The sequence below is a fragment of the Chionomys nivalis genome, chromosome 1 (assembly GCF_950005125.1).
Source record: "Chionomys nivalis chromosome 1, mChiNiv1.1, whole genome shotgun sequence".
NCBI lineage: Eukaryota > Metazoa > Chordata > Mammalia > Rodentia > Cricetidae > Chionomys > Chionomys nivalis.
In genome coordinates, this window is record NC_080086.1 from 173,419,250 (window position 1) to 173,563,428 (window position 144,179).

The window sequence follows — 144,179 nt, forward strand, 5'->3', positions numbered from 1 at the left end:
CCTTGAGGGGCCTAACAGAACCATGCAGGGCTGGGAGGTTTTGTGAGCTGAATCCTGCGGAGGGCTTGGAAGAGTGTCTAGCTAATATTTGGTGTTAAGTATCAATGATATAACATGTCTACAAGCTACCTAGGATAAAATCAACATGTCCTTTCTCTTCTCCCTGAAATCTGGCTCTGATGAAAATCCTGGTGTCCCCATCACACGTCGCTGAAGGAGATTCTCCTGAAACACAGCTCAGCACTCAGTGACTCTCAGGTCTGTGGGTCTCACTGCCTTTCCTCCACAGCCCTTCTTGTGGTAAAGTGCAGTCTCTTGAATGCTGTTCCCAATCTCCTGCTGACGTGTTGAAGAAGCAAAACTAAGCTTCCCTTGACTCTGACTCCCTTTGATGGTCCAGAAAGCAAGCTGTGAACCCAAATGCACCGACCTAACATCTCTGCTAGAAGGCAGAGCATGCCATCCGCTGCAAAGGTGGAACCTGGGATTGGCAAGAGCTGTGGCCATCCATACACCACCAGGGAAACACTCACTTCCCACGGCCACTCCAAGGGCCTGCTGCATGTCTGTCCTTGACTCTCTTGTTCGGTGCTTAAGGACGCAGCTGTGGCCACAGAGGATCTTTTGTCCAAGGAGCTGGAGAGGGCAGCCAGCACAATAAGCCGAATCAGCCCAACATCTGACTCAATCATAACCTCATCAGTCTTAAGCTCTCCCCTAGTCAAAAAACCTTAGGAACACATAGAAGATCCACACCAGGTACATAGGCTAGAGCTGGGGCTGGGCAAAGAAACACACATGAACTTATACAAAAATGTTTATTTACTGTTTATATTTCTTCTTCTCATACCGATCCTCTGACCTGGAACCCAGTCAGCTTCTAAGACATCCTGCTGTCTGGTTCTTGAATGTGGGGCACTATGAACACGACTAGACATTGTAAAAAAGTGGGGCGTCCCCCTTCCCAGCAGATACAGAAGTCAGAAGAAGCTTTTGTGCCTAGCTCAAGCTATAGAAACTTCCCAACACAGCCCCTTAAGTCAGAGGGTCCATCCCCACTGGATGGACGTGCGGAAGAAAGAACATGTCTCTCAGAGGCCTGGAGTGGAACCAGTCTCTCAGTAGGAGACTGAGCTCAGTAGTAAAGTGTATGTGTGTGTGTTTGTGTGCATGTGCGCGCACACACTGCAGTTTTAGGGTGCTAAGCAGGAAGAGGTTAGTCTGGTGGAAGTGAGATGTGAATGTGGAAGAGAGTTCCAAGAAAACAGAGGATGTGTCTGGGGTAGGGCCACCTGGTTGAGATCAGCTATAGCCCTTATGGGAGTGGTCATCACAACTACCAGGAAGAGGAGGAAGAGAGTCCTGTCCCCACTTAGACAAAAGACAAATGACACAACAAACACTTTTGGTCTAAGAGTGCCAGAAAAGGGCACTCATTGGCACAGAAAAGGGCAGCCAGCCCTCATCTGCCAGACATGGGTTTGGTTGCCTCACTGACCACCATAGCCCACTCTGGGTCATGTCACCCCTGCCTCTGCCATTCCTGCCTTAACACAGCTCTGCTGGAGACTGACACCGCCAGCCAGACTCTAGTCGTTGGGGCAGAGACAAGGGGGGTCCTACTCCTGACAGGAGATCTATCAATGGCTATATTCAGCTTGTTCCCACAGTCCGGTGCTTTGAGGCAGACACACAGAACTCTTCTAGCCGGCACGTGGCCCACTGACTCTGTCAGATGAGACCCCAGAGGTGTGCTCTCAGGAAGAAGAGCCACAGAAAAGGGTGTATTCATCTTTCCCCTCCCAGGACCTGCCCTGCAGGCTCAGAAGTCCGAGTCTGCATCCAGGAGCTCAGCCTCCATTAGGTTAGTGCGGGAATGAATGGATCCCAGCCCCTGGAGGCGGCCCTGAGCCCAGACCCTAGGGGCTGACGCACCAGGGAGAAATGGGTCTTGATGGGGACTAGGCTCTGGACAGAAGGGGTTGGAGACTAGAGTCCAGGCTCCCTGTCGGCAGGACTCCCCTGTTCCCCAGGCATTTGCAGCCACCAGGCACTTCTGCCGGGGCAGCTGAGGCAGCCGAGGAACTGCACTGGGGGCAGGGGCAGGGGCAGGGTGGTGAAGCTCAGGAGCTGGCCCCAGTGGGCACACCTCCTTCTTCCTCTTCCTCCGCTTCTTCTTCCGGCCCAGGCGCTTCTCTAGCTCTGGGGAGATCTCGGCCTCCACCAGCCACAGGTTGGCTTGTTCCTCTGGCGGCACTGTCAGGAGGAAAAAACACAGTGTAGGACTTTAACTCTGTCCTTGCCACCCTTGCCCCACCAGAACCCCTATTCCTGAGCTCTGGGACCCGTCACTCTAGGCTCCCCAAGCCTTGGCACCCCTTCAGATCCTCTGTGCCCCCTGCCCCTTCCTGCAGAAGCTAGAGCCCTCATACCTGGAGTCGCCACAGGGGTGACAGACACACCCTGGGGCAGTATGGCTCCTCTCCGAGCCACCATCTTGGTGACATGCTGGGCCCAGGCAGAGGAGACGTCAGCTGAAGGTTCATTGAGGTCAAAAGCCAAACCCGCTTTGGAAACGAAAGGAAAGCGGACAGTGAGTCCTCCTTTCTGTAACATGTCCATCTTCTCAGCCAGTCCCTCCCCCTGCCGCCGGCAGAGTCCACCCTGTAACCAGTGGTCGCTGCCCATTCAAAACCGGAGGGGAGCAGCCTCTGGTCCCCAAAAGGCATAACCTGAGCCTGCAAGTCCAGAACCAGCACCCTGACTTACACCGGCCCAGAAAAGCCACTGGAGATGGCAGACAAGAAGGGAGGGGGGGAATTCGACTCCTCAGAGAACGGCAATAGCAGTGAACAGGGAGAAGAAAGAAACGGGGGAGGACCCATGTTGGGGAGACTGGAGCAGAGTGGAAGTGAGTGGAGTGCCTTATTTCTCAGTTTGTCAGACAGCCCACGTGTCCTGGGTGGGACAGGTCTGGTACTGTGCGGTTAAGTGTCTCAGCGGGAGAAGAGACTGAGGCTCACCCACGGGCCCATCATGGGAGACAGTGTGCATGCTGAAGGAGAGCTCCTGGCCCGGGTTCTGCAGCAGCTCACGCCGCTTAGAGAAAGCCTTGGCAATCATCTTGCTCTTCTTGATCCTCTTGGGCTCATCGTCGCTCTGCCCAGTCAGCCTGAGAGCAGAAAGGGCGGGGCTGGAACATGGAGGACCAGCTGCTTTCTTTCAAATCTACTGAAAGGCCTGGGATTCTCGGCCTAAGGACCTGCAGTCGTGAGGACTCTGACAGCCTGAGGCCTTCACTGTAACCAAGCACGCCTAGAATGCCAGGCTCCCTGTGTGCCCTCCTTGCAGAACACTGCCTCTCACGCTCAGCTCAGGCCCAAGCTGTGTGAGGACAGGAGTGGTCACTAGAGGGCACTGGTGAGCTGCTAAGAATTTGGCCACACAGCTCTGGGGGTGCTTTGGCAAACAGCTGCCCCAGCTGTGTTTTGGATTAGACAAGACCTCAAGTGAGGCCATGGGGCTGAGGGTGAGACAGGAAGGACAAGACCAAGAGGGCCGCTGACCCCACCTGCACCAGGTGCGCCTCCAGATGAGCAGTGTGGCCTTGGTCCAGACCCAGGTGCTCATGGCAATGCCAGTGCCAAACATGGCAAACAGATTGATCTTCTCCACCAGGAGGCTGGGCCGATTCTTGATCTCACAGTCCGGAATGGGTTTCTTGGTAGGCAACCCAATGGTGACATTGGCCTGGCACCTGTGGTGATTGAGGGTCAACAGCTGAGGCTATCTGGATCCAATAAGAAGGCACCCAAACGGAAATCCATTTAGGGAAGAGCTCAGCCCCAGAGAGATTCTCCCGGTGTTCCCTGGCCAGAGGTGTTGTCTATATGTCTGTGTGTATCAGTGCTGGGACAGAACCCAGGCTGTAAGCATGCTAGACTCTACCACTGAACTAAACCTCTAGCACCCCATGACTTTCTTTGGAATCATCTACGGAGCTGTTATGAACTACTGGTGTCTGAGCCTCAGATCAACCTCTGGGACAGGAGCCCAGCATCACTGGGTTACATCTTCCCAGGCTGGAAAGTGAAAAGTCCAAGAATGACCATTAGCGAATGGGATGCTGCCCTGTAGCTGGAGCTCCAATTCTGCCACCCCCACAACCAAACTCAGGGCCCCTCACTCACAGCACATAGTCCCGGAAGCTACGCTCCCATTCAGCCTGGTTGAAGAAGTCATAGAAGTGGCAGCTGAAGGTGATGAGCACAAAGCCAAAAGCCAGGAAGCCAAAAATGCCTGTGGAATTCAGGGGCGGACACTGTAGCAGCACCAGAGAGGGAGCCACTGCCCCACCAAGTACCGAAGACAGCTGAGTCCAGAGTGACTACATGCTGGGCTCGGGTCTTCACCGAATCCTCCAAAATAAACCCAGAAGGTTCTGGAAGCAACTATGGGAGGCCACGGAGAGGAAATGGGCCTGTGGAAGTATTCTTGGCACCAACCTGGATTCTTCACTTCTTACAGGACCTTGCCACCTCCACTATCACCTACACCTCGGCTTTGTCCCCTGGATACTTTCTTAACTCTCCCTGGTTTTCTGCATCCTGGAGGCCCAGGAGGATTCAGCAGTGAGCTGACCAAAGTCCCCTGGGCACTACTCACCCAGGCGCAGCATGGTCTCATTGATCTTGCTGGCAGCCTTCTCACTCAGAAGCCCAGGGTGCTTGCTCTTGATGGAGAACAGAGTCATGACCCCTAAGCAGAAAGACAGCTTAGGCATTAGCTGAGGAGAAGCCGCTCTCCTGGGAGGGCTGGGGAGGGAGGGCCCATGGCAGTGGAGTCCTGTGACTAATTATGCCCAGTCTGACTGAAACCTTGGGGAACCAGAGAATGAGAGAACAGCTGTTGGTAGTACGCTATGGGCTGGGGTAACTGTGGCAGAGTCTAGAAAACAGCCACGGACAGAGAGAGGAAACCAGAGGAAAGCTGTTCTGATGGAAACCATCAACAACAGAAATACATTGTGTGATGGACATAAAACCTCAAGTTTTCTAGAAGTCACATAAAAAAAGAAACTATAATTTTACTATATTTTATAAACCAAATACAGCCAAAATAGAACCGCTTCTAAGTTCCACACAACAAAGTATTAGTGATATAATTTGTATTTTCCCCTCTTTTTCATGTTAAGTCTCGAATGCACTGTTTTTTACACTCAAAAAGCATCCCAGTTTGGCCTCATTTCAACGTCCATGGCTACTGGCTACCGTATGAGATGGCGCAGACGCACAACACACAGCAGAGGCTTGGACACTCCCCCAGAAAGGCAGGGAAGAAGGCTGAACAGAAGGTTGGCAGTTCAGTGGGAGGAAACCCAAACTGACAAAGAAAACCAAGAGAAATGAGCTAGAAACCAAGGCAAATCACGGGGTGACAGATTGAGACGGGGAAGTTAGGGACCAGTAAATCTGTACATGTTGTGAAAACTGCTTGTGTATGTGAGGGGATGAAATGACTTGGAAACCGAGCTCCAAACACGACAGTGTATCTCAAGTTAGTGTGAGCACACACAAGCAATGGTCCCAAGATGGTCCATGTGGATCAGCTAGGAGTCCCAGGGTGTTCATCACACAAGTACACCCTGACAAGGGACAAAAAGGTTTGGAACTCAGCCCAAGCTCCCCTCAAAAGAACCAAGAACTTGGCTGTGGCTTTGGAAGAAGAGGTACTGTCCTGCCTATGGCGTCATCTTCCATACTGAACCAAGGACTTAGGTCTCCTGTCAATAGAAGGCAGCAGAGCTGGAAGCTCCCGTTCCTACTTCCACGTTACCTCGCTGGCTCTGGCTGACTCACTCACCTCGGATGAGGAAGTAGCCTCCCACGATGAGCACCAAGCCAATGGGGGCCAGCACGAAGCCAGCACGGTAGCGGTAGTTCTTGTAGCCCACGAAACAGATGCCACTCACGGAGTCTCCATCTACCTGGAGCAGGACGGTACAGAAGCAAAGTTAGTTCCGGCCCTTCCTCCAAACGCGCCCCTTTCAGCCCCCCCTCCCCCCTGCCCCGCCACTCACTATACCTGAGCCACAGCGAGGATTGCCACAGTGAGGACAAAGGGGAGTGACCATGTGAGCAGGTGGAAGTAGGAGGTCTTGCCTGAGAGAGGCTGGTAGGTGGTACCCAGGGCTTTGAAGGAAGTGTGCCAGGCATAGGTGAGGACCACGAACCAGACCACTCCAGCCATCAAGGCATAGTACACGATGACGAAAATGATGACACAGGACAGGGTCTCGCTGGAGCTGTGAAGATGTGGGATGTCACTCTTCTGCCAGGTTGCTCCACCCTGCCCAGGTCCTAGTCTACTGAAATGTGGAGGGCTCCCGGGAATTTAGGACACAGGCCAGATGTGAAGAGGCTCTAGAGCACATCTCTTTGAAGAGACAGTGACAGTTTTGGTGCTGAGACTAAAGCCATGGTCTCAACACTGAACACAAGAAGCCAGTGCTAAATCCTACCCAGAATGGTCACTACAGTCTTTCTCCTCCCATCCTCGCCTTTGGGTCCCCAAAATACTTACGTGGGCTCCCCAAATCTCATGGTGCCATCTGCTCGGCAAACAATCTCCCGACGGGCACCATCCATGAACTGGGCCAGCCAGCCAATGCTGCCCACGAAGAAACATGCATTGACATAGAAGAGAATAACCGCAGGGTAGCGATTGGAGTTCCGCCAGTCAGCCACAAAGGTAGCCTAAAGGGAGAGGCAGCCGTGCAGTGACGTGAGGGTTTGTTCCGCTGCAGATGCCCTGATCTGAACCCAAGACCTCCCCAGAATCTTCCATAGGTACCCTACCGAGCAACTCCATTCTAGAGTCCCTGCGCCTCGGGCTGTCCAAAGTCCCAGGCCCTTGCCCTTGAACACTGCTCACCAGTGTGAAGAGTGTGCAGAGGCCTGTGACCGCCCCGAAGGATGCGATGTAGCTGTGCATGTCCTGGTGTTCTGCCTCCGTGTAGAGCGGATTCTGGCACTGGATCCCGCAGCCCTCCACATCCTCGTACCAGCTCTTGGGGTTGTCTGTCCTCACCAACGGGGCTTCGCACTGGCCTGAGCTGTTGAACTTGATGTTCTGCACCTCGTTCTGGCACAGGGGAGGAGAAAAGAAAGGCCAAGGGGAGACGGAAGTCAGGGTTGAGGCTCTCGTTTGGGAAAGCCGGCAAGTGCAGGTATGCTAACTGGACGTCTACCTGCTGCTCAATGGTTCTACAGCCTGGACAAATTATTTGACTACTCTGTATCTCATTTTCCACAGCTGAGAGAGTAGCCCCTACCTCATGATAGGGCCTATGGATTAGGTTGAAGTTCCTACAGTGGTATTTGTATGTAGAAAATGATAATCAGTATCATCGTTATCATTCTGTTCTTTCAGACCCTTTTCCAACCCACACTAGCTCACACCCTTCTATCTTCTTGTTTCCAGTGCTTTATGTTTGTATGCCCTGACTCCTATTTATAACGAAAGTCCCTGAAGACAGTGTTCCATAATGGTGAACACTCAAGAACCATATGCTGAACTTAGTTACCTCGGGTCAACAGAGAAGCCTTCACAGAGACCCAGACAGTGAGTTACAGCTTGTGTGTGTGGTTCATGTGTTTTGTGACTACAGACCCAGGGTCTCCTAGGTGAGACATCTCTGGCTACCCTGGTCAGGCTGGCCAGGTTAGATCAGGCTAGACCACCCTATCTTGCCCCATAGAGCACTTACTGGGCAGCCTTCGGGGAAATGGTCTGGGGTGCAACGCAGGAAGTCAGGCCACCCTCGCTCCCGCTCCACAATGGCACAGGGGCCTCGAGTGGCCTGGCAGAGGGTGCGGCTGGGCAGCTCCACTCGGTCATTCTCACACTTGGGCATGTAGACAGCACATAGCAGAGGCTGGATCACTGCCCAACAGCGGGGGGCATTCCGGAGGCCTGGGAAATGGTGACAGTGTGGGTATACTGCGGCAAAGACCTCCACACTGACCCACTGATACAGATGTAGCCCCTGCTCCTAAACCTTTGCCATAGCATTTCTCAATAGGACACCTGAAGAGAGCACTCTTGGTGCTCCAGGCCTGCCCCATGCATTGCAGGACACCTGGAGAGAGCACTCTTGGTATTCCAGGCCTGCCCCATGCATTGCGGGACACCTGGCACAACTAGACCCTGCTCTCTAAATGCCAGCAAAACCCTGAGGTCATGGTGACAACCAAAATATGCACTCCCAACTCCAGAGATGTCAACTAAAAGACAGCCAGAAGAGAAGGGCCAGAATCTCTGTGCATAGTCTAACTCTTAAAAAAAAATATTTTTGTAAGATGTACATATTTTATTTTATGAGAGTCTTTTGCCTGCATGTTCACACCATGTGTATCCTGGTGTCTACGGAGGTCAGAAAGGGCACTGGATCCTCTGGAAATGGAGCTACAGATGGGTGTGAGCTGCCATGTTGGTGCTGGAGTTGATCAGGGTCCTCTGCAGGAGCAAGTGCTGAGCCATCTCTCCAGCCCCACATGGCCTTGTTCTTGATTAGATGTTGGTTACATGAGTGTATTTGCTTTATGCAAGTCAAACTTGGGGCTCATTCACTATTGCCGACACACAATTCACTTACCAATTCTTAAAACAGCTGCCACTTTGGAACACCCTGTTGAGGGGTGGTAGGCCTCTGACTGAACCTTAGGTGGGGGAGTACCTAAACCCTTCTATAGGCCTCGCTGTCCCAATACAGAAGGGCTGTGGGACCCATTCACCAAAACCAAGACATGTTTCCCCGTACCCAGCTTCCAGAGCCCCTTATCCTCTTACCAAGCCGAGGCAGAGAGAGAAGAGATGGGGGTTTAAGAGGAGGTACTCAGGGGAGCCAGGAACTCCAGAGCCAGAGGAGGAAACAGGTCAGATGGAGAGAAACAGAAGAGGCTCTGTCCAGTGCACAGGAAGGAAAGACAGACAGACGCTGTCAGCACAGACACACAGACGTCTCCCCAACCCCCAACCCAGCCTAGGTGTTGACATGCTTATCCCAGGTCTCAGCTTGCTGTTTTCTGCCCTCCTGAACCCCTCTAAAATCACCCCTACTTTGGGAACGCCAACATTCCAGGCAAGAAATTGTACTCGGAAAATCTTCTGAGGGCATGAGAGCCACTGTGATAGCTGTCCCACTGTCCGGCTAAGGATGGTGGGGCAGGCAACCATTCTCTCGGGGAGGGGGAGAGCAATGGAGCACAGGAGTAAGGGGTATGGACATTGTCATTGGCCTGCCAGGGTCCAGATCTTGGCCCCACCACACTCTGGCTGTGTGGTCTGGAACAAAGTGTTTTACCTCTGGCCTCAGTCTCCTTTATCTGTAAAATGGAGATGACAGATTTACATTGTGGGACACTGGGCAGAGCGAGAAATGGTATAATATATGTATTTTGCACAGCATCTATCAGGGACTAACAGAAATACTAGCTGTTCTTAGTACCAGTCCAAAGCCTACCCTCAGGCTTTACAGCTCCAAGAATACTCCAAGGTGCCAAGAAAGGTCCTGCCAGGTATGATGTAATATCCTCCTCTGATGCCAGCCACCACCACCTGGGAACCTTTATCACCTAGAGGGGAGACCCAGTCGGGAAACTCTGAGCCCACGGCTTTAAGTGGCAAACAGAGCTGTCAGGAGGCCACTGTAAGGGGGCTGTGCAGTATGCCTTGGCTTGTGAGGAGGATGTGTCTCCACGAACACATCATGAGGTAAAGACATACTAAGAAGAAAAGGCGTTTAGAATCCTTGAACAACCGAGCAGTATGCTGTATGCAGCATGTTGAATATCTCCCCCACGTGATCAAAGAGCTGAGCTGGGACTGTGGTTAATGGCTGCTGCCCAGCATCTGGAAAGAAAAGTCAGACCACATAGTGCTAGCCCGGGAAAAGATCCAAATTCAAAAGCAGTGACATGATGTTGTCTATTTAATGCACGTCACTTCTGTACCATCCTTCAGACAAAAACTTGTTTCTGCTGAACCACTGTAAACCGGGCTGTCTGCTTCCATGCGGATTGGGAGCCAGTGAGATGGCTCAGTATGTAAGGAGCTTGCTACCAGGTCTGGCAACCTGACTTTGAATTCTGCAGCCACACAGTGAAGGAGAGAACCAACTCTCTTAAGCTGCCATATGATTGCCACATGTCCACCATGGCACAGGACACACATACATATGCACACGTTCAAACACATGCGCGCGCGCACACACACACATAAATGTAATAAAACATTGTTTAAAAAAGAAAATAGGCCGGGTAGTAGTGGCACATGCCTCTAATCCCAGTACTTGGGAGGCAAGCAGACTTCTGAGTTTGAAGCCAGCCTGGTCTACAGAGTGAGTTCTAGGATAGCCAGAGTTACACAGAGAAACGTTGTGCTGAAAAAAATAAAATAAAATAAAAGTAGATGAGATCATTCTCCATCTTGAATATGGTGACTAGTCACACAACTTTATGCTTTCTATAAAACAGCTGTTTTGTTTTTGTTTTTCCAGACAGGGTTTCTCTGTGTAACAGTCCTGGCTGTCCTGGAACTAGGTCTGTAGATCAGGCTGGCCTCAAACTCACAGAGATCCGCCTGCCTCTGCCTCCCAAGCGCTGGGATTAAAGGCATGCACCCCCACAGCTCACCATAAAACAGCTTTTAATATCTCACAACTACGCTTTTGTCTAAATTCACAATACTGCAAAAGAGAAGCATGGGGCTGGGGATGCACCTCAGTTGGCAAAAGATGCTTGTCTAGCACAAAGTCCTGCGGTTGATCCTCAGCACCAGATAAACTGGGCCTAGTGGTGCATGCCCGTAATCCCAGCACAGGAGGAGGCCAGATGATCAGGAGTTCAAGTTCATCCTAGACAATAATACATACAAAGTCCAAGACTAGTCTGGAATATATGAGACCTTGTCTTAAAAAGGGGGTGGGGAGGAGGATTTTATTAAATGTTTATTAAGTAATATATTTAAAATACAAAAGGGGGGAAGTATCAGGCAGTCATTTTTCTAATTTTAAATATTTTATTATTTCACACTTTAAAAACAAACTATCTAGGGCTGGAGAGATGGCTCAGTGGTTAAGAGCACTGGCTGCTCTTCTAGAGGTCCTGAGTTTAATTCCCAGTAACCACATGGTGGCTCACAGCCATCTATAATGAGATCTAGCGCCCTCCTCTGGCATGCAGGCATACATGGAGGCAGAATGTTGTATACATAATAAATAAATAAATCTTTAAGAAAAAACTATCCAAGGAATTTTTTTTTAAAAAAGACAAAATCTTGCTATGTAGCTCTGGCTGGCCTGAAACTCACATGTCAGGATCTCCATAGGGCTGAAGAACATTTCATTCTGTATCTACATTGTGGTTTTGTTTTTGAGATGGGGTGTCACTATGCAGCCCTGGCTGGTCCTGAACTCTCGGAGCTCCGCTTGCCTCTGCATCTCGAGTGCTGGGATTAAAAGCGTGTGCCACCATGCAGGCACGTTTCCTTTTCCATTCATCAGCTGATGGATGCTTTGGTTTTTTTTTCTTAGCTGTGTGATAAAGCTGCAGTGAGCAGGGGCATGAAGCTGTCCCTTCTGCCCACTGACTTCACTCTCCTTAGGCACGTACCTAGTAGAGGGATAGTTATTAAATAGTTGTATATTAATCTTTTAGAGAAACCTCTGCAGTGATTTCTACAAAGGCATACTTTCAGTATTTTACCTTTGTGGTAATTTACCTACACACAGGCTTCCTTTTTCTTTCTCACATTCTCACTAGTACCTTGTCGACTTTTTAAAATTTTTTTGTATTGTTTATATCTGTATTGTCTATAAAATGAAATGAGATTTGAAGTTCATATAATGTCTATTTTTTATATCAGTCATTCTCACAGGGATGAAGTGACATTTCACTGTGGTTTTGAGTGGCATTTCCCTGGTGACCATCATTTCTTTTTTCTTTTTTTTTTTTTTTTTTGGTATTTTGAGACAGGGTTTCTTTGTAGCTTTGGTGCCTGTCCTGGAACTAGCTCTTGTAGACAAGGTTGGCCTTAAACTCACAAAGATCTACCTGCCTCTGCCTCCCAAGTGCTGGGATTAAAGGTGTGCGCCACCACCGCCCGGCGACCATTTCTTCTTTTAAGGAATGTCTCTTTAGACCTATTGCCTCCTTTTTAAACCAGCTTGTTTATTTTCATTTGATTTTTCTATGAAAATCAAATGAGTTTTGAAGTTCTTAGTATATTCTAGATAGATGGTATTACACATTATTTTAAATCCCATATGTTTTACTTATAGATTTAAAAATACTGTGTTGAGAGTGTGTGGGTTTACCAGCTGTCAGAAAAGGTGAAGACCATGCTACAAAGACATAGTAACTAAGACATGTGACATGGACAAAACAAAGATCCCCCAAACATATACACTTATATTTGATTTATGGCAGAGTGATAGACAACAGAAATTGATTTTAACAAATGATGTTGATCGAGGCAACATATGTGAAACTAGAACTCTATTTTTTAATTAATTAATTTCAAGACAGGGTTTCTATGTGTAGCCCTAGCTGTCCTGTAACTAGCTTTGAAGACCAGGCTGTCCTCAAACTCACCTCTGCCTCTGCCTCCCAAGTGCTGGGATTAAAGGTGTGCGCCACCACCACCACCACCTGACTTGAAACTAGAGCTCTAACAAACAAACAAACAAACAAAAACAAAAAACCTGCAGGTGAATTATATGCCTAAAAGTGACTGGGAAATCTATGAAGTTTTCTCTTAAGAGTAAATTCATGATTTGGGAAGAGAAAGGGATTTTTTTTTCCTAAATAAGACACAAAAATGCACAAATCATAAATGTTTGATAAATGCCTACATTAACGTTCAAATATTCACACAAAGAGAAGAATGTGAAAGAAAGCAAGCAAACTATGAAGACATTTTTAACCCTCGCAACCAACAAAGGGTTCATATCCAGCATCGCAGGGAGATGAGGAATTTCCACAGATACTTCACAGCAGAAATTCAAATGGTCAACAAACATCTGCAGAAATGTGACCTTTGCAAGCAATCAAGGAAACACAAATTAAAATAATAAGGACTAACAAAGTAGGTTTGAGGTAAAGTTACTGCTTCATATGTATGGGGTCCTGGGTTCAAACACCAGCATGGCTAAAAAACTCAAAAATTAAAATCAGATTAGCCAGGTCTTTAATCCCAGGTCTCGGGAAGCAGAGGCAGGGGGATCTCTGTGAGTTTGAGGACAGTCTAGACTACAGAGTGCATTCCAAGACAGACAGGACCACATAGAGAAACCCTGTTTCAAAAACCAAAAACCAAAACAAAGCAAAAGAATAAAATGGACAAATTGTAGTATGTTCATATGATGAAACTATTCAGTAATGAAAAAAAGCTACAATAACATGGATAAATCTTTTTTAAAAATATTTATTTATTTATTATGCATACAATATTCTGTCTGTGTGTATGCCTGAAGGCCAGAAGAGAGCGCCAGACCTCTTTACAGAAGGTTGTGAGCCACCATGTGGTTGCTGGGAATTGAACTGAGGACCTTTGGAAGAGCAGGCAATGCTCTTAACCACTGAGCCATCTCTCCAGCCCAACATGGATAAATCTTATGTAATAAAGAAGCAAGACATCTGGACATGGCAGCATTGAGAGGCTGAGGCAGAAGGATTACCACGAGTTTGAGACCAGCCAGAGCTGCAGAATAAGACTATCTACCAAATAAATAAATCGTTAGCTATCAAGGCTTGGGAATTGGGGGCACAGCTCAGCAGCAGAGCATTTCCTGCACATATGAGGTCCGGGGTTTGATCTCCAGTATCGAAGGAGGAGAAACCAAAGCATAAAGGATATAGCTCAGTTGTAGGGTGCTTTCGGAGCAGATGCCAGGCCCTGGGTTCAGCCTTAGACATTACTACATTACGTTATAATTATTTTTTATCCGGTATCCTTGTGTTTTATGTACTTTCTGTAGGCTTGAATATTTTGCAGTTAAAAGAATAAAAATGTGAAGCAAATATGAAAACCTTGGCCTATAGGTATGTTTTCTATATTTTATCATTTATTTATTTTTGGTTTTTCAAGACAGGGTTTCTCTGTAGTTTTAGAGCCTGTCCTGGAACTAGCTCTTGTAGATCGGGCTGGCCTCAAATTCACAGAGATCTGCCTGTCTCTGCCTCCCGAGTACTGGGATTAAAGGCGTGAGCCACCACCGCCCGGCATGTTTTCTGTATTTTCATATTTCACACACACTATTTATTTATTTACTTATTTTGAAACAGAGACTTGCTATGTAGAGCCCAAGCCGGCTTCAAACTTATAACTATACTTCTGCCTTAGCTTCCGAAGTGCTGGGCCTCAGACATGCGTCATTATGTGCGTACACACACACACACAAACCACACACCATACCACACCACACTCACACACAGTTTTTAATTGCCCTGATGATCAGTCTGTTTTTGGAAACAGCCAGAAGGAAATTCTTCCGAAGCTGTCCTTGCCAATTACCCACCAACACCAACAACATCCCAACTTGAGGTCTGAGAGACCAGCAAGACATTCCTCCCGGTTTTTCGGTCTTTTGCCTGCTAGCCGGACCCTGGCTAGGCGACAGAGCCACACACCCATGTATACACAGACACAGCACACAGTGGTAGGGGAGGCTACGTGCTGGCTCTCAGGGACCTATCCCCTCACCACCTGCAGGCTTCTCCTTCTCGCTTTCTCGCCCCACTTATTAAACCCATGGCCCAAGGTGGACCATGGCCTGGACAGTATGTTTGTCTGGTCAGCTTGGAATGCATGGAAGGACACATTTCCAGCCGTAATGGGGAGAAACACTAAGTGAGGAAGGAAACCCACGTTTGGAGAGATGAGAAACATAGGAGAGGCCTGAGTTCTATACACACCCAAGATTCAGAATGACCTAGTTATAAACTTCAACATTTGCAGATTTGGCAATCCGGATGAAGGAAGCATTTAGTGGCCTGTTCTTTGCGGCAACTCCTCCTTTCCAGATCTGTTAGGAATCTCCATATAGGATAACCACTGAGCAGTCTAACACACAAAGCCAAAGCCGCACTTTCTTCCTCAACCTTCCTCTGCTACCAGGAGAAAGTAATGGGACCATCACCCACAACATCTCACGCATCCCCCTGCTCAGTCAAGTCTGGTATCCACTCATCAGCAAATCTACCTCTGACACTCTAAATCTGCCCAACCTTCTGTCTATTCCCCTCATCCTGATCACCATCATCTCCCACCTAGACTATTTCATCCATGTCCCCAACAAGTAACCAGGATCGGGGTTCTCTCTTCTCTCAGGCAGCTGTTTCTACAACAGCCCCTGCCCCTCAGATGCATAGGTATGCACCTGAGTGTATGCATGTGCACCTGAGTGTGTGTATGCACACTGCAGATGCACTGAGGTCAGAAGAGAACATTGGATCTCCTGGAACTGATGTTACAGGCTGTAGTGAGATACTAGATGTGTGGGTGGTGGGAATTGAACCTGTGTTCTCCACAAGATCAGCAAGTGCTCTTAACCACTGAGCAATCGCTCCAGTCGTTCCCAGTTTGCTTGTTTGTAGTTGTTTTTGGAGACAGGGTCTTGAGTTTTAGCTGGCCTGGTGCTCACATCTACACAGCTGACCTAGCACTCACAATGATCCTCCTGTCTCAGCCTCCCAAGACCTGGAGTTACTATCATGTATCACCACATCCAGCCCAAAAATAATCCTTCAAAATCCCTCAAAAAATGCAAATAGATTGCATTTTTCCTTTGCTTAAAAACCTTCTTTATCAGAGGCTCCTTGTCATCTTTTAATAGTAACATCTTAATTTTCTAAAGGGCAAGAAGCTTCAGCTTTCTAGTCTCATTATCTCGTACGGTTCTGCATTTAATGTGCCTTGGTCCAGTTCTATGCCTCTATTATATTTCTAAGTACCGTACTCTCCTCCTTCAAAGCTCTGTACTATCACCTCTTTCCATCCCTTGTCCCAACCCTCCCTGCTTATTTCTCAGGTCACTGATTAGGTGTCAGTTTCTCTGGGTACCTTCTCTGGCTTCCCAAAGCTCTGTGTTCCTTCAGCACCCACAATACTTTACACCGGTAGTGCTAACACCTGTTTAATAGTCCTCTCTCCTCCGAAATCAGAGAGCTCACTTCTGTAATCTCCATCTTGATATACTCAGCCCCTGCCCCAGGATAGGGTGTACTCACCGCAGAATTGAAGGAGGCTCTGAAAACCATGAAGATCCATCTCTGTCCTCAAGTTTATGATGAGCACAAGTTACAGTATCTTTACCACCCACAAAATCACCTGCCAAAGTCAGACCATGCCTAACACTCATCAGACCTTGAATTCCAGACAGGACAAACACTAGTTCATGCTCAAACATACCTGTGATTCTCACACATGACTCACTTTCTCCCTATCCATCTACAGGTCCAGCCTGTGCCAGCACCCCCGTCTGGTTCACACACACAGAAGAGATCTAAGCTTCAAACAATGGACAACAGCGGGGAAAAAGATCAGTGTGACCCAGAAGCCCTGGGCTCAGAGCTTGCACCTCTGCCCAACCCTGATTAGACAGCTAGTCAGCCTGGAATCTGAACAACCAGCAGACGGCTCTAACTCATGCACACTCCTGCCAGCTCGGCAGCTGTTCTCGCACGACGTGGGACGGGATAAGGTGCACTCATTTCCTCCTTGATCTGATGACAACTTCGGAGGGCAACTTTCACATGTCACTTGAGAGAATTCAATCATAAGCCCCACAAATAAATTAATATTATACATAGAGAAACAAACTATTTTACACACACACACACACACACACATACGGGTGTATCCTTTCAGCAACACAAAACTTGATGATTATCTAGTGCTGAGAGATCTACATTTTTGGTTGTGAGCCTAGCCTTTAACAGCTGAGCCATTCCTCCAGTCCTAGATCTGCATTTTTATATGGCTGCCTCCTAAGCTCAAGTCTTATTTCAGATGGTGCTCAGAGATACCTTGTTGAATCCTTTCTTTCTTCCTCTTGGGAGGGCTGTTTTGTTTTTTGTTTTTCTGAGACAGAGTCTCACTATGTAGCTCTGGTTGTCTGGAACTCACTATGAAGACCAGGCGGGCCTTGAACTCACAGAGACCTGCCTGCCTCTCAAGTGGTGGGATTAAAGGTGTGAGCCACCATGCCCTGATAGATCTTTTTTTTTTTTCAAAAAATAAAATTGTTTATTAGTGTGTGTATGGGGGGAGGAAGGAAGGGAGGGAGAGAGGGAGAGAGAGAGAGAGAGAATGAAGACAGCAGGAACACAGGTGCCATGGTACAAGTCAGATGACTTTCATAACTCAGTTTTCTCCTAGCTTGAGATCTTGGGATCAAACTCAGGTCATGGGGCTTGCACAGCAAGCACGTCTACCTGAGCCATCCTGCTGGGTTCTTACCTTTCTTTCATGTCCTTTTTTCATTCTGTCAGGTCTTCTGCACACACACTGCATGTATATAACTTCAAAGACTACAATTATATTCCCTCTGTCTATCCATTCTTATATCTTCTATGCTATATTTATGTAAACATATTATCATAAGTGTGTATGTGTGAAATCACACAGACCTTACATTATAGTAATTTATGGATTTTTTTTCAAACCTACTCTTGATTACATATAGCATCTGCCTCGGATTCTACAGTGCTCAACCTTCCTAATGCTGTGTCCCTTTAATACAGTTCCTCGTGTTGTGGAGACCCCAACCATAAAATAATTTCGTTGCTACTTCATGATGTAATGTAAATATCTGTGTTTACTGATGGTCTTAGGTGACCCTGTGAAAGGGGGCTCGCCCCTTAGAGGGGTCAAGACCCACAGATTGAGAACTGCTGCTTTAGAACCTCATTTCCGTGTAGGATACAGTTCTACCTCCTGGGCATCAGCCACCCTCTAAGTTCCTCCTCCAGCATCAGCATCAAGTCTTACAGCCTCAGGCAGCATGCAGCTTCAGCTGAGAACTCTAGCGGTCAAGTGGACAATGACAGTCTACCTACTCCTAACACTACCCCAGCCCCCAGCCCCAGGATCCTACCAGCCTTGGGGGGGCGGGGGAAGCTATGGCTAGGGGCACTGCAGGCTAGTCGGTCAGGCTCTCTGGTTTGCTCCTGGCTCCGGATTTTCTTTTCTATCCCATCAAGCTTTTACAGCACATTGGGGCGGGGTGGGAGGAGGGGAAGGAGAAGATGACGAGGCTAGTTACCCCCCCCCCCCCCGCCCCAGCATCCTACAGGCTCTCAGTCCAAAACGGTGACAGGTAGGTAGACAAACCATTCGAAATAATCTAGGACGGACTTTGGGTGTAGCTGCATTTTCAGGCTCTGCCACTATCCTACCCCAAGTAAAGGACTGTGGGACTCCCAGCTACCCTGGACGGTGTCCACGGGCTCTCAACACCCCGGACTTCGTGTTCTTCCATAGCACTCACTGGCCTGAGGCTCCACATCTTCAAAGAGCCACAAACAATTGCTAAAACTGTCTCCTTCCTTCTTAACCCGAGTGGGTCAGAGTTTCCATTTCTCAGATAAGGAAGTTGAAACAAGTAAAAGCAAGACAAAAATCACAGGTTTCCTAGACTGATCTAAATCAAGATTACTAGACGGCTCGTTCGGCTTTTAGTTATTACAAGGGGGCATCTTTTACTTCACAAATTTCACAAGTATTTTCTCACCCCTTCCCTTCAAATTCTTAAACGTCTTCCCCCGTCATCCTTGCCTTTTCTTCTCTCCAACTCGGATTTCCTCAAGGTCTGAACACTGCCCAGAATCCCTGCGGACCCTGCTTCAAGAAAAATATCTCCTCTCCCTTTGCTGTGGCTGAGAGCTCCCTCCTCACCCGCCCCAGTTTTCCCCAACCCCATCGTTCCTCAGGCTCTTTGTAAGCGGCCGGCTTCCCCGGTCCTTTGCTCCCACCCCATCTCCATCACGGAGGTTCCCCTTTCCGCACACGACCTGCCCCCAAAGTTCCAGACTCGTTTCTCCGGCTCTCCCGGGTATAAGCCGCGCCTGCTCAACAGTTCAGGCCTGAGCCTTTTCTTTCCATCACTGTCCCGTCCCATCACCTCTGCGTCGCAGTCCCGGTTCCCGCGCGCTTACCCGACCAGAGCACGAGCTTGCCGTGCGCTTCCTCCTGTGACTCCGAGTCCCCAGCCAGCAGCGTGGTGGTGGCTCCGTAGGGCAGCGCCGAGCCCAGGCACACGTTGTAGCGCAGAGGTTCGCAGTGGGCGGCCCGGCCACAGTGGCTCAGCAACGGCGGCGGAGGGCTGGTCACCGGCGCGTTCCTCCTCCCGCTCCCGCCGGAGCTGCGAGGCCCAGGCCCAGTCGCGTTCCCGCTCAAGGCCGCCCCCCGACCCGGGCCCCCCAGCAGTACCACCAGCAGCAGCTGCAGCAGCCTCGGGGACGCCAGCTCGGGCCCACGCGCGGAGCGGGCAGCAGCCATGGCCAAACCCGCCAACTCAGCAGAAGCCGAGGCGCCCCCGCGCTCCCCGGAGTCCCTTTGCTAAACACACGACCCCGGGGGCCGCGGAGGCTACTTAGGCGACCGGTGCGCCCCGTGAGTCTGGGGCCAGTTTTCGCCAGGCGCAGCGCGCGTCCGTGCCCCTCTCCTCCCAACTTTGCAAACTTTGGAACCCGGGCCCCATGTTGGGCAGCGCAGGCCCGGGCCAGGATGCACGGACTCCGGACTCCCTCGCCTGGCGAACGGAGTTGTCTTCAGCCCTGGGAGCCCCCTGGGGCTCCGATCTCCAGCCCCATTCCCTCTCCCACCATTAAAACCAACTCCCAGCTCCTCGGAGAAGGCCAGGCACCGGCCAGGGGGTGCGGGAGTCGGTCCCCGGCTCCGCCCCCACGCCAGCCCGCGGCCCAGCAGCCACCTCCGCGAGAGCGCGCCGCAGCCCCCTGAGCTCTCCCTGCCGACTACCGGGCTCCTTTGTTGCTCTAGCTGGCCGTGCTCTCTGGAATGCACGGGCCTCGCGGAGCCAAGCCCTGCCCCCCCTACTTCCCACCCCCGCCTCCGCCAAGGCTAGGGGAGGGCCTGGGCGAGGAGAGCAGGAGGAGAGTAAAACTGGGGAGGAGGAGCCCGAGCTTCGGCGGCCTAAACGCCCTCTGGGGCTGAGGTTGAGGGATTTGGGAACCTTCATCCCACCCGGCGCCATGCGGGGTAAGATGAGTGCAAGTCGTGTCCCATAGCTGCTATGAGACACTTGACTGAATCTTTAGTTGATCCGAGGGTTGTTCGACGTGATGATTTTCAGAAGAGGACTTTTCTTGTTTAGGGTAGCAGGGGGATGCCTAAAGTAGGCAGGAGTTTTCACTCATCACTACCCAATTCCCAAACCCCGCCCATCTTTCTTGCTTTTTGGTTAGATCTTTAAACTTAACCAGGAACCCTGGTGAAGAAGAACCGAGTTTAGGGTCTCTACTTCTTCAAATTCTTCCAGCTCTAGATATGTGTGGGAAAATGACCTCAGAGTCACCCAGAGTAGTTGCTGTTACCTGTGGGAACAGATGCCTGGCATGAGAACATGTCAACACCAAGCCTTTATTGCTCAAATGTGTTGTCGGAACTGTGATTTCCACTACTGTCCCTGGTGCGCTTCGGTTTTGCCCATAGGAGCCAGTCCGTCTTGGATGAGTCCTCGCTGCTGATCTGCCTGCCCCATAAAGTTTCTCCAGTTCCCTTCCACCCTCAGCTCCGCTTGCTTTCTTCATTATTTCAGGCAACTCCTTTAAATCACAGCTCCCTTAAGCAAGGGAAGCTAAGAGACCAATTGCCTTGAGTAACTTTTCCTTGTGGCTTGCTAGTTTTGCTTTTCTTGTTTCCTGAAGAATAAATAGTTCACAGTCTAGCCCTCTTAGCAAAAGACAGTTTCTGTTACCCTGTTAAGAACAAATTAGCTACCAAAATTCAGATACATCCTTAATTGGTACCCAATCCCCAGAGTTATAGGAGGTATTTAATTCAATCTGGGGGCTTTATGTTTTCTTCGTTCTACCTCTGTTGCTATGGTAAATGTCCTAACAGAAGTAACTTTAGGAGAGAAAGGACTTATTCTGGGCTCACAGTTTCAGGTCACAGTCCATCACTGTGGAGAAATTCAGGCAGGAAATCGAAGCAGCTGGTTGCATCCACAATCTAGAGCAGAGAGAAATGAATACATGCATGCTTCCTGGTACTCATCACCTTCTCCATACTTCTGCAGCTCAGGATCCTCTGCCTAGGGAATGGTGCTATCGTGGGTAGTCCTGTCCATATCAGTTAATGTAAGCAAGATGATTCTCCACAGTCACACCAACAAGTCAGCTTCATCTAGAGATCCCTCCTGGAGAGCCTCTTCCCACAGGATTCTAGATTGTGTCAAGATGACAATTAAAACTGTCATCAGAGGGCTTCCTAAAATCCCAGGATGTACTCAAGTGGTGGCTTCAGGTTTTCATTTTACTGCACTGACAAGGCTTGTCCTCAGGAAACATCCACAATGTCCTGGCAAAGCAGCCAAGTTTTTTCCTCCAGTGCAGGGACCTTATCTTCTTATATTCTTTGTATCCACATAGCATTTAGCTCATATAGTATATTCATTTAGCTCATTTAGTATATACATATTGATCACTTGATTAGCTACTTAAAATGAGGTATATTTGAGTGTGTCATGGGAATTTATAGCAAAGAGAAATCAGTGTGAGAATTGGATGATGTGGGATTTGAACCCACATTACTGAAGTGTGACTAGGAGGGACCAGAAAGAAAGAGAGAAACCGACAAAGACAATACATGTTGGGAATCCATGGCTACAGCTGAGAGCATGGTTGTCCTGGTAACTGGATGTAGTTGAGGATAAACAGGGAAGCTTATTGATAAAAAAACCTCACATGATAGAGATATTAATATTTACTTTTATCAGTAATAAAAATGCAAATGATATGGGGAGTGATAGTAATCATTCATAACTAATAAGGTGATGTGATGATAACACAAGCTGGAGGCAAGGGACCATGGGAGGGCAGTCATTTGTAATTTATGGAAAAAAGTAAAATAGACTATGTCCTTAGGGCATAACATCCCCACGGGAAAAATAATTTGAAACGTAATGATCTTCAGGATTTTTTTTTCCCTGTGATAAAAATGAAATGGCTGATATAACCTCTCCGTCTGTGCTGTACAGAAAACTGCCTTGGAGCCTAAATCACTTTACACTCTACTTTGTGAACTTCCTCTACTTATTTTCTGGCTGGTTGTTACCGGGGATAGTTTTGTTTTTTTGAGATTGGCTCTCACTGTGTATCCTTAGCTGGCCTGGAACTTGCTACTTAGACCAAGTTGGCCTTGAATTCAGATCTGCCTACTTTGGTCTCCTGGGTGCTGGGATTAAAGGTGTGCATCACTATATCCAGGATCATGAGAGCTTTGAAGGCCGGAGGCTGTTTCTCAAATATTCAGCGCTCTATACATTAAAATCTTTTCGTGCCGTCACCATGGTGCCCGTGAATAACCTGGCTGATGTTCTCAGGGGCATCAACAATACTGAGAGAAGAGGCAGACACCAGGGCCCCATCAGGCCCTGCTCCAAAGCTTCAGTTCCTTGCCATGGTGATGAAGCCTGGTTGTGTTGGTGAATCTGAAATCGCCGCTGACCACAGAGTGAGGAAAATCGTTGTGAACCTCACAGGCAGGTTGAACAAGTGTGGAGTGACCAGCCCGAGATTTGATGTGCAACTCAGAAACCTAGAAAAGTGGTAGAACAGTCTGCTCCCATCCCGCCAGTTTGGCTTCATTATACTGACAACCTCAGCTGGCATCATGGACCATGAAGTGGCAAGACGAAAACACAGGAGGAAAAATGCTGGGATTCTTTTTCTAGAGATGTAAAACACATAAATCAAAAGCGTTCACGGTGGGGGGGGGACTCCACATGCCCTGTAATAGTCACTTGTCTCTGCTTTATAATATCAGCAGGTCCAGCAGATTGAATGCCTTCTTTTAACCTCTGCAGTCACAGCTCTCTCTCTCTCTCTCTCTGTTTCTCTTTCTCTCTCACACACACACTTGCATGTGTGTACACACATAGCATAAAATTGCCCAAAGGTCCTTCTTCAAGCTATGAAGGAAGGCTTTACCATTCCTTGTCTGGGATTTCTTGGTAGGGATGAGGAAAATTCATGGTTAAGCATGGTGGCACACGCCTAAGGTGTTAGTACTTGGGAAGTGGAGGTGGGAAAACCAGGAGTTCAAAGTCATCCTTGGCCATATAATGAGCTAGAGATGAGCCTGGACTTCCTGAGACTCATCTTCTAAAAAAAAATATAAAAAGGCGTGGGGGGGGGGCTGGAGAGATGGCTCAGTGGTTAAGAGCACTGACTGCTCTTCCAAAGGACCTGGGTTCAATTCCCAGCACCCATATGGCAGCTCACAACTGTCTGAAAATGCAGTTCCACGAGATCTGACACCTTCACACAAATGCGTATAAAAATAAAGTTAGATAAATCATTAAAAAGTATTTTTAAAAAAAAAACATAAAATGGAAGGAAGGAAAGAAAGAAGGAAGGAAGAAAAGGAAAAAAGAGAGAAGAGGGTTGTTTTAGTTTTGTTTTTTGGTAATAGAATCTTGCTATATAGCCTGGTTGCCGTTGAACTCTTGGCACTTCTCCTGCCTCAACTCCTGAATGTTGAGATTGTAGGCATGGCTAGAAGAAGGAATTGAGAACAGCTTTAGGGCAGAAGGTATAAAGATGGCTCAGCAGTTAAGCACACCAGCTGCTCTTCCAGAGGACCAAGGTACAATTACCAGTACCACATGGCAGCTCACAGTCATGTGTAACTCCAGTTCCAGGGCATCTGACATCCTTTACTGGCTTCTGCAGGCACCACACAAGTGGTTCATAGGCACACATGCAAGCAAAACATTCATACACATAAAATAATAAATTTTTTTTTCAAAAAAGAGCTTAAGATGTTTCTCTGAGCCAGTATAAATATTCTTCTCTAAAGAGAGAGGTTGTGTGTGTGTGTATGTGTGTGTGTGTGTGTTTTGAGACAGGATTTCTCTGTAGCTTTGGAGCCTGTCCTGGAACTAGCTCTTGTAGACCAGGCTGGCCTCGAACTCACAGAGATCCGCCTGTCTCTCCCTCCCGAGTGCTGGGATTAAAGGTGTGCGCCACCACCGCCCGGCTGAGAGAGGTTAAAGATAGTTTTATTTCTCAGCTTTCACAGTGTGTACATGATTCCATTCACCAGACTTCAGGGTTTATTTTTTGGGGGACTCTGTTGACCTAACAAAAGGAAGCAGGAAGGCAGGCAGAGGAAATGCCAGCGGTGCTATCCTAACAGTGCTGTCCACAGCTACTGAACCAAGTGCTCATACATGGCCACACAGCCAAGTGTTACTCCCTAGACAGAAGGAAGCAGAAAGAGGCTGTGGAAAAGGAGGGTGTTCATCGAGAACTGAGGAGATGTCCTGGTGGCCCTTCAATAGCACTCCATTTGTTCAAGTTGGCCCAGCCCTTCCCTGAAGACCAAAACTGTCAAAAGCCTGCTGAAAGTTTGTCTGTATGTCTTGTGCTCCCATCTGCAGCATGGAGCTAAGATGCCAATTCAAGAGTCTTAGCCCTGTCTACATGTCCTGGAACAATTCTGTTGTCAGGGCCAGAGAAGCTGCCCGAGGTTACCAAGGCGTTACAGGACTTGATTTGCTACGTGTAGCTTCTTGATTTCTGAGTCAGTCTCTTCAAATATCTTGGCAGTCTGAGGTCATGTAATCACTGATGACTTTTTGTGATTTGCCGTAGGGCCCTTTGCTCAGACAGGTTTGACGTAAACCTATCTGTCGGGTCTCCGTGGATATCCTTGAGACCACGGTACCTCCTTACAGTTCAGCTGTTGATGGGCCAGAACCTGGAGCAGAACTGTTGCATTTTCCAGTTCTTTCCTTTTCTAGTGTTTCTTGGTTTTCAGATAAGAGCATTGAGCATAGGGAAGAGGCAAAATGAAAACAAGCCGAGGAAGCAACCTCAGAGGGCTTAGCAACATAGATTAGAAACTGAAGATGTGTACTAGCCATTGCTAACTGAGTCCTAGTGGGTAACTTCTGGGCCATTCTTTCTTCCTTTCCAAAAATAAAGAAATTATCAGTTGTGTTCCTATAAAGCAGAAATGACCAACCCTGATAGGAAATTAAAAGAGTGATTATATTCATAATAACATCTAAAAGAATTAAAGAATTTTGAGTAATTCTGATCAAGGAAATTGAAAGACCTGTAACATACAAAACCATAAAATAGCCGAGCGGTGGTACACACCTTTAAACCCAGCACTGGGGAGGCAGAGGCAGGTGGATCTCTGAGTTCGAGATCAGCTTGGTCTACTGAGCTAGTTCCGAGACAGCTAGAGTTACATAGGGAAACCCTGTCTCGAAAAAACAAACAAACAAACAAAAAAAAAAACAAAAAACAAAAACCCCACAAAACAGGGCCTGAAGAGGCATCTCAACAGTTAAGAGCGTTTGTTCTTGAAAAGACCAAGGTTCAATTCCCAGCACCCATATGGTGAACCAACTCCAGTTCCAGGAATCCTCATGTAGTCTTGTGATTTCCTTGAGTTCCAGCACGCACATGGTACACATATATACACACTCTGGCACACATGCATACACATAAAATAAATGAATAGATATTTAAAACTCAAAATATAATGAAAGGAATTTAAAAAGCCTTAAATCAGTGATCAAAGTAGGAAATCTCATCATGGTTAAGGTATTAATACTGCATGAGAAGAACTACAGATTTGACATTTTCCCTAAAAAAAAAATTCAACAACTTTTCCAGACCTTGTATCCCAGGCCTGTAATGTCAACTCCCAGGAGGCTGAGGTGTAAAGATTATAAAACAAGGTCTGTCTGGACTGCAGAGAAACTTCAAGGCTAATCTGGGAAAGACTTCATCTTAAAAAGTAAAAGAACTAAACATTTTTTTAAGTACTAGCTAGGACTGCAGTTCAGAGGTAGAATGCTTACCTAGCGTATTCAAGGCTCTGGGGAGAATTCCCAGTACTGAAAACTAATTAATCAAGGGGCTCCGAGCAACCAGATTGGGGGAGTCACTCTTCTCAACGTCAAAGCTCTTCTAATTAAAACACCATGGAGAGGGGAAGTGTGGAGAGACAGCTCAACAGTGAAGAGCTCACACGGTGGCTGACAACCATCCGGAACTCCCGTGGCAGGGGATGGGACAGCCTCGGCTGAACTCAACACCAGGTACGCACAGTGCTGCACATAAGGACATGCAGTCAACCAGTGCGAAACTCCTAAAAGTAAATAGATAAAAGCAAATCTTTTTATCTTTTACCTGTATGGGCACATGTTTCTGTGTGCCATGTACATTCCTGGTGCCCAGAGAGACCAAAAGAGGAAGAACTACAGTCATGGCCAGGTATGAGTCGCTATGTGATGCTGGGAATTGAACTTGGTTCTCTGAAAAAGGGGCAATTGTTCTCACCACTGAGCCACCTCTCCAGCCCCAAATAAAGAAGTCCTTTAAAAAAAAAGAAAGTGGGCAGGGCAGTGGTGGTGCACACCCTTAATCCCAGCACTTGGGAGGCAGAGGCAGGTGGATCTCTGTGAGTTCGAGGCCAGCTTGGTCTACAGTGTGAGTTCCAGGACAGAGAGCTACAGAGAAACGCTGTCTGGGCGGGGGTTGGGAGAAAGTGGTATCAGAATAGGACAGACATGCAATAGACTAGACATACAGACTGGAATAAAAACCTTAGAAATAAAACCCTTACATCTATGGCTATATTGTTTTTCTTTAATTGGTCATTTGAGACACGGTCTCAGCATATATCCCTGTCTGACCTGAACCTCTCTGTGTGAAGTAGGCCTTCCTCTTCCTCACAAATGCTGGCATTAAACGTGTGTAACACCTTGCCTACTTTGTCCATTTGTTTTCAGCAGTTCGTGAAAAAAGAGATCTTTTCAACAAAGAGTGCTGGGGAAACCCGACAGTCCTGTGCAAAAGAATGGAGCTGGCCTGTTACCCGACGGTGTGTGTTTTTAACGTGGTTTATCTCTGCCAAAATTCACACCGAGGCCTGCACCTCACTGAACATTCTGGTGTGGTGATGAGGTGGTGCAAGGGTGTAATGATGAGGTGCTGGGGCCACTAAGAGATGTGTAGTCAGGAGGCCCCACTGTCATGAGTACATCCATGTGTTCTCAGCGATGCTTTCTTCTTTGAAGCTGGGTCAGGTCTGGTGGAGCTGGGTCGGGAAGGTTGTTCTAAACCAAGTTCAACTTCCACAGCCTTCTCCCTTGCACTGTCTTCTCATGGCCCCTCCCTTTCTCCCCATCCAGTACATTCTCTTGCGATATGACACAGCATGATTGGGACGCCCAAAGAGCCAGAACGAAACTCCCTTCTGTATAATTTAATCAGTTATACCTGCTTTTTTTTTACAGCACCACACAAAAAAATTAATGTACACATGCACACACACAGACACACACATCTGTACACACACAGACACACACATCTGCACACACACAGACACACATCTGCACGCACACAGACACACATCTGCACACATATAGACACACACATCTGCACAACCTCAAAATGGAGCAAACTCCTCAAATCTTAGAGAGAATCTGCCTGGTATTTGATTTGGCAATGGAAATTCCATGGCCATGATACCAAAAGTATAGGCAATGAAAGAAAAATCAAATAGACTGGACTTTATCAAAATTAAGAGCTTTGGGGCCTGGAGGAATAGCTCAATGGTAGAACATGTGCCTAGCATTTACAAGGCTCAAGTTTCAACACCCAACACCAAAACAATAATAACAATTGTTATTATAACGGCAGGTCTTGGGATGTAACTTAATTGGTAGAGTGCTTGCTTCTCATGTACAAAGAAAGCCCTGGGCTTGATCTCCAGCAACACACAAACTTTATTTATTTATTTATTTATTTATTTATTTATGGTTTTTCGAGACAAGATTTCTCTGTAGCTTTGGTGTCTGTCCTGGAACTAGCTCTTGTAGACCAGGCTGACCTCGAACTCACAGAGATCCGCCTGCCTCTGCCTCCCAAGTGCTGGGATTAAAGGTGTGCGCCACCATCGCCCGGCAAGCAACACACAAATTTAATGTACATAACTATATATGTTGTGGAATAATCTTTTTGCTTACTGTGATATTTGTCACTCTGATTGGTTTAATAAGAAGCTGAACAGCCAATGGCTAGGCAGGATTTGGGGGGGGCAGAGAAAACACTGGGGAGAAGGGCAGAGTCACGGGGAGACACCAGGACTCAGAGCAAGCAGCATGGGCCTTACAAAACAAAGGAAACTAAGGCATGAAAAGAATGTAGATTAATGAAATGAAGTTAATTTAAGTTATAAGAGCTAGTTAGAAACAAGCCTAAGGGTGTGGAAGCGCACACACGCCATTAATTGCAGCACTTGGGAGGCAGAGGCAGGCAGATCTCTGTGAGTTCCAGGCCAGGCTCTGTAGACAGAGCAAGTTCTAGGACAGTCAGGGATACACAGATAAACAAGCAGAAGCTGCCAACCAAGCTTTCATAATTAACAATAAGTCTCCATGCTGTGATTTGAGAGCTGAGTGGCGGGACAGAAAACTCCACCTACATATATGTATACATATAGTTACACATATACATATAGTATATTCTATATGATATAATTCTGGTACTTGGGAAGTGGCAGCAAGGGGATCAGAAGTTCAAGTTTATCCTTGACTATATAGTAAATTTGAAACAGATCATGTTTCAAAAAAGTAACAAAAAAAAAATAACTTGTGCAAATCAAAGGACACTGTCAAGAAAATGGAAAAACCTATAGAATTAGAGGAAATTTTATAAAACATGCATCTAGTACTAGGTACTAATATTGAGAGCACGTACAGAACTTTAAACTTGACAACAAACAAGTTCATTAAAAAGAGGGAAGTCTGTGCCTGTAGCTCAAATGGTAGAGAGCTTGCCTAGCATCCACGGGGCCCTGAGCTTCACTCTCGACACTGAATGACTGGCCAGGATGGTACACATCTGTAATCCCAGCACGTGGTAGATGGAAACAGGTAGCACAGAGGTCAAGATCTTCCTCAGCTACCTTGTCAGTTTGAGGCCACCTTGTACTTCATAAGACCCTGTCTCAAAAGAACAAAACAAAAAGAAAAGTTAACTATACACCTAACAAAACATATACAGAATCTATATGATGAAGAACTTTTTTGGTTTGTTTGTTTGTTTTGTTTTGTTTTGTTTTTAGAGACAGGGTTTCTCTGTAGCTTTGGAGCCTGTCCTGGAACTAGCTCTCATAGACCAGGCTGGCCTCGAACTCACAGAGATCCACCTGCCTCTGCCTCCTGAGTGCTGGGATTAAAGGCGTGCACCACCACCGCCCAGCTTTTTTATGAATTTTTTTTATGATGAAGAATTTTTAATGTTAAAGAAAGGAGTCAAAGGCAACTCCTCTTAGACAGACATACCATGTTCATGGATTAGCGACTTGATGTGGCAAGGACTTCCTTTTTTTTCTCTAAATTGATTTCCAAGACCTCTTGTTTCATCACAGCAGGGAGCTGACAGCTCCAAGGACAGTTGAGTTTAGAGTCCTTGCCTGGCCAGAGAGTGACAATGGCAGAATTTCCACAGCATCTGTGGCCTGAGTCTCTTAATCGGGCTTCTGCAGGAAGCTCCTCTTGCCGGAGAGTAAATTACATGAGATTCCTTCAATTCTAAAATTCTTCCCAGTTGGGAATAGTTTATTCTGGCTGTTAGCAATCGTTCCTCAGTTATGCGCCACTAGAAGACAAGATGCTATGGAGACGAACTGTGGGGCTGGTATTTACGACAGAGAGGAATTTACAAAAGCAGAATTTATCCAAAGGGACAAACCAAGCGCTGTTGGGATTGCTATAAAATGCCAAGACATTGTGAGCAGTCAGCTAATCATATTCTTGTAAACAGAATTTTTTTTCTCTAAATATTGTTCTCAGTTCTAAAAGATCTCATCAAGTTTCTCTGCAGATGTAAGTTTACTCTAAAATTTGAGTTTTTAGAAGTTGGAAGACTTTAGGGTAGCTGAGATCTTGTCTGTCTGCGCTACTGGGGACTGAGCCCAGGACCTCCCATATGCTAGATGAGTGCTCTACCACTGAGACAGTTGATAGGAAAGGAAGACTGGAAACCACGTGGTTCTTCTCTGGGGAGCAGTTTAATACCCTCTGGAGTGGTCTTGAGCATCTCTGGGGAGGGGTCGTCGTTTGGCGGACTTTCTCAGGGGCGGAGTCTGGACTGAGACAACACCAAGGGGGCACTGGGCTTGGGGTAGAGCTTCCAACTGGACATTCCAGACTCTTTGAGTATATGGATGCCAGGGGCTGGAGTGATGCTTTCACCCGAACATCTCAGACTCTTTGGATGCATGAGCACCAGGGGCTGGAGTGGGCCCTTTACCCAAACAACAAGGTCTCACGCTTGCAGCCCTGACTGGCTTGGAATTCACTACATAGTCCAGGTTGACCTTGAACTCACAGAGATCCTCCTGCTTCTACCTCCAGAGTGCTGGGATTAAAGGCGTGCGCCACCACATCTGGTTGGTCTCTGGTTAATATATATATACATAACAAGCTGGGCAGTGGTGGCACACACCTTTAATCCCAGAACTCAGTCAGAGACAGGTGGATCTCTGTAAGTTCGGGACCAGCCTGGTCTACAGAGAGAGTTCCAGGACAGGCTCCAAAGCTACAGAGAAACCCTGTCTCGAAAAACCAAACCAAATCAAAACAACAACAAAAATAAACCCATGAATATTTATTTATTTATTCATATTTTATGTGTATAGATAGGTGTTTTGCATGATGCCTGGAGAAGTCAGAGAGGTCAGTTTTATGAGATACCATGTGGGTGCTGAGAATCAAATCTCTCTCTCTTTCTCTCTCACTCTCGCTCTAGCTCTGTCTTTCATTAGAAAACAAACAGGAGTTAAAAAAGGAAGATAAAATAAAAACAAACTAATTTGAATAGGACAAAGGGAGAAAAAAGAACCAAAGAAAGAGTACAAGAAACACATATTAACACAGAGACACACACATTAACATACACAGAAATCCCATGAAGACACAAAATCAGAAACCATAATATAAAGCAAAAGATCTGTAGGTGAGGGGAAAATCCCCAAACAAGCATTATGAGACAAAAATAAAAACAAAACAAAAAACTGAAAATAGGATTGATTTCATCCGTGCTGGCCGTCGACTGCAGGTCCTTAGGAGTGGTTTGTATACCCAGCGAGGCTCCATTGGAGAAAACTGTTTTCCTTTTTGAGTAGTTATCAACTAGACATCGCTTCTGCTTTAGGGCCCACTAACCCAGAGAAAGTGAATCCACGTTCTCTCTCTGCTCTGGGACCTTCATCTGACTTAGACCTGTGCAGGCTGTGTGCATGCTGCCACGCACAGCCTCTGCGAGTTCATGTGCGCATCATGAACTTGCTGTGTCTTGCTGTGTCTAGAAAGTCTTGTTTCTTTGGTGTCTTCCAGCCACAATGGCTCTTACAGTCTTTCCGCAAATTGACACCAGAAGCATGAGGCAGAAGACAGAACGCTGATGTTGGTAAGGTACTGAGAGATTAAACTTTTTTTTTAACTCTGATGTTGGTAAGGTACTGAGAGGTTAAATTTTTTTTTAAACTCTGATGTTGGTAAGGTACTGAGAGATTAAACTTTTTTTTTTTTAACTCTGCAAGAGACACTGTTAAAAGAATGAAAAGAGAGGCTAGAGAGATGGTTCATTGGTTAAGAACATGGACTGCTCTTATAGAGGACCCGAGTTTGAGTCTCAGCACCCATGTTGAATGACTCACAACTGCCTGGAAACAAAAGCTCCAGAAGGATGTGACTCCTTCTGGCCTCTATAGGCATCAGCACAGACATACACACATACACAATTAAAAACAAAATTAAATCAGGCACGGTGACACATGCTTTTAGCACTTTGGGAGCAGAGAGCTTGATCTACAGAGAGAGTTCCAGGACAACCAGGGCTGCACAGAGAAACCTTGTCTAAAATAAAACAAAAAACTAAATGAACAAGATGCAAAGAAAACTTGCCTCCTGAGAGGAAATACGTACATATTACACGTTCAACAAAGCCTCGTGTCTGAGCTACACATGAAGAGCTTGTGCTGGGCGATGGTGGGGCACACCTTTAATTCCAGCACTCAGAAGGCAGAGGCAGGTTGATCCTGAGTTCAAGGCCAGCTTGGTCTACGGAGAGAGTTCCTAGACAGCCAGGACTACACAGAGAAACCCTGTCTTGGATAAATAAGCACAAAAAACAAAAAGAAAGAAAGAATCAAAGAAAGAAAGAAAGAAAGAAAGAAAGAAAGAAAGAAAGAAAGAAAGAAAGAAAGAAAGAAAGAAAGAAAGAAAGAAAGAACTTGTGAAATGACATTTAAAAAATCCAGCAACTCTAAAGCAGAGAGGTGGCACACATACGTAATCCTAGGACTCAAGAGGTATAGGCAGAAAGATCTTCATGGTTATCCTTGGACATATATCAAATCTGAGGCTAGTTTGTGATATATGGGACTTTTTCACAAAACAAAATCAAACAATTCAATTACAAATTCAATGAATGAACAACATGCATATCAAGAGAATAAGTAACAGCTGGGTATGGAAGTACGCTCTGTGGTCCCTGCTATGTGGGAGGCTGAGGAAGAGCACTCACTTCCCACAAATTCAAAAGCAGCCTGACCAACATAACAAGATCCTAATGAGGTAGGGGAAGGAGAGAAGAAAGAATCAGGAGGGAAAAAAAAAGAAGAGAGAAAGAACATTTAGATGTCAGATAAACGAAAATCCAGCATCAGTAGCCGTTAGAGAAATGTAAATTAAGTCATAATGAGACATCACCACACACTTATAAAAATTTGCAGAATGTCTGCTCCGCATGTATGAGGCCCTGGGTTACACACATCCATCGTATTTAACAAAGCTGCAGAGAAATGGTGTCACTCACACTCACACTGTTGGTGAACACAAAATGACACCATTTGGAAAAACATTTGTCTGTTTCCGAAATCAAATCAAACAACAAATAACCCAAACAAGCAAAAATACCATATATATATATATTCCTGGGCATTTTTCCAAGAGATATGAAGGTTCATTTTCATGCAGGAACTTGTATACAAATGTTCATAGCAATTTTATTTGTAAGAGCTCCAAACTGGAAACCAGCCAAGTATCCTGTAATGGCTGAGTGGCTAAATGAACTGGGATTCATCCATCCTTATAATGACATAGTCGCCAGAATTTAAAAGGACAATGTTATTGATATAAGTAACAGCTTGGATGGATGGTAAAAGAATTACATAGGGTGGGGGAAAAGCAAGTCTCACAGGGATACCTACTGGCTTGTTCCATTTCTGTATCATTCGTGGAGTAGCGTAATTACAGAGATGGAAAACAGATTAGTGGTTGCCAGGGGTTAGTGATGGTAGGGAGGGATGGGTGTGGCCACAAAAGGGCAACACCCGTGTTTCTTGTATGATGACACAGTTGAGGTGGGTTTTTCTTTTTGTTGTTGTTGACGTTCTGTTTTGTTTTTTCCTTCTAGTGCTGCAGATCATATCCACAGTACCTATAGAGATAGTTCCGTGGTTAAGAACACTTCCTGCTCTTGTAGAAAACCTGAGTTTGACTGCCAGCACCCATATCAGATGGCTCATGACTGCCTGTAACTCCAACTCCAGGGGATGCAATGAGCTGTCCTGGCTTCCGTGGGTACCCACAAACACATGGCGGACACAAAGTCATCTTCAGCTACACAGTGAGCTTGATGCTAGCCTGGGCTACATGAGACATTGCCTCAAAAAACAAACAAACAAACAAGGCAAAGAGAAATAGCAAATCCCCTCTGAACTAAGTCTGGAGTGGAAGTCTTGATAAAAGGCTTAGCTAAGTGAACAGACCGCTACAAGGAGGCAGGCAAACTGGGGTATTGACTCAGCAAACACGACATGCCAGGTACCTTTTGAGTACTAGGGAGAGACCATGACAAGCTTCTGCCCTTTTAAGCTTATACTCAACTAGAGAAAACTGATTTATTCTAGTATGTGTTACAGCTCACTCGCTCTACGTATAAAGCTGGAGACGGACGGAGGCTTTGCACAGAAGTCCTGAAGGCTAAGAGTACACTGAGGGGCGTTATTCTTGACAGAGCGTTTGGAGGAAATGCTTGTGATCCTAGCAGTTGGAATGCTGAGGCAGAAGGGAAACTGAATTTAAAGCTGGCCTAGCCTCTGTTAGCAAATACCAGGCCAGCCAGGACAACCATAGTACCATAGTGAGATTCTGCCAAAAAGGAAGGAAGGAAGGAGGGAAGGAGGGAGGGAGGGAGGGAGGGAGGGAGGGAGGGAGGAGAAGGAAGGAAGGAAGGAAAGAAAAGGAAGGAAGGAAGAAAAGCCTTGCTTGTTGATCCATTGCCTCCACATCTCCCTGGCGAGTCCGTATATCTAGCTGCTATTGCCATCATTGCTGCGTTCCTTTCCTGACGTCAGAACCTCGCTTCTTTGGGCTTCCCACATGGCCTGAAGACAATGACTCTGCAGGAACCCACCTGGCCTTCAGCACCAGACTGGGACTGCTGGAGCTTGCAGCCTCGTGGCCTGAGCAGCTTCTGAGCTCTCAGCCTCTCCGGTGTGAGACAGGCTTTGTATCCAGGCAATATTGAACTCCTGATAGCTTCCATGCCAAGAGTTGCTGGGATTACGGATATGTGCCACCATGCTTGGTCAGATTTTAATTTCTTTACAAATTTCTTCCCTTCAGTAATTTCGTTTAATAAATGCAGCTTGGCAGTGAGTATCTTAAGTGCCCTTTCCTCTTGCTGTAACAAATACCCCGGCAAAAGCGACTTGGGGAGAAAGGGTTTATTTGGTTCACAGTTTCGGGTCATCACATCAGTCACGGCAGGGGAGCAAAATGTTGGGAGCCTGAAGCGACTGGGCCACAGTTCATTCACAGTGGGACAGAGAGCAAGGGACGAAGGCAAGCATCTAGTGTTCAGCTCATGCTCTCCTTTTCATTCAGTCCAGGCCCAGCGGATCAAATGGTGCTGTCCACATTGGGTGGGTTTTCCTACAAAAATTAACCCAAATTAAAATCCCTCACAGGTACGCCAGCAGACTGACCTAACCTAGGCAATGTCTCACTGAGACTTCTTTCCCAAGCAATTCTATATTGTGTCAAGTTGACACCCAAACCAATCCTCGCAACAGGGGTAGAAATTACACCCCATTTTTTTTCTGTTTTTTCTAGCTCTGACCAGGCCTTCTGGGAATATGTCTTCATTTGGTGTCTTTCTGAAACTTTAACTATGAAAAGGCAGCTGAAAAAAAGGGCCTGGATCATGACAGTGTTGACCCCGTGTTCCTCAGAAAGAACTTTAAATGGAGCAGTTCAAGGAAAGGAAGCAGTTACATAAGGAAAAGCAGCAGTTCATGGCAGTTAAACCATTGGTCTCTAGCCTGCAACAAACATTCATGGTAAGTTTTATTGTACTGTGGGCTTGACAAAATAATTAGCCCTAAAAATTTCCACATCCTAAATCCCCATCACACACAACCAGCCATGTTACCCCACATGGCAAAGGGGACTTTGTCAATGGGTACGATTAGTGACTGAGGTTCCTGAGAGCAGAGAATGGACTAGGTTATGCACATGTGCCCAAGCTAATTATACGAGCTTTAAAAATAGAAAACTTTTCTTAGCTGCAGAACCAGAGAGAGGAGTAGAAGGACCCAACCCCACATTGCTGACTCTGAAGATGGAGGAAGGGGCTGCCAGCCAAGGAATGCAGGTGGCCCAGGAGCCAAGATTCCAGAAAGGACTTTAGCCCTTTTGACACCTTGATTTCTGCCCATTGAGACCCATATTAGTCTTCTTCCCTGCAAAGATGCAAGGCAGGAACTTTGGTTTTTGCATGAAGTTCGTGAAAAAAGTACTGGAGCACCTATTGAAAATGAACATAGCCTTTCATTTGTTTCTAGTTTCTTTAAATTATTTCGTTTATAAGCAAGAGGAACTAGGTTGAGCTTCCTTGAGCCAAGGAAAAAGGTCTTCTGTGAGCACACAGGGCACCTCAGGGAACCCAAGGCAGAAAAGCAGGAGAGCTACAGAGAGGCAGCTTGGGGGTCAGCTGCTCCAGGAGGCTCCTTACTCTGGTCCATCTCTGCCTCTCTGTCCACCTCCGCTCTGCTTCATCTCTCTCTCCCCTCTTGGTAAATGCACATTCTCTGCTGCTTAGTCCAGGAATAGCTTCCACTTCCCTACAGGACTAGAGTCTCATTCCCAAAGCCAAAGTCCCAGAAGAAGAGATTGATTCTGGGATTATTTGTATAAAGTACCCTATAGGGGTTAAACTGTGCCCTTCCCAAAAACACACACTACCGCTGGGCTGGTGGTGGTGCACGCCTTTAATCCCAGTACTTAAGAGGCAGAGGCAGGTGAATCTCTGTGAATTCGAGGCCAGCCCGGTCTACAAAACAGGTTCCAGGACAGGCTTCAAAGATACACAGAGAAATCCTGTATCCAAAAGCCAAACAAACAAACAAACAAACAAAAGACACACTACCTCTCCCAACTCAGAACGTGACCTTTCTTGGAGAGGGTCATTGCAGATGTAATGAGGACATAATACAGTAGAGTGGAACCTTAGTTCAAGGACTAGGTCCCTGTAGGGAGGGGGAAACTGGGACACAGACAGATGCAGATGAGGATGGTCGTGTAAGTATTCGAAGCGGTTGCAATGATGCTCCTTTGAGCCAAGGAATGCCCAGGGCTTCCAGAAACTGGAGAGGCAAAGAAGGTTCTTACCTTGAAGCTTCAGATGAACGTGACCCAGGCAAACCTGATGTTTACACTTCTGGCCTCTAAGGTGAAGCAACAGTTTCTGTGCTTAAAGCATTGTGAGTTTTGGTGGTAGCAGATTTTGTGGTGGCAGATTTAGAAAACCAATGCAGTGCCCAGTGTGATCCAGTCCTTTGTGCCTAGGGGACAAGGTCTTTTTTTTTGTTTTCAAGACAGGGTTGAGCTTTGGAGCCTTTCCTGGAACTTGCTCTGTAGACCAAGCTGGCCCAGAACTCAGAGATCCTCCTGCCTCTGCCTCCCAAGTGTTGGGATTAAAGGTGTGCACAACCTGGCCAGACTAGATTTTAGCATACAAATGTGACACTTCAAGACCCGAGGAAGGATGGATCACAGGATGTGGGGCCGATACCCTGAGATGCTATCCTTCTACTTCCATAGACCTGGGACAAATACAGTCTCTCCTACTCTCCTCTTTCTTCTTTTCTGGTTTCCCTTTAAAGTATTTAGCTCTTTTACCTTCTGGAATGTACTATACTGTGTGGTATAAGATACAAATAGGGGGCTGGAGATGGTTCAGTGGTTAAGAGCACCTTCTAGAGGACCCGGGTTCTTCAATTCCCAGCTCAAAACTGTCTATAATTCCAGTTCCAGGGGACCCAACACCCATGGCAAAACACCAAAGCACATAAAATATATATAATATAATATAATATAATAATATATATTTTATGGCTTTTTCGAGATAAGGTTTCTCTGTGTATCTTGGAACTCATTCTGGAGACCAGATTGACCTTAAATTCACAGAGATCTGCCTGTCTCTGCCTCCCAAGTGCTAGGATTAAAGGCATGCCCAGCTAATAATTTTTTTTTTTTAAAAAGATACAGACTGGTTGTCTTCCATACTGCAATCCATTTGTCTGATTTGCGTTCCTCTTATTGTCATGTTGCATTTTGTTTATTAAATTGAGCACTGATGATTGAACATTATTTTTGGAATCTTTAGGTTCGATTCCTCTGATTGGCTCATCGGGATCCTGTCAAGGAGTGAGATGACTCTGTATGTTTGCAGGATTTGGGGGGCGGGGTAGGTTTGCTCGTAGGATTTCATGACTGCTGGCCAAGGGTTCTAACCCAAGCACATCCTCCAGCAACTCTGCAAGCTGAGTTCTGAGCGATCTGAAGTATCCACTTCTTACGAACATACTCTGGAGAGAATGGAGTGTTTATAAAATGTTTCTGAGGTTTTGTAAAAACACACTCGAACTCCTCTGGTGGGAGTAGCTGCGCTGCATCCCCCCTATTTGTGAGGGTCTCGTTATGTTGCTCAGGCTAGTCTAGAAGTCCTGACGTCAAGTGCTCCTCTGTCAGCTTCTTGACTAGCTGAGACTCCAGGCTTACCACTGTACCCAGCCTGTTTCTCTTTTTGAAATGGATTCTGGGCCTATTAACACATCTGGCCTTATGATGAAGACTACATATGTACTATGACCTTCATCGTATGTATACACAGTAAGCACTCAGTCCATATCGGGTGATAGAGATGACCAGAGAATTCCTACCTCATTCTTGACTGTAGCCAACTCTGTTCATCCTCTGCCTTCCTCTAGTTGTGCAGAGGACAAGAAGAGGGATCTGTGACGGGCTAACCGATGGCCACCCTCAGCATGCCTATGTCCAAAGCCCTACAGTCTTTATCTATCTCACGGTGAAAGGAATTTTGGAGATGTGGTTAAGCTAAGAATTTTTTTTTTTTTTTTTGGATTTTCGAGACAGGGTTTCTCTGTAGTTTTTGGTGCCTGTCCTGGAACTAGCTCTTGTAGACCAGGCTGGCCTCGAACTCACAGAGATCCGCCTACCTCTGCCTCTTGAATGCTGGGATTAAAGGCGTGTGCCACCACCGCCCGGCTAAGCTAAGGATTTTTAACCTCTTACATTACTTACTTTACTGTGTGTGGCACACAATACACACGGGGGCATTTCTGGCTTATGTGTGGCAGTCAGGGGCTATCTTACAAAAGTAAGTTCTTTCCTTCTACTGTTTGGTTCTTGGCATCCAACTCAGGCTTGGCAGCAAGTGCTTTTATCCCGAGCCGTCTAACTGGCCCCAAGTTAAGGGTTTAAAAATGGGACAGTCAACCTGGAGAATCACAAGGTCCTATAAGAAGGGTGGTGGGAGAGGTAGAGAAAAGGAAAGGCAGTGGCAGAAGCTGGAATGATTCATTCTGCAGGAGGAAGGGGACCTGCCAAGGACCCATGTAGTCTCTGGAAGCTGGGGGAAAAAAAACCCAAAACAACAACAACAACAACAAAAAAAAAACACAGATCATTCCCTGGAGCCCCCAAAATGTAGAGTCCTGATCACATTTTCATTCTAGCTTGGCCAGACTCATTTGGGACTGTTTTCTAGAGTCGTATGATAACAGATTTGTGTTCTGAAACACTAAGTTTGTGATAATCCGTTGAAAAGGAAAGAGATAGGAGGCAGAGGCAGGTGGATCGTTGTGAATTTGAGGTCAGCCTGGTCTACATGATGTTGAGCCAGTGAAACCTTGTCTTAGAAATGAAAGGGAGGGAGGTGGTGGCAGATAAAAGAAGCTCCGCTTAGCTGTAGGTGTGAACCTGGTGGCACTTTTCTGGCTATACCATCCAGTCAGGTATCCACCAACTGCTGGTCTTGCGGGTTCCTTAGGACCTCGTAGTCAGTGACGAATCCCCACTGGATACTCACTCACCTTTGGTTTTTTTTTTTTTTTAATTCTTAATTTTTATTTGATCAGCTGTTCCAATATATTAATGTTAAGCCCTCCTGATTGACTGAAGTTATTAAAGTTACTAGGAGTATGTAGAAATTTAACTGAAAAATAAAAAAGAAGAAAGAAATAAAAAGAAGCAAGCAAGCTGTCCTTAGCTGGGCAGTGATGGCGCACGCCTTTAGTCCCAGCACTCAGGAGGCAGAGGCAAGCCAATCTCTTTGAATTTGAGGCCAGCCTGGTCCAGAGCTATTTATTACACCAGAGCCCTCTCCCAAAAACCAAACAAGGCAAACAAACAACCCCTCACCACAAAGAAGTTGCTTAATCCAGGAGACATTTTCTCTCCTAGCAAAGGGGCGAGTGGGGGGAGGGGGGGAGCACAAACTTGAATTTAGCCAGAGTCGTTGAGCTGTGTTTCTGAACATTTTTTTATTCACTGGGTTTAAAATCTGGGGCTCTGGCAGAAGTGGGAGAAACTGGTCTGTAGTCCAAGCGAACCTCACCGCCGGTGAGCTACTCAAAGCCGCAGTACTGGCAAATACACACCACCCCAGTTCCTAACTCAAGATTCATTCTGTGGGTCCGTATCATTGGAAGAAGAAAAGGATAACATGCATGTTTTGGGCACTCCTGGAGAATGGCATCTTACCACAAAAGAGCTTTTTTCACTTCTCTCTTTCGGAATAAAAAGGCTCTTGCTCGTGATTTTATATGCATGATGATTTTATTTCTTCTTCCCGTTGTTTCAAGCTGGGCGCTAAACATTGGCCTAGGCCCCAGACGCCTGCTGGAAAGCCCTCACAGGCGCAGAAGGTTGGCAGAGGAAACCCTAGGGGCGGGAGGCACCCCCAACGCTTTTGTTTCCTAGAACCTGACGGATTTTCTTGAAGTCCCCTGGGCCAGGCCAAAGACTCCCCCAATTCAAGACCCTGGCTGCAGGGGTCGATGCTCTCCTAGGTCCCCAGATCACGGGTGTGGGGACCACCCATGTAGCAGAGCCTCCCCGCCCCGCCCCGAGCCGAGCCCCGCCCTCGCAAGCTGCTCCAGCCTGAGGAAGCCCCACACACTGCTGAGGGCTTGTTGAGTCCTCCCTAATAGAGGCTGGCCGCCAGGACCCAGCTCCTCCAGATAAAGACGGAGGATGGACCGAGCCTTTCCCTTAGTCTCCTTCCACTATCATGTCGAGTGCTCTTTCCTAACTCCACACGCCATCCTAAATAAATTTCAACCCGCTGTCATTCGAGAAAAAGCAAACAAACCAAAACAAAAACAAAGATAATGATTTGGGAGAAAGTGACACCGTTTCTTTAGATCAGCACCTGAAATCATTGTACCTAATTTAGACGGGAGAGTGCGACCCTGATGTAGACAGATGGGGCATGTGGAGGCACAGGGAGGCATTGTGTGACTTAGGGGTCTCAAGTCTCCTCCAGGAGGCAGGGCCCACGGTCTGGTCCCTTCTCTTCTAGTTGCCCGAATGGAAAATTGATGTAGGACAGCTTAGCCCAGGTCAACAAACTTTTATTGCCATTTCTGCCAGATTCCTGATTCTTCCACTGTAGAAACACTGAGCTCTGGTGCTGGGGGATGAGGGTGGAGGGTGTTACCACTCTTTTGCCAAGTTAAAGAAAACCCCACTTGCTGGAGAGGGAGGGCCAGACAGAGAGGAATTCAAGGGCATGTATGGCTAGGCCGGCTTCTGCCGACTGCAGAATATAGGGGCCATGGTTCCAAACTTTTTTGCAAAGGGGGTGGGGATGAATTTGGCTGCTGTTGTACCCCTTGCCCTTGCTGCCATGTTTCCATGGAAATGAAGGAGGGGCAGGATATAGCTCACTCTGAGTACCTGGGAGGGTGGCAGGGCAAGCATTTGGTAAACATATCCCCTTCCACTCCTACCCCCATATACCCAGCTGTCCCCATGCAACCCCCAGGCTCACTCCCCTCTGCCTGCTCCACTCCCTTCCCCTCCTGAGCTGGGGTTATGCCAACTGGACTCCAGGCAGGGCCGCTAGTGTCTGGTCTCCACAGCCAGGTCGCCCTGGCAGCAAACTCTAAGTATGTCCACCTAGCTCCAGAGCAGCCCTAACAGGGCTGTCTGTTGTGCCTGGGGAAGCTATGCAGCTAGTATCCCTATAGCTGTACGTACCACTGCTGCTTCCCACACACCGCTGACCAGACAAAACTTCAAAACACAAACCCAAATGTTCAAGGTTAGAAACAGGACAAAATAGTTCTCTAACAATGCTGAAGCTAGGATGGGGGATGTGAGGCACGTCCTTCTGAGACCTGAGCCATCTTGTGCCCTGTCTTCTGGAGTTTGGGCCCTCGTTGCTGGGGGGCTGAAATCCAAATCTCCATAGGGTACCCTTCTCAGTCCCCTCTGCTGTTGGTCCATGAGGCTTGCCCATCACCACAGTTAGGCGGCATGGGAAGGCTTCTCAGTACCACGGGTCAGCCCGGTGCTGTTGGTTGTAGAGCTGCAGTTTGATCTGATCTTTTATTTGATTCACGAGGACCTGGGACAGCAGGATTCCCACCAGCTGCAAGGGGCAGAATGGACGTGGCCCTCAGCAGAGAGGGACTGTCTGGCTTTCCCTGGTTTAGTCTTCCCAGGGCAGCAAGCACCCCTGCCCTCACCCCATGTCGGTACCCAACTGATCCCTGGATTCCTCCACAAATGACAGCCTTCGCAGAGTTTGTAAAACCTTGACGTTGGACAGGATAAGTTACCTGTGGGATGGCCAGGCCTAGTGCCACGCCGCCGAGTAGGAACAGGTTGCTGTGTATCCAGTTGACCAACTTGTCAATACAGCCATTAGTGTAGATGACTTTACTGGCTTCCAAGTAGTCAAGAGCCTGCATACCTTGGCCACACATAGTGTTGATCACTGCCTGAGGGAAAAGTTGAGAAGCCGAATGGTACTCCCACACCAGGAAACACTGGCTGATAAATGAGCCAACTTTCCCAACTCCCTAAGTTGTCAGAGAAGGTCTGCTTACTGCAGAACTCCTTTCCAAACTCCCTGGCCGATGCTCCGTTTCAGACTTGCCTCTTCTGAAGCCCACGTGGACTGTTGGAGTGAAAGGCAAGCGTGACCCCACAGCGGGGGTGAACACAAGCATCTGCCAGCCACCCTGCACACCAACTGGTTAAATTAGGGGGATGGAGTGTCACCATAACAGCCTTGCTGATCAGGAAGCAACTTGGAGTGTTCCCAGGAGGAAGTGAAGTAGGGTGTTTGCTCACCTGATTGGGGGTGGGCAAGCAACAGGAATAAGGCACAGAGCAACGCTCACGGCTGGGGTTGTCCTCTGAGCAGTTGAAGTACATATTCTGAGACCAGTCTCTGTAGGAAATCCCTCCGCAGCAGCTGAACTGCAACAAGACCACAGAGAGACTAAGAATCACTGCTTCAGCCTACAGTCCACAACCCCAGAGAACCTGGACAACAAAGACGACCCTAAGAGAGAAGTATATGGACCCGCCTAAGAAGGAGAAAAAGACAAGATCTCCTAAATAAATTGGGAGCACAGGGGGAGGGGGGAGGGTGAAAGGGGAGAGGGGAGGAAGAGAGAGGAGTGGGGAAAATAAATAGCTCAATTAAAAACAATAAATCAAATAAAATTTAAAAAAATTTAAAAATTAAAAAAAAAAAACACAGATTCCCCGATTCCCCACACTGAGGTGGCCAGTGGGGTTCATTTGTAACATCAAGTTATTCTAAACACATCTATGAACTCAAGCTTCTTGGATGCTTTCACCTGAAGTAATTCTCTTTTTAATTCTTCATGTGTCTTATTAGTTAGTGCTTGATACTCCAACTGCATACAGCTCACACACACACACACACACACACACAGAGACACACACACACAATCGTACATTTCATTCAGGTATAACCTCTTGAGAGAAGGTTCTGCGTTTACAACCCTATAAAACATAGCCTAACAGAAGGAGATACTTAAGTTTCTGGCTAGACTGGGGTGCGCAGTGATGGAGAATATGCTTAGACTGTGTGACCCCTGGTTCACTTCAGCACTACCAAGAAAAACTATTTAAATAAAATCCACACTGAAAAACTTGACATTAAAAAAAATCCAAGAAGAAAATCTTCAATATCACAAGTCCACAAATACTCCAGGGAAGCAAACTGAATCCTAAAGTCAAAAGTCCAGAAGAGACAACCAGCAGTGGAGCTGAAAACACCTCCATCCAAATCTCCCTTTGAGTCACAGCAGCATAACGCAGAATAGCCACAAGGTGGACGAGACTCAAATGTCCACCCACTACTGAACAAAATAAGGCAGTCATTCGAAGAGTATTATTTAGTCTTAAAAAAGGGGAAATTCTGGGGGCTGGAGAGATGGCTCCGAGGGTAAGAGCACTGACTGCTCTTCCAGAGGACCTGAGTTCAATCCCTAGCAACAACATGGTGGCTCACAGCCATCTGTAATGAGATCTGGTGCCTCTTCTGATATGCATGCATACACGCAGATAGAACACTGCATAAGAAATAAATAAAACCTTTAAAAAATAAGGAAATTCTGGCACATGCTACAACATAGATGAAACTTGAAGCCACGCCAAGTGAGAGAAATCAGTCACAAAAGGACACGTATTGCATAATTCCATTCATATGAAGCCCCCAAAGTAGTTACATTCACAGGAAGTTCAATAGTGGTTGCCTCCATGAGAGTGAAATGGAAAATATTTAATGGGCACAGTTCAGTCGGGAAAAATGAAGTGGTTTTAGTTTTTAAATTGTTGGCGTGTGTCTGTGTGTGTGTCTGTGCGTGCACACACACACACACACACACACACACACACGCCATAGTGCATATGTGAAGGCCAGATGACAACTTTTGGGAGTTAGCTCTCTCCTTCCCCTGCAGCTCCAGCATCAAACTCAGCTTGTCAGTCAGGTTTTTACCCTCTCAGCCATCCCACTAGACTGAAGAGTATCGTTTTGTTGTTGAGATGAGGGTTCCTGCAGCCAGGCTGGCCGGGAACACAGTATGTAGTCAAATCTGGCTTTGAACTCTCAATCCTCCTGCTTTCACTGCCCTAGCACAAGGGATGGCGTGCACTGCCATACAGACAAAAACAGGACAGTTCTGTCATGAATCTAGCAATGGGTGCATACAATGTGATTTTCCCTCCTATACTGGAGATTGAACCTAGGACCTCACCCATACCAGGTGCTCTGCTACTGAGCTACAACCCCAGGGTCTCACAAGTTACTCAGGCTGTCCTTGAATTCTTGATCCTACTGTTTTAGCCTCCCAAGCAGGGAGGATTACAAGTTATGGCAACACATCCAGCTAATGTAAATATTTTTAATACTTAAAATGGCAAATTCTAGGTTGTGGGCACAGCCCAGTGTTGTAGTATTTGCCCATGATGTTCAAGGCTTTGAGTTCTGCTCCTACTTTCACAAAAACAAGAAAAACAAACAAACAAAAATGGTATTTTTGGTTGTGTATATTTGGTCACTTTTTTTTTTTTTTTTTTTTTTTTTTTTTTTTTTTTTTTTGGTTTTTCAAGACAGGGTTTCTCTGTAGCTTTGGAGCCTGTCCTGGAACCAGTTCTTGTAGACCAGGCTGGCCTCGAACTCACAGAGATCCACCTGCCTCTGTCTCCCGAGTACTGGGATTAAAGGCGTATGCCACCACTGCCCCGCTCACAATTTTTAATGTAATATGTAATAAAATATGTAGTTCCTCATTCCCCTACAGGAAACCCCTTACAATGATTTCTTAAAAATTCTTCTAGAATCCTTTTGCAAATAAGAACACATAGTCTTTTCTGTCCTTTTCTTTAAATAAGCAGTAGATTATGTAAATTATATGCACCATTATACTCTTAACAGTATCTGCTTCTCCCACAAAGTCCTTCTTTTACTTCGCAAGTAAAAGACATCCACAGGCTTACAGAGTGAGACATTTCTTGGACAACCGTAACTTTTAGCCCCTACCCCCCAGGACACTGGATGACCACACAGCTTGGCTGGTACCTTCTTCTGGCCAAAGTCAATGAGGTTCTGCAGGTCCAGGTCATCTCGATAATGCACAATAGCATTGTTGATTAATTCACTCACTTTCCCCCGAGCCTGACAGAGACACAGTGAAGCAATCAGGACACAGGATTAATCCATAATTTATTAATTCCTTCAGAAATAACAGTAAACACAGACGGGCATCTGTGGCAGTTTGAATATGCCCCCTAATCTCAGATGTTTGAATATCAGTCCCTCGTTGGTGGTACTGTTTTGGGAGATGTGGGAGATGTGGCTTTGTTGAAGGAAGTGTGTCACTGGGGGTGGGCTTTGAAGTTTAAAAGCCTTGCACCATTCCCAGTGCACTCTCTTCCCTCCTTGTGGGTCAAGACGTGAGTCCTCAGCACCCTACCTCTGTCACCATGCCTGCTGCTTGCTGCCCTGTCTCCCCCTGCCATGGCAGACTTACCCCTCTGGATCTGTAAGCCCAATAAATTCTTCTCTAAGTTGCCTTGGTCGGGGTATCTTATCACAGCAACAGAAAAGTAATTTATATAACACTGTTTTGTCTTTTTGCTTTCCTTTTCAGATTTCTCCCTGTTTTATGGTCACAGCACAATTTGTAGGGCAGAAGGGCATTGCCGTACATACATACTACAGTGTGGTCGGAGGCCCAGGGTAGCCCTTCCCAGTCTTATGCCACGCTCTAACAGATTAGCACAGGCTTGGCATTCTCCCATCCCATTCTGGGTATTCACTGACAGCCACTAAAGTTAGTGAAGCCAAATGACCCTAAGTCCCTACCTAAGTACCAGCTCCCATCTTTCCAGCAAACTTAATCGTTGTCACTGTCTCCCATTCTGGCTTCCTTTTTTACACACTGGATGTTTCTATCACATCCTGTGGGCCATTAACTCACCAGCGAGCCTCATTCTGTCACAAATGCACTTTGTACTTTACCTTTCAAAGACCTTATAAATTTAATGAGAAGCCCTGCGAGCTTTGGTGACTGAGGGCATGCTAAGCTTCCAATCCTTGTTCATGCAGGATGAAGGGGGAGAGCCTGACCGTTAGAGAGATAAAACTCATGCTCTTTGCTCTTTAATACCAATGAGAAAGCCTAATTTAGGGGTCTTGGTCACTAAGTGGTATTAGTGACGAGGCGGTCATTAATTTCCCCCCAAGAGCGGGGGCAAATCACAGACTAAAGTTCAAAATTAGGGCAGCTACCAAAGGTCACGGTCATATCCCCTCAGATCATTTTTAATCTGAATCGGCCTTGAAATCTGACCTACCAAGGGAAGGCAGTTGGTTTTCAGGACCCATCCACTCTGGGGCTCAGGTGGGCAAGGGAAACATTGATCCTGACGTCACTGCTTTTCAGAACTAGCTTTCAAAATAATGCAGGGTTTGTCTACCTCTGCATACCAGTACCTCAAAATATCTATTGACAGCCGGGCGGTGGTGGCGCACGCCTTTAATCCCAGCACTCGGGAGGTAGAGGCAGGTGGATCTCTGTGAGTTCGAGGCCAGCCTGGTCTACAAGAGCTAGTTCCAGGACAGGAACCAAAAAGCTACGGAGAAACCCTGTCTCGAAAAATCAAAAAAAAAAAAAAAAATATCTATTGACTAGTGCCAGTAAGAAATGAATTTTGTGTTGCTTTTAGGAGAGCTTACTGTGCGGAGACACTGACCCCTAGTGGACACAAGAAAACTGCATCTCCTTAGACTTGATGCATCTTCTTTATTAAGGCAGAAGGAAAGGCTTGCCAGCTACAGATCAGCTCAAGACTACTCAGTTTCACAATTTCGTATCATGGTCTCTTTCTGCTCAACTACTTTTCCTATGGATTTTTGTGTATTCGTGTGTTGAGACAGGGCTTCTCTGTGTACCCCTGGATGTCCTAGAACTCACTGTAGACCAGGCTGGCCTGGAACTCAGAGATCTACCTGGGATTAAAAGGGCATGTGCCACCACACCTGGCTTCTTTTCCTGTGATTTTATCTCACAGCCTTATACTTTATTCCTGCTGACTATCTGTCAGTTGAGAATGGAATTCTGGTTCTCCCCACCCCCAGTCACCCAGGTTTCTGAGACAGGGTCTCACTAGGTGGAATGCACTACACAGACCAGGTTATCCTCAAACTCACAGTCATCCCCCTGCCTCTGCCTCCCGAGTGCTGGGACTAAAGGTGTACACCACCACACCTACCTACGTTTTTGTCTTCCTTTATCTTAAAAGACAGATTTCTCGCTATGTAGCCCCAGCTGGCCTGGAACTCACTAAATAGGCAATGCTGGCCTCAAACTCATGGAGATCCCCTGCTTCTGGCTTCCCAGTGCTAGGATTAAAGGAAAGGCTGGTTCTAAATGAGGCCTGTTGCCTCAGGACAGCCCACCTCCAAATGTGAGAAACGGGGTTCAGACCAGGCTTAGCCTTCCCTCTGCCTATGCATCTAGTTCAATAAACAGTTCTTGATTAAGAGTCTCTTCAAGTCTACGGTCCTGATGGCTGTTCTACTCAGTCATTTACCATTCACGTTTGCAGGTTATTTTAATGTCTCTCATGGTTATAGAATTTTCTTCTCTAATGGCATCTTGGATTGTCAAAGGAAAACGCCTTACTATCATGAGGTTCTCTTTAAAGAGGTTGATGTTAAAGGCCACTTATTCATCCCTAGGGGAACCTTTCAAAGGCTGGTACTTCCCAGGGGAGAAAGTGCTGTGGCTAATTAATCAGGAGTAGGAACTTCCCCTTCCTCCCTCTGGTACTGAAGAGGCCTCTAGGCTCCCAGTGTTACCTTGTCTGAGAAGACGAAGCCCAGGATGCCTGCAGCCAGCTGCAGCAGGAACACGATGGTGAGGCAGAGGGAGAACTGTGGCACACAGGCAAGACAAGAGACAGTCACTGCTCAGGGAAACAGCCCTTTCCAGGGCCAAGCAGAGTACTGAGAGGCAGCTAGGCTCTTCTCCACACCCCACCCCCCTCCAGCATGGCAAAGGCTATTGCCTCCAGGACAATGACGCAGAGGTGGCCACCCTGTGCTGGGTCACCCAGAGCACTTTGCGGTGAGCAGCGGCCAGCACTTAGAAGGTAGCACGCGACAGAACGGTGGCCGAGCGGTTCAGAAGGCACAGGGAGAGGAAAGCGAGGCCCTTCTGTGGAGCCTTTGCGCACTCACCGTCTGCAGAAGGCAGATGTTCTCGCGAAGGGATCCGATACAGCCACAGAAGGTGAGGAGGAACATAAGGACACCCACCACGATCAGCAGGATGGCAGGGTCCACCGCCAGACAAGCCAAGGCTGCTTCTGGGAGAGAGGCTGACACTCAGCTGGAGCCCAGTGCCCTCCGAGGGGGCTCCCAGGAACGGATGGGACGGGAGGGGTGTACCCACACTGTTCTTCCTGCACTTAGGGGAGTCTCCTTCCCTGGTGATGATTATGAGAATGCAAGACCTTTCCCAGGGAAGAACAGAAAGCGTGTAGAGAAGTCCTGGCGTGTAACCGCAGGAACTGGGGAACAGGCTCAAGGCGGGATGGCGGGAGCGGGGTGGGGGCCGCACTGCCACTCCAGAGATGAATTAGAATGACACTGGGCTCACAGCTGGGTGGACTCCTAGAGACTCCGCAGAGGAATCCAGCTTGAGTCACTTCAGGGTAAGCTAGCTAGGGAGGGCAAAGTCCTTGACTGCTCTCTGCTTCCACAGACTTCTCTCCAAGACTTAGCTCACGGGTAGGTAGATCTTGGGAGAGGGACGGGGGATCAGGAACGCCCAAGTGAACCGCCAGTCCGAAGTGACCCAGGGCCAGGGCAGAAGCAAACAAGGGCACAGTGAGAGTGTGAGAGGCAGAGGGGGTCGGGGAACCCACCTGCGTGCTTCATCAGCCTGGCATAGACACCCACAGCCACCATGACCATGGAAATGACCTGTGGGAAGAGGCAAGGAGTCAGATTGAGACTGGGATTGAGAGAGCTCTGGACACAATGAAAATCCTGCTAGGAGGGCAGGGAGGACAGCTCTCCTGGGGTCCGGGTGCCTGCCCCCAGTGACGATGCGAATGCTGCTTTACCTCCGCGAGAAATCCCCAGTACCGGCTCCTTCATTCTCTGTGACACCATTATCTCGTGAGACAGAGAGTGTCCCCATTTCACAGGTGCAGAAATTAAGATAGTACAAGTTTCATATAGAATGGAACAGTGATTAGAAACACAAGCTTCCAGACAGGCTTGGGGGTATAACTCTCAGCACAAGGCCTGGGTTCGGTCACAAGCATCAGAACTTCATGCACATGCATGCGCGCGTGCGCGCGCGCGTACACACACACACACACACACACACACACAGTTGAAACAAAGCATGGCCTTCTGAGAGATTCAGATAGTTAACCCTATTTAGGACAAATTTCTGAGTCTCAGTTGATTCCTGCATGTGAAGCTGGAATTAAGGACAAAGAGCCAGGTGTGATGGTTTATGGCAGTCAATCTCAGCATTTAGGAGGCCGAAATGGAGAATTAAGAGTTCGAGGTCAGCCTGTGTTCCAGTGCAAGAGCCTGCCTCAAAGGAAAAAAAATTTTTTTTTATTTGTGTCTGTGTGGATGCGCACTGAAGCCAGAAGATGGCGTAGGTGATCCTTGGATCCCTTGGCACTAGAATTACAGGTGTCTGTGAAATGCTTACTGTAGGTGTCCTCTGAGTTACAGCAATCAGCTTTCTTAACCACCGAGCCATCGCTCTAGCCAAAACTTTAAAAATGAATACTCATATTTCTTTTTTTTTGTTTCTTCTCTCACCACCCCCAGGAAAGGTTTCTCGGTGTAGCCCTGGCTGTAATGGTGCTTGTTCTGTATACCAGACTCCTCAAACTTAGAGATCTGCTCACCTGTCTCCCAAGTGCTGGGATTAAAGGTATGAGCCACTATGCCCCATTGAACTTGTATTTCTTTTTTTTTTTTTTTCTCGAGACAGGGTTTCTCTGTGGCTTTGGAGCCTGTCCTGGAACTAGCTCTGTAGACCAGGCTGGTCTCTAACTCACAGAGATCCGCCTGCCTCTACCTCCCGAGTGCTGGGATTAAAGGAGTGCGCCACCATCGCCCGGCTTTGAACTTGTATTTCTTATATCTTAAAAAATGTTTTAGGGGCTGGAGAAATATCTCAGTAGTTAAGAGCATTTGCTCTTGCAGAGGACCTGGGTTAAGTTCCCAGCACCCACATAGCGGCTCATAAACACCTGTAACCCCAGTTTCAGGCAATCTGGTCCCTTTCTCTGGCTTCTGAGGGCAACTTCCATACATGCAGGCAAAATGCTCATACACATAAATAAAAATAAGCTAATTTCAATGGTTGCACTCATTTCTTCATTTGCGTATGTATGGGCTCACGCCACACCATACACACGAAGGTCAGAAGACAGCCTGCAGGAGTTGATTCTTTCCTTCCAGGGAACTAACTCGGGTTGTCAGGCTTGGCACTGAGCTATACCCGCTGACTCATGCCGCCAGTCCAGAAAAAAATATTTTTGTAAGAGTTAAATAAAATAATGTTTGGAAAGCACCTAACACAATTTCCGACATTAAATATCCATCACCAGTGTGATCACACAGGGATTGTGCAAGTCTGAATTCTAACCCACCTGCATCAAAAGGCAGGGCTTCCAGGCAGATAGATGCGGGCTCTAGCTCTCCAACTCCCTTGGAAGCCAAGGATAAAATGCACACGGACACAAAAGGCAGGAGTGTGTGTGATTCCTGACACTACCTTGGCAAGGAATCTTTATTGACTCCGGTGCCAGCGCGGAAGAATACAACCTAGGCCTGACAAATGTCATGGCTTCTCCCTGTGAGAGCAAACCCATTAAAGGTCCCCAGAGGCTTTTAATCCCTGGACCTCCAAGAGTGCCTGGTAGCCACAGCTCCCTGATCAGCTTCAAGCCCTGTTTCCAGGCTGGTGCTAAGCAGCAGCTGACTGTCACCATGGCAATAGATGAGGCCAAGCTCTGGCAGAGAGAGTTCTTAGTAGCAGGGACTTGACCAACTCGGTAAGGAAGGGCATGGCAGTTAGACCCCCACATTCTGCAAGACAAGAATCAGCTGGAAAGGGCCATTTGGAGGGGTCTTCCATGAAAGAAGGGAACTGGGCCCCAGGACAGGTAATAAAGTCAAACTAGTCCTCTGTGGAAAAGGTATGTTTTCATTTGGCACTTATTTCTGAAAATTCTTTATTATTTAGTGAGTTAATGGCTAATCCTGGATTAAAAATAGGTCTCTGGAACGCTTTTTTTTTGTGAATCCACAGCTCTTTCTCCTTGCTCCTTCATCTGGCCCTTCCTCTGACTCATGCCCAGCATTACCAACTGGCCTCCAAATTTGTGTTTGTGCATCCACAACCCTGTCTACACAAACACACACACACACAACCGAAACCTGGCCCTTCCTCACTTTGCTCCATATATTATCAGCCTTCATATTCTGCCCAGAACAACAGGACAGCTTACAGAGCCGAATGTGGAGCTGGAGGTGCCAGCTGACTCTTCCTATAGCATGGCCAGGCGAGGTAGGAAAACCATAGGTCAGTCGCCTCCAGGTATGGAAGGGTCCTTTGACAGTACGAGTAAATGTCTCTGACCTTTAAAACTTACCACACCTTGGCCGGCAGATGGTTCAACAGGCAGAGACACTTGCTGTGCCGTACCTGGAACCTACTCCACAAAACCATCCCCTGACCTACACACACACACACACACACACACACACACACACACACACGCGTGCACGCGCCTTTTGTTAGGGTTTCTATTGCTGGGACAAAACATGACGGCCAAAGAGCAAGAAAGGGTTTATTAGGCTTCCACTTCAGCATTGTTGCTCATCACTGAAGGAAGTCAGGACAGGCAACTCAAACAGGGCAGGATCTGGAGGCAGGAGCTGATGCAGAGGCCACCGAGGGGAGCTGCTTGCTGACTTTCTTCCCCTGGCCCACTCAGCCCACCTTCTTATAGAACCCAGGACCACTTGCCCAGGGATGGCGCCACCTATCATGGGTTGGGTCCTCAATGGTCACTAAATGGGAAAACACCTTCCAACGGGATCTCATCGAGGCATTTCCTCAGCTGAGGCCCCTTTTCTCTAATGACTCTAGCTTGTGTTAAGTTGCCACACACAGCTAGCCAGTACAGCATGCAATTCCCTCGTCGCTACACATAACTGCAGTTCTGAGTACCATTTTACTATGAACTGAATTAAAAACAAGTATCTATTCCGTGTTTCTGTTGCTCCCAGTCTCCTTGCATGCTAAAATGTTCTAGACTGGATAACTTTGTACAGGGATCAAATCAGCAGGTGTGATGGTGCACAGCCGTAATCCCAGTGCTCTGGAGAGAGAACCGGGAGACTCAGAAGTTCAAGGTCAACCTTGGCTATGTTATAAGTTGGAAGCCAGAATGGGCTACATGAAACCTTATTTCAACAAGAGAGAGGGGAGAGGAGGAACAGAAGAAAGGGAGGGAGGGGAGAGCGGCAACATATCATAGGGCAACTTAATTCTCTCCATGGGCCTGTAATTACAACAGTAGCTCTGTCTACTAGAGTAAGCAGAATAGCATCCCCCAAAAACAATAATGTCCTAATTCTATGAATCTATGAATATATTATCTTACATAGCCAAAGAGACATTTTGCAAATGTGATTTAAGATTTAGAGACAAAGATTACCCCCCAGGGCCCAACATGATCACAAGCAGACCTTATCAGAAGGAAGGAAGAGGGTCAGGTTCAGAGAGAGAGGTAGAGCAGTGGAGGTACCATGGACCGCATCACTCCAACCATGGATGCGGTGCCATGGATGTAGGCAGCCTCGGATGCTGGAGCAGGAAAGGTCATCTCCCGCAGAGAACACAGGAAGGAGCATGGCACTGCTGACACTTGATGACAGCCCAAGGAAGCTGGTTTTGGACTTTGGACCTCTAGAAATGTGAGAGATCAAATTTGTGTTATTTTAAGCATTAAGTTTGGGGAGACAGGATGCAATACACTGTTCAAATCCAACCAATCAGCTGCTAGTATAAGGTACTGTGAGGACCTACAATCTGTGCGTTATCCTGGAGAGAAAGCAAGAGCATCTGTAACTTAGAGCGATGGTTCACAACTCCACCTGCCATAGAGTCACCTGGGCACCTGGGAGTGGAGGAGATACCTCAACTTTTAATGTCCTCACTGCCCTGCAAACCAAATAGTTTACAATCTCTGGCAAGGAGGCCTAGGCAAGCATAGTTCTGGAAGAGTTCCAGGTGATCACACAGGGCAGCCAGCTTGAGGACTTTGAAATCTAAAGTGCAGCCAACCAGGAATGTAAAGTTGGAGCTAGGTTACGTTAAAATCAAGACTGAGGCTTGACTATTATTAGTAGCTCACGTGATCACTAAGGATGCCCTTTCTCGGAGCTCTCCAGACCTGCATCTCACCGCTTTATCTCCCACACTTCTGTTCTTGCCCTCACTTCCCTCCCTGGATCCCTCAAAGCTGCTGCCATGGCAAGGTGAGTGTTGCCGATATTAAGAGCATCAAATTTCAAAGCTGAACAGAACTTCAGAACCAGACCCTTACACTCACCCCTAAATACAGAGGAAGCTAATGAGCAGAAGGGACATTTGGTCAAGTGTATACGGATGCTGCGGCGACGTCTGAACCCAGTGCAATTTCCTACCTCATTCTAGTAATCTTTCTAGGGTATCAGTCTTTGCTACAAAATCTCCATAATAATGACTTCCTTTCAGGAGGACAGAGATAAAGTCACTGCTCTTCTCAGAGTGGGTTTTCAGACAATGGATAGAATGAAGCCTGGTTAGAAACTTTTAAAAGCTAGGTACCATTTTCAAAATAGCTGAGTCTAGCTTTTACGCAAATTTATACTCCTGAAAAGCTGCCAGTCAAATGATATAAAATAATTTGTATGCACCAATGTGCATATATATATATATATATATATATATATATATATATATATATTCTTATATACAGTGAGTTATCACCTTGGAATGAAAATGGTCATCCCCTGGGCTTCAGTGAGGAAGGGCTAGTTTAGGACCAGAGCAGAAATGTATTACGAAGAACATCGAACAGGTTGAGTCAGAAAGTAAGAAAGTATTCAGCCATAAAACTGGGGCAGGGGAGAAGGCTCAGTGGGTAAGAGGATTTGTCATGCAAGCGTGAGGACCTGGGTTCAGATCCCAGCACCACGTAAAAGCTGGGTATGGCTAAGTGTGCCTGTAACCCCAACACTGGGGAGCACATAACTGGAGAACTTGTTGATCTGCCAGCTGTGTCGAAGTGCAGAGTTTCACATTCAATGAAAGGCCCTATATCAAAGAAACTGGCAGAGAACAGTAGAGGGAATCAGTGTCTTCCTTTGGCCTCCACATGGGCACTCACACACAGACGCACGCACGCACACGCACACACCACAGTAAAAATTCACTTATTGGTGAGACACAGGCACCAAGTGAATGAGCCACCAAAGGCCAAAGCTAGAAAAACTTAAGCATCAAAATAAATAAGCATGGGGGCTGAAGAGAGAACCCAGGCTTAGTTCCCAGTAACCACTCTCGGTGACTCACAACTGCCTGTAACTTCAGTTCCAGGGGATCTGAAAGCTCCTCTGTTCTCTTCAGACATTTACCCTCACACGCACATACCTACACACAGCCATACACACATGCACGTACACATACACGTAATTTAAAAATAAAAACTAACTGTATTATGATCCACAGTATAAAATAGATTATTTGTGCATCTTTACTGACACAAACAAAGGACTTAGTAAGTAGACAATAGCTAATAAACGTAGGTATCAAAGAGGTAGAACACAGCTCCTTGCTGCTAAGTGTGCACCGGGCATAGTCTTTCCCCAAAGACCACAGCACCGAAGAGGAACAAGCAATTACACACCATGGAAACCGACCCACAGCACCTCAGGCCCTCCATCAAGGTCAGCAGCAAGAGGGATGACGGTGATGAATCACTGAGATAATACAAAGTGAGGAAAACGTTACTTTGCCACTGTGGTCTTCCCCTCAAAACCCACAACCCCACGAACACCATGAGCAAGATAATGGGCAGTTCTAATACAGAGATGTCTACAAAATACTACAAAAAGACCCTCAGCAACCTTCAAGGCTATCAAAAACAAGTTTGGGAAATGTCACAGCCAAGAGGAAGAAAATATGGCAACCAAATGTGATGCAGTATCCTGGAAGAGAGAGGTAGGGAGTCTAAGGGAGCCTGACTGAAGTCCAGAGCAGGACAGCACTGGTGCAACAGACACAGCATGCTGACGTTAGCATGGAAAAGCCGGTCTTAAAAAGCCTCTTTAAATAAGGGCTGGTGAAAGGGGTCAGGGAGAAAAGGAGCTTGCCAACAAGCCTAGGACCTGAGTTCAAGTCCTGGGGCCCACATGGTAGAAGGAGAGCGCCAACTCTGGCAAGCTATTCTTTGATTCCCATACATGTGCTGTGACACACAAATACCCACACCTAGACATACACATACACACAAAATGAGGAAAAATAAAGGCAGAAAATATTTAAATAAAAATCAACCCACCGGGCAGTGGTGATACATACTAATCCCATCATTGGGGAGACAGAGGCAGGTGGATCGCTGTGAATTTGAGGCCAGCCTGGTCTACAGAGTGTGTTCCAGGACAGGCTCCAAAGCTACATGTAGAAACCTGTCTTGAACGCCCCCCTCAAAAAAATTAATTTTTTTAGTTTTTAAACTTAGTTTTTTGGGGTAGCATCTTCTATTGAATTTTTTTTCACATAACGTATTTTGATCATGTTTTTCCTCTCCCCAAATTCCTCCCACCCAATGTTATGTTCTCTCTCTCCCCGTTTCAAAAGGACAACAAAAAACCCCAGAAAAACAAGAAACTCAAGAAACAACAACAAAAAACCCCCACAAAACCAAAAGTCAATACTAGCAAAAGACCAACAAGCAAAAACAAAACACCCACAAAAACAGTACTGGATTAGTTTTGTGCTGGTCAGCTGCACCTGGGCACGGGGCCTGTTCTGAACTGTGGTTCATATACTCAGTGAGATTCCACTGGGGAAAACTGGCTTCCCTTTACCAGTGGGTATCAGTTGCAGATAATTTTCCTGTTAGGGGAGGGGCCCCAATATCCACTTCACCCTCTTCGTGCCAGGACCACATAGGATTTGAACCTGTACAGGTCTTATGCATGCTGCCAGTCTGGGAGTTCATATATACGGGCCCTGCTGTGTCCTGAAGTTTCCTTGGAGTCCTCTGTTAGCGCTGGTTCTTACAGTCTTTCTGCCTCCTCTTTTGCATCTTGAGGGGAGGGATTTGATGGCAGCATCCCATTTAGAACCCGGTGCTTCAGTCCCTCACTCTCTGCACACGGTCTAGTTGTGGTCTCTGTGTTAATCGCCATCGACCGCCAGAAGAAGCGTCACTGATGTGGGCTGAGGTACTGATCTGCACCCCAGGCCAGTGTCATCACTGGGGGTCCCTAGGAAAAGCTGGAGAGAGGCTAGGAGGCAAGCTGGGGTAACATTTTAAAACAGGATCTTGCTGCAACGCTTGCCTCAAACTTACTGTGCAGCTGAGGATGACCTTGAACTACTGTTGCTGCCTATGCCCCCTCCACTCCTCCCCTGGCCTCCCAAGTGCATAGAGTGCAGGCATTTGCTACCACACCTGGTAAATTACACATTTTTTGATGGGAATATTATATAGGTATTGTTGTATTCTGAGGACGCATAGGACACTAATTTCTATGATAGAAAGAAACACTTTACTAACATAATATGCTATTGAATATATGTCTCTGCATGTCATAAAACAACACAGGCAGTACTCTGAATAAAGATCTTCCTTGTTTCCATTACAGTATTGTTACTGGGCCTCCTCTCCAGTGCTGACTAGAGGATTAACAGCTAAGGCACTGACCTGTTTTCTTTTCAAAAAGAAAACAGGAAACAGAAAATTCTTCCCACTATTTTGCCTTCTCTTGCAAATTAGGAAAGGACACCCATGATTGGATATATGGAAGGAAAAAAAAAGTCTTGTTCTAGCCCGTACTGTACTAGTTCACGACCCCAGGTTGAGGCAATGAACACAGAAGCTCAGTATCAACGACTACAGGCAAACTGGTAGCTGGTGGCTTGCCAAACCCTGAGGAGGCCCTGGGAGATAAGAACAGGGCCCTGTTCCTAGACGCTACACACATGCATGGAGCTTTTGTTTTTGTTTTTTGTTTTTTTAAATATTATTTATTATGTATACAATATTCTGTCTGTATGACTGAAGGCCAGAAGAGGGCGCCAGACCTCTTTACAGATGGTTGTGAGCCACCATGTGGTTGCTGGGAATTGAACTCAGGACCTTTGGAAGAGCAGGCAATGCTCTTAACCACTGAGCCATCTCTCCAGCCCTGCATGGAGCTTTTGTAAAACATAAAATATTAATCATTACAAAATATTAGTATCATTAATTGTCATCTTTCTATGGCTGATGGTGGGACTGTGAGCAAACCAGTTTTAAGTCCGAGGCTGACTCATTCCCATCTACACAGCGCTCCCTTCCTCCCTGAAGGAGGCTTCACCTTAGGCCCTTCCACCTCCAGCCGCTTCCGGGCAGTAGTAGCGCTCCCTTCTGTGAGTGCCAAGAGCTAGCACCAGACTAAACTTCATTTGTTTTTTTACATTTATTTATGTATTCACCTATTTGTATGTGTGTCCACACATGTATGTTCATGCCACGGTATACGTATGGAGACTGGAGGCCAACTTTTAAGGAGTTGGCTCACTCCTTCCATGTTCTGGACTGAACTCAGGTCACCAAATTTCGAGAAAGAGACTTTCATCTGCTGAGCCATTCTGCCCGCTCCAGACTACACTTACACATGCTATCTCATCCCAACCGTGAGGGCACTAGTATCTCCATTTTACAGGGCTGAGGTTCACGGCATTCAGGTGGCGTTGCTAGTTTGTTCATTCAGGTCGTGAGGCTGAGATGGGATGGGAACTTATTCTAGTCCTCAGAGCCTTAGGACCTCAGCCACAGGACCGGCGCCCTCTTATCTCTGTATCACAGGCACCCCGGACCCCACGCGCATGCGCACATTTCCAATGGGCTATCATCAGACAGGAAGAACAGCTGCCCTCGGCTACCTTCTGGAGCAGCCGGTAATCTCCGAAGTAGGCAGAGCTCAGGGAGGGGGAAAAGATAGCATGAGAAAATAACAGGGTACCAGCAAGGCCTAGGGGGACATTCAGAGGGCTCTCTAAGTGACACCCTGAAAGGGAAGACATGGCATGAAGAAGCAGGGCCTACCAGTCAGAGAACCCTCCAAGAGAAAACACGGGCCTTGCCTGGTGGCTCCACATTTCCTAATCCATCTGCAGACAGTTGTGTGTGTGTGTGTGTGCGCGCGTGTGTGTGTGTGTGTGTGTGTGATTTCACTGCCACTTCCTTAGCGTCTTTGCGGTTGATGGTAAAAGACAGCTGTTGCACTGCCTGGAAATCCAAATCTTTCCCTGAGCCGAGGTCTCAGATTCAATCCTTAGCCAAAGCAGTTACTCCGACCTATTTAGAGGAGACAGGAAGGAGTCTCTCCTTTGCTTCTCAGATTTTCTATCCTATTTCTGGGTGGAATGGAGGAAATCACAGCCTCCCAGACCAAAGCAGGGCCCAGCCCTCACTTCCCAAGACCCTCACATGCTGGTCATCCCAGAACCGCGGATGCTGGCACGGGCTCTTGGCTCGCTCCTTCTGAACTGGACGTTGTTACCTTGACGGGATGGAGGCGTCCGCAGGGCTCGCCCTCATTATGTCTGTGGCTGACCCTTTGGTGTCTTCCTCAGATCGTGGCTGCTTTTGCACTTCCAAGGAACCCATGAGGAAGGGAAGTCCACCAGAGCTTCCCACAGTACAACTATTCAAACTCAACGGTTGCTGGACATAGTAATGCATGCCTGGAGTCCCCAAACTCAGAAAGCTGAGGCAAGGGGACTGCCATGAGTTCAAGGGCAGCCTGAGCTACACAGTGAAGTCTCCCAACCCCAATCCAAACTCAAGGTCTTAGAATGACCAGCCTAATTCATAGTCTGACAGTCTGTTACTAAGACTTTGAGAAGAATTTTACATTTTAAAAATTCCTTCTAAAAGATGCTGAAAATTTAACTTTCTACTTAACATAAGACCAGTGGGGGCTGGAGAGATGGCTCAGCGGTTAAGAGCATTGCCTGCTCTTCCATAGGTCCTGAGTTCAATTCCCAGCAACCACATGGTGGCTTACAACCATCTGAAATGAGATCTGATGCCCTCTTCTGGCCTGCAGGCATACACACAGACAGAATATTGTATACATAATAAATAAATAAATAAATAAATAAATAAATAAATAAATAAATAAATATTTAAACAAACAAACAAAAGACCAGTGGAGTTTCTAGGGGAGATAGGAAAACGTACACGATGTGATGGCTCTTACCACCATTTATGTGGTTTGAAGCTTATTTGTTCTTTAGTGACAAAGTCTTACTATGTGCCCGTGCTTCTGGCTTGCCTGGAATATGCCTGGTAGCAGGGCAGGCTGATCCTGAATTCAGAATAGTCTATTCTGGCCTTGAATTGATGATCCTCCTACTTCTTCAGTTTCTTGAGTTATAGGATTACAGGAATTCGATAATCTGGCATTTCTATTTTTTTTTTTTTAAAGAATCTGAAGCTAGGCATGCTGACTCATGCCTATAATCCCAGCACTCAGGAGGCTGAGGCAAGAAGATCTCTGTAAGTTTGAGGCCTGTCTCACTAAATCAGAAAGAGCAGCTGGAGAGATGGCTCAGTGAGCAAAGGACTTCTAGTCCCAGAACAAAGACCTGATTTAAAATCCCCAGACCCATGTAAAAAGCTGGACTTAGCGGCACAGTGTCTACAATCTCAGAACTCCTGTTGTGAGATGGGAGACAGGGACAAGGGAATCCTAGAAGCTCTAAGGCCTGCTATCCTAGCATAGGCAGCATAAGAGACCCTGTCTTTTTTTTTTTTTTAAATTATTTATTATGTATACAATATTCTGTCAGTGTATATGTCTGCAGGCCAGAAGAGGGCACCAGACCTCATTACAGATGGTTGTGAGCCACCATGTGGTTGCCGGGAATCGAACTCAGGACCTTTGGAAGAGCAGGCAATGCTCTTAACCACTGAGCCATCTCTCCAGCCCCAAGAGACCCTGTCTTAAACAAGGTGAAGACAGATACCTGAGGTACACACACACACACACACACACACACACACACAGAGACAGAGACAGAGAGAAGAGAGAAAAATATGGATATCCAGGACAGCCTCCAGGACTGTATAGAGAAACCATTGTCTCAAAAAAGAAAAGAAAAGAAAAAAATCAGAAAGAAGCTAGACTCAGTGGTACAAATTTGTCTGTAATCTCAGCATTCAGGAGGTAGAGGCAGGAGGATCAGAAGTTCAAAGTCAGACTTGACTACATAGTGACTTTGAGTCAGCCTGTCTCAAAAACAAAACAAGAATCTGATTGCTTAATTTATTGATGCTTCCCTAGCCTGCTGGCTTCATGAATGTGGGGGAGAAGAGGAGGTGGGAAAGTCTATCAGGAGAGATGGAAAGACCCTTCCAGCACTATAGGATTTTGATAGGTTTGATGTCTGGTCACCTCCTCCTGGCTTCTGAGGCAAGTCACATTGCCACAGATGGTCTGGGATGATTCTCAGTGTCTGGAAGACTCTAAAAATAATGGTCAGGGAGTGGACTATAATGGGTGCTACTTCTTCATTCAAATCATGACATTTATTCCAAAGGGTTTTTGAAACAACATGCATCATCATATAACTAGGATCCAAAACCAACAGATCTCCTAAGCTTTCTCTAGGCTGTGTAATGGCTATACTGCCCTATAGTACAAAATGGCATTTTGATAACAAGGTAGTATTAGGTCAATCCTTACAATACAACTACAATCCTATTGACCATGGTCTGAAGCGTTAAGCATGTTAACCTTCTCCCTGTCTCTGTTCTCTCTCAGGAGACTATACTGCCTTCTTTTCAAATTTGAGAGCTTACAATGGTAGAAAAAATTCTGTTTGGTTAGGTTTTTGGTTTTTTTTGTTTGTTTGTTAGTTTGTTTGTTTGTTGTTTGTTTTTGTTTTTTTCGAGACAGGGTTTCACTATGTAGCCCTGGCTGTTCTGAAACTCACTCTGTAGACCAGGCTGGTCTCGAACTCACAGAGATCTGCCTACATCTGCCTTCCGAGTACTGGGATTAAAGACGTGTACGACCACTGCCTGGCTCTAATTTTTTTTTTTAAGAGTCCTCACCAGTGGCTGGGATTGGCCTATGGAAGACTCGAAAAGGGGTCTAAATGTGCCACAGATAAAGAGAAGAAATCCAGATGCTGGGGGTGGCAACCACATGTGGCTCTAAGGAGCTACCCATGGGCATGGCTGTCACTTTTGTTTGACCCGACTCAAGGGAGAGCTGTCAGGCAGGTAAATCTATGAGGGAGACAGAACGAGTCTAGGAGGGAGGGAGAGAGAGGAGACACTGTGTGTCCATTGACGAAGCTCTGCTCTCTCAGGCAACAAACATTCCATCAACCTCTACTCCTGCCCCAGGTACTAAGAATCCAGAACTGGCTGGGTGGACGGTGGTGGCGCACACCTTTAATCCCAGCACTTGGGAGGCAGAGGCAGGAGGATCTCTGTGAGTTTGAAGCCAGCTTGGTCTACAGAGTGAGTTCCAGGACAGCCACGGCTGTTACACAACAAAACCCTGTCTCAAAAACAAAAACAAAGAAACAAAACAAAACAAAACAACAACAACAAAAAAAAAAAAAAAACAAAGCAAAAACAAAACATCCAGAATTGAACTCAGCAGTCTCTTCCCTCAGGAGTCTAGATGGGGAGACGGATAAATAAGCACATGACTGCAGTGAGGGAAGGAAAAGAAGGGACCAAGTAAGCACCCCAACTGCTGCCCTACGTGGAGATAAAGGGCCAGCAGGGAGCGGAGCTGTGCTGATACTGCCCCGGCACTGTCTTAACTCTGCACAGAGGTGACCGACACAGGGAGGTGGAGAGAGGCAGTTGCTTCTAAAGAGTTTTAATACAACTTCTAGGATCTTGGAGCAGTTACTTCAGGCCATGGAAACCCAACAATCCGTCACCCAGCAACCTGATTCTGGGGAGAAAACCAGAGCTTCCAGGCCAAAGAGGAAATGAGATTTGAAATATAAACAGGAGAGACTGATTCTGATTCCAAGGGAGGCATCAGCCTTCCGAATCAGACTCCAAATGCCCTGAGAGCCAGGGCTCCTGCAGCAGTAGAGGTGGCCCCTGCCACCACCATCCCTGAATGTGAGCCCAGATGATGCTGGCCACCTTCCTAATGTGTATCAGGCATAGATACAAACAGCACCCCTACATAGCTCCCCAGGAGCTGGACAGATGCATGTACTCTGCCTGCAAAGTGGCCCAACTGTCCCGGCCATGGGTGCTTTCCATGCAGAGAAGGGGAATTTGATTAGGATAGGGGAAGCCTACAAGGGACATCACATACCAGTCCCTTAAGGGGACGGGAACAAAGACAAGCTCGGAGCTGGGGAAGTTGTCCTTCACTGACAGCTGCATGGGTGTGGGGTACAACTGAGGCTCTGGGCCTGGGAGAGAAGTGATAATCAGTAATGCCTGAAAAGTACCTCCCCTTTCACCCTCCCTTAGGGAGGCCAATGTCCCAGGGACCAAGACACAGAGAGATTCACGCTTAGATCCTGCCCCAGGTCTTAACGAGAGAAAGTGGTTCCCAAAGTGATTTATTCTTCTATACATAGCTTACAGAAATAGACAAATTCCTCCTCTAGAGAGGAAAGATTAAGGACAGAGAGACAGATATGTTGGCTTAGCGTCACACAGTAAGTAGGAGCCGGAAAGAAACTGGGGCTCTTGTCCTTCCACATGCTATCTCTAGAGCTACCAACCTTTTGTGTCTGCAGTAGGCCAAAAGGGGGTTCTGCCCTCATCTGGGAGTAGTACTAACATGGATAGCCTCTAATTTTGAATGAAGCATTTTTTTTTATTTTAGTTTATTTAGTTTTTCGGCAGGGTTACGTTTACCCAAGGTGAGAGAGCATTTTGTCACCTGTGTGAGTGGATGGCCAGAATGCCTTCGTGAAGCATTTTAACCAAGGTAAATGGGCCTAGGACCCTGGCTCTCTGCTGGATTGTGACCCCCCAAAGTTATTTGTTTGATAAAAGAGAGTAGAGCATAACAGTTCAAGAAAATGTTCCAGGACATGAGTGGCAGATGCGCCAGCTGCTGACCTGAGGGTGACAGAAGAGAGAGGCATCCAAGGAGGACCCACTTGAAGGTAGTGCCTCTGGTACTTACCCCTGCAGGGGGAGTTCCCCATCAGTATAACCCTTCAGCCCTGAAGTGTGCTGGTGAGGGGTTTTCTTGTTTGCAAACCTCTCAGGAAAGCAGAACCCAGGCCATGAGAACTCGGGTTGACTGGTTACCCCACAGGCTACAGTAGCTGCCATCTGGGCCACGGGCCTCCCTGACAAGCATGCAGATTCAGTAGAAAATCACCAGTCCAGGCCTGCTAACCAGCTGCTGGACCCTGGTGAAGACACTGGCCATCACTGTGATTGCGCTTCCTCCCGGGTAAAATGTGGAAGTCTTCCAGGATGCCTGCTACTTTTTTTTTTTATTATTATTATCCTAATTGTAAAACCAAGAATTTGATAGAAGCCCAAACTTCAGTCTTCCCAAGAGTATGCGGGCTGAGAGTGAGCTGTCACCACCCCCCTCTGGGATTTCTCTCATTTGTCCCAACAGGCTAACACTTATGTATTCTGTCTCTGCACTTCACACCATGGCCCCTGTGAAACCTTTCCCACAGCCGCTCAGATGTCTGGTCGGCTCCTTCTCCTAGGAAACAGATTAGACCCACTGTTCTTCCCTCCCGCAAATCTGAACTATTGGTCTCAGGCTGAGGTAGGCACGGAAGATAGGTTTAGGGGGACTGCAGCTCTGGTGTGCTAGGAGCTGCCAGAAGGATGGGGAGAGGGGGAAGGACTTCCCTCTGGTATCAAATCCAGAGGGGCCCAAGCACTCTCTAGCGGTGAAACAGGACTCGGCTAATATTTTCTGATGAGCTCCCCTTGAATTTTCAGCCTGCTTCTGCCACCTCCCCATCACACCGGATTGGAATTGGGGGGGGGCTGCAGGCTTGAATGGATTTACCCAGATCGGTGAAATCAACAAGGATTGTAGAATGGGGACAGAAACCCAGGTGTCTGGAGCCTTAGGTCAACATTGTTTACACTTTTCTCACCCCCAAATGGAAGATTCTGAAGGGGCCTTCCAGCCCAACAGAGGATCCTATTTAAATTAGCTGAAGGCTGTCAGCTCAGAGAGGAAAAGCTGGTCTTGAAGGAGGTAGGGCAAAGTTTAGGGCCACTCTGGGATAAGCAGGACATACATCGGACCAGAGGCCATTCTTAACCCTTTTCAGCCTTGACAGGAGCAGACACTGAGGCCTGCAAAAGGGAGAGATATAGCCCCTTGACCCATCCCCCTGAGGAACTGGGGGAGGGAAGGTTTGGGGTTTCCCTTCCTTCTCTCTCCCTCTCCCCCATTGCCTGTTTTGGCAGTCGGGCCTTCCAGCACCCAGGCCTGAAAGTCCCTAACCATGAAATGTGCCCATGGGGCTGTCCAGCCAGCTCTTCTCCCAAACACATCTCTTCTGGCCTCACACAGATCCTCATCCCTGCTAAACCTTCATCCCTGGCAACAAGAATGATGCCCCCTCCTAACGTCCCCTCTTGACACGGAGGCGCAGTGGTGTTCCTCCCCAGGAGACATGCCCCCCGAAGTGTCACCAGCCCAGAAAACTAGGCGGCACCACTCACCACGCTCCTGGGCACCGGACAGCCCAGGTCGGCCCTCCCCAGCCACAGGCAGCCACCCTTGGCGCTCCGGGGATGCCCTGTAGCCCTTGTACCCCTTGACCCCCGAGCCTCACCCAGAAGAGCATGTTGAAGAAAAAGAGCAGGTATTTCACCAGCGGACTGACGAAGGAGAACTCCTCCCCGTAGGCAGCGGGCGCGCCAGGTCTCCGCGCCATGGTCCGCAGCTGCCCCCGGGGGCCTATCTCCCAGCGGCCGCCGGCCCACCTGCGTGCCCCGCAGCCCCGGACGTGAGCCGCGGGCCCACGGGGACCCGGACGCCGGGATAGCCGCACCTCACCGGGAGCCGCCCGAGCCGTGCGTCGGGGAGCAGCGCGGCCGGGGAACGGCGCCGCCGCTGGAGTCGCGGCGGGCAGCGTGAGCGGCGGAGACTCCACCGCGGCCGCAGAGCAGCCTAGCCCGCCCGGCTCCCAGGCAATCGGGCCCGCCCCCTGGCCGGCCATTGGCGAGGCTGCCTAAGCCTGACTTCTCATTGGTTGGCGGCTGATGTCACTAAGCAGCCAGCCATCCCTCTCCTCGGAGAGGCGGGGGAGACACCTGTTCTGTGAGGGACAACTTGTTAAAGGGTCAGTGGTTCTGCTTCTCCCCGCCTAGACTGGAAAGCCCGCGGGCTGCAGCTGCTTAAGGGAAAAAGAATGAGGAAAAGGAATGCACCCTGCATCCCACACCCACGGCCTCTGCCCAGTTGCTGTGCACACATGCAAACACACGTACGTTAAAATCAACAAGTACGTACTCTGTGTTGAGCAATTCGTTCAACGCTACGGAAACAGAAAAGAATGAATGTCATCCCCAGGGATCAATAAACTCAGAGAGACAAATGGCAGGCACCTACTGGAGGGTAAAGAATAGATGCAATCCTGTTTAGCAACCATATATTTTAAATGCTTGTTTAAAGCTCAGTAGTGGAATTCTCAAACCGTCCTCACCAATCTTGCCATCCTGTCATTACCGTCCAGGCCCTCTACTCAAGCCTTCTCGGAACCTTGATCTACATGTATACATGTTTTTTTAGCATGCTGATGGGGCCTGCACAGATTGAATCCGGAGCAAGTGGGTGGCCATTGTACAGGCTACAACAAGTAATATAAACCTAACCTTGGGGAGGGGCCTGATTCTGCCATCCTTAGTATGCTGTCCCCAAGCTGCGCTTCGTGTAACGTTAAATCTAAAGATCAAGTTAGACGGTGCTTGTGAATCACTCACACATAGAGGCTCATACCAGGGCTCACTAAATGTGGTGTTTTAAAAATTTTTACTTCTTTAAAAGATTTTTTTTTTACTTCTTTAAAAGATTTTTTTTTTTTTTAAGAAAAAAAATCTGTGTATGTGTGTGGGCCTGAGTGTATGTATACGTATGCGTGCAGGTGCTGATGGAGGCCGGAAAAGGGTGTCAGATCCCCTGGGACTAGAGTTAGAGACGGTTGTGAGCCACCTAATGTCAGTGCTGGGAACTGAACTTTGGGCCTCTGTGAGGGCTGCAAGTGCTGTTAATGACTGAGCCACGGCTCCAGCCCCGGTGTTTTGTTTCGGTGGAATTCAGAATCCCGTGTGGAAATAAGACAACAGCAGAATCACTATCACGTAAGTGTTAGAAGTTCAGCATTAAGGTGTCATGGCAGGAGGGACCAGGGGAAGCCGAGAATGAGAATAATAGCGACAGTGGGGAGGAGAGGTCCAGGTGGACACAGAAAGGTGTGGCAAAGCTTGGACATATAAAAGCATATTGTGTGTTGTGTGAAAAATAAGCGGATCACTTTTCATGGCTTGGTGTAGCAGTGCAAGACAATACCAGCTAATGCCAGCATGTGTCGGACTGAATCAAAACCGTAGAAGGACTTCATATCAGATGGCTGAGTTTGTGTTGAACTGATTGGGACATAAGAGTTTTGTAGAAGGAAATGTGGTAAAATCTTTGTTTTCAGATAGAGTTAAAAGAGGCTGAAGAAAGCTTAACCCCAGCACTTAGGAGGCAGGTGGATCTCTATGAGTTTGAGGCAAACCTGGTCAATGTAGTGAGCTCTAGGTCAGCCAGGGGTACACAGTGAGATCCTATTTTAAAAAAGTGCTAATACTATCATTCTACTAAATGGACATAGCGTTCAACTGTCCCCTAAGTTTTTATCTTTATGCATTAGTGCACCTCTTAACCCTCATCAAAGAAATCTCTTTTTGCAGTAGATGGTTGTTAATACAGGAACCCACGACTGGTCGGCAAACAGGGAACATGATACTGTAGAACAAGCTGTAAATGGGATGTCTATTTTATACCCCCTCTGCCCACAAGGTTCAGAGATCACTGAAGAGGAGCTAAGGGCTTGTAAGACTGAGAGGTAGTGGACACGTGTAGCGAGACAGTATCTGCTGGACATGACAGGGCTGTTGCACACACGAGCTTGCAATGGCTGTGACTTCATGTGCTCAGATGTTAGGGTTTTTAAAAATCTGTTTTTAGGACTAGGCATGGTGGCACACACCCTAATCTCAGCATTCATGAGGCAGAGGCCAGCAAATCTTTTCAAGTTTGAGGCCAACATAGAATTCCAGGCCAACATGGAATTCAACATAGTGAATTCCAGGTCGTCCAGGGCTACATAGTGAGACCCTGCCTCAAAATAAATAAATAAAAACTTGCCTTTTTGTATAAGATTAATTTAATCGGAAAAGAAAGACAAAATTAGATAGAATATTTTGAGCCTGAAAACAATTAATAACTCAGGAAAGGCTTAAACTAAGGGAATATTAAGTAAGAATTATATTGTATTTTGTACATTTCAAATTTATTAGACAAGTGCAATAGGTACTGAGTACAATTGCATGTTCAAAATGGAAATATGATTGGCAGTATTCAGAAAAAGAAGAGAGCAGGCAAGGTATGATATTTGAGGCTGAGCAAATTTAGTCAGAATAAGCATTATGAAGAAAGCTTAACTGTGTCCTCTTACCGAAGGCTGACCGTTATCCTTCCAGGGGCCACGCCTTCTTTTATGACTTTCTCAAGAAGGTCAGTAAGTCTGGGGATGGCTGCAGAACTGGAAAAATCCAAGCCAAAGCCTAAAATCCAAAGAACAAAAACTATCTATTACCTGTACTGTACCTTGATGTTCAGTAAATGAGATGATTAACACTGGCTGGTTTTTCAGTAGTGTGTGTGTGTGCGTGTGCATGTGTGTGCATGTGCGTGTGCACGTGTGCGTGTGTGTGCACGTGCACACATACACGCACATATGCTCGCACCAGAGTTCAATGTCAGTTGCTATCTTCAATTGGTCCCCACTTTATTTACTTATTTATTTGTATTGTGTGGCAGGGGAGTTGGGGATTTGTGGACAGTGGACCACTTCTTAGAGTCAGTTCGCTCTACTGTGTGGATTCTGTCTTTCCAACATGTAGGTTCCATGAACGCGAGCCATCATGTTTGGTGGTGAGGCGCCTTTCCCCGCTAACCATCTTGCTTGCTTCCGCCTTATGATGATTTTCTGAAAGAGTTATTTACATTTGTGCAGAAGCCAGAAAAGGTGTCAGATCCCTTGGAGGTGGGGTTACAGATGGCTGAGAGCTGCCCAACATGGGTGCTGACAAACAAACTCAGGTCCTCTGGAAGAGCAATAAGTACTCCTAACCGCTGAGCCATCTCTTCAGGACAGAGAGAGGGATACGGTCGAGAACCAGAACCACTTCGCAGTGCTGTACTGTAGCATCTTCATGGCAGTGTTTATACTATGGTGGGCGTCTAAACATGGAAGTCCGCGTGTATTAATTCAGATATGTATGTGTGCCTAACGTGCGAGTTAGGAGCCACAGAACTGTTAGAAGTGCATCAGTAAACACTTGTTTCTTGGCAAAAGACTATGAAGGTGTGCGAGCCACCCCTGTCCTTGAAGAGCTCATGTTCTCGCTGGGAAATCGGATACACATGAAACTTCAAGAGACATCCAGACCCACACACTGAGGCAATGGGGATGATCTATCGGGAACCCACCAAGGCCAGCTGGCCGGGGACTGAAAAAGCATGGGACAAAACCGGTCTCGCTGAACATAATGGACAATGAGGACTACTGAGAACTGAAGAACAATGGCAATGGGTTCTTGATCCTATTGCATGTAATGGCTTTGTGGGAGCCCAGGTAGTTTGGATGCTCACCTTAATAGACCTGGATGGAGGTGGGTGGTCCTTGGACCTCCCACAGGGCAGAGAAACCTGCTTGCTCTTTGGGCTGAGGAGGAAGGAAGACTTGATTGGGGGAGGGGGAGGGAACGGGAGGTGGTGGCGGGGAAGAGGCAGAAATCTTTAATAATTAAATTAATTAATTAATAAAAAAAATCAGCAAGAAAAAAAAAAAAGAGACATCCAGACATCTATCATGTCTCCAAGGACCCCTAATTGCTCTAGTCCCATCCATAGAGATAGTGGTCATTTTGAACAATTAAATTATCCACCCCACCCAAATAAACCCTATATGAGTCCAGTTAATTTTTCATTTCATGTTGTGAGACACCAAGAGGGCCACTTAATTCTCCCCCTCAAATACAAATTTTGACAAACTTCTAGTGAATAACTTTGCTAGCTTAAGAAGACAGCCATAATTTTTACCACAGAGACTAGAAAGCCCCCCCCCCCAATGGCTTTCCTCAGGAGAATGAGCAAGAAAGGGAAGGCTGAGGAGAAGAGCTTGTCCACTAGATCAACACCTCGGTGCAGAGGCTACTTGCCGTTGAGTCTATTTTAATAGAATTCCTATTAAGTCTGTTTAAGCCTGTTTCTCTTTTTTTCCCCCAGCCAAACAGTCCTAATCAATACCATGAAATGATGAACCAAGATCTCCTGGAGTGGAAGGAAAAGAGAACTTGATGTTGATAGAGAGGGATGGGGCATAAAGAAAGTGAAGGAAGACACTAGAGAGGAGAAACGGAAGTGGTACCTGAGCTGAGCCAGAAGGTACACAGAAGGCCTGCTGAAGAGGGACATACCATGCAAGGACATATGATGGATGGAAAGCAGCTACACACGACCTCGTTCCACCAACAGACAAGCACACTCATAATTACTGCACCTTTTCATGAAACTGTTCACATGGTATTTATAGCTCATTTTTGCACCTTGAACATTCACCTCAGCAGGATGTGATCTGAAGGAGAGACCAAAACCTCCCCTCGGAAGGAGCTGGCCCTTTAACAGCCCGACTAGTAAAGTTTATAGCAGACTTGCTGGCTGACTCAGCTTACGAGATCAAGTTCAGGCTAACTTGCCTTCATTTCTTGATCTGGAGAGCGTGTACTGAATACCAGCTTCATAATTTCATCCTTGCATGTTCACATTTTGTTCTGAGGATGGAACCTACGGTCATGTGCAGTCGGCAGGAGTGCCCTACCCCTGAGCCACACGCCAACGATCCAAGTGCCTTCATTCTCCAAGATCCGTGTCTTCAGAGACCAAATAAGCAGGTGGAGAGGGAGCTTCTTAGGAACCATCGCTGCAAACTGGCCTGACCTCCAGAGAGTGGTTCTGAGCATGGTTTATTGGCCTGGTAGCGAGAAGCAGGTTCAAAGGCTTTCACTTAGCCTTCTTTACTGCTGTAGCCCCCACCGTTGTGCTCAGAAGCCAGTGTAGGGACTCCGCTGAGCATGCCTGTGACAAGCATGTGTCTATCAGATGTACATTTATATCATGGGCAACAACTGAGATAAGCCGATGCCAGAGCTCTGCGGCCCACCTGACAACCAAACCTGTTCTGACTAGTTCTGACTAGTACCTGTTGGGTGTTTAGGACTCAGTACCAGTCCAAAGCCCATTCCAATTTCCCTTCACTTGTTTTCCCCTTTCTGACTTACAGCCATCAGCGAAGGACTGCAGTTTCTGTAGAGGGGTTAGGACGGTGTCTACTGTGAGTGGCTGCTTGCGTAGTGGGACCCTTCTTATTAGGGAGTTAAACTTCATGCAAGGTCTCTAGGTCTGGGACTTTGTTGCAGTCCATAAATTGGTTAAAGGATTAAGATTCTTTTTTCTTTTCTTTTCTTTTTTCAAGACAGAATGTCTCTGTAGCTTTGGAGCTTGTCCTGGATCCTGGAACTAGCTCTTGTAGCCTAGGCTGACCTCGAACTCACAGAGATTTGCATGCCTCTGCCTCCCGAGTGCTGGGATTAAAAAAATGAACCACCACAGCCTGGCTAGGACTAAGATTCTTTATCATGGTGCCAAACCTGAAACTTTTTCACACACACACACACACACACACACACACACACACACACACTAAGATTTTAAGGGTTGGTAGTATAGCTCAGAGGAAGAGCACATGTTAGGATGGGTAAGGTCCTAAGTTCAAATCTCAACAGCATGAAAACAGGCAAACCCTTCTGTAGGCTGCCCATCTACTCTGGTTCTAACAGCACAACCTGCTGTTGTCAAGGACACTCTGCAGGTCTGATTGCTGCATTGGCTCAGCTGTCAATTACAGGCACGAGAACCGCACTTTGCTGACTAGCTGCGGCCACTTGCGCCAGGCCACCCAGAATCCCATTATCTTCCCTGCATTCAGAGAGCTCATGCCAATGGCAGCAGTTTCTGCCATGTCCCTGGCCTACAGAGAGCTGTCTCAAGAGGTCTTTAAGGGAGCGCTTCTTACAGCGTATTTCTCTTTGCTTTGGGGACTAGTGGGCACAGGAAAGGGCAGATGAGAGCGGCTTACATAAGCCTACTGCTTTAGTCCAATAGCTCAGAGCCTTTGGAAGTTCTCCTCTGTAGTGGCTGTTCTCTACGAGAGCCAATGGTGCCCTCCAGCAGCACTTGGAAGCCGTTTCTGGACGTAACTAGAAGACTGTGACTGGTATCTAGGAGGTAGCATACTGCCAAATGAGGCAGGATTCCGATGAGGCAAAGCATCTAGGGCACACGCTTAGATATGCCACTTAGCTCGTTCTAGTTTTGGCCCTACTGCTAAACACCGCACAGTGCTCCATGACGAAGTATTGTATTAATACTTCCAATGTTGAGTGACCCTGCTTTGTAGCAGAAGGAATAGCTGCTGGTTTAGGTCACCTGCAGGTCCAGATTTCTGTTAACTAACCAAACACCCAGAGCCCTTTAAGACCAAGAATCCCTGAAGGTGAACATATATCAATAAATGTGGCTACTTCATCTTCATACTTCCTTCACCCTGGTCCATACTCTTAAGATCCATTCCCACACACATCCCCAGGTTAAGAAACACTGGTTGTTAGCCAGGCAGTGGTGGCGCACGCCTTTAATCCCAGGACTCAGAAGACAGAGGCAGGTGGATTTCTGTGAGTTCAAGCACAGTCTGTCTACAGAAAGAGTTCTAGAACAGCCAGAACAGCAACAACAACAAAAGATGAACTGGCTGTTTAAAACTGCGAACTTGCTGAAGAGGTGGCTCGGTGGTTAAGGGCACTTGTTGCTCTTGCAGAGGATCCGAGTTTAGTTTCCCTGCGCTCGCAACCATCCATAACTCTAGCTTCAGGGGGTCCAATGCCCTCTTCTGAACTTCAAGGACACTGTGCACACATGAGACACATGCATATATGAAGGCCAAACACACATACATATAAAATAAATAAATTTAAAAGCAAACAAACTAAAACCCCAAATCGCAAGCTTTCTTCAGTCTGGGCAGATATGTCAGTGGATAACGTAGTTCTTCACTGCCTATCTTTTTTTTTTATGGTTAGACTTTGTATGGCAGGTTATGGGACCTGCTTTAACTCGGAACTTAATAGATCCGGTAGTGATGAGAAGTGGAGGGGTGGGTTCATGGGGGAAACTGCACCCCTGTTAAAGCTCCTACCTCATGGGAAGCCCTTATGATTTCTTCAGGCAAAGAAAGTCTGTCACAAATGTTTAATGGGATGACATGGGGAGAATAAAAAATATTGAAGTGTAATTGAATTTTACATTTCGAGTATGATCCATTCTTTACAGATATGATCTCATTATAGAGAAACAGATGAGATTTGTCTGTTTTGAAAGGAAAGCTGGATATAAATAGGTTTCCATAGATTACATTAGTTCTATTATGAAATTCATGTATTTGTGATGCAATTGCTGGGGTACTTCTGTCACCTGATTACGGACAAGATGCAGCTCACCTTTCAAGGTGAGGTGTTTGTAACGATACGTTGTTCTCTGTGGTACTTTGTTCTTTGTGGTACATTGTTCTCTGTGGTACTTTGTTCTTTGTGGTACATTGTTCTCTGTGGTACCTTCACTCACCATGAATGAAAACCCGTGATAATAATATCCATGCAAAGAATTTGGATTCTTGCATCTACAATAGAGCTATGCTTACAGGAGTGTTCAAACCAGAACAGCAAACATCTATGAACATCCATTATACCGTGCTAAGCACTGGGGCACAAAGATTGATGGTATAGCTGTAAACGAAGATGCACACAGTCTAGCTCTGAGCTTGGCTAAGTTGTGTAGATTGAAAACAGATTGGGTCTAGCTTTGCCAATGATAAAAGAATATAAATTTAGGTAAGTGTGTTAGCTCTTTCCTGTAATTCCAGTATGTGGGGACTTAAGGTAGGAAGATTTTCTTGAATTCCAGGCCAGCCTGGACCACATAATGAGTCCAAGAAAATCTGGGCTATAAAGTGAGACTGTTTAAGGAGAAAGAGAGAAGAGGAAGAAGAAGAAGAAGAAGAAGAAGAAGAAGAAGAAGAAGAAGAAGAAGAAGAAGAAGAAGAAGAAGAAGAAGAAGAAGAAGAAGAAGAAGAAGGCATGGAGAAGCTGTGTATGGTGGTACACTTAGGACACAGAGGCAGATGGATTTCTGTGAGTTCAAGGCCAGCCTGGTCCACATAGTGAGTTTCAGGCCAGCTAGGGCTGTTCTGCTATGTCTTTCTATGTCACCCAAACTGGCTTTAAACTTGAACTCATCCTGTCACAGCCTCCCAGTTATTAAGACTACAGGTACGCCGGGCGGTGGTGGCGCACGCCTTTAATCCCAGCACTCGGGAGGCAGAGGCAGGCGGATCTCTGTGAGTTCGAGACCAGCCTGGTCTACAAGAGCTAGTTCCAGGACAGGCTCCACAACCACAGAGAAACCCTGTCTTGAAAAACCAAAACCAAAAAAAAAAAAAAAAAAAAAAAAAAAAAGACTACAGGTATAACCGGGCAGTGGTGGCACATGTCTTCAACACATCTTTAATCCCAGCACTCAGGAGACAGATACAGGCAGATCTCTTTGAGTTCAAGGCCACCTTGGTCTATAAGAGCTAGTTCCAGGATAGTCAGGGCTGTTACACAGAGAAACCCTATCTTACAGGTATGCAGACCATCAAGACACTGCTGCCAAGGCTGAGGAGCTTAGTTTGATTCCTGGGATTCCCATGTAGAAGGAGAGTCAACTGCCCTAGTTATCACTTACCTGCAAATGTGTGCCATGGTATGTGTGCACAGTACTTTGTACATATAAATAAGAAATGTAGCCAGGCAGTGGTGGGGCACACCTTTAATTGCAGCACTCAGGAGGCAGAGGCAGGCAGATATCTGTGAGTTCAAGGCCAACCTGGTCTACAAAGCAAGTTCCAGAACAGCAAGAATACACAGAGAAACCCTGTCTCGAAAAACAAGCAAGCAAGCAAGCAAACAAACACAATAAAACAAAAGGTAGATAAATATTTTGTTTGAAAATTGCAGCTATGTGCCGTGCATGACCGGTACCACCATGCCTAACTTCCAACACCTTTTTAAAATGAAAGTAACACTTTAATTAAAAAGAAAAGAAAGCCTAGAATTGTGGAGCACACCTGTAATTCCCAACACCTAGGAGGTGGGAGCAGAAAGAGACCCTGCCTCAATAAATAAGTAAGTAAATAAATAAATTTAAGAAAACATGCCTAGCTAAGCGCACTTGTAATCCCAGCCCTAAGAGTGAGAGACAGGTGAATTTACAGCCTATTCCAGGCCAGAGAGAGATGTTCTGGGGGTGGTTTGAAAAGGAATGGCCCCCATAGACTCGTGTACATGAATGTTTGGTTCTTAGGAAGGGCCTTGTTGAAGGAAGTGTGTCACTGTGGGCGTGGACTTTGAGGTCTCATATGCTCAAGCCTGGTGTGACAGTCTCCTTCTGCTGCCTGTGATCAAGATGTAGAACTCTCAGCTCCTCCAGCACCATTTCTGCTTGCAAGCTGTGGCATGTTTCCTGCCATAAGGATAATGGACTAACCATCTGAACTGTAAGCCAGCCCCAATTAAATGTTTCCCTTTATAAGAGTTGCCATGGCCATGGTGTCTCTTCACAGCAATAGAAACTCTAAGGCACCTAACTACCAAAAAAACGCAAACAAACAAACAAACAAACAAAAAGACACAGGCATCTGAGGAAAGACACCTGAGTTTGACCTCTGTCTTCTACACCACAGACACACAGATACGCACATATACACTCTATTTAAATGAAAAAGAAAAAAGAAAGCAAAATCTAGAAGTCCACTGTCTTCCAGAATTTTCTTTTTGTCATATATATGCATATCTACATAGGTCTGATGGATTTTTTTGTTTGTTTGTTTGTTTGTTTTGTTTTCTGAGACAAGGCTTCTCTGTATAACAGTCCCTACTGTCCTGGAACTCGCTCTGTAGACCAGGCTGACCTTGAACTCACAGAGATCCACTGGCCTCTGCTTCCCAAGTGTTGGGATTAAAGACATTCGCCACCATTGCCCAGCCTGATGGATGTCTATTGTTTCTGGAAAACTAAACAATGTCAGAGGCAATGTCTGGAATTTTTAAAGAGCTTGGGGAATTATTTAATAATTTCCATTTGAATTATCTTTTGATCCTCCTGCTAATTCTATTAGGTTACCATTTTTAGATTAATTCTTAGCGAGCATTAAAATTGTTTGTAAATGTTTACTTTGATGTTTATCAGAGGGTGTCTTGCCTAATGATTTGAAAGGAAGGTTAAGTCTGAAAACCAAAGGGAGAGGAATAGTGAAGTGATTTTAACACAGTCTTGAGCGAGACTGAAGAGACGGCTCAGAGGTTAGAAGGATTCACTGCTCTTGTGGAAGAGCCTGGTTCTGTTTCTAGCACCCACAAAGAAGTTTTTATTCTACCAGCTGAGAAGTCAATGGTCTGCCCAGGAAGAGACCTGAAAGTCAGAAATACCAACTGTTATGATTTGAAGGTGACTGTACACTGTAAACTCTATGTTTGAACACTTGGTATCTAGTCCCCCACCCACCTCCACCTACCCCCATGGGAGGAGGAGTTGTTTGGGAAGCTTGGGGAAGCTTTGGGAGGTAGAATCTCCCTGGAGGAAGTAGATCACTGGGGCTCCACTTCCTGTCTGCAGAGTCTCAATGTGACCACTAGCCTCATGCTTCCGCTGCAAGCAATCCCTTCCCTCCCATGGTAGACTGTATCTTCTCTAACTATAATCGAATAGACCCTTGCTTCCTTAAGTTGCATTTGCAAGGTACTTTGTAACAACCAGAAAAGTAGGTACTACACAAGCCAAAATGGTGGCTGCAGTTATGATGTATATTAGATTATTTGACTGGATGGGTGAATTTTCTTTGTCCCATGGTGTCTCACAAACTTTACATTTGAATGTCCATAGCTTGTCACATTCTCTACTCAGCCATTACTTCTGCCTCTCCTACTTAGAAACATTAAATAACCCTGGCCCCAATAGGCACTTGAAATTACAGCCTCAAGTGCTAGAATTAAAAAAAAAAATGTTAGCATATAAAACAATGGGCTTCATTATGGTGTCTTCATACATATACATGAATACACTTTGTTCTCATTCATCCTGGCTTCCTTCATTTTTCTGCCTCCTTCTGACCATATTCTTTCCTCCCCCTAGACAAGCCCCCACTCCTGTGTCTGCTTTCATGTCACATATATTCTTTTACCCCCGTCCCTTAGGATCCCTCTTTTAGTTTCAAGACCTACCTTTGTAGACATATAAACACACACACACACACACACACACACACACACTGTATTTATAGATTCTGCATATGAGACAAACATAGTACTTGCCTTTCTTAATCTGGCTTATTTCACTTAACATAATGACTTCTACTTCTATCCATTATCTTCCTGCATACAGTCTCATTATGTATATATACTGCATTTTATGTACCTATTTATCTCTGGATGGCCATCTCAGTTGGTTCTGTTTCCTGGCTATTTGAATAAAATAGCAACCTCATCAATTCAGCACTAGAATTTTGCCTGTAGACATAGTTTGTGTTGCTAGAGCGATGCCAACAATGACCAGCAAGTGAAGAATGGCTCCAAGTAGTTAGAGGCAAGTTGCTAATGGAGACAGGACTGGCAAGTAGCAAACATATAGATCAGGAACATGTTGTATAGGAATTAAAAAAAAAATCTAAAATGTGCAGGAATGGCGGGTTCTGGGAGACTCTGAAAGGTCTATACATTAGCAAGTCAGGAAAGTTTCAGTTCTTTGTGTTCATTCACGAAGAGAAAAACACCAAGCGGTGGTAGAACACAACTTTAATCCCAGAACTTGGAAGGCAGAGACAGGCGGATCTCTGTGAGTTCGAGGCCAGCCTGGTCTACAAAGTGAGTTCCAGGACATCCAGAATTGTTACACAAGGAAACCTTGTCTTGAAAAACCAACAGAAGGAAGAGGAGAAGGAGAGGAGGAAAAGAAAGAGGAGGAAGAGAAAAAGGAGGAGGAGGAGGCATTGCTGCCTGTTAGACTCCATTGGAGAATTCCGTGTTTACTGAACCTCCATTGACAGTACCTCTGTTTAGATCCTAATGGACAGAGGAGAGGAGAGTGGAGTTGGGTGAGGCAGTAAGAGGAACATCATGCATCTTGCAGGGGGGAGAAAGAGCCAGAGAAACAGCATGACTTCAAAACCAAGCAAACTGAGAATTAAGTCTTGAGCTTTAGGCAATGAGTTTCAAAATGTTTCCAGCTATGAGAAGTGAGATGCAAAAAAAAAAAGGTTTGGTATCCAAAACCCTGAAATGCCTTGTAAGATGTTCTGTCTCTACCATTTTGTATATAGAACTGCAAGATAGGACAGAAGAGTCTTTCTAGATGTGGAAGGAGAAGAAGGGATGTAGCATCCCCAGGGAAAATGCTATGGTGTAAATATTTCCCCAGAGTTTCTATAAATTCAACAGTGTTGGGAGATGGGGCCTTATAAGGGTTATCAGGTGAACCCTATCCTATTCTGTAAAGATCATTTCCCCTTATCCCTGTCTATGATAATCTTGTCAACTTGATCAGAGAGATGTCTAGATTAGAAAGCACGCCTCTGAGCATGTCTGTGTGGGTATTGCCATTGGCTAACTGATTATGAGGGCTCTGATCCAATGAACGGTTTAAATCCATTGATGAATCCAAATTGGAACAGGACTATGAGAAAGGTTGGAACTGTGGAATGCAGGGCCACGTAGAATGGCCAGATCTAGGATGCTTATTTTTTATTTTTATTTTTAAATGTGTATGAGTGTTTGCCGGCGTGTATGTATGTTCACCGAATACATGTGTGCTTGGTGCTTGAGTGCAGAGGAAGACAGCAGAACTACAGTCACAGATGCTTAGGAACTGCCATATGGGTGCTGCAAATTGAACTAGGGTTCTCTGCAAGAGCAGCAAGTGCTCCTAAGCCCCAAACCATCTCTCCAGCACCTCAGATGCTTTATTTTATGGCTTATTTTATATAATAACTCTCTAAAAAACTAACATTTCTTTATCTTTGGCAATGGTAGATGACTGTTTTTCGGGAGCTTCCAGAGGAAGCAGCACAGTGGAGTCCTTTAACCCCTTCCACCCTCTGTCTGTCCTGTCTCACACATGCTCACCTGCCATTTTACTGTGCTATAACTAGAGCAGACAGGCCTTCATCAGATACTGCTCTTGATCTTGGATTCCTGAATGTCCAGAACCATAACCCAAATAAAATATTTTTGTTCATAATTTAGCCTGTGTGTGTTATTCTGTGTCAGCAGAAAATAGAATCAGATAATTTATTCGTTACTTGTCTCATTGCTGGGGCAAAACATCTGCAAAACCAGCTCCAAAGGAGGGGAGGTTCATTCTGCTCACAGTTTCAGAAGTGCCAGTGCAGCGCTCAGAGGAAGCAGAGCAGGGCAGCCCTGGTTGAGCAGGGAGCAGAGTGAAGCAAGGACACGCTTCAGGAAACTCCCTTTAACCCAGCCTGAACTTCCCAGTTCCACGATTTCCCAACAGCTTAAACTTAAATCCATCAATAGATCCAAGTGTTCATTAGGCTACAGTCTCTGGGAACACTTGATCTCCTAGACACTGCTCAATTAAATTACGTTTACAATGACATAGAAGGAGGTTAGCCTTTGGAGAACAGTACCTGGTCAGAGGAGAGACTGGTCAACCAAGACGACTGTGACGTGGGGGCTAGCACATGCTTGATGATGCTGTCGATGGGCTCTAGACAGCAAAGAAAACGGCCCAGCATAATTTTTAGCAGAGAGTAAAGCACACATACGGTGCTACCTGTGTTGTGTCACTGAGGGACTTTGTCAATCACCACTGTGCTCTGAATTTGCATTATTATTAGATTGAGGTATTAAATTGTATGCTCTCCCTCATGCATGCTCCATCACTTTGCGTGTGTGTATGTATGTGTGCCCGCATGTGGGCGCATGCGTGTATATATTGAATTTAGGCCTTGTGGCTTGAATAGGTATGGCCACATAGACTCATGTGTTTGAATGGCACTATTAGGAAGAGTGGCCTTGTTGGAGTTGGTGTGGCCTTGTTAAAAGTGTGTCACTGTGGAGGTGGGCTTTGAGGTCTCATATATGCTCAAGCTACACCCAGTGTGGGTCACAGTTGCTTCTGCTGCCTGTGGATCAAGATGTAAAACTCTCAGCTCCTTCCCCAGCACCATGTCCACCTGCCTGCTGCCATGATAATAATGGACTAAACCTCTGAAACTGTGAGCCAGCCCCAACTAGATGTTTTCCTTATAAGAATTGCTGTGGTCATGGTGTCTCTTCACAGCAATGAAATCCTAACTAAGACAGGCTCTCGGCTAACTATTTACCACTAAACTATATATACTTCAGCCCCCAATCAGACAGCCTTTTAAAGATGCATCTATTCATGGAGGGATATCCAGCCTAAAATCTGCATTTCTTGCCTTCAAAGTGACACACTCTAAGATACTTGTTCTTTGTACTCTCTATTCAAGTCACCAGAAAGCCATGGGGGGCAGAGTTGGGACATGATGGCAAACAATCGAGATTGATTTGAATTCTTTGAGCACTCTGAAATTATTTCAAATACTTATGTAGGTAGACCCCAATCCTGTCTGAGCTCAGCATCCATTCATTGTCCTTCTGGAACCTTCTGCTGTCTTTCCTCTGAGAAACACCCCACAACCTGCCATTTTCGACTAAGTAACAAACTAAAGAGCCCATCTATCCTGGAATTGGAGCATAGGACTTCTTCTAGCCAATAAGAATATAAGGGTAGGCATGTGACCCAAATTGATCCAATCAGAATGAAGTCTAGAATTCAGTAGGGGAAGAGAATGTTTTTGAAAGAGATTCCTTCTCTCTTTTACTGGGGACCCTAGCATTCATGTTGCTCGTAGATCCACCAGAGGGATCCTGAGAGAGGAAGCCCACAATGAACAGACATAGAGCTGAGACGAGCTTAAACCAAGTTCTGATGACATTTGTGTCTGAAGATCCAATACTCCCTATAATCAGCTCTACCTTTAGGTTTCTCAGTCATGTGGGTCAATAAAATTGTGGGGTTTTGATTTTCTAAAAAATTTATCATATTTTGTTTGTTGCCTAAGTCAGATAAAAATAGTCACCTTGCAACTTAAAACGTACTGACCTGCATACCATTCCTCTGGTTGTGTGCTGTGCACATTAATAGGATTCTCCTTTTCTTAGTCCATCCTACGTGCAACCCTGCCATGAGGTAGGTGGCCAGATCTAGGACGCCTGTTTTTGTAGCTCAGCTATTGACTTTCTCTGTTCCTCTTGCAAAGGCCTCCTTTCAGCCGCACTAGCAGGGAGCCCACAGTGGGGCTCCTTTAAAGGTGGATCCAAAAGGCTAATCCTACAGACAGCTGAGCACAGACAGCCGGGCAACCCAAGCTGGCATGTACAGTCCCCAGGCCGACACCGACCTCTCTGGAATGGGCAGCTCCCGCAGAGCCCAGCTTCAGAAGGGCCTCACCAGCAGTTTCTGACGGAGGCGGAAAATAACCCCCAAAAACGTGGCTCTCTAAGCCGGGGACAGTCAAGGGATGAGTCAGCCTTCTAGAGAAAATTGTCTTCAATTTTCTGCCAGGCCCCAGCCCCCACAGCAGCGGGGCCTGCAGGCCTGTGCGCTTCTTTCAAGGGCGTAATAATACCTTAGATGTGAGAGCGTGCTGAAGGGCTGGGCCTCTTTCAAAGCACTTATGCATTCATTATCTCATTAGGATAGCGGATTTGCTATTTTTTTCCTTAAGATTCATTTAAAAAAATTTTTTCCATATCCAGCAGAGGAAATTTTTATTTGGCTTTCAACAAGCTTTGAGAAGAAAAAAATCAAAATTGAATCCAAGAGAGAAGCTTCCCTAGAGACAGATATACCCCTTCTCTCCTATGCCCAAAATACCAAGAGGACAGGAGCTAGACTTTAGAGGAAGAACAGACTGAACCAGGGTTTCAGTTCCAAATCTGCCAAGCAGTTGTGTGACCAGGACAAGCCCCTTAATCTCTTAGCACCGGTTTCTTTCTTTGAGAAGAGACACAATCTTCCTGCAGATGTTGGCTTTGACATTTTCTGAAGTTCTAAATCTTAAAGGCTTTGATAACTGTAGAGTCTGATGGGACTTTCTCTCTCTCTCTCTCTCTCTCTCTCTCTCTCTCTCTCTCTCTCTCTCTCTCTTTCTTTCTTTCGGCAGGTTTTTCTGTGTAGCTTTGGAGCCTGTCCTGGAACTCACTCTGTGGACCAGACTGGTCTCAAACTCATGGAAATTCGCCTGCCTCTGTCTTCTGAGAGCTGGGATTAAAGGAACATGCCACCACTGCCCCACTAGGGACTGACTTATAAGATGCTATTGGTGTGGGTATGTGTGTGCACGCACACACACATGAATACATACGTTAGGTGCCCTAGTACAGGAGGATACAGGGCTGAGCACAGCCCCCTCCAGGATCCCATGCCCTCTTAGGTCCTCTGAAAACAGAAGATGATTGGTGGTAATGACTAGTAAGTAAATGAAGGGCAAGAACTGACTACGCACAGAGCGCTTCCACTCAGCCGGAAAACTGCCACCTGTGGGAAGAGGCACAGAGACTGTGTAGCTCCTTGGGGTGGAAGTGTGACCTTCCTGACAGGAGATTCTCAAGGCTCATCTGCCTCTCCTTTTGGCTGTTGGACTCCAGAAAGAATGGTCCCACAGAGATTGGATTCTCCTACGACTCCTACGCTGAGGGACTGGGAAAGACTGGCACCCTGATGCCAGTCAGAGGAGGAACGGTCTCCCTAGGTTCTGACAACTCGCTAGGCTACCTTGCAGGAGACACTGCAACAGAGCTGCGACAGCGATGGGCAGGAAGCGTGTTGACTAAGACTGCTTAAGTGTGCTTACCTCTTGCCCTCTGTTTAAATTTAAATCTCATGACAGTACCCCAAATTTGGACTTTAAATGTACTACCCAAAGATTCAGGCGTTGGTGGCTTTGTCCCCAGTGTGGCAATGGTGGGGCCTAAAAGGTGGAAGATAACTAGGTGGTTGGGGCCTTGCTCTTGGAAGTGTTGGCATAAAGAAGCTGGATGATGTTCAAGTCAGTGAGTGACTGCAGCAGAGAAGGAACAGAGTGGATGAATACATCAGCGGGCAGTGAAGGCAGGCAGGCAGGCAGGAGCAGAGCTTTTCCCTCAGACCTCCTCGTCTCTGGGTCATCTCCAGGGAAAGGTCTTCTCCTCCCCTCAGTTAATCTTCCCAGGAAATACCCTTATAAACCTGCCCAGAGGCCTGAACCGCCTCTAATAGTTACATCAAAGGCACGCATACATGTGCATGCATGTGTGTAAGTGGGCACACCCACCCACGTGTGTGTGTGTGTGTGTGTGTGTGTAGGATTTCACACGCCACTCTGAGCATGTGAGGTCAGAAGATAACTTTTGGCAGTTGGGTTCTCTCCTCCAGTTATGGGTTCTGGGAATCAAATTCAGGTCTTCAGGTTTGCACAGTGAGTGCCTCCACCCACTAGGCAGTTCCCATGCTAGATTTTGAAGTGGTTGCTGGAGATCCAACCTCAAGTCGGCATGCTTGACTGAGCCTCCTACCCAGACCCCAGCCGAGATTTAACTCCTGGTAAGAGCAGCCAGTTGCTGCCTGAAGTACCCTGGAGGGCTACTCTGTGTCAAAGATTCCCCAGGTTGATGGATTACCGGCTGTTGGATTCTGCAGGTTGATGGATTTCTGTTCCTGGCTTCTGAAAGTTATTGAATGCTTTTGACCTAAAATCAAGATTATTTTGGGTCATCTTGGTCTCCTTCATAGCCATTTATTAGTCCAGCTCTGTATCTAAGTATCAGCTGAAAACATGAGACTGCATTAGTTTAGTAGATCACCGGGTCTACCAACCTAGGGACTGAGACTGTTGTTAGATGCCATTGGGAACCTGATCAGACATTTTCCCGCTCTGCTGAAACCAACCTATGTCCTCATCAATGCATTTGGTAAACACATCGATTTATAGCTACCTTTTTGTTCTGTGACTATAAAAATTCATTCATCTGCTTCCTCGGTGGAATGAGTCTTCAGAGCAACCTAAATCTGTGTTCCTGAACTGAGGTCACTCACACTGGGCTCTGAAGAATCATCTCTCATTTCCTTTTGGGATGGTGAACCTTGGTTGTCAAATTGATTGGCACTAAGAGACATATTAGGACAAATGAGATGACTCAGTGGGGAAAGAAGCTTGATGAGCTGGTTTGATATCTGGAGCCAATAAGGGGGGAGAGAACTGACTCCCCAGAATCGTCCTCTGATCTGCACATGTGTACCATGGTATATGCTCACCCCCACACACATGAATATTAATAAAACAAAGTGCCTTTGACAAGTCTACGAGAAGAGAGGGAAAGAATGGGAGGGGGAAGGGGCTGGAGAGATGGCTCAGTGGTTAAGAGCACTGGCTGCTCTTCCAAGGACCAGCATTCAATTCCCAGCACCCACATGGCAGCTCATAACTGTGTGTAGCTCCTGTTCCAGGGATCTGATGCTCTCATATAGACATACCTGCAGGCAAAACACCAATGTACATAAAATAAGAAAAATAAGTTAATTAACACAAAAGAAAGGGAGTGGGAGGAAGAGAACTACCTCCCTCGGAGGAGGGGCAGGATTGTAAGGGATTAACCTGAAGGATTAGTCCCTCAGAGTGGACAGTACCTTCTTGCAGTGTCCTAGCTAGAAGGAGGAGTCCTGATGGGAAGAGTTTCTGTGTCTAATGCCCTCCTTCTCTGCCTGCTGGCGAGTGCATCCACTCTGTTGCTGTGACTGCTGCTGCCATCCTCCCCAGCTTCTTCGGCTTTCTACAGTGTACCAGACATCAGTGGTTCTCCAGGCTTTCAGCAACAGATCAGAACTGCTGAGACATCCAGCCTTGTGAACTGAGTAGCTACTGTTCTCAGTTCCTCCACGGTGCAAGTGGCCATGTTGGACTACTTAGCTGGAAACTTAAAAGTTAATTCCCTTTGAAATATACATTCACTCATCAGCTTTGACTAAATCTTTGGAGCAAGACCCAGGCTGCACATTTGAGTCATAACTAATTCGCTTGCCTCTTTCCCAGTTTCTTCTTGGGTTCCTCCCAGACACCTGACTTCTTATTTCCCCAGTCCTCTGCTTTAGGAGGTCCATTCCAGGCAGTATCTAGTCTTCCTTTATGAGGACTAAAGTTATATTTTAAGTTTAAATTACTGTGCTTAAGAGATCTATAAAACAGAAATGCCTTCAACGTGTAAGCCCCACTTGCCCAAGGACAGATAGTTGTAATGGAGATTACACGTTGGTTTCCTGGCTGCCCAGATCTGAATAATCACACAGAAACTGTATTAATTACAACACTGGTCAATAGCTTAGGCATATTCCTAGCTTGCGCTTACATCTTAAATTAACCCATTTCTTATAATCTGTGTATCACCACGAGGCTGTGGCCTACTGGTATGGTTCCAGAGTCTTTCTCCTTTGGCAACTACATGGCATTTCCCTAACTCCACCTTCTTTCTCCCTGCATTTGGTTTAGTTTTCCCACATAGCTCTATTCCACCCTGCCATAGGCAAAGCAGCTTCTTTATTAACCAATGGTAATAAAACACATTCACAGCACACAGAGGGGAATCCCACATCAGATCGCTTCCTGGAATGCGAGGGGCTGTTCATATAAAATAACAAGCCACGTGTTTTCACTTCAGCAAACAAGGTTGGTTGTCCCAGCTGCACAGGATGTGCGTGATCACACATGGGCAGGAGGCATGTGGGCAGGAAGTATGTCGGCATGTATGTTTGCCCCCAATCAGACAAAGGTGGGAAGTACGGAGCCTTAATTCAGGGCTATACTCTGGGAATCCCAGGTGTGGACCTGGCTAGTGTCCATCATCCTGGTCAGTATTTAATGGCACTTGCTTCAGATTTCACTCAAAAACTGTGGTAGTGGAGACAATCTCACCCAGTGGGGTTAACTTCTGCCCCCAAACCAACTGTAGAGCAGTAGGCTAAGACTACTGGGGTCACAGTAACCTTAGTGAGACACTAATGAGAGACAGATCTCTGCTACGCAGACAGATAGGGAGAGGGGCCACGGCTAGGTAATAGAGGTGATATATTTTCAAGATGACTGGTTTCTTCCTCACCTTCCTGACTTGAGACAAAAGCCTGGCATATTTTTATTTATTTATTTTTTAAGATTTATTTATTTATTATGTATACAGTGTTATGTCTACATCTCAAAGAGGGCACCAGATTTCATTAGAGATGTTTGTGAGCCACCATGTGGTTGCTGGAAACTGAACATAGGACCTCTGGAAGAGCAACCAGTGCTCTTAACCTCTGAGCCATCTCTCCAGCCCCTATATGTATAATTTTGGGGTTTTGTTTGTTTGTTTGTTTTTGAGACAGGGTTTCTCTGTGTAATCCTGGCTATCCTGGAACTCACTCTGTAAACCAGGCTGGCCTTAAACTCCCAGAGATGCACCTGAAGTCTGGTATTAAAACAAAGGTTTTGTCTACCACCAGAAGATCCCCTGCTGATGGATTCACTCAGCAAGCTCGAGATTGGGTCAGGACATGTTATATAACAGCTGTGGGCCGATCAACTGTTATATAGTTCTCCAAACTGGCCAACCCATAAGTTGGAGAATGAAAACTCATTCAGCGCTCAAGAACAGACTGGATTTTCGGCTCTCTGATTATCCCGTCTGTTTCGTGGAGTGTCTTTTTCTCTGTCTGCTGCGTACTGTGTTTCCTCACCTCCCCTCACCCCCGTAAACACCTTTCTTCAACTGCTAATTCTGTCTGCAGTGTTTGACGTTTCTCAACTGCTACTTATTGCACTCAAGATTTTTCCTGCCCTTCAATCCTTTACCTGGCAGAGAAAACGACCCTAATGAAGACCCCCAGACTGTTTTATTTTGGGGGCTCACCTCCAGGATTTCTTCCGTAGAGTGTTACAGTGGCTTCCGGTGGCCTTTCCCATTGGTAATTTCCAGCTCTCCAGTTCTCCAGAAAGCAATGCCACTCCTGGAGAAGGGAGGCCCTGCTCGCAGCTCTGATGCAGCTGTGAATGGTCTGCCCACGAGGACTAAGAGCTTCGGAACTCTGCTCCAGGATGTGGACTTTTCCAGAAGGGAGCCTGGAGAACCGCTGACCCACACCTAGGAAACAACTGAGGCCTTGGTTCAAAACCAGAAGGTTGTAGCTCTACAAAGTCACACAATGGCAGACAAGCCGGAGGTTCTGTGGTGAACAGGGAGGCTTGAAGAGGCTTGTGGGACGTCCATTCAACCTTTGAAGTCAGAAGGACTGTGCACACACGCTTGAATGTGCCTTCGGGATGAAAATAGACCCCAAGCTGTACATACGACAGAAGTCTCATGAACCTCTGATGAACACTGAAGAGGATACTTTGAATAAGGATGGTAACACATTCTTCCCTGGCTGAAGACTGAAATGCCACTCATGTGTTCTCTATGACAGTCAACTGAAGGAAATTGCCAAGCTACAAGGCCCTAGATAGACATAGCACAAGAAAGTAAATTCTGTGAGGCACAAAATTTTAGCCCAGAATAAACTATCTCTAGACAATATTTGAAGGATAGACTAGACTAGCCTTGACTACATGAGATCCTGTCTCCAAAAACAAACACAAAACAAAAGAAGACTGGGCATCTTGGAACGGGTGAATCTGTTGCTGGAATCCCGGCTGAGAGTTCAGCTCTGGAGAACCCCAACAGACCATCACGCCACAGGACTGAACAGGAAAGACGGAGATAAAGCAGGAAAGGAATTCATTCAGTCAGCCATACTGAGGAGGACGGGGAGAGCAGGGTCCTCCTGGTGGACCCAAGGGTTTCAGAACAAAGGATGAGAGGTGAAAACAGGCTTAGTGGAGCAGGGTTGACCAAGCAGTCTGCCTGATGGCTATCTCAGGTCCTGCAGGCACTGTAGGGGATGATCCCCTACCCTGCAAGGCTCCCTTTTCCAGGAACTTGAGATAAGCTGGGGAAGAGGGTGACTCAGTGGGAGAGTGGGTTAAAGGGGAATCCCTATTGGTTGGACAATGACGACATTCTCCTTTCAAGGTGCCATTCCTGTGTTCTGGAATATGATGTTATTAGAGCTGGCAGTGGACCACATATCTGAGGCAGGATGGAAAGACAAGAAATTTTTAAGAGGACATGAGAGGAAAGAAGGCCCTCCCCCTTGGATTTAGTTTGCTTTACTTGCCTACTGAGAGTCAAGAAACATCAGGACAACTGATAAAGCTAGAAATGCCCTTTAGACGTAATGCCTGTTTTCCAAAGTAAGGATGTTAAAACAAATAAATAAACCGGGTACACTGGGCATGTTGGCACACGCCTGTAACCCTAGCATGGACTAAATGGTGGCAAAGAGGATCAGAAGCCAATTTAAGACCAGCTACATTGGGCTCTGTTTCAAGAAAAAGAAAAAAAGGAGGAAGAGAAGGATAGAGGACAACAGAAAGGGAAAGGCAGGCAGGCAGGGAGGGAGGGAGGGAGGGAGGGAGGGAGGGAGGGAGGGAGGGAGGGAGGGAGGTAGAACAACCATGTTTACTTAGCAAGGGAAAGGCTGATAACCTGGAATTTTATCATGTTTGTACTCCTCTCAAATCCTTAAATCTGAGTAGTGCACCTCAAAAAAATCGCCTTAGCCGGGTGGTGGTGGCACACGCCTTTAATCCCAGCACTCAGGAGGCAGAGGCAGGCAGATCTCTGAGTTTGAGGCCAGCCTGGTCTAGAAGAGCTAGTTCCAGGACAGGAACCAAAAAGCTACGGAGAAACCTTGTCTCGAAAAATCGAAAAAAAAAAAAATCGCCTTAAATTTTAAGCTTCTTCTTTCCTTCTTTCCTTCTTTCCTTCTTTCCTTCTTTCCTTCTTTCCTTCTTTCCTTCTTTCCTTCTTTCCTTCCTTCCTTCCTTCCTTCCTTCCTTCCCTCCTTCTCTTTCTTTCTTTCATTCATTCATTCATTCATTCGTTCATTGATTTTGTTTGTTAAACAGGGTCTCACTCTGTGGCTTAGGCTGTAGACCAGGCTGGCCTGGAAAGCAAGGCTCGCCTCAGAAGTGCTGAGATTTCATACCCAGCTAAAATTTGCCTTGTTGTGTATTACATCATTTGAACAATGTGTCTTAGGAAGCCACAGAATTACATATACGCAGTTGTGAAGACAATGTGGCCCTACTGAAGATGCGTTAGTTACTGTGAGATTTTATAGTTAGGATGGGTCCTAAAGTCAATACAAGAAAGAGACAGCTAGAGACTCAGGCATGTGGGAAGAAGGCCACGTGACAATGGAGGGAGGCATCGGGTGATGGGCCCACGGCTAGGGATGCTAGTACCACAGAAGACAGCCCTAGAACAAACGTGGGGGGCTTTGTGATTGTGAGAAATCCTCAAGAGGAGAAGCGGTTAAAGGGAAGGAAGATTTACCTTGGCCCACTATTTCAGAGGTTTCAAGTCCATGTTCAGCCGGCTCCTTCGTTTCTGGCCTGTGCTAAAGCGGAAGGTCACAGCAAGAGGCACAGTGTAGCTGACTGCTCATTTCACGGTGACCAGGAGGCAGAATCGGGGTGGGGCAAGGCGTATCCTTCCAGGGCATGACTTCACTTCTACCATGTGGGCCTTGGCTCCCAATGATACCACTGTGTTACATCAAGGGATTAACCCACTGATTAACTCAGAGGCTGAGACCGAAGGACTGTCACAAATTTGAGGCCAGTTCTTGGCTAGCCTGGGCTACGGAGTGAGAGCGTCTTAACAACAGAAAGACCCGGCGGTGTCAGGTAGCTGGTGGGCAGCAGTGGTTAGATAAGATGCAGAGGGAAAGGTCGGAAGTTTTTCTTACGGTTTCAAAGATTAAGCAACTGGTAACAGAAACGGAGGAGACAGAAGAAAAGGAATCTGATTTGGGAGGAAGGCTCCTGCGTTTGACATGTTGAGTGAGCTCACAGCAACCCATTCAGATAGGAGCATCTGGCCGATGACGAATGCAGCTGCACATTTAGACAACATCACACAGCATAAAGACAATGAAAAGAGACCATTCACAAAATACATACCCAGCGTTCTTTCTCAGGCTGGACACTGCGTATAAACACGAACAGCAGTGCACATGGGCCAGCGGACAGCTGCCCTCCTAAACGTCTACATTTAGCCAGGACCTGGGCTGACTCTGAGGAAGGCAAAGGTTAGAAAGCGATGTGTCCCTGGCAGGAGGGTGAGAACTGTCGGCCATGCTGAAGAGTCGCTGGTGGCCGAGGAGGTGCTGCTACCTGATGCTTCAAGCTCCTCACCTGGACCTGGAAACAGGTTTGTCCCAATAGTCTCACAAAGTGGACGATAAAAATGGCAATGTTTTACAAGTGCAAGCTGGTTGTCATGGGGTCCGCTCTGAGACAAACCTGCTGAACCTCTCCTTCCCTTAGGACAGTGTATAAAGTCTGGCTGTGTTGGTGTGCTGACTGACGGGACTGGTTTGGTGTGCTTGGTGGTAGCCTAATGTCCTAGCTTTTGTGTCTTCATTCTTAGATAAATTCATGGAGAAAAAGTGGTCAGACAGGAAGAAAAAAGGGGGGTATAGTTGGCTGTTTGGGCATGCATCAAGCCCCACTCCACAACACATGGGATAATCGCCTTCCTGGCCACGCAGTTACCGTCATCCCTAGGGCCCTCTGTCTGGAGACAAACCCAAGTTAGAAGCAAGTCTTGGACAGACTTGGAGGCAAGGATAAGCAGGGAGTCATCTGCTTAGCTCATCTGTACCTGCTAAGCACACCTGCCTGGGGCCACCTCCGCTGACAGCTAAGTCGGCTATGAAATCAGAAGCTTTCCCTTCCTGGAAGTTTGCACACAGGTCAACCTCGGAGCCAGATAGTGAAGCTCCACGGGAGAGAAGCTCACTCTTGCCTTCCTGAGCTAAAGAGGTGGACGCTTTCCAGGGTCCTTTGTTATAATTCCCCGTGGCCGCATCCAGCAGAGCCGTTCTCTCTGGCTACATGAAGGGCACAAGACATTTCAGGGTTTCCTTGTGGGGCGGGAAAACAGAAATCATTCTGTGATTTTCCTTATCCCCAAAGTTAGAGGGCCAAAAATTTGCGCACTGAGAGCAAACACGAAATTGCAGGGTCTTTGGTGCAGAGCTGGACTAAGGGTGGGGGTGGAGGTAGGATTTTGTGAACTTGGCCTGCACTGGGGGAAGGGGAGTAGCATGTAAACTCAGCCTCTTCTCCCTGGAATTCACCTCTAGAAAGGGAGACTTTCTCTCCGATGCTAAGTTAGCCAAGCGGAGCGAATGCAGAGTGCCGGCAAAGCCCTTCCTTCTCGACTGACTGGGAACCTCAGAATTAGTTACTGAGTAACTGGAGGGTGCAATTGACGTGCCTTCGAAGGGCTTCATGGGAGCAGCAGTGTGAAAGCTGTAACCCGACTGTAAGTCCAAGGTCAAAAGTTAGGAGAAACTGGATCCCAGACAGAACTATGCGGCTGCAGGGCAGAGGGAAGACCAACGAATGTGAGGCAGGAAGCAAATGAATGAGAAAAGAAACGGGGTGGGTACAAGCTTTCAGCTAGCCTCAGTGTCTCCATGAAACGGGACTAACTGAGCTGCTGGTGATCCAGCTGGGCAGGATACGATCAACTCTGTCCCTCCAGTCTCGCGTCTATCAGTACAGCCTTTGTTTTTTGTTTGTTTGTTTTTTGAAACAGGGTATCCTGGAACTCAAACATAGGCCAGGCTGGGCTCCAACTCACAAAGATCCGCCTGCCTCTGCTTTCAAGAGATAGGATTAAAAGCCAGGCTACAAGCACAAACTCTTCAGCATAGAATATAGGGATATAAGAAACCGGGAATATAATTCTCAAGCTCCTCTTATTTTCCACTTCAAACATATCCAGAGACGTGCTACTGATCATATCTCCTTTGAGAAACCCTCACTGGGCCCTCCCCTCCTCTTGTGCCCCCGTGAGCAGCTTGTGGTTCCTGCTCGGCACTGAAGCAGGCCTCTCTTTTCTACTTCTCTGCCCCGTGCATTTGCTCTCCTCCCGTGAGATCGCCCATTTCTTATTATGTTTTATTTGTATTAGATGTGATTGACTCGATATTGGGTGCACAGGAATTACTCAATCAATACTTAGGAAACGAAGGACCGAATCAAGACCAGCATGCAGTTTAATCAGGTTCTCTACCCTCTCCCTGGCTCACTTCCTCTGCACCCTTCGCTCCACCCACATCTTCCTACTAAAGTCTCCAGCTGGGGACTCAGCTTCCGTGTCCAGTCTTGGCGCCTTCTCTCCTGCTGCCCTTTCCTCTGGGATTCTTTTCCTCCTCTTTGCTTCTTCCAGCTTCACTCTGCCTCTCCATCAGCTGGGCCGGAAGCTCCTGAAAGACGGGACTAGGGGCCTTACTTTTCTCCTGCCTAGCCAGATGCCTTAAGCTGCATCCAGCAGAGGCTTAGCCAGGATCTTCTCGGGTAATGAATGAGTTGCCAAGGTTTAGGCCAAAGTGGCCTCCGGACCCCAGCACACAGCACCTCAGGGTGGTCTGATTAGATGTCATTTTGTTTAGCAGGGTTTGCTCGGAGACTTGAGATAGGGATTGGTGGGTATCTGTTGCTGTTATAAAACACCGTGACCTAAAGCAACTGGGGGCAGGATAGTTCAGTGGTTAAGAGCATCTGCCCTGCTGATCTTCCAGAGGGCCTGAATTTAACTCCCAGCACCCACTTCAGGTGACTCACAACCACCCATAACCCCAGCTGGGATGGGTGATCCCACTTCCTCTGGCCTCGACCACCACTCTCTCCTCATATGGCGTACACTCACAGGACACACACCTACACAGAAATTGTATCAATATACAATAAAATGTTCTATAGAATAATTATATATAAGAAATACACATAATACATATATTAAAAAACAACTGTGGGAGGAGAAGGTTTATTTGGATTACCTAGCCCTGGTCACAGTCCACTGAGGGCACTAAAGGCAGGAACCAAAGGCAGGAACTGAAGCAAAGATCGTGGAGGAGCGATGCTTACTGTCTCGTTCCCACTGGCTTGTTCAGTTGTTTTCTTGTACAGCTCAATACCACCTGCTTGGGGTGGCACTGCCTGGTGGGTCCTCTTGAAAGACCCAGATAAATCCAGACCCCTCTAACAGGGAGAACAGAGCCAAAAATCTAGCAGGGAGAAAAGAGCCAAAAATCTAGGTTAGCCGGTTCAGTGACTCTGTTCTGGGAACTAGCTGACCATAAACTTAGATTATAATCTTGAGAATAATCTTGAGAAACGGGGAGTTACCCCCTTGTGATTATCACTGGTATTTTCGGAATTTTCCAGTGATGCCCTCCCTACCCCCTTTGGGTTGTGGTTTTTCCCCCTAAATAACCCTTCTCCCAGCTACTCGGGGGCTGAACTCTCTACCCCTGCATGGGAAATGAGTTTCGGCCCCAGCGCGCTGGTTTCTGTCAATAAACCTCATGTGATTGCAGCAAGGATGGTCTCTCGTGAGTTCCTGGGGGGTCGTGTGATCCCGAGACTTGAGTGAGAGTCTCCCCACTCCGGGGGTCTTTCACTCTCATGTCACCCGCCTATCAAGAAAAATGACCTCCCCACACACACTCTTCCCTATCGACTATTTTTCTCAATTAAGATTTCCTATTCTTGGGTATATCTCGGTTTGTGTCAAGTTGGCAAAAACCTATCAATACAACAGGTAGAGCTGGACAATTGTTGGTCTAATCAGTTAGGCATGGTGGCGCATGCCTTTGATTTCAGCGGCCAGGAGAGGGAGACCGGTGGATCTCTGAGAGCTTGAGGCCAGCCTGGTGTATGTGAAAGTTCCCAGCTGGCCATGGGAGTATAGTGAGACCATGTCAGAGAGAAACAGAGAGAGAGAGAGAGAGAGAGAGAGAGAGAGAGAGAGAGAGAGAGAGAGAGAGAGAGAGAGAGAGAGAGAGAGAGGAATGAAGGAAGGAAGAGTGGCCATGGGTTGGGGAAATAAGTCAATGGATAAGTGTATATCAGGTAGTCTAGAAGACTCCTAGACTCTAGGTTCAGACTCCTAGAACCCACATTAAACCTAGGTAGATGTGGCAATCCTGGCTCTCTAGAGCGAGAGATGGGGACCCCCCAGAGCACCAAGACGGGGGCTCCACATTAGTAAGAGACCTTGCCTCAGAGCATTAAGTGGAGGGTGATCGGTGACTTTGTCAACTTTGTATCTCTGTGTGCACACTCGTGAGCAGGTGCCACCTGCACACAACGTACGTCTGCACATCTGTGAAGACACATGCACTCCTGCATACATACACACATAACCACACAAAACGAATGTCCAGTGACTTCTGCCTCACTGTGGCTATTTACTCAATAGTGTGAAGTGAATCTACTGTAGAGGAAACCGTAGGCTCCCCTATGCTATAAAAGTCAAGTGGCGTGTGTGTGTGTGTGTGTGTGTGTGTGTGTGTGTGTTGGGAACTGATGGTATAGGTCTGTAATCCTGGCTACTTTGGAGGCTAAGGCAAGAGGAGTAAAAGTCTAAGGCCAGCTTGGGCTACAAAGCACACTGAAGGCCTGAGCAATTTAGTGAGAGCCTGTCTCAAAATGAAAAGTAAAACACAGGCTGGAAATAAATCTCAGGTAAAGGGCTTGCCTAGCAAGTGCTGTAGAACAAAGGTGGGGGAGGGGAGAGGGTGGTGTCCTGGAGAGACATTTCTACCATATTGTCTCACCTCTTGCCCTATCTGGGGACAATCTCAAATGTCAAGTCTAAACAAAATTACAGCGTGGCTAGGGGTTGGCTTCTTCTGTCCTGCTAGTGTCCTTCCTTCCCCTTTTGTCTCCTTCTGTGTCCCAGTTTATGGACCAAATGTTTCCTCTCTGTTCTACGTTCTCAGGATGGAACCTGATCAATCAGTAACCAGAATGGAAAAGTCAAATGCGTGCAGCGGCCAAAGGAAACATTCTGAGTTGCCTGGGTAGGAACAAAGTGGCCAGACCCTGATTACAGGGGCAGCCGATTCCTTGCTAAGGCAGGTAGGTGGTAGTTTGCAGGGACCGCGGTCCAGGATCCCTGGATCTTAGGCTTTACATGATCAGCCTTCTTCTTTTAGTCTTTGAGGTGTGTGTGTGTGTGTGTGTGTGTGTGTGTGTGTGAGAGAGAGAGAGAGAGAGAGAGAGAGAGGGAGGGAGGGAGAGAGGGAGGGAGGGAGGGAGGGAGGGAGGGAGAGAGAGAGAGAGAGAGAGAGAGAGAGAGAGAGAGAGAGAGAGAGCAGCCAATTAGCACAAGTTACAGAAAAGCACACGCTGTTAAGACCTGCACTTGGGGTCCAGTGAGAAGTTGCTTATCTGCTAAGATTTTGGTCCTGATGGTGTCTACACTGGGACTTGCCCAGCATCAGATAGCATGCTGTGTTTGCAATAGCTAAGGCCTTAAGGACTAATTTTCTTTCTAGTGCTGGGAATCGAACCCACGGCTTTATGGATGTCCAGTAAGTGCTCTACCTTCATGGAGCAGGTTTTTGCTAAAGCAATAGATAAGCCCTTGCCGTTTCTTTTCTGATAGCTCAAACTAATGTCTTCCATACTGTCTACTACTGAGCAAACTTACCAACACGGAATGGATGTCAAAAGAGCTCTGTGTAAGAGTAACTAACTGATGCTGTCCTCAACTCATGCTGACCCAGGGCAGGGCAGGGTGGCCCACCACTTGAGAGCTGAGCGATGGGTGTGAAGGATGAAGGCTGTGCCCTGACGCTTGTCACAGGTACGGTGACACATAGCAGCTGCTGCTGTCACCACTGAATGTAGAGCCATTCTCATAGCTTTGGACACTGAGGCTCACGTATGTTCGGCAAGTTCCTTGGGGTCTCACAGAAAGTGGGCTACAAACCAGAATCTGTCCTAGTCCAAAGCCCTGAGTTTTTGCTTAATTCCCTGTTTCTTGTTTTTATGTTTTGACTGTTTCATACATGTGTATAATGTATTTTGATCATATGCATCTCCCTCCTAACTCGGTCATGTGATACTTTGCATATCACATTTTAAACAGGGACTGTACTCTACAGTGTCCTTAGAAGGAGTAGTACTGTTGCGGTGAGTGTTGTTGGTCGTAATGACTGGGAAACACTGCTGCCGGTGATGGTTTCTAAGGGGTCTTTTTTTTTTTTTTTTTTTTTTTGGTTTTTCGAGACAGGGTTTCTCTGTGGCTTTGGAGCCTGTCCTGGAACTAGCTCTGTAGACCAGGCTGGTCTCGAACTCACAGAGATCCGCCTGCCTCTGCCTCCCAAGTGCTGGGATTAAAGGCGTGCGCCACCACCGCCCGGCCCTAAGGGGTCTTTACAACGACTGTGACGATCCTGCTTTGGAACGTGTCCTCAGAAATCCATACTGGGGGAACAGGATTGTTCATAAGCCTAAAATTTAGCACCTTTCTATATAAGCAGAGGAATTTTTTCAAATCGTTTAACAACATAGTTCATTTCACTGGAATTCAACTGTCATGCAGGTTAAAGCATGTCTGTAGTTTGTTTTGTTTAAAATTTTACCGAGAATCTGGGTGTTGTGGCAAATGCCTGTAACCCCAGCATTAAGGAGGCCAAGGATGGAGATTTGTGAGTTCAAGGCCATCTTGGGGTACATAATGATACCCCATATCCCTCCCCTATTGCCAAACTGGAAGAGGACATCAGATATTGTGACCTTCGGAGGTGTTAGCGCATTTGTGGCCGTTTGACTTTATAATCAGTCTGCTTTTAGGAGTATTTTTCATTTTATTCCATATTCTAATATACTTGTGCCCAGCATTCTTATTTTATTACAATTATGCTGTTAATTTCTCTATTTGTATCAACTAAAGTATTCAGAAAAAGTCCCACCGATATTAAGGATTGAACAGGGCTCTTTTGCAACCTTGTTGGAATGACAGCTGCCAGAAGGCAATCCAGTCCCTCTGTGACTTCTGATTGAAGCAAGAAACATAAGAGGCTGTAAAAGAACCTTGTCACAGTAGGACAGTGGTTCTCAACCCTCCTAACACTGTGGCCCTTTAATCCAGTTCCTCATGGTGTAGTGACTCCCATAAAATGATTTTTGTTGCTTCTGCATACCTGTAATTTTGCTACTGTTATGCGTTGTAATGTAAATATTTTTGGAGATACAGGTTTGCCAAATGGTTCGTGACCCACAGGTTAAGAACCTCCCCTATAGGAGGAAGATCATGTCTTCTGCTCTTTCCACAGAGCTGAAAAGGAAGTGTAATGTTCCATGTAGGCCAATCTGGAAGGATGATAAAGTCCAGGTTGTACAGGGACACTATAAAGGTCAGCAGACTGGTCCAGGTTTTCAGGAAGAAATCCGTCACCTACATATGCAGTGGGAAGAGACTAATGGCACAACTGTCCGTGTGACACGTACCCCAGCAGTGGTCATTGCCAAGCTGATGCAGAACCAAGACCGCACAGTCGTCCTGGGACAGGCTGTCAACCCTCGCCGAGTAGGAACGGAAAAGCACAGAAGGTACAAACGGCAGAGAAGATGTGGGAATAGGGTACCCTTACATACTACAAAGATCGTGCAAGGCCGCCCTGGGACCAAATGTGGGGAGACTTGGAATGGTGAGGGTCCACATTAAATGGCCCTGGGCTGCCTTTAGTCCTCTTAGCACCCATTCATCACCCACCTCTGTGGCTGGACTAAGATTGTGATGAGCAGGCGAGCTCTTTTGGAACTGCTTAGCTTAGCGACTACCAGCTTCCACCAACCCCCAACTAGGAACAGCTGAGACTGACAGTAGACACTGCCCCTTGGGGCTGGAACCATCTCCCCAATGTTTCCGCCTGTGCATTTGAAAATGACTTGGTTTATGACTTTCTTTTGCTTTGTAACTCTAAAAACTCCATGAGTCTGTTCTCACTTGGAACATGTTATTTGGGGTAACCTGAGTGTCCGTTCCTGGGCCATGGTCACTCCTGTTTGACTCAAGAATAAACTGGCTCTTACTACCCTCAGTGTGAAAGCTGTGTTTTATATTGAGGGTTGTAATCACAATAATTAATCATTGATTATTATTTAAACTTTTTTTTACTTTTTATTTTATGTATATGAGTCTTTTGCCTGCATGTATGTCTGTGTCGTGTGTGCACGCCTGGTGCCCATAGAGACCAGAAGAGAGCATTGGATCTCTAGGGACTGGAGTTACACAGGTGGTTGTGAGCCACTCTGTGGTGCTGAGAACCAAACGTGGGTCTTCTGGGATAATAACAAGTGCTCGTAACCACTGGGCCATCCCCTCCAGCCCCAGTTATAAACTATTGTCCAGTTACTTCTCATTTTAACCCAGAAACTTTGCATTGGTTGTCTTTTGAAATCAATTACATTTTATAAGTGGGGGGTGGGTGTGGCCACAAGCTTTTTACACAATATGAAAGTGCTAAACACAGAGGAGAACCATGGCGGTGGAATGAGTGCTAGGGCAGCAGCTGGAAAACCTCAGTTGAGAGTTGTGGCTGTGTTGCTTCTTTTGAGCACACGGGGCGGCGGTGTACCTAAGGCCTCCTAAGGGCTAGCGGGTGTGGCTCAGAAGTAAAGCACTCGCCTTACTTGTGCACAGGCCCTAGGTGCTAACCTCATCAAAACAAACATCTCTCCAAGATCCCTTCCTCTGTAAGATAAGCAACACCCCCAGCCTGGGCTTCTCAGAATACGTTTTGAGAGCAGAGAAAGCCCTAGACGCTAAGGACTATCTCTTAAAGAGCCTTGCTACATTATTATTTGATCACATTATTTGTAATTAAACTTAGCAATACTCTTAGTGTTCTCTCTGGGTAAGCATGGGCTTTGAATAGCTGGCCTAAAAGCTTGCCTTGAACAAGCACTTGACAGGAGAGGATATTCAAGCCAAAGGGCTGATAAGCTCTGGGAAAGATAACTTAGTCATCAGGGAAACACTATAAGGAAACACCGTTGCCCGCCCACCAGGACGGCTAAAATAAAACTAACAAGCTTTGTTGTCGAGAATATGGAACAATGGGAGCTTTCATACCTGGCTGATGGGAATGTGAACCAGTATAAACCGACACGGTGGAAAGCTGGCGGAGCAGCTCCGTTCTTGACTTCTGAAGCCCACAGAATGTGCGTGCAGGTGATGGAGGCGCGGCTCAGTGGGGGAGCATTTGCCTAGCATAGGCCCTGGGGTTTAGGGCTCAGAACCATGCGTCAATCAATGAAATATATACCACTATTTTTCAAAGGCATTACAAGAAGTCCTCCTACGATAGTCCCAAATTTGAAATATTCCAAGTGTCTACAAACAATAAACAGGCAAATTGGGGTACATTTCTGCAATGACATACTAACGTAATGGCAAAGAACGCCATTAAAGAAACACTGATGTCCGCAGGGCATGGTGGTGCACAGCTTTGATCCCAGCACTCGGGAAGCAGAAGCAGGTGGAAGAGGATCTCTGCGAGTTCAAGGCTAGCTTGGCTACACAGCATTCTAGGACAGCCAGGCCTTCGTGGAGAGATCCTGGCTAAAATAAAGAAAAAAAGACAAAGGAAACAGCAAACAAAGAACACAGATGAATGTTACAATGTTCAGCAAAAGTCACACACATGAGAATATACTGTTTGACTCCTATATGAAATTTGAAAGCAGATAAAGTTAATGGGTGGCATTACTGTAGTTTAGTTTCCGTTAGCATGACAAAGCACTTGTAATGGAGCGATTCTCTTAAATGTGTTGCCATCTGGGGCAGCGGCTCTCAACCTGTGGGTTGAGTCGGGAATGACCCTTCTGTAGTGGTCATATGTCGGATATTTACGTTACAATCATAACAGTAGCAAAATTACAGTTATGAAAGAGTAATGAAATCATTTTATGGTTGGGGTCACCACAACATGAGGAACTGTATTAAAGGGTTGCAGCATTAGGAAGCTTGAGAACCTCTGCTCTAGGGGTCTGGCTTGGGTTTGTTTTTCCTGCTAGTTGGAGAAAAAAAAAAAGCCAGGAGGATCCTCAGACACAGCAGGAAGTAACAGGCAGTGAAGTTTATTACAGCTGAAGAAGCAGCCATGCAGCAGAGTTCACTAGAGAAAGATTCTCTACAGAGCAGAGAGGGATCACTCCATGGCTCGGGGATTTAAGAGGTTCTGGTGGCTGGGATGGGTTTCCTTCCCCTAACTTAGACAACAAAGGTTCATGATGGCACAGGGGGGCCCCTGTCCCAGGTTTTTGTTTGGTCAACTTGGACATAGTAAGGAGATAGGCCCATAGCTTTGAGTAAACACGTTTGGTACTGGTCTTTTTTTTTTTTTTTAATATTTATTTATTTATTATGTATACAAAATTCTGTCTGCATGTATGTCTGCAGGCCAGAAGAGGGCACCAGACCTCATCACAGATGCTTGTGAGCCACCATGTGGTTGCTGGGAATTGAACTCAGGACCTTTGGAAGAGCAGGCAATGCTCTTAAGCACTGAACCATCTCTCCAGCCCTGGTACTGGTCTTAAACATATCTGACCACTTCAAACTTGGCAGCAGGAAGCTGGGGTGGAAAGGGAGATGGGGAGAAGATGAGGAGCTGGGGAGGAGGGAGGATATGGTAGGGCTACCAGCAGGAGGAAAAGCCCTCCAGGATGTTGCCTCCAGTCAGGAAAGTGAGGAAGAGCCCAGAAGATTGATATCTTCTCTATCTATCAGTGCCCCTTTCTACCCGGCTGCCTGTGAGTAGTCTAACCTAGTCTTTCATACATTTAAGCCAGATGTAATGATTTAAATCTATAATCCCAGCACTTCAGGGCCTGAGGCAGGAGGACTGCCTTGTGTTTGCCGCCAGCTTGGACTACTGAACTACAAAGTAAGTTCCAGGCCAGCTTGGCCTATAGAGTGAGATTCTATCTCAAAACAGCAGCAACAGCAAACTCTCTCTGCTCCTCATGTGTGTGTACAAACACATACACACAGTCACATACACACACAGACACACACACACACACACACACTACACTTGTAGGAGTCAGGGGTTTCCTACTGTATGTGCCAATGCGTCTCCAGCATGCAGGGAAAAAGAAGTAGTTGTTGAAGTTGCTATTTGGTTTTTGGTTTTAGAAACTTCAGTTCGAGAGCCAGTGCTCACATTTGTGAAGGTCCTCCACCTCCCTTCTCCATCGCCCTCCCCACAATGAAGCTCTGTCTAAAAGTCAGCTGCTTTCAACCAGATCCTAGACAGGATGTTCAGGATGCTGCTACCCTGTAAGTAACTTGTCTTTTGTGGATGCTGCATGCCGGCCATGTGACCTGTTCAGCTGATGTAGTCTATATCATATAATTTGTCCCCTATACTGTTACTTTAAGGCCTGCACTCACTTCTAAACTTCTAAAGTTGGCTTACGTCCAGCTTTAAGATACATACATCTTGTGTTTCAAAATGAACTTCTTGCCTTTAATCCCAGCACTCGGGAGGCAGAGGAAGGGGGATCTCTGTGAGTTCGAGGCCAACCTGGTCTACAAGAGTTAGTTCCAGGACAGGCTCCAAAGCTACAGAGAAACCCTAAAAAACAACAACAAACAAACAAACAAAAAACCAAACCTAACTTCTTTAAGTTTTCATATGCCTAATTTAAGATATTTAGACTTCAGAACTGATTTCTTAGATTTTCATTACACTCTAATGGCCTCTTTATAAAAGCTGTTTTCAAAATCCTACCAATAGGAGATCAAGTATGGTTCAGTGATTAAGAGCACCCGTAGCTCATCCAGAGGACCTGGGTTCAGGGTCTACACCGACATGCCTGCTAACAACTGTAACAGGTTTTTCTTGGACTGCCAGCTCCTGAGTAGCGACATGGAGACATTTTATTAATTATGAAAGCTTGGCCTTGGTTTAGGCTTATTCCCAATGAGCTCTTAAAGCTTAAATGAATCTGTTTACACTAACCTACATTCTGCCACATGGCTCATTACCTCTCCTCAGTGCCATACCTCTGACTTCCTCTGAGTCTGGCTGGAAAATCTCCTATGCTTAGATTTTTTTCAAGAGTTCCTATCTCTGCCTGGAAGTATCACCTACCTTCTCTGCCTAGTTATTGGTCACTCAGCTCTTTATTAAACCAATTAGAAAGTACCTTAGGTAAGTGAGGAAAGACAGAGATACATCTTCACACAGTGGACAAAAACATTATCCCAAAATCTCCCCCTTTAGTCCAATAAAAGTCTCTTTCTCTAACATCAATAAATCAGAGACCTGAGAAGGATAAAATATCACCTGAGCAAACAAAAAATATAGAGCAATCAAGTTTTAAAACTATAGAAATGACAGAGACAGCTTGCTGCCTGAACAGACATCCAAGGTTGGAACATCCATCTTTGGACTACAGGCCCAAAATATCTGGCAAACTTTTCTATGAGTCAGGAATTTTAAAGGACTGACCTACCTTGTCTTGGCAAAGTTCAGTAGTCAACTTCCTTTGTGTTCTGTTTATCCAGTTTGGACAGTATCCTGTCAGCTGTCAAGGCAAGGGTAGGTTTTTTTCCCCCAGTTGATAGCTTTGCCATATTCAAAGCAAACTCCATATGGAAGTTCTTCAAAGCCCATCATCTTCTTTGAGGTAATTGGTGCTTCCAGGAGTAGACATAGCTCACAGTCACAAAAAGCCTGTTATTCTGGAGATGGCACTGGCTGCTCTTCCAGAGGATCCAGGTTCAATTCCCAGCACCCACATGGCAGCTCACAACTCCAGTTACAGTGCTTCTGACACCCTCAAAGAGATATGCATGTAGGCAAAATGCCAATGATCATAAAGTAAAAATAAAGAAATCTGACTCAAAAACAAAAGATGAATAAATAGAATGCTAATAATAAACATAATTTAAAGAGTCTTGTTACTATAACATCTTACATGCCATATTCTGTAGATCTCTGAAGTGTTTGAAGACCATCTACCTATCTAAAATTGCATCTATTTAACTTTGAAAACATACCTAACATGATCACAAGTTTGATTGTTAATAGGTGACTAACTACTAACCTATATTTCTTAATTATCCTAAACAGTTTGTAATAGTAGCTTTCAAGGACTAAAACTATACATTACATTTTTAAATTAGTTGCATAGGCACAATACCTTAAGCAAGAGTAGAAACATGTATACAGTATGTAGAAACAAAAATAACCTTAAATTTGTATCAATATACAAAAATATATATCAATGTAAATATTTGAGACTAGTAGTTGCTTTTTAGTTTAAAAGTAGATTCAATAATTTACTCTTTTATTCTATCATTCCTATATCCTCCCCTTTTTCATCGCTCATCCTCCTTTTTGTTTAAATAAGGGAGACAGAGGAAAGAAAAAGAAAGAAATCCTTTAATCTTAACTTCCTTCGTTTAGTTTCCCCTTGACCATGATCAGTAACAATTTGTAACCAACCCTCTTAAACAAGAACAAATATCAGTAACCCACCAAATGACTAATTCTATTCACCTCACTTCTTGGGAATGTAGACATCATGTTCTTAAAGTTTCTTCCTGTTGTCTAAGGGTGACAGCATCTTTAGGGGACTCTGAGAAAATTAGGATGATGGTCAGGACCTGGGAGCAATATCTGCATCGTTTGTCTAGCTACAGTGTGACAGGAAAGTGCAGGTCTTAACTGAAGTACTGGTGCAGCTGGACCATCTTAGCCAACTGCTTTGAAGTTGTCTTGAACGCAGATTTTTGAGGAAATGGCAACAGAGACATTCTGTGAGACTGGATCACCTGGGATGTTTGTCTGGCTTCTCTGATATTATTTCTTTTGTTTTGAAAACACACAAACTCCTAAAGGTAACATATATATCTGCATTAACATAAGTATGGAACATGTGGTATAAACAAATCAGCTAAAGATGATTTTCTGTTCTGTGTTTGAGCAGGTAAAAGGCATCTGTCAACTTCATAAGTCTGTTTGAACTGCATAACCAAACTGTTATAAGGACTCTTTAGACAACAAGATTTATCATCTCATCCAACACAGAGGAACCAGCACAGATTCTTTTCCTGAGTTCTTATCTCTCCCCAGAAGTCCTGCCTATCCTCTCCTAGCTAGCCAACTACCCTTCAGCTCTTAAACAAATCAGAAGTCACCTTAGGCAGTGAGGAAGGACAGAGACACATCTTTACACAGTGTACAAGAAGATTATCCCAAAAGGCAACCACCTGCGACTCCAGTTCCAGGGAATCTGATGCCCTCCTCTGGTCTCCTTGCGTGCCAGGAGGCATAGAGTGCATATACACATATGCAGGTGGCACACTCAGACCCTGAAAATAAATAAATCTAAAAAAAAATCTTTTTAAAGAGACAAATATGAATTTATTTATGGAAAACTGGGTATTTATATGATACAACTGAATACACAAATGTTACTAAATTCCATAAGCCTTATAAACAACAAGATGTGCCATAGGACTTGGCCACTTTTAACATTATCAAGTGTTACCTACTGGGGCTGGTTGTGTGTTTGTATGTGCATGTGTGTGAGTATGCATCTTAGTCAATGTTTTACTGCTGTGAAGAGACACCATGACCACAGCAACTTTTATAAAGGAAAACATTTAATTGGGACTGGCTTACAGTTTGGAGGTCAGCCCATTATTGTCACAGCAGGAAGTATGGCTGCACATGGCAGACATGGTGCTGAAGAAGGAACTGAGAGTTCTACGTCTGATTGGTGAGCAGCAGGAAGAGAGAGTGAACCACTGGGGCTGGCTTGAGCTTCTGAAACCTCCAACCCACCCCCCAGGGACACACTTCCTAGTCTAACAAGGCCACATGTCCAGATCTTTTCAAACAATGCCAGTCCATAAGAGCCTATGGGGGCCATTTTTATCCAAACCACCACAGTAGGCTTGTGTATGTTCAGGCATTGTTTTTATTTTTATGTATAAACATTGTAAAGAGTTTTTTTTTTTAACCAAAAATTCAACTATATCTTAAAATTTACATATCATGCTCATAAATTTTAAAAACATCTTCTTTTACAATGTTTTTGGGATAACAGCTGATTTATGTGCATAAGGACTTCCTGAGTCCTCATTGGTTTATAACACACAAAAGAGTTAGAGGCAGGAAGTGTATTTTTGATAAAGGAGATTTTTTGTTGTTGTTTTCGAGACAGGGTTTCTCTGTAGCCCTGGAGCCTGTCCCGGAACTAGCTCTTGTAGACCAGGCTGGCCTCAAACTCACAGAGATCCGCCTGCCTCTGCCTCCCAAGTGCTGGGATTAAAAGGGTGTGCACCACCACCCGGCGGTAAAAGAGATTTTTAAAATGTTTTTATATCAAAAATATTTACAGGGGGTATTTATAAATTATGATTATAGTGTAATTATAACTTAATTATAATTCCTTAGGAAATACAAGATGATTTGTAATACATTGTAATTTCCTGAGTTCTCATTTGTTCATAAGCAAGACATGCAACTTACAGATGCTTTTACATAAAAAATATTTACACAAGAAATTTATAGTTATAATATAATTATAGCTACACAATGGTGGCACACACCCTTAATTCCACCACTTGGGAGGCAGAGGCAGGCAAATCTCTGTGAGTTTGAGGCTAGCCTGGTCTACAGAGTGAGTTCCAGGACAGTCAGGGCTACACAGAGAAAGAGTGTCTTGAACACCCCTCAAAAAATGATAATATAAGCTGGGCAATGGTGGCACATACCTTTAATCCCTGCACTTGGGAGGCAGAGGCAGGCAGAGCTCTGTGAGCTAGAGGGCAGCCTAGTCTACAAGAGTTAGTTCCAGGACAGACCCCAAAACTACAGAGAAACCCTGACTCAAAAAAATCAAATAATAACAATAATAACAATATAATTATAACTTAATTATACTATCTAAGATTAAAATTTTGTTGCACTTAGATATAGTTGGTGCTGATTGTTTTTATAGCCATAAAGATTTAAAAAATATTAATTATTAAGAACATTATTCTTAGTGATGTGGAAAAAAACAAGTATAATGCTTAAATTTTCCACAGTGAACAATAAATTTTTCTAACAGTAATCTCTGAAGTCTCTAAAAAGATGGGGCCCAAGAACAATGACTCTACCTGGCTTATAATAATGCCATCGAGCTGATAAATATCACTCAAAGATTGGCTTTGGATTGCAAACTGCTCAGGACAATTCCAAGGTGGCTGAGATGATCCACCTTTTTACACCACTCTTGTTTGGAATATAAAAAAGTGGGATAGATAGGATAGGACAATAATGAGATTAAATTGTATCTACTTGTAAACTAAAATAACAGCTGTCAGTTTTAGATAATTTGCAATGGCATGGGTCTTTTTATATTGATACAACATAAAATTATTTTTCTATTCTCGTTTAAGTTAATTTGTATATTGATACAAATTCAAAATTATATTTGTCATATTGTATTTGTTTCAACTTCTGTTTAAAATATTTTTTATATTGTTGACAGAGGTTTCTGTCCTACCTGGTCATGCAGCTGTTCTGTCCCAAAGAAACACACAGAGGTCTACATTAATTATAAACTGGTTGGCCATAAAGCAAAGAAAACGAGTCTGCAAATCACAATCCCAGAGAACCTTGAGAACAATGAGGACCCTAAGAGAGACATACATGATCTAATCTACATGAGGAAAATAAAAAGATAACATCTCCTGAGTAAATTGCGAGCAAGGGAACCATGGGAGAGGGCTGAAGGGGAGGGGAGAGAAAGGGAAAGGAGCAGAGAAAAATGTGTAGCTCAATAAAATCAATTTAAAAAATGAGGAAGATACTTAACATTGACTTCTGACCCCTACATGCACAGGAACACATACACACAAACATGTACATACATACATACATACATACACATACATATATACACACATATACATACACATACATACACGCATATGCATACATACACAAATGTATATATATGTACATACATATATTTTTAAGATCCAAAAATTTACATGTCAACAAATATGTCATAGATTAAAATTACCTTTTATTAAATTAATAAACCTATGCATATGGTTTTTAGATTAATCTTTTTCCTTAAACATGTTTTTAAAGTGCCATACTTTTATTTTTCATTTATATAAAGTCAACCAAACATGTCTGTCACTCATTTGCCTTTTATTCTGTCATTTAAATCTATATTTTAAGTATAAATGTTTAACCAATGCAGAAAATAAACTATTCAAAGGCAATAAAATAAAATAAACTGGTTGTCCTATTAGCTCAGGCTTCTTATTAACTCTTACATCCTATATTAACCCATAATTTTTGTCTGTGTCAGCCTCATGGCTTAGTACCTTTTATCAGACAGGCGTTCTCATCTTGCTTCCTCTATGTCTGGGTGACAGCTGCAGACTGAGACTTTCTTCTTCCCAGAATTCTCCTTTTCTGGTCACCCCACCTATACTTCTTGCCTGGTTACTGGCCAATCAGTGTTTTATTAAACCAGTACAACTGACAAATCTTTACAAGGTATAAGGTTATTATCCCACAGAAGCATATTGATGCAAATTAAAGATATTTTTGTCATATTACACTGTGCATTTCTATCTCTGATTAAGATATTTTTGTATATTGTCACAAGTTTGAGGTCATTGTCCTTATCTGTACATCTGTTTACAGACTGTTTATTCTTATAATTTGAAGGTTTAGTCTTTAAACTACATAGGTGATTAAGAACTACAGGTTACTAGACACCCATATTTGTCATACTTATGTTAGGTTTTCTAGACACAAAAAGATATAGTCTATATAGCTAGGTAATCTTCAAGACCTGTAGAATATGGCATTTAAAATGTTTTAATAACTTAGAATTCTTTTTTATTCCTTTTTTGTTGTTGTTGTTGTTTTGTTTTTCAAGACAGGGTCTTTTAGTAGCTATGAAGCCTGTCCTGGAACTTGCTCTGTAGCTTAGGCTGGCTACAGAAACCCACCTACTTCTGCCTCCCAAGTGCTGGGATTAAGGGTGTGTGCCACCACCGACCAACAATAACTTAGAATTCTGTTGATGTGAGACATGACTGCTCCTGGCAGCACCAGTCTACTTCTGAGAGGATGATGGGTACCGATGCAGTCCATATGGAGTTTGTTTTCTTCTTGGCAAAACTGGTCTATTGGACAAAGAACTGCCCTGGCCTCGACTGTTGACAGTAGGCACCCTGTCCAATCTGGACAAACAGGATACAAGAAAAAGGTACTACTGAACCTTGCCAAGTCAGGACAGAGCAATCCTTCAAAAATTTCTGCTTCTGAAAATGGTCTGTCAGATATTCTAGGCCTGCCAAAGTTGCATGCCCCAGCATCACAAAGAAACATTGGGTGACTGTCCAGGTAGGCAACTGTTTCTGTCATTTCCTGCATCTTTTAGAAGTCACTTGCTTGCACTTCCTGCTTATTCAGGTAATAGTACCTTCCTTTTCAGGTCTTTGATGGGGTTGAAGACTAGATAGTTATAGTTATAATTCTCTTACATCTTAGCTAAGGGCATATTAGGTACAAGATTTGGATTCTTCAGGATAGGACAGCTATTATAGTATTACCTATGGTCTGGACATTTAGAATGTGTTTCTTATGGTGTCATTGTTGGTTGTAGTTTTTATTTTAAATTATGTTATTACCTTTTCTTTCTTTTGGACAATACTTGATAGTTCTTATTGTATATAATTTAGGTTAAGATTAGAACTTTCTTAATTAGAAAAAAGGGGGAACATGTGGGAGCTCCAGTTGTTTAGCCAATGACATTTGGAGGTGTCTTGCCAGGGGTGTTATTTCCTCTGGAGATGTGATAAAATGGAAGAAAGGGTCGCATATGCTCTCTTGGGTGGTCAGAGCCAGATCAAGCCTTGCGGAGCAGGAGCAATCCTTATGGTTGGTCATCATTGCCCTTGGGAGAATGACAAGATGAGGCAGCTGGATCAGCAGCATCGAACTGGGTCTGTGTTTGTTTTTCCATTGCAACACTTCACAAATTGTTAAATAGACTTTTGTGGGTTCACACTTCATTTCCTCCTTTTACTAAGGATAAGTAATAAGACAGTTAAGACCCAAGGTTATAGTTCTCAAAAAAAAAAAATAAAGTGTGGAGGTACAGTGGAGGGGGATGGGAAGAGCTGGAGGAAAAAAACGAAGGCGGATGTGATCAGAATTGTACACACATCCTAAGTTCTCAGGGACAAGGCTCAAATAGATTATTTAAACTACTAGGATCTAGAGATGACCCCCTGGGCTCCCAGGGCACCTGCACTCACACGTGCACAGACACACTCTCCATCATACATATACGCACACACATGCATACACACATACTCACATTGCAAAGTAAATTGAGGGCTGGAGAGATGGCTCAGTGGTTAAGAGCATTGCCTGCTCTTCCAAAGGTCCTGAGTTCAATTCCCAGCAAGCACATAGTGGCTCACAACCATCTGTAATGAGGTCTGGTGCCCTCTTCTGGCCTGCAGACATACACACAGACAGAATATTGTATATATAATAAATAAATATTTAAAAAAAGAAAAGTAAAGTAAAGTAAATCAAGAGAAAGGGGTAAGAGGACAAGAGCCTATGTCCTGGAGTGACTTCAGCCTCTCAAAAGAGAGTTGTCCGGGTTCTACTTCTTAGTCTGGGTGCCAGTTCCATGGGGAAGCTCACTTTGTGAAAAGTACATGGGTGGACATGTGTGCAGTTTTCATTATATTATATGGTTCAATTAAATCCTTAAACAGTAAAACATACCGGCAATCCTAGAATGCAGGAGAACTGAGGGCCAACCTGTCTACATAGTGAGTGCTAGGCCAGTCAGGGCTGAGCAGTGAGATCCTTGAAACAAAGAAAGAGAGAGAGGAAAAGAAAAAAATGTTTCCTAAGCTTGTGTGGCTTAGGTCTTTTTTAAGAACAAACCCAAACCCTGCCACACTGAAGGCTCTGTTTGTGATAAGAGCTAAGGGGACATGTTATGATAAAGTGACAAGTCCCAAGACTCAAGATCAAGGATGTTGTATAGTTGCTTTTTTATGAAGTCTGATAAAATATTGGCCAAAACAACTTGAGGAGCAGGTTTATTTGACTTACAGGCTACAGTCCATCACAGAGGGAAGCCAGGGCAGGAACTCAAGGCAGAAGCCTGGAGGTAGGAACTGAAGCAGAGACCATGGAGGAGCGCTGCTTTTTTTTTTACTTAAAAATTACCACCTCCTCTCTTCCTCTCATTCCCCTCCCCCTCCCCCTCCGGTCCAAAGAGCAGTCAGGGTTTCCTGTCCTGTGGGAAGTCCAAGGTCCTCCCCCCTCCATCCAGGTGTAGGAAGGTGAGCATTCAAACAGACTAGGCTCCCACAAAGCCAGTACATGCAGTAGGATCAAAACTCAGTGCCATTGTCCTTGGCTTCTCAGTCAGCCCTCCTTGTCCGACACGTTCAGAGAGTCAGGTTTGATCACATGAGGAGCGCTGCTTACTGTGCTTCCCACTCCTTGCTCAGCTACCCACCCTCTGGTTTTTATTTTGTGTGTGTGTGTGTGTGTGTGTGTGCGTGTATCGCCTTCATGGATGTTTGCATACCACATGCATAGAGTAACCTACGAGGTCAGAAAAGGCCATAGCATCTCCTGGAACTAGAGCTGCAGATCTTGTGAGCCACCATGTGGGTTCAGGGAACTGAACTTGGGACCTCCAGAAGAGCATCGAGTACTCTTCATCACTTTCCGGTCCCTCAGCTACCTTTTTTATAGCCCAGGCATACCTACCAAGGGATGGTATCATCTACAGTAAGCTGGGCCCTCCTATATCCATCTGCAATCCAGAAAATGCCTCGTGGACATGCATGGTCCAGTCCCATGGAGGTGCTTTCTCAGGTGAGGTCCCCTCTTCCCAGGTGAGTCACACTGACAAATGAAGTTATGACAGGCATGATCGAATATGCCCTTATGCAAAGCAGGCTCGAATATACCCTTATGAAAGAATGGTAAACCAAGGATGGTGGCATATGCCTTTAATTTCAGCACTTGAGGGGTAGAGGCAAGAGAATCAATTCAAGGTCATCCTCAGCTACTTACATGCGTGAGTTTGAGGCCAGACTGGGATACGTGAGACCATATGTCCAAAAAAAAAGTGAAAGAACAAGACGGCAAATGTCTCTGGTGAAATCTCTCCTCATTCACGTTGGATCCAGGAAGAGCTTCCTACTCATATGCAAGAGCCAGTTTTTACCGAGCTGTTTGTGCTTGTCTTTAGTTGTCGCAAGAGGGCGGTATGGCACCACGGCGCGGGATTGGCAACAGGGGCGTTGGCTGGGACGGAAGCAATTTGAGAAGCTTTCTTCCCTTCAGCCTTGAGAGTCAAGCCACGTGCTCCTTTGTCTGTTCCCACCCCTAGCAGAGACAGGGAGAAACACTGGCGCAGGCAGGGGAGGTCTTTTGTATCTATAATGCATTGAACTGAGAGGTACAGACTAAGGAGTTTAGGAGTGCGTTGTTCCCTGAGCCTCACAAATGTGTCTGTTGCTTGTGTAGGCTTCCAAAGGAGGGAACATTGACTGAATAGGGTTTTTGGAGGGTTGGTTTGTTTGAATAGGGAGGACCAAGACTGGTCTTGAGGGCTGAGGATGATCTTGAATTTCCTCCTTCGACTCCTCTATATGGGATTACAGGTGTGTGAAACCATACCCAGCCACATAGTGGGCTTTAAAAAAAGATTTTCCAGCGGGCATGGCGGCGCACGCCTTTAATCCCAGCACTTGGGAGGCAGAGGCTGGCGGATCTCTGTGAGTTCGAGGTCTTCCCACTCTACATAGTGAGTTCTAGGGGGAAAAAAGAGGATTCTCTTTTAACACTGCCTTGGCCTCTGTATGGTGGCTGATGACTGTGATTAGATACTTAGGGACTAGAACAGAGGACAGTGTTATGCTCAAATCCGCAAAGTCCCCTAAAAGCCAACAAGGAGACCGAGTCCCGTATGTAAAAGCAAAGAGCCCTTATTTTTATTTTTTTATTTTATTTTTTAATATTTATTTATTATGTATACAATATTCTGTCTGTGTGTATGCCTGCAGGCCAGAAGAGGGCACCAGACCCCATTACAGATGGTTGTGAGCCACCATGTGGTTGTTGGGAATTGAACTCAGGACCTTTGGAAGAGCAGGTAATGCTCTTAACCTCTGAGCCATCTCTCCAGCCCCAAAGAGCCTTTATTTTATGCAAGTTTGGGAACTCGGTCTCTCTGTATGTCCAACATATTGGAATAAACGGAGAGCCCCAAGCTCAGTGAGAGTTGGGTTTTTATAGTAATAAAGGTGGGGGAGAGGGGTTTCTGAGGTTCAGGACCCCTGATTGGCTGACATTTGACTAGGGGTGTCCTGGTGAGTGTGTGCTGAAAGGTGATCCTATCTACAGCGGTTGGAACGTTAGGCATTTCCTTTGGATGGTCTGTTCTTGGGTGGTGCTCGGGTAATCTCAGTTTGTGGTCCTTCCTGCAACCAGGTATTGCTGGGTAAACTACTGAGACTCAGGCCTCCATTAAACTTATCAATGGCCGAGTCCTACACTGGCAGGTGATAATGGTTGGAAGTACAGAACTTCCTTTGGGTGATCTGTTTATATTTAGCTTATCATGGCTGGCTCCTACAGACAAAGTTCTAGGCCAGTCTGGCCTACATAGCAAGAGCTGTTTTAAAACAACAAACACAACAGTGGGCTGTGGTCGTAGCTCAGTTGGCAGTGTACATGACGTTAGCACACACAGAGCCCTGGCTCCAGTGCCCAACAGCACATAAACCCGCTGTGGGAGACACACAGTTACCCACAACCCGAACCGTCATTCCCCTTACTGCACTGTGATTCTTTTCTCTCCCCAGGCTTCTTACCAGCTCTCTTCACCAGCCGCCTCTGAGTCACGCACCGTCAACAGCCGGACGTAAAGGACTATTTGCTCCTTGGTTTCTCACAGCACGTTCGAGCATTACCAGGGTCAGATTCAGCTGGGTGCTTGCTGGAAGGCAGACCACCATGTCCCTACCCCAGAACCACTCTGAGAACCACTGAGAGGAGGGGGGAAAGCCATAAAGTAGGCGCCCCTCCTCCATCATGCCCTTGTGAACATGACAGTGAGAAGTTCTTTTAGGTTCGGCATCCTCAGATTGTATGGGAAGAAACACAACTCAAAGGTCAAGTGACTTGCCCAAGATCACCCAGCTAGTTGGCAGCAGCCTATGACATAAATCAAGACCCTGACCCCTGACCCCACATCATTAAGTTTTTGCTCTCCCTTTTCATAAGCTAAGTCTAGACCAGAGTTTTAACAGGTACTTCAGGGATTCTGTAAGAATTTGGTTATAGGAGGATTTGTCTAAAAGAAAAAGATTTGTTAATATTTATACTCCTGATAGCGTGAATCAGGACTGTCTTTGCCAATTGTCATCTGTCATCTCTAATATTCGGATCACCACAGAAGTTCCACCATTAAGGGTCTGGAGAGATAGCTCTGTGATTAAGTGTACCGATTGCTCTTCTAGAGGACCCAGAAACTATGTGGCAGCTCACAGCTGTGTGTAGCTCCAGTTCCAAGGGAAATCAGACGCCCTCTTCTGGCCTCTGTGTGCACTGCATGCACAGGCATTTAGGATGGCAAACCACCCATACACACAAAGTAAAATAAAAATAAAGATGAAATGGAAGCTCCCACGTGTCTCAAAAAATTTAAAAACCTAAAGGCAATTATAAAGGTCATATAATTTCTTTTTATCAGATTTATTTTATTATTTTATCTATATGGGTATTTGGGCTATATTGTATGTATATGTACCGTGTGTGTGCCTGACCCCCACCACAGTCTGAAGAGGGTGTCAGAAATCCTTGGGCTGGAGTTACAGACTGTAAGTGGAGGTGGAGCTTTTCTTTTGTCCTGACCTCCAGGTCCCAAATAATCACACAGAAGCTTATGTTAATTACAGAATGCTCGGCCGATAGCTCAGACTTCTTACTAACTAGTTCTTACAACTTAAATTAACCTATTTCTATTCACCTACATCTTGCCATATGGCTCATGCTTTACCTGCCCTTTAGCATCTTACTTCCCCAGTGGTGGCTCACATCTCTCTCTCTTTATTTATTTATTTATTTCTTAAAGATTTCTGCCTCTTCCCCGCCACCGCTTCCCATTTCCCTCCCCCTCCCCCGATCAAGTCTCCCTCCCTCGTCAGCCCAAAGAGCAATCAGGGTTCCCTGTCCTGTGGGAAGTCCAAGGACCATCCACCTCCATCCAGGTCTAGTAAGGTGAGCATCCAAACTGCCTAGGCTCCCACAAAACCAGTACGTGCAGTGGGATCAAAAACCCATTGCCATTGTTCTTGACTTCTCAGTAGTCCTCATTGTCCACTATGTTCAGCGAGTCCGGTTTTATCCCATGCTTTTTCAGACCGAGGCCACCTGGCCTTGGTGAGTTCTCGATAGAACATCCCCATTGTCTCAGTGTGTGGGTTCACCCCTGTCGGTCCTGAGTTCCTTGCTCATGCTCTCTCTCCTTCTGCTCTTGATTTGGACCTTGAGACTTCAGTCCAGTGCTCCAATGTTGGTCTCTGTCTCTGTCTCCTTTCATCGCCTAATGAAGGTTAATATTCAGGAGGATGCTTATATGTTTTTCTTTGGGTTCACCTTCTTATTTAGCTTCTCTAGGATCACGATTTATAGGCTCAATGTCCTTTATTTATGGCTAGAAACCAAATATGAGTGAGTACATCCCATGTTCCTCTTTTTGGGTCTGGCTTACCTCACTCAGGATAGTGTTTTCTATTTCCGTCCATTTGTATCGCATCTCTCGGCCTTGCCCTTCTTCCTTCCTGTATTTGCAGTTTGGTTTTCCTGCCTAGCCTTATTCTGCCTTGCTATAGGCCAAATCAGCTCTTTTATTAAGCAATGAGAGCAATGCATATTCACAGTGTACAGGATTCTCCCACAGCAACAGATCGTTGTGAGTCACCATATGGGTGCTGGGAATTGAACCTGGGTTCCTCTGTTAAAAGCAACAGGTGCTCTTAACCTCCTGGCCAACTCTCCAGCCCTGACATAGGGTTTTTGATGAATAATTTGAATTAGTGAGGCTCTGACAATTAGATAGCCATGTGAAGAAAGAAATTAACTTCTACCCATGTTTCATCTCATAAGTATAAATTAAGTTACCATTAACCATAGACTTAAATGTGAAATATAAATGTATGAAACTTCTAGATAAAAAAATTTGTGATATTAAAAATATTTCTTAGTTATGATGTTAAAATCTAATTGCTAAATGTGATAAATATAGTAAGTTAGACTTTATCAAAATTCAAAGTTCTATCAAAAAACAATCATAGCTATGCATATACACCTGTAACCCCAGAATTCAGAAGGAAGGGGTATGAGGATTAGAAGTTCAGCTTGGGCTAAAAGAGACATGTCTTACATAAAAGAAAGACAAACAGATATCAAATATTATTGAGGATGTGAAGAAAGAGAAACCCTTTATAGACAGTTAGTGGAAATGTGTATTAGTATAACCACTGTGGAAACAAAATGGAAGAGTTTCCAAAAACTAAAAGTAGGTCCTGTGGAAGAGCAGTCAGCGCTCTAGTCACCAAACCATGTCTCCAACCCTGAGGCAGCATCTCTTGATGAACTGGGAGCTCACAGAGTCAGCTAGCACAGCTGTTAGCATGCCCAGCATGCCGGGGGCTCTGCTGTCTCACCTCTGATGCATGAGGAAGGGAAGAAGCAGTCGCACCCAGAAGGCTTTAATGTGAGCTCTGGGCATCAGTTCAACCTCCAGGCAACACGTTCACAAAGCCAGCACTCTATTCAGGAGCCATCTTCCTGGCTAGTGTCTTAATTCAGGGCTTTTGGTTTGTTTTGGTTTGGTTTTTGAGACAGGTTTTCTCTGTGTTGTCCTGGGTGTTCTGGAACTAGCTCTGTAGACCAGGCTGGCTTCAAACTCTGCCTGCCTCTGCCTGCCTCCTGAGTGCTGGTATTAACAGCGTGCACACCACTGCCCAGTGGCAAGTGTATTCTTAGCGTGCACTGGCTTTAGCCTGACTTTCACCACCAAGCTTGAACCAGACAGTTTTGTCCCAGAGCTAATTTTTCAGTTGTTCATTAACTTTGTCATGCCTCAGCTTCCTAGTCTATAAAATGGGCATTCTAATAATGCTTACCTCCCAGGGTAGGTGTGAAAACCAGATGAGATAAAGACAGGTGCGGGGGGGATAAGGTCAATGATCTGCTGCTAGCTCAGAATACGTGAGATGCCGAGTCCAGTAGACTGTTAAAATTCCTTCCCAGGAGGATGCCAGCAGCATCTAGCATCTACCCTTTCTCTTAAACTCCTAGAGGCAAACTGAGACAAGAGTCCACCAAAATTCATTCTGGGGAATCCGGAGTTTATTGGGAACCTTAAGAGCATAGGTGAGTGGTTATCTATAGGGGTGTGTGTGCTCCCGGCAACACGCCATACCTGGAAAGCCTTTGCCCAGCTGAGATGAGGGCTTCCCCCACCCTAGTCTTCCTGACCTGTCTGGTACAGTCCCTCCCGGAGGTCATGTGCAGCTAAGAGTTCGATGATACAACAAGTGGTAGTGAGCTGCTAGAGGCTCAGGGGATGTAAGCAGCCAACGAGAAAACTGACTTAATCCGTTTGTAAGGGAGCGCAACTGAACTCCACAAGATGGTGGTTGCTTGGACAGAAGCCCAGTCACTAACAACAACACACACACTCCAGAGAGTGTGTGGTGGGGAGAGAGAGGACCAATTGGTCAGTTGGATCAGCTCTTTTTGTAAGCACAGGTATGTGCTGTTATTTATTTTTTGGAGCAAAAGTGAGGATTTGCCAAAAATCAGGCAAGCGGCTAGTGTGTGTGCGTGTGCGTGTGTGTGAAAGCTTTGGGACCGTTCAGGAAAGAGCTCCAGAAGCTTCCTCTTTGTCACAGAACCTATCGCTGCTGGCCTTTGACCCTTCTGCTCCATGGTTTTTTTTCCTTTGCTGTGCATTTCTTTCCGTGGTTCCTGTGGATACTGAGAACTTGACCAGCCTGTTGCTAAGAGGAGATTCGAAAGCTGTGCAGGGCAGTTCACATAGAACTGGGATGTGCTTTGAGCCATTGAACCTTTGTTAAGTGAGCCCAGGAAAGACCATGTATTCTCCGTGTCTGAGAGCTGCTCTTTCCGGGTCACCATCTGCTCAGAAGTTGGTTAACTCACTTCTTTCCAAATCATCAGTGCTTTAGGAAGCTCAAAGCATGGAGTCCAAAGCTCAGAATCTCAAATAGACTATTAGACTTTGGGGTTACAAGAATTTCAAAATAAAGGAAAATAAAAGCATCTGAAAATCAGTTCAGATTAAATTTGGCATTAAAAGAAAAAATAATAAAAGCCTTTAAGAAAGTCTGAAGAATCTGGGCAGCAGTGGCACACAACTTTAATCTCAGCACTTGAGAGGCAGAGGCAGGAGGATCTCTGAGAGTTCGAGGCCAGCCTGGTCTACAAGATGAGTTCCAGGACAGCTAAGGCTGTTACACAGAAAAAGTCTGTCTCAAAAAACAAGCACACAAAAACCAACCAACCAACCAAACAAGTCTCGAATGTATCGCTTTCTCTTATAAAATTCCCACGTCAGGGATACAGCCAGAGTGCAGTGTCAAGAATCTAGCCGGACTCTCCAGAGAGGGTCTTTCTTGCTGTCATGGGGCGTGGGTGACTGCAGGGGAGCAGTTTGTGTTGGACATGACAGGGCCTTTGTACACAGGAACTCACAGTGGCTGTTACCGCATTCGCAAGATCAGGCGTGACAAAAATTCCAGCAGGGATGTGGGAGCTGTTAGCAGCTGCTGGCTGCTGGGGGGAGGGGGCGTCAGTTTTCTTCAGAGGTCAGCCTGCCTCAGCTTGCTTTCTATTGCTATGATAAAATGCCATGACTGAAACCAACTTGGGGAGGAAAGGATTAATTTAGATTATGTATCCTGAATCACAGTACACTGAGGGAAGCCAAGGCCGAAACTCAAGAAAGAACTTGGAGGCAGGAACCCACACATCCACCATTCGTCAAGAAAATGGCCCACAGCCTTAGTTATTGGCCAATCTGATGGAAGCAATTTCTCAGCTAGGTTGCTCTTCCCAAATGTGTCAAAGTCATCCCAGCCAGAAGCTCATAGGAAATTAGCACAGCGAGATCAATACATTTTAATTAGAACAGAATGAAGAGACTGACTTTTAGATTGTGTTGATAATGAAAAGGTCTGAATAAAAACAAATCTATTTACAAGAAGGGGTATTACTAAGCCTGGACCCTTGGAAAAGGACGCTTGTAAGAAAGGTATGTAGCACGATTAATAAAAATCCAGAGACGGAAATTGGGGTTCAACCTGAAGGTCAGAAAAGCAAAACAGCCAGCCACTGGTTCTTACTTCTACCTTAGTCTGAAATGGCAATCCTGTCTCCAGGAATCTCAGAATAACACTGTGTCTGAGAGCTGTCTCCCCCCGTTTTAAAATCTTCTCTAGGGCTGGGATTAAAGGCATGCACCACCCAGTTTCTATGGCAACTAGTGTGGCTACTGGGATTAAAGGTGTTTGCGTGTTACCACTGCCTGGTCTGTAAGACTGACCGGTGGGGCTGTTTTACTCTCTGACCTTCAGGCAAGCTTTATTTATTAAAATACAAATGAAATATCACTACAGAGGCAGGCATGGGCAAGACCTTCTATACACTCTCTGAGAGAAATGAAATCTCCATCCGTGGTCCCAGCAAAGGTGTTTGCCGTGTAAGGTGGGAAGGTGGGGGTTTGCTGCTACACCCCCTCTCCTTGCCTTGGCTGACCTCAGCTAGCAGCTACCCTCTTACACTGAACAACGACTTCATTGACCTTCTCTGTTGCTTTCCATGCATCTTTGTCAGCCAGCTTTTTCATTCAGTGGTTACAGACCAACAGGAGAGAAAGTGTGGCTGAGGGGTGGATCTTCCCTGGGGCCGGTCCAGTTGTCACCATCAGTGACTCCTCATCCCGGAGCTGCCCTCAGGGTCTTTCTCTTGTTCTAGCAAGTCTAGCCTTCCTCTGGATGGGCCTTTGTCCTTCAGAGCACAAGGCCTGGTCCTGGACAGTGGCGAGGGCTCCGAGGGAGGGTCTCCTATCTTCATTGATTGGCAGCTGGCTTTGAGAATAAGCTGAGGAGGATGTTAGTATTAGTTATATTTCCTTGAACTGTAATTCTTTGAGAACCTGCCGAGGATAGTGTGAGAGTCCTGGAGGTAAATTCGTGCTACTGCCGGACTGTCTTTCTGACCTGCGCCCCCACCCCACCCTCGGGAAGTGCCGGAGAGCAAACCCTGTGGCCCCTGCGTGCTAGGCAAACAGGCGCTCTGCACCAAACCCAAATCCCAACCTCTGAAGCACACAGACGATGACATAGAGGGAGCCCCTCGCTTGCCTTGCAGTTAGGTACTAACAGAGACGCTTCCTTCTCTGGTTGGTCATGATTTAATGACAGCACGTGGCATGCAGAGCTGAGCACGTGGCACGCAGAGCTGAGCATGAAGCAGTGTAGTGGTGGCCACTAAAACTGTCACTTGTCTGTAACTTCCAAGCCAATGCTTCGGGTTTGATTTAGTTTGGCGGTTTGTTTGTTTTTTTCAGACGTTGTGTTATTCTGTAGTTCAGGACGGCTGGAACTTATTTAGTAGCCCATGTTGACTTCAAGCTCATAGCGATTCTCCCACCTCAGCCTCCCAAGTATCCAAAATGTCTGTCTGTGTGTCTCTGTGTGGTATGCATGTGATTGTATGTGTTTGCACATGCCTGCATGGATGTGTGAAGGCATTTCCTGCCATCATTTTCCACCTTATTTTTCAAGATAAGGTCTTTCTCTGAGCTCAGAGCTCAACGGTGTGTTTGGCTGGCTGGCTGGCCGTATGGTCCAGACATCTGCGCATCCCTCCACAGCCTCCCCGACACTAGAGCTGCAGACATACACCACAGTGCCCCAATTTATGTGGGTGCTGCAAATCCGAACTTAAGTCCTCAGTTGTGTGGCAGGTACTTCACTGACTCGGCTGTCTCCCCAAACCTCGGAAATGTTCCATTAAGCAGGGCATCCTGCGTCTGAGCAGCATCAGATAGAGAGTTTACAGTACGTGAAGGGTGTTCGAAGCATCTTCATCCTCTGTGAGCTTTTGAGTTCCGCGTACCATGCTCTTTCTTTCCGTCATGAACGTAACTGTTCGAAGATTCTAAACAGTGATGTGGGGGGGGGGGGGGGCTGGAGAGATGGCTCAGTGGTTAAGAGCATTGCCTGCTCTTCCAAAGGTCCTGAGCTCAATTCCCAGCAACCACATGGTGGCTCACAACCGTCTGTAATGGGGTCTGGTGCCCTCTTCTGGCCTGCAGGCATACACACAGACAGAATATTGTATACATAATAAATAAATAAATAAATAAATATTTAAAAAAATAAACAGTGATGTGTCTAACCCTGAAAGAGGCTGTCTCTCTCTCATTCTGAAGTCATCATTCCTTAAAGGAAACCAGGGCTTTTGGGTCTCCTGCGTCCTTCTCGAGAAGGTGATCTCTCTCTCTATATTCCTCTTGAAGGACAGCCCTACATTTCTTGTTTTATATGCGAACACACAGTAATGTTGCCATCTTTAAAATGTTTTAGTCTTAAGAGCTTTAACATGTTTACAGGGTCCTATAAGAACACCCCCAGTCACGGTGGAAACTGTCTCTGCTCTGGCAAATAAAAGGGATCAGTGGTTGGCAAACCTATCTGGTCTGGGGTTACCCTCCCCTGCAGGAATCCTCCTTTAGCTGCATTACAAGGTGAGCAGACCCCTCTCGGAACAGTGTGCCTAGCAATACTCGGCCCCTGCCTGCACTGCGCCACATGAGCACCCCTCTCTGAACAGTAGTGCAGGTTTCTCTGCCGCTAATAACCATCACACATACGTTCCTAATACATCCAGGTATGAAGAGCAGAAAAGCTCTGGCCTGAGCTGACTTGGGGTGCAAGCTCAGTAAGGCAAAGCTGTGTCTACAAAGTGAACTTTCAGGGGACTCCCCTATTTGCCTATCCCATGCATATGCGTATTGGGAAAGCATCCCAATATGTATTAAGGGAATGGGCACGAACAGTAGGAACATCATTATATATCCTGTCTGTCAGAACAAAGAACTACATTCATTAAGCCCCTTAGGAACCAAACTCATCCTTTTCTTGAAACCTATAAAAGGAAGACCCAAACCATAGCTGGGCCCTTATGTAGCCCGCTGTCAATCTTGCTAGCACATCCCTCTACAATCTGTACATCACTGCGCTACAGAGAAAGTTTTCCCGCGACTTTTGTCAATCTGTGTGAGCCTTGTTTTCACCTCTTTGGACAAGAGGCCAAAAACCTGGAAACATTCCACCTTGACCCTGACTGACCCCTGAGGTTAGGACCAGCCAGGATAATGTGAGAAAATCCTTTTTTCCCCCTAACTGCTAAAAGTGCCGTCACTACTTTGTACTCTTTTCATCCTGACATCTGTAGCTGACGGCCAGCTGAGCTAGTCAGTATGGTCAGGGAGCCACTGGTCTACAGCCAGACCCCCATGCCTGCCCTGCGGATAGCAGAGGTTACACGGGTGAGGCTGATGGATGCCAGGTCTCGGTTCCCTGGGGGAAAGTGAATTGATGCAGATGGCTGCTTCGCCAGGGACGAAAATGATGGCAAGGCGAAAAGAGAAGCAGGTGCCCTCACCAGCCACGAACAAGGTAAAATCCCTTGCAGTCTCCCTCCTTCTTCCTGTTGTTTCGAGTCTGTAGATCAAAACCAAACTCTCGTGCTGCTGGAGAAAAAAGAAAAGAATCTTTTTTCCTCTCCCCCTTTCTGTTTCTCCTGCGTTTTCCATCCAATCTCACGGGAATCGGAAGGAATGTTGCTAGGTCTTGCCCTCGGATTGTTTCTGCTCTCTAAATCAGAGTCTAACTCCGCTGCTATCTGAATTTTAAATGTTTTTTTGCCCCTTTTGATTCTTGTTTTCTTTTAATTTAACAAGTGTCTAAGTTACGGATGTCTAGCCCTGACATTCAAACATTCAGAACACAGTTTATTGCTGGTTCTGTGGCTTTGCTTGAGTGGTTCACAACCTGCCTACAGAGTCAGGCAGGTGATTAAAAGGGAAAGAAACACAAATTAAAGGTGAAAATCGCCTACTTTTCTCCAGTCAGGAAATAGATTGCCTCCCAAAATGGGGACCTCTCTGTGTACGGCCATTGCTTGACTGCTTCTCCTGTCTTTAAAACTTGTGTTGCCTGCCAATCAGTAGGCACAGGTTAGACAATTAAAAGTCATTAAAGCATCTGCTAATGAAAGACTCTCATGACAGGATAACTGGATCGTGAAAATGAGCAAATTAGACTCTTCCCAGAGCAAGACAAATCCACCCATCTGTCAGGTCAGTGCTTGCATGGTGTGGCGGTTTGAATGAGAACGGCCCCCCAGAGGCTCATATATTTACGTGGTTAGTTCCCAGTTGATGAACTGTTTGGGAAGTTATTAGTAGGAGCGGCCATGTTGGAGCAGGTGTGTCCTAAGAGGTGGGCTCTGAATAATCAAATGCCCAAACCAGGCCCAGCCATCCTCTGACCTTGTAAGTAAGCCTCCAGTTCAGCGCTTTCTTTTATGAGTTGCCTTGGTCAAGGTGTCTCCTCACAGCAAAAGAGTAGTAATGAAGATATATGGATGATCTGAACACTTTGTCTTCCTTCCTGTGGCTTTCAGAAATCTATTACTAAATTTTTGGGACCTCACATTCCCAGACTAACATGATCTCTAAATTTAAGGGTTCAGGGACCCTTTCTTCTCTATAACATAAACTGGCATAACCCACCCTGTCGAATTTGGGAAGAATCTCCTCTTGTCTGGGTTCCTTATGAAACGGCTATGGATTTTCCCTTTCCCTTTTCCTACCCAAACTCTAAGGAAACAGGCACTCTTAGGTCATGGCCCTTCCACCATTTCCCCTAATTGGGGAAATGCCCTGCCAGGACCCCAATATTCTTATGATGTTTATCTTAAGCCATCCCTCCTAACAGTCCCAAATTCTCATTCAGGCAGCAACTCAACACACGTCAGCAGTTTCCCCAAGAGGCTCCCCGGAGGGGGATCACATGGCAACCAGAGGGTACCCCAAAGTCTCGGCATTCACCCGGGAATGCTGCCGTTGGACAGCAGGCCTTGTTATGACCACCTTGCAAACATGTCTTTGTTTCAAGAGATTGTTATAACCAACTTGCCATGCTTATGTTCTGATTCTGTAACCTTGCCTATTTTCCTGTCAAATCCTCCATCTGGAAACCCCTTTACTCTTGAACTTGAACTATAAAAACCCTCATCTTACCCAGGTACAGTGCTGATCTCTTGAATCCCCAACTTTAGGGAGAGACAGCCCCTGTACACAATTTTTTTTTAAATATTTATTTATTATGCATACAATATTCTGTCTGTGTGTATGTCTGCAGGCCAGAAGAGGGCACCAGACCTCATTACAGATGGTTGTGAGCCACCATGTGGTTGCCGGGAATTGAACTCAGGACCTTTGGAAGAGCAGGCAACGCTCTTAACCACTGAGCCATCTCTCCAGCCCCCCCTGTACACAATTTTAAAAGCTTGCTTTAATTAACTGCGTGTTTTGATTAACATGGCCATGATTTGGGTTGGTGGCCTCTCTCCTCACGTCTGTGGGATTAACAAACATGCAGAGCAGTTTTGGTCAGTCGGGATTCTTGCCTCCTTCAGCTGATACCTTTACACTTTTGGTGCTAGTATGTTATGGTTTAACTTTAGATTTGATATTCTTATCATGAGTTGTATGTACATGTTGTGTCAAACACAGAGGATTTAAATAACTTAAAACCAGACCTGGATCATATTTATTTATGGGGCAGGTTGGAGTTTTAGCTCAGGAGAACTTGCCTCACATGAATGCCCTGGGTTCACTTCCCAGTACTGGGGGAAAAAAGGAAGATTTATTGCTTAGAGGTTACAGAGTTTCAAATTTTAGGCTTCTATTGCCAGAATGGCCTTCAAAACTGCAAGATGATGCCTGTGCTAGTTGATTTTTTGTTTTTTATTTGTTTCAATTTTGCCACAGCCCTCACAGCTGGACCTTGGAAAGTTGACTGGGAGTAAGATGGGATTAAGACAGACAGACAGATAGACGTAAGTAATGTAAGCTGTGATGGGGTGGGATGTGTGCTGGGATGGAGAAGCTCCCGCAGCCAGAATAGCACGAAGGAGGATATGACTTAGCTAATCTATGTGGGGTCTCTGTCAAGAGCAGTCCCAGGGAGCGTGATGAAGCAGTCATCGCTGAGGTGGAAGCTAAGCTCTATACTTTTTGCACATTCTGTCTTTTGCTAATGGTCAGCCAATCGTCAACATCTCTACTCGGTCAACATCTTCTACCAGGAGAAGATCTTGCCATTCCTGAGCCAGAAGCACTGGCACCCTTACCATGGCCACACTCATGTCATGAATGCTCGTTCAGACAGGGATACACTCACTCCCCATTCAAATTAGCACAAGCAAAGGTCATCTGAGAAGAGAGGAAACACCTCCATCAGGTTGATCTGTCAGCAAGTCTGTGGGGGCATCTTCCTGATTAATGATTGACATAGGAGGAACTGGTCCACTGTGAGTGGTGCCGCCCCTGGGAAGGTTGTCCTGAGCTGTATAAGAAAGCAAGCTGAGTGGGCTGGAGAGATGGCTCAGTTGTTGAGAGCACTGGTTGCTCTTCCAAAGAATCTGGGTTCAATTCCCAGTACCCACATGTCTGTAATTCTAGTTCCAGGGGATCTGACACTCTTACACAAACATACATGCAGGTAGACCATCAACGTATATATAAATAAAAAATATATTTAAAAAGCACAAAGCAAGCTGAGCAAGCCATGGAGAGAAGCCAGTGTGAAGCATTTCTCCAAGGTGTCTGCTTGAGTTCCTGCCCTGACTTCCTCCAGTGAGGGACTGTAATTGAGCTGGGATATGTAAGCCAAATAAATTCTTTCTTCCCTAAGTTACATTTGGTAATGGTGTTTCTTTTATTTTTCTTTTATATACATTGGTGTTTTGCTTGCATGTATGCCTGGGTGAGGGTGTTAGGTACCCTGGAACTGGAGTTACAGACATGTGGGTGCTGGGAATTGAACCTGGGTCCTCGGGTACAGCAGTCAGTGCTTGTAACCACTGAGCCATCTCTCCAGCCCTGGTCATGGTGTTTTATCACAGCAACAGAAACCTAAGGCAATGTCCTTTCTCCTACAGCCTTGACGACAGACGAATCCTTGTCAATATATGAATCCCCTTCAATGTGGTCTTTCGTTGCTTTTTAATGTATCTCATTGGACTGGCAAAGCTTAAACTCTCTGTGCATGCGTCAGTCATGTGAAAATCTTTGTTCATATCCCTTGTGAGAGCGAGCTTGAAAGAGGTGACACGAAGCTACAAATCACGACAGGTACCTTACTGGTGTTCTTTGCACTGTGAAAAGACACCAAAAAATAACACTGCATGGTACAACCATATTTTGTGTTTCTTTGTGAACGTCAAGACCACGGTGAGCTGAGTGAGCTGCCTATAAGCATCCACAGAAGTTTGTTCCACGTTGTGTGAACCAGCAGGCTGGAACTCCCTGGCGGAAGGAGCTGACCAAGGATGGGACGAACTTCTCCTTCGTAGGGACTGCACCTTCTCCTGCTCCTGACCTGGTGCTCACCACATCTCTTCTGAACACCTGGCATATTACACACCCTGTGCGGACACAGTGCATGCGTTTGCCATTCACAGATTTCTTCCTTATGTTCACTCGGTAGCCAGCATCCTTCCTCACAGTATGGAGACTGGTCCATCAGAGCGCTGGCCCCAGCATCACTCCCTGTGATGACAGAGAGATGTCAGACCCCTACTTCCTTCCCACTTGGTTTGCTTTGTTTTGTATCCCAGGCTGGCTTTGAACTCGCTATGTGACCAAGGATGGCCTTGAACTTCTGACCCTCCCACCTCTACCTCTTGTTTTTTCACCTATTGACCCAACTTTGTGAGATATCTCTTTCCTGAATGAAGCCTGTACTGAGTGGAGGGTTAGACTTCGTCAGAAAGCCAGGAGCAAAGAGGTGGTGACCCAGAGAGGCCCACCAGGGAGTCCCCGGGGCCACCCCTCTGACTCAGCTCCTGTGTAGTGTTGGCCTGAGGACAAGGATGGAAAAGCCTGTGGAGGATGAACAAGGACTAGGAAGACATTGCTATGAATGACACCAAGACTAAAGGATTAAACTAGACTGAAGCGTTAAAACTAAGTTATTCTAGTTCCCAACTGCTTCCTTTGACTAAACAGTACCTGCTATTTAAAGAAATACACACCATATTGCTTTTTATTATAGAATGAAAAGGGAAAACATATATCTTTGGGGATAGTGGCACTTATGAGGCCGAGGCTAACACACTTCTTGAAACTAGGAGTTTTAGGTCACCCTGAGCAATAGTGAACATCTTCTTCAAAATGTAAATTAGAGCAGGGCATGGTGGCTCATACCTATAGTACTGAAAGGTTAAAGTCTTAAGTTTGAAGCCAGCAAGAGCCGCATAATGAATTCTTTGCCCACCTCAGTTACATAGTGTGAGACACTGTCTCAAAAAATTTTTAAGCATATATATAATAAGAATTAAATAGGTTCATCAAAAATGCTATCCGGGAAGTGGTGGTACATGCCTTTAATCCCAGCACTTGGGAGGCAGAGACAGGCTGATCTCTGTGAGTTCAAGGCCAGCCTGGTCTACAGAGCTAGTTCCAGGACAGCTAGGACTGTTATACAACAAAACCTTGTCTTGAACCCCCCACACACACAAAAAAAAATTCTGAGGGCTAGGAGTGTAGCTTACTGGTAGAGGGCTTACCTAGTAGGCTTGAGGCCCTGAGTTCAATCCCAGCACCACCAGAAATAAGGGAAAAGTAACATAGATTTAGTATCTTTATTACAGTTCACTCCAGTATACTGTTTACTGAATATAGCTTAGAAGTGTGAAATATATTCATATTCTTGAACAACTAATTATCATTTGTGTGTGTGTGTGAGAGAGAGAGAGAGACAGAGACAGAGAGAGACAGAGAGACAGAGATCCTCTATACACATGCAAGGATATGCATATGTAAAAGAACAGCTTCCAGGACTCAGTTCCAACCTTGCAGGTTTGGGGACAAATTGCCTTTATCTGCTGAGCCATCTCATTGGCTGTCTTAGGGTTTGTATTGTTGTGATGAACACCATGACCAAAAGCAAGTTGGGGAGGTGTAGACAGAAGTTTCTGTCCCACCCTGTCCCACAGCATTCAGTCCCAAATAAACACACAGAGGCTTATATTAATTATAAATTGTTTGGCCTATTGTTCAGGCTTTTAATAACTACCTCTTACAATGTAAATTAAGTCATAATTCTTAGCTATGTTTAGCCACATGGCTTGGTACCTTTCCTCAGTAAGGCATTCTCATCCTGCTTCCTCTGCTTCTGGATGACGACTGCATCTCAGCCTTTCCTCTTCCCAGAATTCTCCTAGTCTGTTGCCCTGCCTATACTTCTTGCCTGGCTATTGGCCAACCAGCATTTTATTAAACCAATATGAGTGACAAATCTTCACAGAGTAGAAAAACATTACCCCAAAGCAGGGAGGAAAGGGTTTATTTGGCTACACTTCCATATTGCTGTTCATCATCAAAGGAGGCCAGGACAGGAACTCAAACAGAACAGGAACCTAGAGGCAGGAGCTGATGCACAGGCCATGGAGGGGTGCTGCTTGCCTCCCTTAGCTTTCTCAGCCTGCTTTCTTAAAGAACCCAGGACTGCTAGGAGGTGGTGGCTCATTCCTTTAATCCCAGCACTCAGTGAGGCCAAAGCAGGTGGATCTCTGTAAGTTCTGAGGCCATCCTGGTTTATGGAGTGAGTTCCAGGACAGCTAGAGCTACACAGAGAAACCCTGTCTTGAAAAACAAAAAAACAACAAATAAACAAAAAGAACCCAGGACCACCAGCTCAGGATGGCCCCATCCACAATGGGCTGGGTCCTCCCCAGGGACCACAATTAAGAACTTTCCTGCAGACTGAGACTTTGTACAGCCATCTCTCATGGAGGCATTTTCTCAATTAAGGTTCCCTCCTTTCTGACAACTCTGACTTGCTTTATCTTCCACACAGTGGTTGCACCTTAATCTACTGCTATTTCAGGCAGCAATTGCAACACCACGGTAACTGGCCTGCTTCTCTGGCAGTGGCCTGGCTGCTCAGACCACAGCCTGGCAGAAATTCTGTTCCTGCAGGCACTGGCCCTGCTGCAGCTGCTGCAGGCAGCTTTAACTAAATCTCTATTGTTTTATTTATGAATAAGACTCAAGATTTAAAGGCTGGGTGAAAACCTGCCAGCTCAGAGAGGTTGAGTAACAACCAGCTAACCTTCTTTCCTTGCTGGCAGCTCCCAAAAGGCCTGTCCTTTTACTCCAGCAAAACAGAAAAGGCTGAAACAGGGTAAAAAATAAATCCCTCCCTACTTCCTCTAGTGAATCTCTCTCTCTCTCCTGGATGCCCTCTGATGCTCTATGATTACTTTCTGGACTCCGTTGCTAACTCAGCCTCCTGACGCAAGGTTAATTTTATTTAATTAACATAAATACTAACTCAGGGTTCACAGTGTGATTAAATATCCCCCCAACTCTAGTTTGTGTTAAGTTGACATAAAATTAAGCATCACATTGGCCCTTCCTTTTTGTTTGTTTGTTTTTCTCTCCCCTCCTTCCCTCCCTTCCTTCCTCCTCCTCTCTCTCCCCTCCCTCTGAGTGTGTCTCCCTCCCTCACACCCTCCCTCCCTTACTTCTTTTCCTCTTCCTTGCTCCTTCTCTCTCCCCTCCCCTCTGTGTGTGTGTGTCCCTTCCCTCCTCCCTCCCTCTCTCTCTCCTTTTCCTCTTCCTTCCTCCTCCTCTCTCTCCCCCCTCCGTGTGTGTGTGTGTGTGTGTGTCTGTCTGTCTGTCTGTCTGTCTGTCTGTCTGTCTGTCTCCCTCTCTCATTGAAATGGATAGAGCCTCACTATGGAGCCCAGGCTGACCTCCAAAACACTAGAACTATGTGAATAGCACCAGGCCATCCAGGGCTACACAGACGATCTTGTTTTAAAAAAACCAAAACCAAATGAAAAGATACAGACTTGCAAAGCTCAAGGTCAGGGACTGGACCTGCTAGGCCTTCGAAGGCCCTCAAAGCCTGACCTACTGCAGTAATATGCCTAACTTACAGCAAAATCAGGACTAATAAAAACAAACAAACAAAAAGATAAGCAGACTTCACTAAAATTAAAAATATTTGTATTTTAAAGTTTACTGTCACATGCCTGGTGTGCCTGAGGAAAGCAAATGTGTGCTGGCAAGATGGCTCATCAGTGAAAGTTCCTGCAGTCCAGGCCTGACTAGAACCAACCTTGCTGACTCCCGCACCCGAGCTGATGGTACGCACGCACGCACGCTCACGCACGTGTACACACACACACACACACACACACGCAAAATGATGATGATGGTGATAAGTTAAAGAGCAAGGAAAGAGATATCTTGATTGAGGGTGCCATTATAGGGCTAGCAAGAAACTTGGCACTACAGAAATTCCTAGGAATCCACAAAGATGACCCCAGTAAGACCCTAAGCAATTGTGGAGAGGGTGCCTGAACTGACCTTGCCCTGTAGTCAGATTGACAACTATCTTAAATGTCATCATAGAATCTTTATCCAGCAACTGATGGAAACAGATGCAGAGACCCACAGTGAAGCACCGGGCTGAGCTCCCAAAGTCCAGTCGAAGAGAGGGAGGAACAATAATACGAGCAAAGGGGTCAAGACCATGATGGGGACATCCACTGAAATAGCTGACCTGAGCTAATGGGAACTCACCAACTCCAGCCTGACAGCAGGGGAACCAGCATGGGACCAAACTAGGACCTCTGAATGTGGGTGACAATTGTGTGGCTGGGTCAGACTGTGGGGTCACTGGCAGTGAGACCAGAATTTATCCCTAGTGCTTTCTGAAACCCATTCTCTTTGGAGGGATACCTTGCTCAGCCTAGATATAGTGGAGAGGGTCTTGGTTCTGCCTCAAAGTGATGAATCAGACTTTGTTGACTTCCCATGGGAGGCCTTACCCTCCCTTGAGAAGTGAATTGGGTGGGGGGAGCAGGGGGAAGGAAGGAAGAGGGAACTTAGATTGGTATGTAAAAATGAGAAAAGATAGTTCTTTAAAAATAAATAAATAAATAGGAAAAGAAAAAGGAAATCAACTTTGGGCCACACAACATGCCTACAAAATCTAAAATTCTAGGGGTGCAACTCAGCAGTCTGTGCTTTTTAAAAATGCTCTAAGCAAGACATACTGGCTCATGCCTGTAATCTCTGCACTGGGGAGGCTGGGGCAGGAGGATCACCTTGAATTCAAGGACACAATCCCTTGCCAGTTTGGGCCCAGCAGAACGGCTCCCGCAAAGAAAGGTGGCGAGAAGAAGAAGGGCATTTCTGCCATCAACGAGGTGGTGACCCAAGAATACACTACCAACATTCACAAGCGCATCCGCGGTGTGGGCTTCAAGAAGCATGCTCCTAGGGCGCTCGAAGGAATAAGAAAATTTGTCATGAAGGAGACGGGGACTCCAGATGTGTGGATTGATACCAGGCTCAATAAAGCCGTCTGGGCCAAAGGAATAAGGAATGTTCCTTACCGTATCCGGGTACATTTGTCCAGAAAACGTCATGAGGATGAGGATTCATCAAACAAGCTCTATACACTGGTAACTTACGTGCCTGTTACCACGTTCAAAAATCTACAGACAGGGCTGGAGAGATGGCTCAGAGGTTAAGAGCACTGGCTGCTCTTCCAGAGGTCCTGAGTTCAATTCCCAGCAACCACATGTGGCTCACAACCATCTGTACTGAGATCTGGCGCCCAGGCATACATCGAGACAGAATGGTGTATACATAATAAATAAATAAATCTTTAAAAAAAAATCTACAGACAGTTAATGTGGATGAGAACTAAGTCTCATCCACATTAACTAACTGAATCTCAAATAAAGTTGGAGAACTACTAGGGGGAAGAAAAAGGACATTCTGGGCTAAGCAGTGAGTTCCAGACCAGCTGAGGTTACAGAGTGACACACTGTTGCCATTCCTCCCCCCAAGCCTTCCAAAGCAAACCAAACAATAGAGAAGCCTGCTAGGTGACAGTGCCCCATGCCCAGGTTTGAGAATCACTGGTCAAGACACTGTGGGCGAGCCTGCCAGTCCCGTCTCAGTTCCTGTTCTTGCTGGGTGTGCATTTTCTCTGTTGTCACTGCTGGGCTTCCTGCTGCTCATTGGGCCTATGCTTTTACAGTAGCCTTGTATGATGAGCGAGCGTTCTGCTCTAAACACCAGTAGCTGTCCCACTAGGAAACTTCAGTAGCAAAATGAAGGTGTGGCTGTCATTCCATGTGTAGTTGCTGTAGTTGCGATGACTTGAGAGCTTGACATAGACTTGTACTCTAGACCTTGCCTTGGACTTAATGGAGCTAGAAAGTAGATGAACAAGAAGTCCACTCTCCATCTGCGGCAAAGTATAACAGAAGGACATCGAAAGGGTCAGGTGGCCGAGCGATTGAGGCAGAGGCAAAGGCAGAGAGGCAGAGGCTGGTGGGTTTCTGTGAGTTCGAGGCCAGCCTGTTCTACAGAACTAGTTCTAGGACAGGCTCCAAAACTACACAGAGAAATCCTGCCTTGAAAAGAAAGAAAGAAAGAAAGAAAGAAAGAAAGAAAGAAAGAAAGAAAGAAAGAAAGAAAGAAAGAAAGAAAGAGAGAAAGAAAGAATCAGTCATGGAAGTTCGAGTCCTAGCCAAGTGACACATTTAGGCCTTGGGAGAAGAGAAATTAGAAAGTCTGTCTGTAGAGCAGTCTAAAGATTGGGGGACAATAACAAGGGCAGTGGCTGGGTCAAAGGTCTAGATCCCCAAAACAGAACCAGGGCAGGTATACCCTGAGTGCAGACCAGGCAGAGGGGCAGGGCACAGGGGAGTCATCTCCACAGATGACTAAGCACCCATTTCTCAGGGAGCAAGACCAGGCTGGGAAGCAGGGAAATGCCAGCCGTGTGCAAGGCCACTTGACTGTGATTGTCTGAAGCGATCGGCTGAGCCTGAGTAATCAAAGCGTTTTGGTTGGTTTCCTGCTTCCTTTTCTCATTAAATACATTGTAATCTCAGTTACTTGAGAGGTTGAGGCAGGAGGATTTCAAGTGCAAGATTCTGTCTCAAAAGTAAGTCAAAACTGGACTAGACTACATGTTTGGAAGGAAGTAGTGTGAGGGTTGGTGCCAACGCTGTCAGATCATCAGGTCCACCCTGTTTTTGAGAGAAACATAAGGTATACCCCATCCCAGCTCATGAGCAAAGTCCATTCATTCTCCATCCTTACCCGCTGGGCTACGGTTTGACCCTTATCACCCTGAAGTAAACTAGGTGAAGGGTGAGAACATTGAATGTAATGTGAACTACACAAATTCATCTAGAGAGGAGTGTGTAGCTCAGCGTTAGAGTGCTTGCCTAACATGCATGAAATCCTGGGTTCAGTTCATACGTACCACAAAAATGAACAATAAATCTTGTTGAGAGAAAACTGCCTCCCCCTTTACTCTGTGTCAATCTCCCAGAGAGGAAAAGCTCAATGGGAGCTTAAAGAATCTGAGGGATGAGGAGAAGTTGGGGAACAGTCCCCGAACTTTGCATGTTTTTTCTCTATTTCCCCGGGGTATTTTGCAGTAGTTTTGTTTTGTTTCATTTGGTTCTGAAATGAATTTCATTTAGTTCATGGTGAAAAGACACCAGCCTATCTGGTGCTTCTCTGGTCAGCATTTCACAGAGCTACCCCTCAGCACAGCAGACTCTCACTGTCGGGCTGAGCTCTGGGCTCTCATCATCTTAGAGACATAACATTCTTGTTTAGCATCCCCAACTCTAGCTCCTCCCATCAGCATCGATTTACTTTGCAAGGAAAATGAGAAAAGCTGGTGTGGTTCAGCGTACCTCTGAGCTGGAAAGCCAAAGGCAGATGCCGTCAGTCTGTATCCTTAGCCTCCATGGAGGGTTCAACCAAGGGGAGAAAATGTTGGATTTGCAGTGACTCAGGCTGTATGAGCTGGAGGAATTCAGTCTAAAGCACCTATCGTTTCCTGAGGGCTGATTAGCTAGGAGCTGTTGGTCAAGAAGATGAGGCTACAGGGCTTTCTTCTTTTAGAAAAGGATTTATCAAAACAGGGCAGTGGTGACACCTTTAGTTCTAGCACTCAGGAGGCAGAGGTAGGTAGATCTCTGGTCTACAGAGAGAGTTCTAGGACAGCCAGCCTGGTCTACAGAGAGAGTTCTAGAGAAGCCTTGTCTTGGGGAAATAAAAAAAGGATTTATTTTTATTTTATATGCATGAATGTTTTGCCTGCATATACGTACCACTGTTATGGGGACCACCAAAGACAAACACTCAGACACAGTTTATGACTAATTGAAAGTCTTTTTTTTTTTTAAATTATTATGTATACAATATCCTGTCTGCATGTATGCCTGCAGGCCAGAAGAGGGCACCAGAATAGGGCACCAGACCTCATTACAGATGGTTGTGAGCCACCATGTGGTTGCTGGGAATTGAACTCAGGACCTTTGGAAGAGCAGGCAATGCTCTTAACCACTGAGCCATCTCTCCAGCCCCCTAATTGAAAGTCTTTACTCCACTGGGTATTGTAACATGAGGACCTGCTTGTTTGTCCCAGCCGCCTGGCTAGCTTAGCTCCAAAATAATCACACAGAATCTGTATTCATTAAAATACTGCTTGGCCCATTATTCTTATCTACGTTAGTTACATGATTTGGTACCTTTTTTGGCAGGGTAGGTCACATCTTGCTTCTTCGGTGTCTGGACAGGACTGCGAAGGAATGGACTTCCTCCTTCCCAGAATACTCCTGTACTCATTGTCCCGCCTCTACTTTCTGTCTGGTTGTCCCGCCTATACTTCCTGCCTGGCTATTGGCCAATCAGCATTTATTTAAAACATAATTGACAGAATACAGAATTGTTCCACACCAGGGTATGGTTGTGCTTACCTTTAATCCCTGGACTTGGGTGGCAGAGACAATCAGATATCTGTGAGTTCAAGGTCAGTCTGGTCTTCAGAGTGAGTTCCAGGAGAGCCAAGGTTACACAGTGAGACTCTGTCAAAAACAAACAAGTAATACATAAATAAAAAAAAAAAGCCTTTATTCCATCTGGAGAGACTAAATTTAGGAATCTGGGTCCCAAGTATTACCCTGAGCATTTAGATCAAGGGGCCTTTAAAGTCAAAAGCAACATCTTATTATCTCTCTCTGCTAGGGGGTGGTGAGTGGGGGTAGGGGTTGGGGGGAGTGTTGTTTGCACAAGTAGGAAGTTTAACAGAAGCCAAGATAAGCAGTTAACTGGAGGGGGGATTCTACACAAAAAGCTAAGATAAGTTATCTAAGGTATCTGGACTTAGGTTCCTAGGATAGAGTTGGGTAATTTTTCATGGTACTCTCCATCAAAGAAACCGAATTTTAGAGAAAACTGAAATGGCCTCAGCAGGAATATAGAATGGAGGAGCCTGTGCTGTGCACTGCCCTGCCCTGCCCTGTTATACCATATGTTTGCATGGTGCTATGCCCAAGTTTCTGGTCCCCAAATGAATTCACAGAGCCAAATTTCTGATGTAAATTACATGAGGGTTTTTAATATTCAAACTCAAGTTTGGACCAACACCTTTCCAGCACCCTAGCATGGTGGGTGTGGAAAGTATGGCCATGAGCCCTGGGAAGGTAGAACTTTCCAAGGGGAAACATTGTAATCAGGGGAGTTCATGTCCTGTCACCGTGGGATTGGGTAAGAAGGGCCTAGGGTAAGGTAGTTTCTGAAACCGTTGGTTAGTTTTGGGGTGTGAAAGCCTAACAAAGGGCCATTAATAACTGACAAGTTATCTTCAAGGACAGGATGCCTCCCAAGAACATCTGGACCTCGTTAAATTTTATAGTCCTGCTCCTAGCTCCTTAATTGGCTATTTTTAGGGTATCTGTTCTAATTCTGCTACGGCAGCACATTTCTGGAGCTGAGCTCGGCCCCTGCCCATTATATGGCTTAAGATGAAGCCCCTTCTTTAAAATGGAATTTGGAAAGTCAGGTCCTCACATTGGTGCCCTAGGGGGTCAGAAAAGGTGTTCAGAGACCCCGGAAATGGAATTACCAATAGTCATGAGCTGGTACATGGGTTCTGGTTATTCTACAAGAGCAACAATTGCCATTAAATGCTGAGCCATCTCTCCAGTCCTAATATATGACTTTTCTTAGCTACGACCACCAGGATTCAGCCAACACTGGCTCTTGGCAGATATAACCTAAAGTTTATAGTGTCTAGTGTCATTGTCTAAAGAAGAACATAATACCTGCTTTGTTGTTTTAGTTTAAAAAAAAGCTCAAAATTGAAAAACATTAATGTACTCAACAAACATTTCTTGCCAACCTAGTCAAACGCCAGACATGGGTCAAAGCACCGGGGTGGGATAGTTAAGCACGGTGATACAAGCCTGGAATCCCAAGTGGAGATCAGGAAGGGAGGCAGACGTTGGGGGTCAGGGGACTGAAACCCAAAAATGAGATACTTATGATCAAAACCTTACTTTGAAGGATTCACACTGTGAAAGGCCTGAGAGGAAGGCAGCGCTTCCATGAGTTCTCACGGAATCAGGGAGTATCACTCCCTGATATCAGAGCCCTGGAACCCAAAGTTCCTGCCAGGACTTTCATAACAAAGGCACAATTGATACTGGCATAATGATGTATGCCATGAGACTGAATGAAGTTCCATCTCCTCTCAGAAATTCTTTTGCATTCTACTTGGAACGATACTCTGAAGTTCCAACCCTTCAGTCCCGGGACTGGTCTTCCTAATGACCAGCTTCCAGCCTGAAGCTGTCTAGGCTTTTTCTTTTTTTTCTTTTTTTTGGTTTTTCGAGACAGGGTTTCTCTGTAGCTTTGGTGCCCATCCCGGAACTAGCTCTTGTAGACCAGGCTGGCCTCGAACTCCCAGAGATCCCCCTGTCTCTGCCTCCCGAGTGCTGGGATTAAAGGCGTGCTCCACCACCGCCCGGCTTAGGCTTTTTCTTGAGTCACTTCATTGCCACAACCAAGATATTGCTCACTTTGGAGATCCCAAGAGTTTTAAAGCACTAAACCAACACCTTGGGACAAGGACACAGCATATTCTTTATTACACATCACCTTACATGAGTGGAACACATCGGTTAATGAGATACAGAACCACATATCATTGAACATCACAAAATCAGAGAACATTCTTTCCTCTTGAGTTCCTTTTCCTTTCTGCTCTTGTATCAGTCAGGGTTCTCTAGAGTAACAGAACTGATATAGCTAAAGATATGCACATATACATATTGCATGTGTATATATTGTATATATATACATATTGTATCTGTATATATTGTATATATGCATATATACATTTTGTCTGTGTTTATATCGTATATATGCATATATATATATATATATATATATATATATATTGTTTGCTTAGAAACTCCACCTCACCCCTTTATGATCCAGAAAGCCCCATTCCTGTCTCTCCAAACCCATCCCACTCAGAGAATCTCTGAACAAAGGGAAGGCACCAAAAAGCTCAGTTCCGCATGTTGTGCCCAAGTCCCCACCTAAAGCATTCAGCTTTTGATCATACTTGGGCACAAACCCAGCTTGTGGTGGACATGTCATCACCCCTCACCTACAACCTATATAAACTCCCTGTTAGTTTGTGCATGTGGCTTCTCTGGCACTGGATAACCCACTGGGAGTTGCATTGCTCAAATAAACTTCTTGTTCTACTTTTTCAATCCAACTTGATCTAGCTTACTGCATTGGTAGAGAAACCTATTATGGGAGTGGGGTGGCAGAAAAATCCATTATATTGGTGCTGAAACCCAGGAGGAGTTGAGCTCTCCCAACCAGTAGACCAGGTCCTCCAACCACATGGAGGGGTGCACTCCTCTCCTTTTATCTTTTTCTCCGTCAGACACGATCCACTTTAGACTTGGAGCAAGTCACCCATTTCCCAGCCACTATCTAAGGAGGTATCAGGTCCATTTGCTCGTAGTTCCAAAGGGTTAGAGTCCATGGTCATTATGGTGGGAAGCATGACAGCAGGCAGCTCCCGTGCTGGAGCAGTAGCTGAGAGTTTATTTCCTGATCCACAAGCAGGAGGCGGAGAGAGCTAACTAGGAATGGAATGGACTTTTGAAACATCGAAGCCCTTCCCCTTCCTCAAATAATGCCAAATCTTCTAATCCTTCCCAAACAGTTCCAGCAACTAGGGACCAAGTATCCAAACATATGAACCTCTGGGGGCCATTCTCATTCAAACAGCACAGCTACTTTACTAAAAGAGCATAATCCCTAACTATATTCTAAATACTTATCCTTAGACCCACAGATAAATGTAGCTCTCATCCCTTATCAAAGAAGCTTCTCATTGCAACAGGCAGAGATCATTACAGAAAAGCACAATTAATCAAAATGCAGAGAACACTTGACCATGGGTTTTCAGCCCCAATAGCTACATCTACAACACAACTCCTATACCCCAGGCTCAGAGAACATCACAGAAGAGGAGGCAGAAAGAGTCTAAGAGCCAAAGGACCAGGAGATTCTGCTGTGAGATTGTGTCTCCTGAGAATAATGGGACTCTTCAATATGCTGCATAAGGCTGAACAAAGACAATACCAATAGATATGCAAACATGGAATAGGGAACTTTCACAGGGCCCTACCCCTAGACAAAGAACTACAGATAACTAAGAAATACTGAGGGCAGGAGAAATAGTCTTCCTCAGGAAGACGCCCTTTATTGGTTTACCAACGTGTCAGCCCTGAAATCACATGCATACAAGTATTAAATGGAATAAACAAATTGTGTTCATAAGTGTATTTATATATGCATGTAGATACACACACACACACATATACATATACAAATGTATGTATAATAAAGAGGCCATGGATTTGGGAGGGAACAAGGGAGGAGGCCCCCAGTGACTCCAATTTCCAGGCAGCATTGGCTCCATTTTGGGTGCAAATGCAGAAGCAGAAAGAATCGCCCTCCATCTCACTGAACAAACAGGAACTACCACCTGCCCAGCACCAAAGCCTATGGAACAGACAGGAACACATGAGCATATTAAAACCTTACCAGGACCAGGGAAACAGGTTATTTGGTGAAGTGCTTGCCATGTTTCTTAGCTGGTGTTGTATTGCCATGGAGACGTCATGACCAGGTCTGCACCAGGTCCTCTGAGCACATTATTATGTTCAGTGTTTTCATGGGATTCCCAAGGGTGCAAAAGAGTGGGTTTCTGATTTTGTCCTTCTTTTGGGTCCCTTTTCTTCTTTTTGTTTATTTTGTTCAACTCCATTGTGTTAGGTTTTTTTTATATTATTGTATTTCATTGTATATTATATTTTGTTACATGTTGTATATAAATATATATTTTATATTATATTTTATTATTATCCCTAAGAAGTCTGTTTGTTTTCTAATGAGAGACAGAAAGGGAGTGGATACAGATGGGAGGGAAGGTGAGGAGGATCTGGGAGGAGTAGAGGGAGGATAAAACATAATTAGAGTATATTGTGAAAGACGAAAAAAGAGCAAAAAAAAAAACCTAACTATTTTCAATAAAAGGGAAAAAAGAAGGTAAATTGGTGCTATAATCAGAGCTATTTCCCCCACAGCAGCCACGTGGCACCGAGGGATAAGGGACTTAAAGGTGCTAATAAGCCTCTACCGCTTATAAGCTTATAGGACACTGATTGATGGAGGCGATGTGGAAATAAAGGGAAGATGGGCATCTCCAGAAATACAACAGTTCTTTACTAAGGACAACTAAAGGAACACGGTCTCTCGGTGGAAGCAAGACTATGTATACTTGGCAAGGGGATGGGGCTTGGGATTGGAACTCAGAGGATGGGCAAGTCCATCTGCTGGTCAGCTCTCCTGCAGTTTGGGAGTCGTAGACACCAGTGTTGATATGTGGAGGACCCAGTCAGTGCCAGTGCCGGTCACCTCTCCTGCAGTCTGGGAGTAGCAGACACCAGTGGTTGATACGTGGAGTGCCCAGTCAGAAGCGTCGAGGTGTTATCTGTCATGCCAACTTTCCCATTTAGACTTCTCAGTCCAGGCTTTTAGGTAATTAACCCTTCAGACACACCAAACGAAGAGACGATGCAACCACTTCATTGGAGACACATAAAAGGGCAGACATCTCAGACTCTAGCAAGGTTTGCTGGCCTGGCACTGTTACAGGTTAGTGTAGCTTACCGCTTGCGGTCTCTGCCCTGGACTTCACCCAGACGTTTCTCATTGTCCCCATCTCAGCATATGTCCCCTACTTCGGATACTTGGCCACTTCACACTGTGGTCCCTTTGTCTGGCCAGCTCCAGAATCGGTTAGTTAACAAAATGATTGCCTGCCTGCAGGGGCTCTTTGCATCCGTATTGACTCTTTGCATTGGCTCTTTAACTTCTGTGATCTCTTCACCTCTCAGCTCTCTAGAACCTATTTATAAATGTATGAAGCATGATGCAGAATCTGAAACTTATATTAGTAATTAAGATTGCACTAAAGTTAATTTATTTTTCAATTGCCATGGCCACAACCCTGGGTGAAATTTAGGGGCACCCACTTGAGAAGTGATAGTTCTCAAAGTCTTTTGACATTTAGGACAATCTGACATTGTGTAAAAACACAGCGTGTCAGTCTCTGTTAGTGGCATAACTCACTCATGACAGGAGGACTCGGTGGAGCCATACCTTAGCTTGCTATTTAACTTGAGGTTCATTAAAAGTCATGTCTGCCATCCTGGGATAGACCTAAGCTTTCTGACAATCTCCGTGACAGCACCTCAGGGAACTGGAGAATATATCTGACACTCTCCTTCTCCACTGCCACAAAAGTAACTGTTTCTGTGGTCTGCGTTTCAGAAAGCTGCGTTCCTTTTCTTCTCTGCATCCTGTAATCACAGCGACCACCACATCTAAACCCGTCTTCCCAAATTTATTGTACATCTCCACCTCTAATGCCTACATTAGGCCTCTATTGCTCCTCACCAGGGTGACTGCAACAGTTTATTATTTCTGTCCTTGCCCAAGACATTCAGTGTTGCAAGCCGGAATGATTTAAGAGAAGTCTCTAAGGAGCTAAAAGACAGCCACTTAAAACAGTTTCTGCACACTTACCATATGTTAGGCAATCTCTCGAGGACGCAAAGATGTGTGGGGTGTTGTTTTTGCTAAACATCAAGTCTTTTCTCCAGCTGGTGTGGACTTCTCTCAATCTATAGACTCTATAGAATACACTTTCCTCTTTTTCCTACAGACTTTAACAGTTGCTGCCTTTACCTGGAATAATATGTTAGTTTCTTAGGCATCTATCAGTCTGGTCTTAATTTAAAATATGTTTAGGTGATCATTCCAGGCCTTTCAATCTAGAGTGTTTTTTTTTTTCTCTCTCTCTAATGACAGGATCTCATAAATTTCAGATTGGCCTCAAATTTACTAAGTATCCAAGAATGACCTTGAACTTCTGATCTTCTTGTCTCTAACTCTCAAGTGCTGGGATTAGAGGTGTGTGCCACCACACTTTGTCTTAGGTGGTGTGCGGGATCAAACCCAGAGCTTTGTTCATGCTAGAGAGTTAACCCTCTAGTCCATGTTTCAGTAACCATTTTTACTTTATACATATGTTTTTCCTGCATGTATGTGTATGCACCATGTTCATGCCTGGTGCCTGAGGTCAGAGAGGGTCCTGGAATTACAGTTACAGATGCTCGTGCACCACCATGTGAGCGCTGGAACCAAACTTAGGTCCTCTGCAAGAGCAACACAAGCTCTTAACTGCCTAGCCTTGTCTCCAACCCTTAAGGTTTTAGTTTTGATCAAGTACAGTGAACTTTTTCTTTTTAAATTTATTTAACTTTATGTGCATTGCTATGAAGCTCTCAATCCCCTGGAACTGGAGTTATAGTTGTAAGCTGCCATGTGCATGTTAGGAACTGAACCTGTGGGTCCTCTGGAAGAGCAACTAGTGCTCTTAACCACTGAGTCATCTCTCTAGTCTCTGAGTTCTTTCTTTTTGACTGGTTTTGGTAGTATAGCTAAGAAGTCATTGCATAACCCAAGGTCATGAAGTAACACCTCTTTTCTTTCTTTTTTTTTTTTTTTTTTTTTTTGGTTTTTCGAGACAGGGTTTCTTTGTAGCTTTGGAGCCTGTCCTGTAGCTAGCTCTTCTAGATCAGGCTGGCCTCGAACTCAGAGATCTGCCTGCCTCTGCCTACCGAGTGCTGGGATTAAAAGCGTGCGCCACCACCGCCAGGCCATACACCTGTTTTCATTTACGAGTTTTTAACTCTCACATTTAAGACTTATGATCTTTTTAAAGTAGAGACAAAAGTCCACTGTATTGAAGGCACTGTTCTATGGCTGTTAAAAGACATCACAACCAAGGCAATTTATAAAAGAAAGCATTTAATTGGGGGCTTGCTTGCAGTTTAAGAGGTCTAGTTCATTATCATAATGGCAGAGCATGACAACACTCAAAGCAATGGAGCAGTAGCTGAGAGCTACATCCTGTAGAGAGAGAGGAAGAGAGAAACATTGGCCCTGGTGTGGGCTTCTGAAAACCTCAAAGCTCATCCCTAGTGACAGACACACTTCCTCTAACAAGGCCACACCTCCTAATCCTTCTAATCCTATGTAAGGATTCCACTCTGCGGTGACTCAGCATTCATATAAGCCCATGGGAGCCATTCTCATTCAAACCAACACCCCACACGCTTTTGCTTAACTATAGTCACCGAACTTTCTTACTCTCTATTGAATTGCTTGGCTTTTTGTTTGTTTGTAATTCCACTGTGAAGTTCAAGGAGATTAGAGGCCAAGGTGGCCTTACTAAATCTTTTCTTCATGGATGAATTAGATAGCTGAAATACTAAGTTTCTTTTCTTTGCTAACAATTATATCAAGGATGCTAAGTTTTTTTTTTTTTTCACATGTTGGCAATTTAAAGTTTCTTGACAATAACAATTTGGAAGTGCACTACCACAAAGGAATGTGAGGTTCTACTATTTGAAAGGTTTTGCAGCAAATCTGATCTGGAATCACATTCGCACTTACATTTAAGAACCTTGTGACCCTGGGCAAACCAAATTACCTTCATTCTCTCCTTTAATTAATTTCTTCCTTTTCCTGAAACTCAGCATGAAAACAGGCTGGCTTCAAACTGGCAGCGATCCTCATGTCTCTGTTTCCAGACTCTGGGATTACACGTGTGAGCCAGCATGTACGACCTTAAATTCACATCTTTTAAAATGAGGTTTCACCAGGGTGGTGGTGATGCGTGCCTATAAACCCAGCAATCCGAAGACACAGGCAGGTAGAGCTTAGAGTTTGAGGCTAACCTGGTCTACAGAGCTAGTTCTAGGACAGCCAGGACTACAGAGAGAAACCCTTTCTTGAAAAACAACAAACAAAAAGCAAAGTTTTAAGGGCTTGCTCTTGTAGAGGATCCAGATTCAGTTCCCTGAACCTATATGTTAGCTCACAACTGTCTGTAACTCCCCCAGTACCAAACAGCCACCGTAGTGCACATAAACACAAATGTAGGCACAGCCCTCAGACACAGAAATAAACCTTTGAAAGGTTTTCAAGAAAAAGAAGGATTTCTCTTGGAAGGCTGTTAATCTGTAATTATAACGTTTTACACACTGTCAACATTAATCAGATAGTAATGGTTATTTTTAGGGCAGCAGCAATACTGGGAAACTTCTTTGTGTGCGAACTGAGAATTGCCAGACTATTGATTTGCTTTTTATTTATTTTTAAATTAAATTATTTTTTTACCCCAAGACACGGCTTCTCTACATAGCCCTGGCTGTCTTAGAACTTGTAGCATGAATAATAAAAACCCAGAGACAGATACTGGGGTTCAACCTGAGGATCAGAAAAGCAAAGCAGTCAAGCCACTAGCGAGCTCTTAACTCTATGAAATCTTCAGACTGAAAGAACACGAGTTCCTGTCTCATCTACTTTATATTCCTCTCTAGTGCTGGGATTAAAGGCGTGTACCATCACCACCCTGCCTAATATGGCTAACTAGTGTGACAGCTGGGATTAAAGACGTGTGCCACCATAGCCTGGCCTGTATGGCTGTTTTGCGTTCTGATCTTCAGGTAAACTTCATTTATTAAAATACAAATGAAATATTACTATAGGAACTTGCTCTGTAGACCAGGCTGGCCTTAAACTTAAGAGATATACCTATCTGCTTTTGCCTCCAGAGTGCTGAGATTAAAGGCATGCACCACCACCATTGAGCTGCTTAAAGACATGGTTTCCTGTAGCAATGGCTGATCGTGAATTCCTCTTGATGGTCTGTCTTCCAAGAGCTGAGATTACAGGCCCCC

General features: G+C 45.8%; 2 protein-coding genes and 1 pseudogene across 6 annotated transcripts; 1 reads left to right on the plus strand and 2 right to left on the minus strand.

Moving 5' to 3' along the window:
* Nucleotides 1-815: 815 nt before the first annotated feature.
* Nucleotides 816-20,090, minus strand: Smo (smoothened, frizzled class receptor). The gene is made up of 12 exons (XM_057791564.1): nt 19,218-20,090; nt 7,769-7,974; nt 6,934-7,143; nt 6,583-6,755; nt 6,085-6,304; nt 5,863-5,986; nt 4,666-4,758; nt 4,191-4,299; nt 3,572-3,757; nt 3,024-3,172; nt 2,433-2,567; nt 816-2,256 (listed from the first exon to the last, which is right to left on the minus strand). The coding sequence occupies exons 1-12, from the start codon at nt 19,558-19,560 to the stop codon at nt 1,823-1,825; spliced, it is 2,382 nt and encodes a 793-aa protein (XP_057647547.1). The 5' UTR covers nt 19,561-20,090; the 3' UTR covers nt 816-1,822.
* A 2,502-nt stretch (nt 20,091-22,592) lies between these two features.
* Nucleotides 22,593-22,978, plus strand: LOC130885472 (40S ribosomal protein S15a-like; annotated as a pseudogene).
* Nucleotides 22,979-35,133: 12,155 nt separating this feature from the next.
* Tspan33 (tetraspanin 33) lies at nt 35,134-66,184 on the minus strand. 5 transcript variants are annotated; one of them, XM_057789422.1, is made up of 9 exons: nt 65,842-65,926; nt 53,502-53,721; nt 49,634-49,691; nt 48,945-49,072; nt 48,564-48,638; nt 45,780-45,875; nt 43,013-43,141; nt 42,496-42,657; nt 40,222-42,305 (listed from the first exon to the last, which is right to left on the minus strand). In XM_057789422.1, the coding sequence occupies exons 2-9, from the start codon at nt 53,664-53,666 to the stop codon at nt 42,204-42,206; spliced, it is 915 nt and encodes a 304-aa protein (XP_057645405.1). In that variant the 5' UTR covers nt 53,667-53,721; nt 65,842-65,926; the 3' UTR covers nt 40,222-42,203. The 5 variants fall into 5 exon arrangements, with proteins under 5 accessions (XP_057645442.1, XP_057645405.1, XP_057645414.1 ...); XM_057789459.1 differs by lacking the exons at nt 40,222-42,305; nt 65,842-65,926 and adding an exon at nt 35,134-35,278 and having other exon boundaries at nt 53,502-53,713; XM_057789431.1 differs by lacking the exon at nt 65,842-65,926 and having other exon boundaries at nt 48,945-49,069; nt 53,502-53,710.
* Nucleotides 66,185-144,179: the final 77,995 nt, after the last annotated feature.

Excerpts from the sequence above, each read along its gene's own strand:
- Smo (XM_057791564.1), bottom strand. The coding sequence starts at position 19,560 with ATGGCTGCTGCCCGCTCCGCGCGTGGGCCCGAGCTGGCGTCCCCGAGG. Across the intron at positions 3,173-3,571 it reads TGGAGGCGCACCTGGTGCAG|GCTGACTGGGCAGAGCGACG; the intron begins GTGGGGTCAGCG and ends TTCTGCTCTCAG. Across the intron at positions 2,257-2,432 it reads CACCCCTGTGGCGACTCCAG|TGCCGCCAGAGGAACAAGCC; the intron begins GTATGAGGGCTC and ends TCCTCCTGACAG.
- Tspan33 (XM_057789422.1), bottom strand. The coding sequence starts at position 53,666 with ATGCTCCTTCCTGTGTTCTCTGCGGGAGATGACCTTTCCTGCTCCAGC. Across the intron at positions 45,876-48,563 it reads GCTTCGTCTTCTCAGACAAG|GCTCGGGGGAAAGTGAGTGA; the intron begins GTAACACTGGGA and ends TGTCTCTGTCAG. Across the intron at positions 43,142-45,779 it reads TTGACTTTGGCCAGAAGAAG|TTCAGCTGCTGCGGAGGGAT; the intron begins GTACCAGCCAAG and ends GTCTTGTTGCAG.